At 62.6% G+C, this 137,183-nt stretch overlaps 4 protein-coding genes across 6 annotated transcripts; 1 reads left to right on the forward strand and 3 right to left on the reverse strand.

The window, feature by feature from the left end:
- The first annotated feature begins 31,813 nt into the window (after positions 1-31,813).
- CACNA1H (calcium voltage-gated channel subunit alpha1 H) lies at positions 31,814-92,082 on the forward strand. Of its 3 annotated transcripts, none has more exons than XM_057487794.1 (35): positions 31,814-31,939; positions 32,223-32,544; positions 70,121-70,233; positions 70,331-70,464; positions 70,794-70,891; positions 72,887-73,046; positions 73,457-73,772; positions 73,897-73,989; positions 74,283-75,078; positions 76,163-76,605; positions 77,646-77,797; positions 78,460-78,645; positions 79,338-79,473; positions 79,776-79,931; positions 80,127-80,229; positions 80,312-80,520; positions 81,432-81,806; positions 81,965-82,065; positions 82,177-82,300; positions 82,378-82,446; positions 82,583-82,767; positions 82,857-82,983; positions 83,101-83,226; positions 83,373-83,462; positions 83,685-83,877; positions 84,399-84,416; positions 85,461-85,612; positions 86,183-86,292; positions 86,477-86,610; positions 86,823-86,893; positions 87,864-87,942; positions 88,853-88,974; positions 89,049-89,466; positions 89,586-89,746; positions 90,303-92,082. In XM_057487794.1, exons 2-35 carry the CDS (start codon positions 32,241-32,243, stop codon positions 91,266-91,268), a joined length of 7,020 nt encoding a protein of 2,339 aa, XP_057343777.1. In that variant the 5' UTR covers positions 31,814-31,939; positions 32,223-32,240; the 3' UTR covers positions 91,269-92,082. The 3 variants fall into 3 exon arrangements, with proteins under 3 accessions (XP_057343777.1, XP_057343778.1, XP_057343779.1); XM_057487795.1 differs by having other exon boundaries at positions 79,356-79,473; XM_057487796.1 differs by lacking the exon at positions 84,399-84,416.
- A 3,598-nt stretch (positions 92,083-95,680) lies between these two features.
- LOC118927455 (plasminogen-like) lies at positions 95,681-113,384 on the reverse strand. Its single transcript, XM_057488032.1, has 14 exons — positions 113,370-113,384; positions 113,125-113,173; positions 112,161-112,320; positions 110,113-110,387; positions 109,671-109,757; positions 108,582-108,842; positions 106,567-106,692; positions 104,187-104,319; positions 97,199-97,343; positions 96,992-97,046; positions 96,708-96,879; positions 96,343-96,608; positions 96,066-96,229; positions 95,681-95,996 (listed from the first exon to the last, which is right to left on the reverse strand). Exons 2-14 carry the CDS (start codon positions 113,171-113,173, stop codon positions 95,832-95,834), a joined length of 2,058 nt encoding a protein of 685 aa, XP_057344015.1. The 5' UTR covers positions 113,370-113,384; the 3' UTR covers positions 95,681-95,831.
- Positions 113,385-116,066: 2,682 nt separating this feature from the next.
- LOC118927506 (putative serine protease 29) lies at positions 116,067-118,122 on the reverse strand. Its single transcript, XM_036915850.2, has 5 exons — positions 117,964-118,122; positions 117,617-117,797; positions 117,188-117,450; positions 116,534-116,697; positions 116,067-116,462 (listed from the first exon to the last, which is right to left on the reverse strand). Exons 1-5 carry the CDS (start codon positions 118,022-118,024, stop codon positions 116,298-116,300), a joined length of 834 nt encoding a protein of 277 aa, XP_036771745.2. The 5' UTR covers positions 118,025-118,122; the 3' UTR covers positions 116,067-116,297.
- A 5,082-nt stretch (positions 118,123-123,204) lies between these two features.
- Positions 123,205-124,651, reverse strand: LOC118927507 (mastin-like). Its single transcript, XM_036915852.2, is given in 6 exon segments — positions 123,205-123,375; positions 123,474-123,631; positions 123,882-124,107; positions 124,109-124,157; positions 124,270-124,447; positions 124,591-124,651. Coding segments are annotated over 6 exon segments (843 nt in total).
- Between the last annotated feature and the right edge of the window lie 12,532 nt (positions 124,652-137,183).

Here is a 137,183-nt window from a genome sequence, read left to right on the forward strand (position 1 = left end):
CAGGCTCGGCCCCTGTTGTGAGCCCTTGCCCAGCCTGCAGCCCAGACCCTGACCCTTCAGGGTAAACTGAGGCGGCAGAGGGCGGGGACGGCGGCGTAAGGACAGCCACCCCTAGGCTCCTGGCTCTCGCACAGCGCTGTGTGATTTCTCTCCCTTTGAACAGAGGGGGACACTGGGTCACAGAGGCAGCACAGGTGGGAGATGGCAGAATTTGCACACAGGCCACCGGCTGCCCTGACACGTTGCACAGCGTTTCTGGGAAGCCCCTCCCAGGGCAGGCAGGCCCGGGCTCCCCAACTCGGGCCCTCTGCGCCCGTGGCTGGGCCTTCAAACACAGCATCCCCTACTATGGGCTTGGAGCCAGGCCCCCGGCGGTGCGTTTCAGGCAGCCGGCGGCTACAGGAGTCTCGCTGCCTCAGACAGCCCTAGGGGCGGGGGTTCTCTTCGAGCCCCACACCCCCTCCCTCTGTCAGGACCCGGACCAGGAGGGCACACAGTCCAGACAGGGTGGGCCACCTCCAGGGCTGTGGAGGCAGCAGCTGAGGAGGCCCCCTTCCCTGGGGTGGTGCCAGGACCGGCAGGCATGGCGGTGCATCAGGGTGGAAGAGGAGACAGAGCGTGAGTGTGGGCAGGCTGGCCGGGTCTGATGGAGGCTGGGGGGGCTCCTGCTCAGCTCTCCTGTGCCCCGGGACCTCGGGTGGGAGGTGGGGCCTCAGGACAGGATCCTGATCCTGGCGCCCACCCAGGGAAGGGCCGGCGAGGAGGCAGGAAGTGTGCTGAACAGCTGGGAGCCGGACGTGGGCCCTGGGCCTTCACCACCCCGTGGAGCCCCCGTTCCCCAAAACCAACTGCACACATGTCCACACTCCACGGTTTCAGAAGAAGCTACAAAACTCCAAAATAGAGTGAGAAGTGTGTCACCCCCGCCGCGGGAGGCAGATAAGCCTCTACTGACAGCACGGAGGACCCGCCTGGTTCCCACTAACGGTGAATAGACACAAAGTGGCTTTGCAAGGGAAGTTCTGCCCCGTGAGGTGGAGCAGAGATGGCAGGGCCTGAGGAAGGAGACCCGGACGAGCCCTCCAGTTTGCAGAGTAGGGGAACTGCGGGTTGGGGAGGCGGCCCGGGTGGGGCGTCACCTGTAGGCGGGCAGCTGGGGCGCTTCTGCGAGAGGGAGGTGCCGAGAGGTGCCAGCCTGGGATGTTTGCTGTGGCCGCTGCCCTGCTACCGCGGAGTCTCATGCGTATGTGGTTTGCCAGTTTTGCCCTTTAATACGTGCATAGGTCGTACAGCCGCCACCCCGATGTAGCATCAGGACTTTCTCACCATCCCAAGGGCAGGTCCTGTGCCCATTAGTGGTCACCCCCGTCCCCCTCCCAGCCCCTGGCAGCCGCCAGTCGGCATTCTGTCATGAATTTGCCTGCTCTGGACCTTTCACATGAATGAAATCACACAACCCGTGGCCTCTCGTGTCCGGCCCCTCCCGCTGAGCACTGTGTCTTCTCCGTTCATCCAGGCGCCAGCGCATCGGGGTCTCATCCTGTCTGTGGCCAAGGCCGTTCTGCTTGGACGGACCATGGCGTGCCTCCCACCCAGTGAGGGGCGTGGGCCACAGTGAGAGGGCCCTGGGGGGCGTGGCACCCAGCTCCTCTGAGCACCACATTCAGGTCCTGGGGGTATGTTGTTATGTCATGACCCAGACACCACTTGAACGATCTCAGGCCACAACTAACTAAATCAGGGAAGTGAAAGCGTGGCAACGCGGGGAGGGCCCTCAAGCTGCACCCCCTGGTGTCTCAGAAACAACAAGAACATGAGGACCACCTGCCACTGTGCGCCCTGCAAGGGGGGAGCGTGACGGAAGCCGGAGACCCAGCGCGGGCAGAGCTGGCCAGCACCGCACGCTTCTGGCCTGGGGCGAGCCCTCCACGTGCCGTCCAGGGGCCTGGCCACCTGCCCCACAGAGCAGCAGGGGGATCAGGGGCGCCAAGGAGCTGGTGGAGCAGCCACCATCCCTGCCAGGTGCCTCCTAGCCGATGCCTGGGGCTCAGGCCCCATCTGCCAGTGGGCTCCTGGCTCCTGCGGAGCATGTCCCTGCCAGCATTGGGGGTTTAAGGAGACCTCGGTGCAGGCACTTCAGAAAGGAGCTGCCTCAGGCCCACAGGCTCCGCGGAGCCGGGTGGGGGGTGCCCCACGGCCACTGCCATGCTCTGTGCCCGGAGTCATTTGTCAGTAGGGCCAGCTGGCAGGCCCTGAGGTCCAGGGCATCTGTGGTTCCATGCTCCTGATGGGGGCACCTGACCCCTGCTTGGCCCAGGACCTAACGTGGCCCTTGGGAGCCAGAACAACGGGTTTTCTTATCTCAGCTGGACCCAGGCCCCAAGTGGCCCCGCACCCTGTGCTCAGCATCAGGCCATGGCCTCCACCCCCAGCACAGGGGAGACCCCAGCAGGCTAGGAGCCAGGTGAGGCTGTGTGCCCACTGTGGCTGAAGACGTGGGAGAGGAGAACCAGTGACTCAAGTCTCTCAAGGCAGAGCATTCCAGAGCCAGTGCTGGGCTGCATCTGCCCTGCCCCTGCCAGGTGACCCGCGACACTCCACGTCCCCGAATGAGGATGGCATGGGGCAGGGCCTTGGACAGCCCATGGGGACCTGGGGAGCTATGGAGGCGACCACATGTCTGTTTCGGCACCAAAACCCCGCCCATCCTGCCTGACTCAGGCTCAGCTGGGACGTGTCATCAGGCTTCATCACACCCACAGCCACACCGGCCATTCACACTCATGCCCGCCCCATCCTGGGACGCCCTCAGCCCCACTTCCTGGTAGCTCACCCCTCCTCCAGGAAGCCTGCCCTGATTGCTTCCCACAGTCTCCGTACTGAATCATCCTCCTGCTGTCCTGAGTACACACCCCAGCACCCACAGGCCTTTGCTGAGAGTAAAAGGGACTCGGGCCAGCTAAGGAGCTGCAAGAATGCCACTTGAGGAGTGTGCAAGGCAGAGGTCAGAGGCTCTGGAGGTCCGGGGAGAGCCCAGGGCCAGGGCCCTGGAGCCCACACTGGGCACGCAGCTCGCATGTGCCCAAGATGGAGACCGCCCTTGGGTTGGAGCCATCGCCTGCCTGTGTTTCAAGGCCGACAGACCAAATGCCATCCTGGGTCACGTGGACCGAGGTATCGTGTTCCCCAGTGAGAGAGGCGGCAGTCCTACTCCACCACACACCGGTCAGAGCATGCTTGCTTGCGGGATGGAGGAGAGTGTTCCAGAAGGTGGGGGTGTTGGCTAAGTGGGGCATGCCCAGGGCAGGGCAGCCCGCTGCGGCAGGGACCACCACATCCCGGGGCAGGCCTGCAGAGGCACAACTCAGCAGAGGCTCGGGGAGGCTGAGGGGGGCACTTCAGCCCCCCAGGCTCTGGCAATTGACCCTCTCACACGGCCTCAGGGGTCCATGCTCACCTTCGTGCCTTTCATGGCTGTCACCCCTGGGGGCCTGCTGGCCCAGCACACCATAGATGCCCTTCAGGCCTGCTGGGGCCCCTGGTGTGCACTGAGGGGGTTCCTGAGCCCGGCTGGGTGACTCGGGCATCCCAGCCTCCCACCACCTCCCAGTCCAAGAATTTCTGTAAGAACAGCCAGATCCTCAATGTATCAGCTCAGCTTTATCTCCAAAACCTCCTGCAGTTTCCCAGAGAACAAAATTAAAAACAGGATTCAGGAGAGATTGTGCATCGGCCTGAGCAGGGAAGGGAGCAGGCCGATGTGACGAGTCTGCAGACGCTCGGGCTGAGGGGGGCCCCCACCCAGCCCAGCTGCTCCGGCCGCAGCCCTCTACACCCGGGCCCCCTCCCCCCTGGGGGGTTTCTGGAGAGCCTCTGAGAACCCTCACGCCCCATTTGGGGTGGGTACTCTCATGGCCTGCCGTGGGCGGGGTGGGACTGCACGACCTCCCAGCCAGTTCCCAGGTGAGGACACTAGGCTTGGCGAGGGCAGGGCATCTCCTGACCTCAGACCCCAGGCCGGCCCCGGGGCACCCAGCCCTGAGGACAGGAGGGCCACCCAGGAGGTGAGCCCAGTGGGTGGGGGGCCAGCCTTCCCTACAGAAACTCTTCCTGGGTCATTTCTGGGTCTGGGGGTAAACCCACCCAGGGGGTGGCCCCACTTTCTGGGAGTGGCTCTGGCTCTGTGCCAGGAGAAGCCACAGCCCTTAAAAACTGCCTTGGGAACCTTCCAGCGGCAGAGTAAAGGAGCCCTGTGCCAGACTGGTACCCAGAGCCCATCCAAGCCTCCCTTGCCAGGGCAGGCCCAGGGAAGGTGGGCACCAGTGCCAAGAGTCACAGGCCACAGAGACGCCGCTCACCCAGGCTGAGGTCACGGGCACCAACTGGCTGCTCCGGGACAGGCCGACCAGTATGGCCGTGGGCTAGAGCTGCCCCCCAGCTTCCAGTCCCAGCCCTGAGCAGCCTCCAGAAGGACCGGTCAGGACCCTCAGCTGCACGGGTGCAGAGAGGGTGCAGGGCCCCCCGCTGGCCCCCCACAGCCCTTCCACAGCATGCCCAGGAAAAGCCTGGACACTGGGCTCTGGGAGCCCCGGCTGGCACTGCCCACCTGCCCCCACACACGGGGGCCAGGCGCAGGAGAAGGTGTCCTTGGTGTCTGGATGCTGCCCACTGCTCCCCGCAGGAGCGTCACAGCCCCCACTGAGCCTGGGGTGCCTCCGGAGAATCACTGAGCCTCAGGTGGTCTCGGGGACTCTTGGGCTTACAGTTGGTGTCAGAAGTGAGGGTGGCCTTGGGGACAGCCCCTAACTGCAGCCTCCCGTGGCTGAACGGGTGGAGGACCATGGACCAGGGAGGGGGGCTGTGGGCTGGGGCAGAGGAGGTGAGGGTCACCCCTGAGGGCCGGCACCTCCCCTGTGGCCCCTCCCAGCAGGGGCAGCCATCGTCCCCACCCCCGGTTCTCCTGCAGCCCCACCACCTCGGGCCTCCCAGTGGAGGGATGGGGGCTTGTGATGTTAAGAGGCTCCCAGTCTGTCGGCAATCAGCCCCTCCAGGACGTGCAGGCCCAGGAGCCACGAGGGTCATCTGGGGAAGACAGTGGGAGCACATCCCCACCCATCTGCCTCCTGCCACCTGCCCCCCCTCGTCCTGCCTTTCTGGAGGCAGCCTGTCAAGGTCACGGGGCTGTCCTGAAGTCCGGCCACATCCTGTGTGCTGTGTGACTTCTGGAAAATTCCTACCCTCTCTGAGCTGAGGCCTGCTTGCCCAGCTGGGGGGGTGCTCCAGCCCTCAGCCTAGATTCTATATGGAGAAGTCCCCTCTGCCTCCCATAGCCCCAGCTGGCTGGTCGTGGGATCACAGGATCTGGACATGGGGGTGGCGTCCTGGCCAGGGTGGGGCTGGAGCCCTGACACCCACTGAGGCCAGGCTGCACCTACCATTCCCTGCTGTACATGCAGGGTGACTGGGGGGTCCCCAGGCCCCTCCATCCCCTTCCTGGGGTCACCCAGCCCCCAGAGACCGCCTCATCCCACCCCTGCAGAAGTGGCTACCACCTGGGGGTGACTTGGCCCCCAGGGGACACACCACAAGCTCTGGAGGCGTCTCTGTGGCCCCTGCTGCTCCTGGTGGACAGCGGCTGGTGATGCTGCTCAGCACCCCCAGGGCCAGTTCAGCCCCCACCAGGGATCGTCTGCCCGATGCCAGTGGTGCTGAGGCGGGGAAACACTGCCCGGGAAGGGGTGCACCAGCTCTGCTGCTGGGATCCTGGGAGGGCACCTCCATGCAGACATTCTGAGATGATGCTCCACCGGCAGAAAGGGGAGAGACCGTGCTCCTTGGAGGGCAGCCCAAGGGCATCGGAGGGGACATCGGGCCTGTAGCTGCATGGGGAGGCCTCACCTGCCCGTGGCCCTGGGGAGGGCACAGATAGACCAAGCATGTGCCCCTCGGGGCCATGGCAGGGAGCCGGGCTCCGCCCAGCACTTAGCCCAGAAAGACCCTGAAAATAGATGCAGGAGGCTTTGGCTGGATGGCCAGGTGGTCCTCATGGGAGCAGCGGGCGCCATGTGGAGCCACTTAGCTGGTGGAAGCAGGCACACTCGGAGTCAGGGCGTCTCCAAGAGGGGGCAGGCAGCCAGTTAGGGGCTCAGGGGAGAGGGCAAGGTCACTGCTGGCCGGGTGTGAGCAGCCACCGCCTCTGCCCATCAGAGCCACACTGGGCTCGGCCCCTCACCCTGCTCCCTCCCTGGTGCGTCCTCCCATGTGCCCCCGTCTGGCTGCTTGGAGGGCAGAGGTTGGCGCACAGCGCCAGGCAGTTTGCACTACCCCCTTCCCACACCTTGATTCCTCCGACTTCAGGTGGGCTGTGTGAGGTGGCCTCACGCGTAAGGTCAGCTCCTGGGTGCAGAGGGCCCCTCTCTGTCCTGGGCAGGCCGGCCAGGCTGGGAGGCATCCCAGAGAGAGAGGTGGTATCCTGAGGTCCGTGCCGCCGAATGCGCCATCCTCGGTCGGAGAGAGACAGGGATCCAGGACACGGGGCTCAGTCGCCACCCTCTGAACCCCAGGAGCTGCCTGGTGGGCTTGCAACACCCCAAGAACAGCCCTGCAGGGGCCATGGGGTCAGGGAGGCCCCAGGCCCAGGTCCTGAGGCCATTGGAGGCCAAGGGGAGGCGTGGGGTGAGGTGTGGAGGGTGAGCATTGCTGGGCAGTGGGGAAGGTCCCGCCTGCTGGTCTTCAGACCCCTGGAAGGCATGAGGACAGAATCCATTGAGGGCTGCCTCCCCTCCCCACCACACAGGCTGACCACTGCCCCCGCCCCCCGGCCAGTGATTCAGGCTGGTCTTGTAAAGCTGCACAAAGTGCCCTGTGAGGCACTGTGCTGGGCATGGGTTCACAGGGGGTTGGACCGTCCCTGACCCCACCAGGCAGGGGCTGGTGAGCGGGGTGGGCTCGGCTGGGGTGGGGGAAACAGCCTCCACCTCCAGCCCCCCATTTGCAAGACCCCCGCAGGCCCTGGGCAGCTCAGAATGGCTTCACCTAGGCACTGACCTGCTGCCCACGGAAGCACCGCCAGGAGGATGGGGCGGGCCTGCCCCAGAGCTGACGTGCTTCGCACCACTGCCCATCTTGCTTCTGAGAAGAGAAAGGTCTGCCCCCTAAGGGAGCAGGCGCTTCATCCCAGCCAACACTGTTTGCTCCGGATTGATTGGACCTTCCTCCCTGGTGAGCTCTGCCCGGCCGCCCACAGCCCCTGGCCCCTCCTCTGGTCACTCTGAGCTCCGGGGGGCTGAGGTCCCAGGTCACTCTGCCTCCAGGGCCTCCCCGAGGCTGCTCTCGCTCCTGGAGCCCCCACCCCTTCCTCCTGTCTCTCTCCATCTTCAGCACCTGCCCTGGGACCCCCTCCTCCAGGAAGCTCTCTGAGCCTCCCAGCCCCTCCCGCGCCCTCCCGCCCTCCAGCTGGCCCCTGGGGCTGTGCACCGCTCTGCCTTCCATACCAAGTGAGCACACGGGCCTGACCAACCAGAGGGCCCTGCAGGCTTGCAGGGCCAGGAGCCGTGGTCCCCGTCACTGTGAGCCAGCACCCCCTCCAGGAAACATGGTGACCACTGCACTCAGGGGCCCCCTCTGGCTAGATGGGCAGCGGCCGGTGGGCGCTCTGCCCTGGAGTGGGCTAGTGGGTGTCTGGCACTTCAGGGCTGGGAGATCTGCCTGCCCGGCCAGTCTGCAGAGCCCCAGCCGCCCCAGGGCCAGCTGACCGGCCCGCTCCTGGGCACCTGAACACTGCCCGCTGCCCTGAGGGCTGGGGTGGGGCCCTGGGGGAGGATGGGAGCCCCTGGGGGGCCTGTCTGGTTGGAAAGGGGGGGCGAGTGTTATGAGGCTGCAGTGCTTCCCTTCCATGTGACAGATCAATAAAAACAGCAAAAGATTCAGAGCTGGATTTATTTATTCAGACCGCACACATTAAGGGTCACCATAACCACGATTTAAGGTAGCGTGTCAGTGTCCCGAGGCTGTGTAACAAGGGACCACAGGCCAGGTGGTTTCACACAGAAACTTGTACCCTACAGCCTGGAGGCCAGAAGTCCTGCATCAAGGTGCCTCCTGGGCTCCAGAGAAGGCCCCCCCCCTTCGTCCCACTTCTGGGGGCTCCCGGGCCCCATGACCTGTGGCTAGTACCTGTCCTGAGGCCAGGATGGGCCCTGGCTCAGCGAGTCCGCTGGCCAGCCGGGGGCGGGGGCCTGGTGTGGAGCCGCCAATGGGGCTGGGGCACGGGCGGTGCAGGAGGCTCTCAGGGTTTGATTCCTGCGCCCCGGGAAGCTGGCTCAACTGTGGGTACAAGCAGGGACCCCACCTATTTGTCCCATTAACAGGCCTGGAGAGGAGAGGCTGCCTGTCCCCACCCACTCCCAGCCCTGGCCGGAGAGGGACACAGATGGCCGAGGTTTACTCTGGGAACACAGTCCGTTTCTATGACGACAGGGCTTCCTGATCTTGCTGGAGAATTCTCGCTGGGCCAGGGAAGTGGGGGTGAGGGGGCTGGAGCTGAGCCAGGGGCAGGGGACCCCACTGGGCCTGCGCCCTGCTGACACCCTGGGGCTGAGTGGGGCATCTGGCCCTCTGCTTGCCCAGGGAGACCGAGCGCCCCCATTTGGGGGGACCAGACTTATACCCCGCACCCCCGCCAAAGGCAGTGCCCACTTTCCAAGATGGGTGCCCCAAGTCCTGGCCTGAGCTCCGCCGGAAGCATCCCGGTGAACCCCTTAATGGTGCGTGAGGGACCCAATGGGACTTGCCGTGGGGTAATTGTCCCCAGATCAATAGCAAGACTCCGGGTTTAGCAGGGCCACAGCCAGGCTGGCCCCACGCAGGGCCCCACCGTCTGTCCCCTCAGCCCAGAACACTCCAGAAGGTTCTGGGCCTGCTCTGAATCTCCTGGGCCTCAAGGCCTGGGTGGACATGGCCCTAGGGACTCAGCCCAGAGAGGACACCCCAAGTCCTCCACCCGCAGGCAATAGGCAGGTCCAGCAAGGCCAGGGGGCAGAGGTGCCAAGGTGCAGAAGGGTTTGCAGAGCCCCGGGGTCGCCCCCAATGGGACAGCCCCATGTGCCAAGCACCCAGGGTGCTGCCGCTTGGCCCTGTCTCCTTCTGAAGGCCCCCGGGGAGGCCCGCTCTCAGGGTCTCAGCGTCTGGTCCCCCAACAGCTCTTCCTGGGCCCCATGGAGGCTGGGCCCCACAGTGCCCGGTCTCTGGCATCCAGACAGCCCCAGGCAGGCCCAGTGTGCGCTCACTAGACATTTTCATATGACCGAGTGAATCCCCGAGGCAGCCTGTGGTTTACACAGCTTGGGTGGGGGGGCTGTGGGCCTCCTCAGTCCGGGGCTGGGGGCTCCGCTCGTGGGTCTGGACACAGCCTGGGAAGGGCCGGGGGAGGGCAGCAGCGTCGTGGACACGCATGAGTCCTGGCTGGCTGGGGGGTCAGCTGGGGGCCTCCTCTCCACTGACACCCCCAGTTCTGAAGGACGCCATCAGTGCCAGCACCTGGGTGAAGACTGAGCCCTCACCCCACTCTCACGAATCCCACGCGCGTCCCCCTGGCTCAAGTACGTGAGTCTACAAGGCTCTGCTTCCTGCTGGGGGGCCCATGTGCTGGGGTGAGGCTGTGGTCTGCAGGCTGGGTGGGGCCCCTCCTCCCAGGGGACCTGAGTTCACAGGGCACCCTCCGCTGAGGCTGTCAGGCTCCCGGAGACCAAGGCCTGGGGTCCAGGTGCCCCGACTCCCAGAGTCCCTGAGCCAGAAGGGGGGGTGAGCCTCCAGGGACCTTGGAGAGAGAGGCTGCCCCCTCGGCCCCCTGAAACCCACTGAGGGTTGTGGGGAGCATGGGGATCACCCAGCCCAGGCCCTGACCTAGGAGCCCTAGAAGCGAGGAGGACATCGTGTCCCTGACCCTCTAAGCCTGCCTCCCCAACACTGACATCTGTGCCCTCCAACATTTCCTGATTCAAGATCCCAGTCCCAGAGGAGGGGCTGGGGCTTGTGTGGCCTGGACCTAGCCCCCATGTGGGCTGGATGCTGAGGGCGGCAGGGGCAGATACCTGCTGCAGGCCCCCGTGGTCCCTGTTTGCCCCCATCCTCAGCATGGGGCATCCCTGGGCGCTCTGTGCCCACCTGAGTCCTCAGGGAATGAGGCCACCAAGACACCCACTGCTCTTTCAGGCTGCGGTCCTGTCTCCCCCACCCCAGGCACACAAAACCGGCTTCAGGGCACCGTGCAGGGGGAGCCCTGGCCGTCACATGTGCAGGCAGGGAGGGGCTGGGCCCCTGGCTGGGACCGTCCCTCACTCTGGCCCGATGGAGGGGTGGACAGCCTCCATCTCATGTGGGCCCAGTAGGAAGCCCCCAAGCCTAAGCCACTCAGAGAGCTTCACCAGCCCCCCACAGCAGAACTGGGGGGCCTGGGACCCCGGACCCCCTCCAGGGAGTGACAGTGCCTTAGCAAGTGGCAAAGTGTGAATATTGGAACCTGGGGCTCCTCCACCCCTCGGCGCGCAGACGACAGGACGCACTTGTGGTTGCCTGGCAACCCGGCTGCCAGCGCCCGAGCCCCTGCACCCACGCAGGCAGTCCTGCCTCCACTCAGCACCTCTGGCTCAGCCAGCGTGCGCAGGGCGCGTGGAGGACGTCCCCAGGGCCTCGGTCCCCGGGATGCCCCGCTGCAGAGAGCCAGGCAGCCTGGGCTGGCCTCCAGGCTGCAGACCCTGAAGAGCAGGGACTGTCTCTGGGGCTCACCCTGGCTGTGGGGGCTTCCTCACAGGCCCCCCCAAGGCCTCCCCCAGAATGGCCAGGATGCAGAGACGGATGGAGCGGGGCCTCGGGGGAGAGGGTGCTGGAGACGGCACCGAGGCCGGGCTGGGGTCCCTGCAGATCCTTGGGACACAGGCAGAGCTCGGGGCCCGGCCCAGGACCCCGAGCAGCAGTCCCGCAGGAGAGCAGCTCCCCGTCCAGCTCCCCTTCCTGCGATGCCTGTGGCAACTACGGGAGCACCCGTCCCATCTCTCAGGCGGGCAGCCCAGCGAGACCCTCGTTCTGGGGACCCACACTGCCTGCACCCTCCCACTCAGCTTCAGCCTGCAGAGGGAAAAACCATGCTTTCTGCCCTCAGCATTTTTCCCAAGGTCTTTACATCTGTTGAGGAATGATTGTATGCAGATCTCATGGGGTTTTGCAGAGTGGGTAGGAGCTCGTTCTCGTGGCCAGAATGCAGAGGGACAGTCTTGCTAGAAAAAAAGACTGTCAGGTCAGTTTTCTGGTGTGAACCATGAGGGAACAGTGGTGTGAACAAACCACTCCATCTGTGATCACCCCCTTATCGGTGCTGAGACCCCCAAGAGGCAGAGGGCAGAGCCCAGGGGCTAATCCCAGGTGCTTCGGGTAGGACAGCAGCATAGCACGGGTTTGGCCATAGAGGCCACACCCTCCAGTTTCCCCTGAACCCACATTCGTGGGCTGCATCTCAGGGCTGCTGAGCACAGGTGCAGGAGTGTGGACTGTGCCAGACCCAGGGTCTCACCCTCTGGTCACTGCTGGGCAGACAGGTGGTTCTGGGTCTGAAGCCTGGAGCCCTTGTCTGGTCCTGCCCTTGAGCCCAAGGCCTGTGATTCGCTTCTGAACTAGCTGATGGACAGCCCTGCAGTGGGTCCCGTGGTGGCCCTGAGCAGACCCGTCCCCGTCCCAGCCCCCACGCCAGTGACTGGGATCCTGGAGACATCATTAAGTGGAGGAACTTCAGACAAGATCATGCTGGACTGGGGGGGCCCTAAATCAAATGACAGTGTCCTTATAAGAAAAGAGGACCCTATACGTGCAGGCCTGCCTGGTGCTCCCAGGAGTGGCAGAGGTGAGAGGGGTCCCCCTGAAGTCTCGGGAATCAGCGTGACTGTCCTGCTGTGATGGTGGCATCTGGCTGCAAACCCGTGAGGGAACGCGTCTGTTGCTCTGAGCCCCGGCTGCGTGACATTACGGAAGGCGCTATGTTGCCCTTGCCCCGAATTTGTGGACTGAGATGGGCACTTACCAGCTGCAGCCGCCAGCCGGGGGTACCCTGTGCTGTGCCCAGAGAGGTGAGATTGGGCACTAGGAGCAAACCCCTGAGGACTCCCGAGAAGGGAGGGCCCCCGTCCCTGCCCCTGGCAGGGAGGACAGGGGTCAGTCTGTGCTCACTGTGCCCTCAGCCGGGGCCAGCCCAGGCCTCATGTTCTTGGCCCCCAGGGCAGGGAGAGGCTCCTTCCCTGTAGCAGGGAGGCAGGCTGGGGTTCCGGACACCCCAGGTGCAGAGCCGAGACTGATCCAGGGGCCGGAGGGGGGAGAGGTCACCCAGCGCTGACCCCGATGCCAGGGGGCGGGGGAGGGGACTGACACAGACAGTGGCGGCGGACGGTGTTCTGGGGCCTTCTGGTGGGCATAGGGGACGGTGTGACTGTGCGTGGGAGGCCGCCCGCCAGGGCTCCTACTCGAGCCCGGCTTCATCTTCTGCGTCGGGGAGGGCAGCGCCATTCCCAGGTCACTTTCAATGGCCTTCGACCCCCAACTTGCCCGTCTCCTCAACAGTCTCGCCCCCTCTCAGCCTGTGTAGCCCACCCAACCCCAGGCAGGACCTGGTAGAAGGGAGCCAGTGGGGGCGGGCGAGGAGGGGCCGGGCAGCCTGAGCAGGCTGGGCAGGGGAGGGTCCCCTCCGGGAACAGCCCTGCCCCCCAGCACCTGTGGCTCCGCCAAGCCTTTCCTTTGACCTCTGCCCGTGAGGCTTCCCCCCAGAAGGGACCTAGGCTCCCTAGATCTTGTGTGATGGGGGCTGGCCTGTGGTGAGCTGGGGGAGGGGCCAACTGCCAGCCCCACCCTCACACACACCTGGCCCTGGGCACCTCAATGTCCCTCCAGGCATCCTCCTGTCCCAGGCCCGGGTCGCCGGCGTGGTCCAGAGCCACAGTCTGGGCTTCGTCAACCAGGGGCCCCTGCCTCAGGGGAGCGGTGCAGGGCTCCGCCCCACAAGCGCTCCTGGGCCCAGGTGACGCCCACTGCATTTCCGTCCAGTGCCCCTCGTGTCCCTGGAGCCGTGAAGCCTGAGGCCAGTGGCCACCCTGCACTGCTCGGGCTGCCCAGGGGTGCAGAGGCAGGCAAGGTCTGATGGCCAGGGACTGGCCCTCTTGGTCTGACATGGCAGGGCTGCTTATAAAGAGCAAGAACTCCCCCAAAACACACGCCGGACGTGGTTCTGGTCCCTGGGCCCTCAGACCTGTGTCCACCCACCAGCTGGAGTGAGGGAGGCCATCCCCGTCCCACAGCAGAGAGGCCCCCGTGTGACCACTGCCAGACCCTGAGACCCCTGCATGCCTCTCTGTCTGACCCCAGTAGCCCTGGTGCGGTCCCGGGAGAGCCCTTGCGTTTGGGGATTAACCCGGACAGGTGGTCCCACAGGACCCTTACCTGAAGGCACCACCTGCTGGGGTTTCCAGGCGCACCAGCATCCGTGCCCCCATCCGTGCAGCCACTCGCTCAGTGCTGGCTGGGTGGTGCCTACGTGCCTAGCCACTCAGAGCAAACAGCAAGACCATTCCCCCGGGGGGGTGGGGGGTCATGGCCCCGTCCTGGGCAGCCTGGTCCCCTCCTCCTTTCTCTCACCTACCTGGCCTGGGGTTGGTTGGGGGGGTGCTCGTCCTGCCTGTCGTCCCTGCAGCCTCTGAGGAGCCCCAGGCAAGACCCCATGGCCGGGGGCTTGCAGAGCAGGGTAGAGCCCAGAAAGAGGGTGAGCGGTCAGTATGAGGCACAGACCTCAGGGGGCAGAGGGGCAGGGGGCAGGGAAGTGAGCAAGGTAGTTTCCTGCCCTGAGGCCAGCAGTGTGGAGGCGTTGAGGTCCTGCCCCTTCCACCTCTGCAGGCCTCCCCCAGGCGGCCGCGCTGCCCTGCCCACCCTGCTCCCCCATGTGTCTGTTCCCTTCAGCAGGAAGCCGGACGGACTGATCAGAGCCCGGCCCCAGCGCTTTGGCCCTGTGACCACCCCTGAGGCAAATACTATACTGAACCCATTTTAGGAAATTGATGCTCAGAGGGACGAGTCCCCGGAGGGCTCTCTGCCGGTTCTCTGACCTCAGAGCCCACATCTGCTCCCAAGTGGCCAGAGAAAAGCTGGGCCTGGTCTGCGCATGTGTCCGGCGGGCGGCGGGTGGGGGCTGCCGGCTCCCCTGGGAGGATCCAGCCTCCACTGCCGCCTCTCCCTCCCTGCCCTCTTTCTCCTTCAGCCCGGGTCATGCCCTCGGGTCTGGCCCAGACCTGGACCCCTCAGGAGGCCCCGAGCCCACCGGGAATGCAGCCACAGTCCTGGCCTGGGGTGGGGGCTGTCTCTCCCGGTTGCCGGGCTCTGCAAGACATCACGAGAGGCAGGCCGCCCTGCTTGCTTCCTCCGGCACAGAGCTGACGTTCTGCAGACCCAGCTCAGCACGGCCAAGTGGGGAGCTGTGTGGGAAGCTCCCAGGGCTCAGCTCAGGGACACCCACTGCACCCCCCACCCCATGGGTCACAGGGCCCGAGGCCCTTCCTGGCACTGCCCGAAGAGAGCTGGTGGCCGGGAAGCAGTGGGGCCGGGTCTTCCTGGTAGCCTCACATGCCTGGCCAGTCCCCAGTGCTGTCGGTGGGGAGCCCCAGCTGAGGGGAAAAGCCCCTCACCGAGGACAGGCACTGAGCAGGGTGCTGGCCTCAGAGGCCTCTGTCCACTGGAACCAAGTTCAGCCTCATGAAGACCCTTTCAGCTGACGAGGATGCTGGGGGGACAGTGTGTATAATGGGGATTGGCCCAGTCCTGGCAGGCTTCCTGAAGGAGGCAGCATCTTACAGCCTCACGGGGGTGTTTGCAAAGCAGTCCCATCCCTCAGCCCTGCCTGGCACAGGGTTGATGCTCATAAACAGGGCTCTACGGAGGGGCTGGATAGGTTGTCTGTGGTCCCAGCCTGGGCCCAGCAGGAAACTCCACATCACCCCCTAGAGGGACCTCGTGAGCACCTGCTGTCTGCCTGGAAGGTAGGCTGGGTGTCTGAGGCTCTCCTTCCAGGGGGTAGGACCCGCCTCACCTGCCAGGCCTGTCCCCACCATTCCCCCGTCAACTCGTCCTGTTTAAATATTTAACCCAGTTAAATATTAAACTCTTCCGAGACCCAATTACGATGGATCGATGCTTGGCTGGGGCCACGCAGCCAAGCTGGCGCTGCCTGCCCGATGCCTGGATTGCCTGGAGGCAGGGGCTGCCCTCGGCCCTGCAGCTTGCAGATGGCCAGGCAGGAGGAGCCAGGAGTTCTCGAGTCTGATGGCCCGGAACACAAGAGAACATTTCTCTCCATCCCAGAGCAAAACATTCCTAAGCGGTGGGGGGTGGAGACGTCTCATGGGGGCACCCCGGGAGCCGAGACCTGTGTCTGTTTAAAGCCAAGTTGCAAATTATGAGATATTCAAACACGCTGAAAAGTATAAAAAATAGCATCGTTAGCCATGGACCCTCTTCTGAGATTAAACACATGCACACATCACGTGGCTCTAGGTGTTTTTTAATTCATACAAATTTGGGCATCCTTGACGCATCCTTTGCAAGTTGCTGCTTTTGCTATGTGTGAGAGTCACGCGGGGCTGTAGAAATGTCTGTGTTTATTCATGGACGGCTGCAGCTGAGATAAACGATGTGAAGCTCATGGTTTACAAATAGCCATAAAATTCAGGGTGCTTTACAGTAAATCCCACCTGGCCCTGTGGGACTCCTCTGGGGGCTTGGGCCCCGCTCCTGCACCCGGAGCCACCTGGGGTCACCGAACTGCATCCCAGCCACCCCTGAACTGTTGTTAAATCTGGTGAGGACCTTGTTCAACTCTTCTTCTCCTGCTACAACTTACATTCCTTCAACTAAAGCTGTTTTCAGCACTAACTACAACTCGATATAATTCCGTGTCTTGTGGTGGCTGCGTTTGCAAGCAGCTGTCCAAAAACTTGGACACTGAGCCCCAGCCCCTACAAGCCAGGCAAGCCGGCTGCAGCCATACAGACAGACACCTGCCGATCCGGGACCTCCCAGCATCCTGGCCCCGAAGAGTTTCCCAACACAGGCCACCCAGCCAGGGGATGGGGATGTCTTTCCAGTCATCTGCTCTACCCTGTCTACTCCTGGGGCCCAGTTTGCTGGCGAGTCTTGACGTCTGGTGAAGGAAGCCTCTCCCATCATTACCCTGGGCCCCCCATTCATCCAGATACACCTTCGGGTCACCCTGCCAAGGGCCCAGGAACACCTCTGAGGAAACTGCACCAAGTTCACAGGTTTGGGGAGAATCGCCCTCTCTGCTGTACTGAGCCTTCCCATCCACCCATGTGGCAGCGCCCCACTATTTCAGACTTGTATGTCTTTGCAAACATTTTCCTTAGTAAAGTCTCATGTGTCTTCCTTCTCGGTCGATTCCGGGTCCCGGACTGCTCTTCCCGCACCTGTGGTGGTCTTGCCCCCAGCCTGTCCGAGGCACCTCGGTGCCTGACACCGTGCCCGGGCTGAGTCCTGGCCAGTGGTTGCTCCTCCCGCTCGGGGATGAGAAGCCTGCCATCCCCTGAGCCACCAGCCTTCCTCTCTGCTTGTCCCTAGGAGGCTCCCCGTGGGGTCCGGCACTGCCGCCTTGGCGAGCCCAGGTGGAACTCACCAGTTCGGAATCTGAGGCGCATGTCCTTCATCGGTTCTGGAAAGCTCCTGTCCACGGAGGACCTGGCCACGACCTCCTCCAGTGCCCGGCACCGCCTCTGCTGCCCCTCGTCCTCCCGGAGCTCCTCAGAGCAGGGCTCACAGGTCAGAAGCAGGGGAGGCTCTGGGCCGGGGGGCCCCTGCTACACGGCCTTGTTTGGGTGTGGAAAAGCAGCTGTGAACGACGTGTGGACCCCGGGTGTGGCCGCGTTCCAGAACAGCGGCCTCGGCAAGGGCGGGTGGCACATGCCACAGTCGGCGGCCCCTCAGCCTCCATTATTCATGCCAGCTTTTGACCACTTGGGGGTCGCTGGCCGCCCTGTCATCCCCCAGCTCATGAATTCTCTTATCAGCTGCACCCACTGGCTCTTTTGTAATTTCAAAGGCGTTTTCACGACAACAAGCCTCGCCCCCTGGGGGGACGGCTTTCCCCTGGGGCCCTGAGTCCCCCAGTGTGTCCCTGTGAGCTTCGGCATGCACCCTTCCCGCTGGGTCGCTTCCCGCAGCAGCCCCCGCTCCTGACTCCGCCTGGCAGTGGGTCGTGTCCCTGTGAGCAGGACCCTGGGAGGAGGGTCAGCCCTTGAAGCACAGGGTCCAAGGGCCTGGGCTGCAACTGGCCCAGGACCCCTTTTTCTATGAATTTCTCAGCTGGCGGGAGTGTCGGTCACACTGCCTGCCAGGGAAAGTCCACGTGGGGACCCCAATTCCAAACTCACCTTACCTCGATCCAAGGCTTGTCTCCTCACTATCAGTCAGCACCCCAAACCCCTGGTTCAGTCGGGGTTCCCACTGCCTGGGCCCCTAAGATGCTGAGGATACAGCTGCCAGGTTCTCAGTCCCTGGTTTTCTGGGCTCTGCTGTGGTCTGAGTGTCTGTGTCCCCCAAGTCCACCTGTTGAGACCCACCCTCCAGTGTGATGGTATCAACAGGGGGGCCCTGGGTGGGGTGGGGGCCGGGGTGACTAGGTCCTGAGCAGGAGTGTGAATGGGATCGGTGTCCTCGTAAGAGACCCTGCAGAGAGCCCTGGCGCCTCCACCACGTGCAGACACAGGCAAGTTGGCTGTCTGCACCCTGGGAGGGGGTCCCCATCAGAAGCCAACCACAATGGCACCCCGATCTTGGATGCCCAGCCTCCAGGACTGGGAGAAAGAGATGTCTGCTGTTTGTAAGCCCCCTAGTCCGCGGCACAGCCTGAGACGTGCGCAGTCTTTGCTGTGACTTCCCTTGTCTTGCGGTGAGCACAGCTGCGCCCTCGCCGTAAGGGTGGTCGCTCACCCAGACGGCCCTGCGGATCGTCCCTGGAGCCCCGTCCGGTCAAGGCGCCACCCTGGGACCTCCTGTGCACGTCCCTGTTCCTGCAGAGCCCCGAGCCCCGGCGAGCCAGACTCCCGCTGAAGACACCGGGGACGATGAGTCCACAGCCTCAAGCGTCAGCCTGGCACCCTGACGGCCGGCGTGAGCTCTGGGGACCCCGGGCAAGTGGTGTCCTCGTCCCAGTGGGGCTGTTAAACCATGTACCTTCCAGCTGAGGGAAAATGAGAGAGAGAGAGAGAGAGAAGATGCCTGTGACACAAGGAGGTCACTCGCCAGGCAGCTGCTCGGTAAGGCACAAGGACACTGCCGACAGGGAGAGCCACGCCTCAGCAGGGGCCCGGGACACCTGCCCTGCCCCTGGCCGCCCAGCTGCAGCCCAGGCTCCACCAGCATGGGGGTGGGGCCAGGTCTGGGGTGAGTGGCCAGGACAGCAGAACCAGGGGATCTCTCAGCGGTCAGGCCATAGGCTGCCTGTGGGCAGGGGCCTCAGAAAGAACGTCCCTGGGGTTGTGGGGGGGCCCACACGGGGCCCCCAAAAAGACACGTCTGCATCCTGATCCCCACAGCCTGTGAGCAGGACCTCATTTGGAAAAGGCTTTTTGCAGATGTTATTAAGCATCTAGAGATGAGACCACGCTGAACCGTCCAGGTAGGTCCTCTGTCCCGCAACAGCGTCCTGACAGGAGAGTAAAGGCGAGGGCACAGGCACGCACGGGCAGAGGCCGGTGGGCGTGCCGCGCCCAGGCACACTGAGGGTCTGCCCCAGTCAGGAGGCCTCCAGGCCCCTGCCCCACCCCTCTCTGCAGCACTGCACTTGAGAAGGAAGCCCACTGGCCTTCGGGCTGGGCCCTGTCCTCTGGGGTTGGAGGCCTCGTGGGGGGCTGCACCCCTCCAGCCCTGCCGTGGAAGCACCAGGCTGGGCAGACGGGGCCTGCAGGGAGGGACTGTCTGATGGCTCGAGGCGCTAAAAATATCCCAACTCACAGCCTCTGTCCTAAGAGCACTTCCTGGAGGCGGCAGGGCCTGGCCTGGAGGGCCCCCGACAGTCGCGGGTCTGGAGCTCCGGATCCAGGTCCTGGGACTGCACGAGGTCCTGGCCCAGGCCCAGGCCATCCGCTGCCTCCTCAGGGCTGAGGCTCAATCTCTCTGCCCACAGGCGAAGATTCAAACCAGGAGGGGAAAGGCCAGAGAGCTCAGAGGAGAGATGTGTGTGGTCCAAAAGGAAAACATAGCCAGGGACTCGCCGTGCGGCTCTGGCGGTTCCCGGCCCCACCGGCAGCCTGGGTGCTCCGGCCCGGCCCCATGGGGAGGAGGAGGGGGTGTCCAGGAAGTGCAGCTGCGAATGGGGCCCACCTGGGTGGGCTTCTCCCCCGCCCCCATTCTCTGTGCCTGCAGCTTAATATTCAGCGCACAGCCACTGAATGTGGGTGCCTGTGTCCGAGCAGGTGTGTTCTCAGCGGCTGGAGTGGGGTACAGTTGGCGAGCAGCCGACTGCCCTGGGCGGCACCCGGGAAGCCACGACAGCAGTCACCCAGCTCCAGGTGGCGCCCCCGACGCACCTTCCCTGCAGACCGGCTCGCACCGACAGAGGGTGTGCAAAGGAAACCCCCGTGTGCGTCCTCTGCCGGCTCCCGTGTCTCTCTGTGGGGCCCTCCTTTCGGGCCGAGCACTGTACCCCGAGCAGGGGTATTCCAAGGTTCGTTTGTCTGGGTTTCTCCGCAATGACTGCAGAATGTATGTCATGGTGCTCAGTAACTAAGCTGCGGCTGTGAGACTGGTTGGGTGTCAAATGGCCCTGTCGCTTTAGAGCGCTGGGTGCCCGAGCTCCCATATGCTGACTGTGACCCGCGCTGGGGTAGTCTTTGAGCCAAGTGAACCCACGTTCAATGTTGTTTCCAGGTCTCCTGTAAACATCTCCATGGCTTACTGGGGTTTTAAACTATGGGCAGTGCACCATCTTCCTGCAGGTTTAAACCTTCAGTGTCAAGTGGGCAGACGCGCGGTGAGCAAGTTGCCATGTGTTCTTAAGCAGGGACTGTACCTGCTTAGAGTTGAAAGCTCAGCTCCGCCGCTACCTGGGCAGCAGGTGGTATAGTGCTCAGGGGGACCTGCACTGTTTAGAGTGGGAATTTCAGCTTCAGGCTAAAATAAACTCATGTGGGCACTCTGGGCATTGGTGGGGTACAGTGACAGGCTGGTGAATGTTCAGCTCCTGGTCCTGGTCCTGGTCCTGGTCCTGGTCCCCGCGTCTGTGCTGCTGACCCCGCCCCTGCCGCGGACCTTCGCCCGGACTCCTCCCGCGGTGTGGGACCTCTCGGGTGGGACGTGCCCAGGAAAGTGTAGCGATGCCTTCTGCATCTCCTCCTCCTCAGCCTTCTCCCGCCTTTGGGGGAACAAAAGGTTTCGGTTCCAGGGCCGTCTATGGGACCTGGGTGGGAAGGGGGTTTGGCAGCCATCAGATGGGGTCGGGTCCCCATGCTCCATGAGCCTCCCGCATCAGGGGTGCGCAGGGACTGGCCAGACCTCCACAGGGCCTTCTGCGTCTGCAGGTGCATTTCCGGCGCCTTGGACAGGAGCAGCGGCACCTTTGTCTGTAGTGGTAGCCGCCTCTGTGGGTCTTTCCCTGGACCTGGACTTCCTCTGGGCTCAGCTCCTGGTCCTGCTCCTGCTCCTGCTCCTGCTCCTGCTCCTGCTCCTGGTCCCCACATCTGTGCTGTGACTCTGCCTCTGCTGTGGACCTTCGCCCGGACTAAGCCCGTATTTGTACCACTTGCCAGTTTGTGACCCATTTCAAGCTGCCAACAGAAAGCCACTCTGGTAGCTTCTGTAAGATTTTCTGCACAACCGTGATGTCTGTGCATGAAAACAATTTTATTTTTTCTTCCCAAACTTTCAGACTTGTTTGCATTTTCTCGCCTAATAGCCCTGCTGGGACTCGGGACAGTGTTGAACAGAAACAGCGGCGAGGGCGGCCTTGTCTTGTTCCTGACAGGGGAGGGGCTGCCAGTCCTTCTCCACTGGGGACACGCTCACTAAGGGTTTTCGCAGACGCCTTGAGCAGGTCCCCGAAGTTCCCTGCTTTGTGTCCCCCATGGGATATCTGGCCCCAGGGGCGGCTGCCTTATCAGGGTGACTGGCACCCCCTGGTCCTGCTGGCCTGAGGCCTGTAGAAGGCCAGGGACCCTCCTGCCACTCTGCACAGGAATAAACAGCATTGGTGTTTATCGGTAGGGCTGGCTGCGTGTCCCATGCGGAACCTGACGGGGATGGGATCCATCCTCATCTCAGTAATGAAGCCACAGAAGAAGCTATAAATCCAGGAAAATTAAAATGTTGGCATCTGCTGGGCAGAAATGCCCGTGTGTCCTGCAGCTGCTCCCTGGCCAGAGAGGGGCAGGTGGGGAGGTATCTCCCAGCAGCTGGGTGGAGGAGGTTGGGGGGCTATCGCTGTCCCCTGGGCCCTGCACTGGCCCTCCTGGGCTGGCGGGGACCTCCCGTGTCGAGGGCCCTGTTTCCTAAGGGCCCTGTGGAGGCAGAGGGTTTGCTCAGGGGCCTTGAGGGCCAGAGAGGGACCCAGCACCAGCCCAAAGCTCCGCCCCAGGCCGGGTCCCTAGCTACATCCAGCACCGTCCCTGATGTGCAGGGCTTTACCTCCACGAGACCTGGGCCATGGGCTGCGCTCGGCTCAGGGGGACTTCCACTTTACTGTGTAAGGTCTCTCAGGAGCTCCCTGCCCTGGGGCCCCTGCCACCAAGCCCTCACCCAATGAAGGCATCAGAGGAGGCCCAATCCCACCTGTCTCTACCAGACCCAACTCTGCACCCCCGAAACAGACCTGCCTCCCAGCTGAGGCAGTTCTCCCCTGGGGCAGGGACAGCTCAGATCCGCAGACACAGGCCCACATCCTCAACCCCACCCTGGCTCTCTACCCCAGCCCTGGCTCGCCCTGCTCACCTGGCAGCCTTGTGATGCCCTTTCCCACCTTTGTTACCCAAACTCTCTCCCTTTTCTGTTGGTAATTGGGAAAGGGCTTGAGACATTAATTCATACTAAAATGTCAATGGTTGCTACTGCTCAGTACACAGTCCCTCCCAGAAGGACTTTGAAAGAGCCCAAGGAGGACGACATTTAACCCAAAGGGATGTGCCGATGGTGGGACTTTGGTGAGGGGCTGTTTGGGGGAGTAAGACTTTCTGATGCTCCTCACGCCCTTTGTGAGGATCAAACACCCATCAAGCTATTTGGGGGAGCAAGACTTTCTGATGCTCCTCATGCCCTTTGTGAGGATCAAACACCCATCAATCCTCCAGGGGCTGCCAGCTCGTGGCTCTGTGGTGGTCTGGGTTTGATTAATTCACCAAGGGAAGTGCCGAATGCCCTGTGGGCAGCAGGCAGCGATGTGGACAAGATAAATGAGGCCCGTGTACCCCAGGCAGCAGTGGGCTGCTGAGGGGCCGTGCCAGCCGGAGGACAAATGTCCGCCTTATCACAGATGCTGCCAGACACACACTTGTTACAGAGGCAAAAATTCAGTTCTGTTTTTTTTGCCCTCACCTTCTCTGACAGTCAGAAGGTGATAACTAATAAAAGGCGGGAAGAGAAAGCCTCAGTGCACCCCTTGCTGTCTGAAGGTGCGGGGGAATCACAACTGCATCTGGCAGGGCCAGCTCAGAGCCGCCACCCAGGCAGGTGGGGGGACCCGACACGGAGGGCTCCACTTGCTACAGGGCTGGTGTTGCCCAGCTGTGTTGGGAAGGAGGGTGGGGTCGGGCACCTGCCCTGGGCATAGGGTCTGTGCATTGAGGTGGCTAAGTCACACCTAGAGCATAGCAGGTGCCCAAGGAACAGGCAGACAAGGAGCCCAGGGAAGCTCTGGCTGAGCAGGCAACACCTGGCCATCAGGAGCCCCCAGCACTCAGGAGCTGACGGGGGTTCCCCAGCAGGGCTGAGCCCCGCTGCCCAGGAGCAAAGGCGCCTCTTGGCTGGGTCTTCCCGGGGAAACCACCCTATCGTGCGCCTACAGTCACAAGGTGGGAGCTTGGGCTCGCTAAGCCACCAGGCTTCCTGGTCCCCTCACCACGCTGTCTGCTCCAGTGCTCCCCGTCTCAGCAAACGGCCCACCCCAGCCAGACTCAGCCCCACACCCTGCTCGGCCCCTCACCAAGGTCCTGCGTACATGGAGGAGGACAACACGCCTGTTTGGACCTCAGTCCTGGGCCCCACCTCACTCTGAACCCTCACCCAGGCCAGCCTCCCAGGGGCCTCTCCCCCACCGCCAGCCTCTGAGCCATCACTTCAAGGCCTGACACACTAGTCATACTAGAGTGTTGGTGACTGAACACTGGTGCTGGCTTCACTGGCAGTGGGGACGGCTCCCTGGGGCGCCCGTTTCCAGTGGGAACAAGATATTGCCGCTGGCCACAGACCCTGTGGGAGAGACACTCAGAATGGCTGGGCAGGCTGGGCACCCTCAGAGGTCAGCACGGCTGCTGGTCAGTTCCGAGCGGAGACTCTGTGAGGACAGCCCATGTGTGGGGCAGAGGGGACAGCTCCCATGACTGGTGGCCATGTCTTCCTGCTCTGTGGACAGTCTTGCCACATGGCTGGGAAACAGTGCCCGAAGCTGGAACCTTCCGGGGCCTTGCCTCTCGGCCATCTGACTTCAAGATGATGCGTGCACCTTGCACCCTAGCCCATGGCATGGGTGTCCTCCCATGGTGGGTGACATCCCCTGGTGCCCGCGGGGCCTGGCACAGCCTCACACTCTCTGAGCCTTGATACCTCTGAGTGAGGTGGTGATGTTAAGGCTTTTGAGGCCACAGTGGGGACTGGTGTGGCACCTACCATGCCACCATACCTTCAGAGAATGCAGGGTCCATCAGGAACTGGGGGCACAGGCTGCTGGTCCAGCACCTTCGCTGCTTTCTGCCGCCTGGCTGTGACTCCCTGGCACTCTCTGCCCATGTCTGCTAGGCTTTCCGGCTAGTCCCACAAGGGCAGGGTCCGTGGACATGGAGCAAAGCGAGCGAGGAGCATGCAGGCACCTTTCAGGGCTCAGCTAGAAGCCTGGCAGGGCCTGTGCAGCCCCACCACCTGGAAACGGGGATGTTCCAGAACTCTCCACTCTCCACTGGGACCTTTCTGGCTGCTGCCCACAGACATGCTTATGCTCCAAGGACACAATTTTTTCGGAAACAGGTTGGCTGTTGGGGAACGCGAGGTGCGTGGGCCTCCCTCGACCCTGAAGACCCCCGCCCGCACCCAGACAATGCCAGGCTTCGGCAGGGTCAGGCTGTTCCCGGCAGGGAGGCTGGCCCCAGGGCTGAGCCTCTCCCGCCCTGCTTGGGGGCACAGGAATGGAAGGGATGGGCCTTTCCTGCAAATGCTGCTCGAGTTTTCCCAACTTGATGTGCTCTGACCCTGCCGTGTGAGGGGCTGTCCATGGCCCCAGTGGCCATGCTATGTCCCTGTGTTTGCCCAGTGCGTCCCCCTCAAAGCCCTCAGGGCCCGACGCCACTGGTCAGAAGTCAGAGAGCCCCCAGGCCACCTGGAGTTCTTTCCAGGGAGCAGGTGTCCCAGAGCAGGGCACGGATGGAGTGCTGGGCAGGCTGGCCGCCCTGGTGTCATGGCAGCATCCCCCCCGTTGGGCCGGTCCCTCCTCCCTGAAAAATGCCAGTGACACTGGCCAGTGACGCTGGGGATGCCAGTACGAAGTGGAGTTAGCAGAACGTTAAGCAAAGCTGGGATGATTTGCAATAAATTATGGAAATGCCTTTGGAGCCTCAGCCTCTGCCAGGCCCCAGTGGTGGCAGGGGACGCGGGTGCCACATCTGCCTGACGCTGCAGTGGGGGAGGCTTCTGACCTTCATCACAGCTGGGAGGGGGCATCCCTCAGGAGGGGCTGTTCAAATATGTAGCAGTTGACCCTGTGACCTATTTAACCGTGAAGATAAAAAAATGTGCCCCTGGTGAACATACCAGAGGAGCCCGGAAGCAGGGGTGGCCTTGAGTCCCAGCTGGGCCCCCACAGTCTCTGCTGCCCTGCGCCCCGCACCTGGTGGTGACCCACCTTTGCTGGGGTCACCCACTCGGGTCCCCCTGCAATGCTGTGTAAAGTGGGGGCCACCTCAGCACCCAGGGCAACCCTTGGCTCCCCATGGAGACTTGCCCGGGACACCTGCCCCGCTGTGACCAGATGTCACCAGCCAGCCAGTGCCACCTCCTGGAGAGGCCCTGGACCAGCTCCTGTCCCCTGGCTCTGTCCTCCTCGGCCACCTGTGGGTTCATGAGCTCCAGAGTCCTGCGTGGGGTGGAGGCAGGGAGGGATCAGGACAGGCCAGTGTGACCACATCCCGAGGTCCCCGCTTCCCAGACGGTGTGAGCTCCTGCTGGCCGGGCGCTGTAAGGCAGCCCCAGGGTCCTGGGGCCTAGGAGCCCAGAGACGGCTCTGCTTCCCTGGCGTCCACCCATCCAGAGCAGAAGGTCCTGCCTTGGCCCCCATGGGGTCTCGGGTGTTCAAACATCCACCATGCAGGCCTTCTTCGCCTCACGCTGCCTCCGTGGCCCTGTGGGGAGATGATGCCCCACATGCTTCATTCGGAGCTCACAGCCCTGGGGGCCGTCACCTCAGTCAATTTTAGGGTGTTTTCATCATCCAAAGGACCCCCCATAGCCTTCCACCACGCTGTCTGTGGACTTACCCCGTCGGCACGTTTCACATAAGTGGAATCATGGCCTTCCACGCCCAGCTCCTGTCACGAAGCATCGCGGTTTCCAGGTCCAGCCACGTCGCGGCGGTTGTCACTGCTCCTTCCCGTGGCAGAGTGGTACTGCGGGGCATGGACAAGCCACGTCCAGTGCCCATCTGTCTGCCGGGCAGCGGGGTGTGCGCACCTTTTGGCTGTCGCGAATCCTGCTCCTGTGACTGTGTGGGTGCTTCACTCTTTCGGGAACATACTTGGGGCAGGGGGTGGGGGGCTGCTGGTGGTATGGTTGACTATGCTTAACCCTCTGGGAGGAACAGTTAGCTCTATATCATCTGATGCAACTTTGACTTCCCAGAGGAGGAAATTTCAGTTCAGAGAGGTCAAGACACTTGTCCAAGGCCACACAGAGCCAGTGAGTGATGGAGCTGGGATTTGAACGCTGGCTGTGTGCTTGCAGAGCCCAAGAAAGGGCCTAAGCTCTCTGCCCCACGGCCTCCAGGTGACGCGGGGTCCCACCCCACCCCACCCCAGGGCCTCGCCTCTGCCTGAGGAAACCAAAGAGCTCTTCGTGGCCCTGTTCCCACTTAACCGTCTCCAGGAGGCGCCGGGCCTGGGCCCGCATGTCCCTCGCCCCAGCGTGGTGTCACTGGGATGGCTCAGCACTTGGGATATGCTGTGGATCTCTCGGTCGGCCGCGCTCCTGCACTGGCCTGTGTCTCCACACACGTCCTGGGCAGGGAAGGGCCCCCCCGGGCCCCCCCCGGGGCCGGCTGGCCGAGCCGCCGTGTCCCCACCCCCTCACGCTCCCGGAGCTCAGCCCGCTGGAATGGCAGAGAAGGTGACCGGGAGGGTGAGAAGGAGCAAGTCCCACATAAAGTGACGGCGGAGATGTCTAGACACCGCCAGAAAACGGTGTTTTTAGCCCTGCTGCAATAAAATGGAATGATTCTGCACTCAGTGCTGTTACAGGTTTAATCATCTGATATTGAAACAAAGATTATTGTTGCTAAGACTCTAGCTGATACTGAAATGCAATGCCTATTCTGGGAGTTGGGGTGCCCACCAGCTGCCTGTCCCTGGGACCCCCACCCCGTGGTGACAGGGTCACCCACCCGGCACAGCTTGGGGGCATGGTGTTCCCCAGGTTCCTTCAGGGGCCAGCACAAGCCCCTTCAGCCATCCAGCCAGCACATGTATTTAGCACCCGCTGTATGCCAGGCACTAGCAAAGGACACCCACCCGCACCACCCTTGAGGGCCTTTGGTCCAAAGCTCCACGGAGCTGAGCAGCTGCAAAATGAAGTCCTGGAAGCTTCCATGCTTCCTGCTTTGGGAGTCCAGGGGCTCGAAGGAGCACTGCCAAAGCCACACCCCACGGAGCCCCCAATTTCCCCACAGCGACCCCAAGTGACCTGAGCTGGCGGGCCTGGGGTGGAGCCCGAAGCACTGAGCCTCCAGTGGGCGAGGAGGCGGGCACAGGCCGGCTCACACAGTGCTGGCCACTCAGGCACTGGGGTGCCTCCACTCCCCCAGTTCAGCACCCTGTCCCTGGGTGTCTGCTCTTTCAGAATGCCCTGCCTCCTGGGGTGAGCGCCCCAGAGCCTTGCAGGAGGCACCTGGCTTGGGTGGGGCCCAAACACTCCCTCATCCCAAGACCCTCAAAGACCTGCTGTGCCTCACCTCCTTCCAGATAAAAATGTAGGACCCCTGGTCAACTCACAATTTCAGATATAAAAAAATGTTTTTTAGTATAAGTATGTCCCAAATAGTGCATGGGTTACACTTATACTAAAAATTGTCCATTATTTGCCTGAAATTCCAAATTAATGGGCAATCTATATTTCTGTCTGCTTATCTGGCAGCCCCACCCTGAGGCTTCAGTGAGCAGAGTGGATGGTTTCCGTCCCCAGCTGGGCACTGGAAGGAGGCCTGAGGCCCAGGCACCACCTTTTCTTGTCCCCGGTGCCACCCAGCACAGCCCTGAGGGGACCCAGGAGGCAGGGGGTTGGGGCCAAGGCGGGGTGGGGTGGGGGTGCAGGGCGGCCTACCTGGGAGGCTGGCAGGGCAGAGCAGACACGCTGGGGGAGGCAAATCATCAGGGGCTCACTGTCCAGCTTGCTGTCCAGGCCGGGCAGCCCCAAATTTTGGCTGGCCCTTGGGCTGGGTGACATCAGACACGCACGGGCCGGGAATGAAGCATCTGTCCTGGGGGCATCCTGGCTGGGCAGGGGTACAGGCCTGTGCTGATGCACCTCCCTGCTGCCTGCCCTGAGGGCCCTTCCCTGTGGAGCCTGATCCCCAGGTCCGAGGGGCGTGAGTGGCTCAGAGGGGCCGAGACAGAGCGGCCGCCCGCAGCAGGCCCAGGACCCGAGCCCCCTTGTGGCTCCCCAGGGGCTTGGGGCTCCGACCCATGCAGTGCAGCAGTTGACCCAGGCCCGGCCTCCACTCCCAGCCGGTGGCACTGCGAGGCTGCAGACTTAGGACCATAGGCAGACGCCCTCACCTGCCAGTGACCCGTGTCCCCTCTTGCAGTCTTCTCCCAAATTCACTGGGCGTCTCCTGTCTTCCGACCTGGGGCAGGAATGTGACAAACATCAGAGGAAGCCACCGTCCCGCCTGAAAACACATGGGGAGGCAGGGCTGTGGGGTGGGTAGTGCCAGCTAAACACAGTCTGGGCAGGAGCTGCTAGGGTGGGCTCCATGGGGCCAGGGCTGGGCCAGAGGGACCACACGGCTGGTGGGTCTGCAGCCCTGAGGGATGACGGAGCGAGAGGACTGTGTGGGCTCTGGCCAGCCCCGGGGTGGACAGGAGTGCCTGGGACACAGAGCAGTGTGGCTGTGCTTGGTGATGGAGATGCCTCCAGGCCCGGGCTCCGGCAGGTGCCCACAGGTCCTGATGGAGGTGGCCCCCTGCCAAGAAAGGGGTCCCTCAAGGCAGCCTGACCCACAGGGCCTCAGCCACACGCCCCAGGGTCCACGTGCTTCTCCTGGGGGGCTTGTTTCTGCTTCCTGCTGGCTAAACTGATGGGCGTGTGTCCCCACCCCACCAGATCTTTGTCAAGCAAAAGCTTTGCCTTAAAAAAAAGGGAAATATCACAAAGCAAAGCAAATTTTCCAGAGGCCTGGAAAATTTAAAAGAAAATACATCTGAACACTCTGTACAGCTTAATTAAACAATTTTAATGCCAATTTTCAAATTGTCCTATGCTTCGTCTCTCTTTAACATTCCTTTCTAGCAATGTGAATGTATCACTGTTTCATTGTCTTTAACACCATCTTCTCATCTCTTATCAATTTATAATCTGCTGTTCATTTCCCTCCTTGAGGCTGAGGCTACCCGTGTGGGAGCACACCCCATCCCCGCCTATCAGATGCCACTCACGCAAGTCAGTGAGCCCAGGGGGCGCAGAGCCCTTCCAAGACAATCTCGGCAGGTTCCCAGATGGAGGGAGGAGGGCTCCTTCCCAGAACTTGAGGTGGAAAATGCACCCCCCCAGGCCCGCTCCGGTGTCTGTGTGGCTCCCCCCCAGTCTGTAAATGGGCCATGGGATGCCTGATGGCAATAGGCTTTGTCAGGTTACAGATGCTGTCTTTAAAAAACAATGTCTATTTAAAAATCCATGTTCCTGCCCCTGGTGCAGACGTCTCTAAGACAGCATGACAGAGAAAGGCAAAGAAAAGCGGCATTCAGAAGGACACACAGCCTGCCTCCCCCACGGGGTCTGCCTGGGGAACCCCCCTGCCCTCCCCCCTCAGCACTCTACTGGCAGGCCTACTGCCCGAATGCAGTGGGCTCTGGTTCTTTCCAATCCTCAGCCCTCTTCTGCCTGCCACAGGGCCTTTGCACAGCCTGCTGGAAGAACCCCTAATCCTTGTAGCTGCTTCTTGTCTTCATGTAGGGTACACAGGACCCCCGTCTTGGCTCTCCAAGTCACCGGACACAGTTTGTACATCTTTTCTTCCTCTATCTACGATGTCTGTGGCTGCCTCCCTGCTGGAATGAAGCTCCAGGGAGCAAGGACAGGGCCTGCCCTGGTCACCGCTGTTGAGCCCCCAGTTCCACCCAGGGCCTGGCACACTGTCAACCTCCCAGTAGTTTCTGTCCAGCAAATCATTAACAGCCCCCAGGTAAAATCAGTCTTGAGCTTCACTCCAACAATGAGTGTGAAAAGGATCAGGGGGTCCAGGGAGCCCCTGCCCAGGATCCTGTTGTGCCCTCTGTGGCTGCCCAGTCCTGTACGCTTCTCTGCAGGGCTGAGTTCTAGACCCTGGGCTCTCCTTGCTTTTTCCTCTCATTGGCTGGGAACCAAATTGCTCTTTGAGGGCCTTAATTACTGGCCATGGCCCTCCACCATTAAGTAGAACATTAAAATAGAATAAATGTTTTCCTTTTCTTGAGAAGTTCATATATACAAGAGGAGGTGGTGCTGAGCAGTGAGTGGCCTGCACAGGGCACCACCCAGGACCTGCAGGAGCTGCCCTGCAGGCCCTACACCACCTTCCTCTGCCCTGAGTGCTGCTACCTACCGGGCCTTCCCTTCCAGGTGCCACACGTCTACTGCCTCCTGCGGCTCTCTCCCAGAGCCACTGCGCAGGTGGGGAAGCCCCGGCCGGCAGTGACCTTGCCAGAGCCCTTCCAGGTCCTGGGGTCCCCAAGTGGGCCCTAGCCCCTGCCCAGACCAGCAGCTGGAGAGGCCTCAGGCCCCTGGGGCCAACTGAGGGCCAGCCAACCTGCTTTGTCCACAGGAGGGGTGGGCTCTCCTGCACCCTGAGGTCGGGTGGCAGGAGCCAGGGAGAGCCCTCCGGGGCTGGCTGGGCTGTGGGGAAGGTGTGCACCCAGGGCCAGTTCCACAGACAGCAGACCCGCGGTCCTGGGGAAGTGAAAAGTGGGCAGAGCCTGGGAGTCTCATGGCCATGGGGGGGCAGGGGTGGACTGGAGTCCGGAACTGGGCCCCAGGCCCCTCCCTGGGACACGCCCGCCCATCCCTGCAGTGAGCAGCTGGGGGCCCAGGTGGGAGGTCCTTCTGCGGGCTTGCCAGCCTGGTCCTGGCCCTGAGGTTCCAGCTGCCCCGTTAAGGGAGTGGGCCCCGTCTGTACTCCTCCGTGAAGGGACCCCTGGAGCCGAGGAGCTTCCCTGACCTGCCTCCGGGAACCTGACCACTGTGCTTATATAATGAGTCGGGGGGCTACAGTAGGGCCTGACCCTTCCCCAGGATCCAACAGATCCCCACCGAGCAGGGGCTGGGAGCCGGACAAGCTCGCCGAAGGTGCCGTGTGTGTGCTTGCGCGCGGCGTACCGGGGACCTGCGGATGCAGGCGCACCCAGCATCCCACCCGTGCACACAGCCGCACATCACACGCGCGCGGTCACACCCAGGACACACGCGCGGGGGAGGGATACGCGGCCTCGCGGCCTCAGCCGCCCACGCGTGCCCGCCTCCGCCCCCGCCCCGTTGGCGACCCTGGCCCGCGCCGCGGAGGGGGTGGGGAGCGGGCCGCGCGCCGCGGCGGGGAGGGGGAGGCGTAGGCCCGCCTCCGCCGCTCAGGCCGCCCCCGCAGCGGGGGGCGGGGAGCTCGTGGGCGCCGCTCCCCGCCCCCCGCCGAGCCTCCCCGCGAGCGCCCCCTGGCGCCTCGCACGGCGGGGGTTCCGGGGGCGCGGCTGGAGAGGGCGGGGAGCGACCGGGAGCGGCGGGGCCCGGCGTCGCCCTTGCGGACCCTGGGGACCCTCGGGCGCCCTCCGCCGCGGGGGAGGGGTCGCCGGCGCGCGCGCCCCGGAGCTGGGGCGGCCCCTCCCTCCCGACGCCCCTCGCCCGCCCCGCCCCCAGCCCCGCCCCGCCCCGCCCCCAGCCCCGCCCGCGGCTCACTCCGAAGTTTCCTGCGCCGCGCGCGGACACGCTCTTCGCTTGCTCGCCGCCCCGCGCCCCCGGCCCGCGCCCCCCGCGCCCTGCGACCCCGGCCAGGGCTCCCAGCGGCCCCCCCCCTCCGCGCTGCCGCCGCCGCCGCCGCCGCTGCCGCCGGGCCAGCCGGAGCCGCAGCCGGAGCGGTCGTGGGAGCCGGAGCCGGCGGGCCGGGGGCGGCGCGCTCCAGCCGGGGCCGAGCGCCGTGCCGGGGCCGCGTTGACCGCGCCGCTCGGGCGATGCCCGTGGGGACGCCGCCGGCCGCCGGAGCGAGGTGAGACACGGCGGGGACGCGCGCCACACTGCGCGCCGGGACCCTCTTCAACTTAGCGGAGCCTGCGGGGGAGCCCCTCGGGCCCCCGCCCCCGCCCCGGCGGTGGGGGATGGGCCGCCCAGCCCTCCGGAGGGAGGGGGCCGGCGGGGGCGGGGGGCGCGTGTGTCTCTAATAAGGAAAGACAAAGACATCCTGGCGGCCGCGGCTGTTCCCGCAGCTCGGCGGCGCCCGCGACGGGCGGGGTGTGTCGTTCCGAGTCCCGGTCACCGCCTGTCCCCCGCAGGTGCTGTCCGCCGCCACCATGACCGAGGGCGCGCTGGCGGCCGACGAGGTCCGAGTGGCCCTGGGCGCGCCGGCCCCCGGCCCTGCAGCGGCGGCGGCGGCGGGGGCGGCCCCGGAGAGCCCTGGGGCGCCGGGGCGAGCGACGGAGCAGGGGTCCGGGCCCAGCGCGTCGCCCCCCGAGAGCCCGGCGGCCGAGCGCGGCGCGGAGCTGGGCGCCGACGAGGAGCAGCCCGTCCCGTACCCGGCGCTGGCGGCCACCGTCTTCTTCTGCCTCGGGCAGACCACGCGGCCGCGCAGCTGGTGTCTCCGGCTGGTCTGTAACCCATATCCTTGCCAGGATGCTGGGGTCCGGGGCGTGGGATCCCCCTCCAGGAGGCTCCCGCGTGCCCAGGCTCGTTGGACCCGGTGCCGGCCCGGCGCGCGGGGGACGCGAGCGCAGCGCTCCTCTCAGAGAGGTGGCCCGGAGCCGCGTGTTGGGGGGCAGCGGGGTCCCGGCCCTCTCGGGACGGGAGAGGGTGGAAGAGATGCGGTGAGGCCACCGCGCGGGCCTGGAGGGGAGAGCGGCGGGCAGAGGAGGGAAGGGAGGTCGGAACTCCGTGCGCCCCCCGGGTGACGGGCAGGACGGGGATTCTCTCCTCCGGGCTCGCGGACAGTGCGGCTGAAGCAGGACCCTAGCTGGGGAGGGGAAGGTCGGAAGGAGTAGAGGCGGGGGAGGAAAGTTTTTGACCCGTGCCTTGCGCGTGGGAGCGCCGCGGGGGACCCGTGGGGGCCGGGAGCCGAGCGTTCCCCGTCCTTTTCCTCTGAGAGGCGGTGACGTTGGTTGTGAACTCGCCTCTCCAGGCTGAACTCTGTGCCGGGGCTGATGTAAGTCATGCGCAGCTGGGGGGTGGGGGGCAGGGAGGCTGCTGGCACCGGGCTCTGGAGTCCCTTCTCCCCGGGCTTTCGCTGGCCCCAGAGGAAGGGGCCTCCTTTCTGCTCCTGGCAAGAGCTGCAGACTTTCAGAGAAGGTTCCGGAGCAGGGCTTGTGTGAGGCAGGGGCAGCTATGGGATGCAGGTAGCCGGCCTGGGGGTGCCCAGCAGGCGGCTTTTGGGGACCGTCTCCCCCCACTGGCCCTTGAAGCTGCTTGCCAGATGCTGGGCTGGGGGTGCCTTGCCTTCCTGCCGCGTCCCCTGGGGGGATTGGAGCGGTGGACAGACTGCCCGGTGCTGGGGGGCTGAGAGGAGCAGGGTGGAACCCGCAGATAAACTTCGCCTGTTGGAGTTAAGGGTGCAGGCAGAGGCGAAATGAGCAGTGAGTGTATATATTTCCCCCACCTTGTGTGTTTAACTGTGTAAATATTAAATACAAAAGAGGAATCTGTACCAAAAAAAGTAATGAAATCTGTGTTTCTTTTTTCTCAAATCCAAACATCGGCTGAGTCAGGTTTGCCTTCCGGTCGTGAAGGAGGTCATGGCTGTGGCCGGCAGCCTGACTGGGGCAGCCTGCCCCGAGGGTGGGCGTCCGGTGTCGGGGCTGGACCCCTGACCTGCAGGGTGGCTGTAGGCGCCTCTTCCTTCCAGAACCCAGCCTGGAGATAGCCAGGCCACCTCATCTGGCAGGAAGGTGGAGTGGCCAGGCTTGGTGGGCACTGGGCCTTGTCCAGAAGTCGAAGACCAGCTCTCCCTGTGTCATTCCAAGCGTGTGCAGGATGGGGCAGGGGGGCACCAAGTGGGGCCTGCACTTCCTCCTGATTGCCCCTGTGCCTGGCTCCTCCATCCCTTGTGGCAGGGGAGTCTGCGCCCTGACCCAGCATTCATCTCCGTGTTTGGGGCGTTCCAGGGTTCCTGTGGGCTGCGTCCCTGAAGATGTCGGACAAGGTTGTGTCACTTGGCACAGGGAGGTGGGGGCAGGGCGCCTCGTACTGGTGGGAGACCTAGAGGGACCCGGAGGGTAGGGATGGCAGGGCCATGTGCTGGGGCCCTGTCCGGCCTCCCTTGTTGCAGAGGAGTGCCCTTGGCCCCAGGAGCAGGAAGGTACTCTAGGCCAGGGGAGAGCTGTCCCCGCTGAGTGGCAGCAGGGTGGGGGAGCTCAGATCCCAGGATAATTTTACTCCATTCTTGTGGAAATCCCGCATCTGTCGAGCGGGGTGGGCTCCGTGGGGCCTCTTGCCCTGTGGGGATGGCTGCTGACCTCAGACAGATGCCAGGTCGTGCTTCGGGGAGCTAAAATAAGCTGGCACACCCAGACAGGTGGGGAGCGGCCGCCTCAGGGAAGCCTGAAGGGCCTCAGCACAGGTCTCCCAGAGCCCTCCGGGTTCCAGTCGGGCAGTGCAGCTTTGTGTGAGGCTGGACATGTGGGCGGCCGTGGTTTTCCAGGGACCAAGGGGAATCCTGCAGCTCTGGAGTGTGCTCTCCCCCTGCAGGTGGGTGGCGGGTGGGTGGCACCCGCTGGCCTCCCCAGAGGCTCCCCTGCTGCCAGGCTAACCTCAGAGAGGGAAGTAGGACATGTGGGTCGGCTCTGGTAACCCGCACTCCATGAGGCGGCTCCCTGCTCCCCGCAGGCTGGCAGAGTCCCAGTGAGGTCTCTGGAGCCCAGCCCCGCGTCAGGGTTTATCGGGCAGTCGATCATAGGAAGGGGCCTTCCTTAAGGCCCTGACCTCCTGGGAAACCCCCCCCCCGTGGGTGCCCGAGCACAGGAGCGTGCACCATCCATCCTTGCCATAAGGGAGACCCCAACCCACCGTGAAGGAGCCTCCAAGGACCGCCCTTGTCCTTATTGATTTAGTTTGCTTTTTGAAAATATAATTGTACTGGAACTTTGGGGCGATGCTGTGTCTCCTACATGGGTTTATTTATAGAGGAAGGTGGGTGGGATCTGTGTGTTGTAGCCTGAGAGTCTGGGTTATGTTCTGCCCGGCCTCCCCCGGGGTTCCTGACTCGGCATTTGCTTGCAGTGCAGCTGCCACGTCCCAGCACCCAAGCCAGGTGGGGTCTCCCGGGGCGCTTGCATCTGGAATGGGGGCCCTGCTGCTGCCTCCTTGGAGGCTGCTTGCAGCCCACCAGGGTGTTTAGGGACTAGAAGGTGGTTGAGGGGCACTTGGGGTCTCAGGGATGAGGGCACCTCCAGGAAGTGGTTCCCAGCGGCTGGGCACTGAATGCCCCTCAGCATAGGGCTTGGAGCAGCCAGAGGACATGCCAAGGTCATGCGGTTGTGGAGGGCAGAGCTGGGTGAGCCAGCCTGACCCTCAGGCCCATGTGTTTGGCAGGACCAGGCAGAAGATGTGACGTTGGACGAGGCCAAGTCATTACAGGCATCACATAAAAACTGATGCTCCAGGCGGTTGCACCTCTCCAAGGTTGCTGCTAGTGCTTGGGGCTCAGGGTAGGTGTGGGGGTCCCTGGTGAAGGTCTGGGAAGGGCAGGCCCCTGCCTCCCTGCGCCCCTCAGCCCTCTCGATCTGATGTGAATGGGGTGGCTGCCTTCCTGGTGCCTGTGCTCTGACCCCTCCGAGAACTCTGCCGCGTGCTCAGGGCTTTCTGTACCCGCAGGAATCCAAGTCTGGGGGCGCTGCCACCACACCCAGAACCGTGTCCCCAGCCCTGGGCCCCACTTCTCCTGGTGCCACTTCTCTGGACACCCCCCCGGTCAGTCCCTAAGCTGGCCACTTGAGGGGAGCCCACGAGGTGCTGGTGGGCAGGCAGTGGGTGGGCCTGGGGCTGGTGGGCGGGAAGGCCATCCTGCCCTCACTAGAGTCTCGGGACAGGGACTGGAGGGGTTGTGCCCAGGTGGGACCTTGCCCTCTGGGCCGGCTGGGGCACAGTGTGGCTGCACGGGGGGCCCTGGCCGCTCCCTCCTGCAGGCAGCCTCCTCGCTCTGAGTCTGAGGATGACACCACCCTGACCTCCTCCAACAGAGGAAGAAGGGGAGAGCCCCCCACGGTCACCTCACCCTCCGGGAGCACACACACTGAGCACTGGGTCCCCAGGCTCAGGGACTGTGGAGAAGGCGTGCAAGTCAAGTCACCCCAGTTGAGTTGGGTGCATGGTGCGGCCTTCCTTGGGAGGGGCATTGCCCCTGAGAGCTGGGGAGGGCAACAGCAGAGAGGCCCATCTCTGAGCACCTGCAGAAGGTGGGGTGGGCCAGCTCGGTACCTGGGGTGGCTGCTCCTCAAGGAGCTGGTAGAGGGGCCTCTGGACACAGGCCTGGGCTTCTGCTGGCTGTTGAATGAAAGCCAGGCTGTGATGTGTCATCGTCCTGGGTCGTATGGAGCACAGTGGGGCTGCTCGGGAGGGCTTCCTGGAGGAGGTGAGGGGATGGGCCACGTGGATGGGCAGGAGCTGGTGTTGGAGAAGGAACAGGAAGGCTTACTGGGTCTCTACCCGGTTCTGCTTCTGACAAGAGGTTAGAAAGACATGATCACTGGGAGCCCCACCCCTGGTCAGAAGTCCAGGTCCACGTCCGTCTTGGCCCTGGAGGTGGGTGGGGTGTGGAAGGGGATGTCAGTACGATCTGGGGTTTGCCTGCCTGGGAGATACCGGGCTGTGTCCCTGTCACTTTTATGCTTTGGGATTGCCCAGGAAAGGTTCTGGCTGAGACCCCGTTCTCTCCAGAATGGCCTTGGAATGGGCCAGGCGGCGGAATTGGCCAGGAAGCTGGGGGACTCCAGCTTGGTGGGCTCAAGGACCTTCGGGGGGTGGGCATGGAACAGGAGCAGCCCAGGCAGAGGAGTGGTGTGTGCTGCTGTGGTCCTGAGGGCCTCGGCGCCCGTGCCCCTGGAGCTCCGGGAGGGGGCTGGGAGGTGGAGGGGGCCGTGGGGCTTGGGGAGGGAGGCTGGGAGAGGCCTGTGAACACTGGGGGTGGGATCACAGGCTGGCCTAGGGGCTCGGCGAGTGGGTCTGCCTCCCGCTGGTGGGCCCAGCTTGTGGATCTGGTGGGCACCGTTAGGGCCACCCAAAGCCGCTCTGGCAGAGGGAGGCCAGGGCGCTCCCTGAGCCTTCCTGTGGCGCAGCAGACGAGAGGCCGGCCCCTGGGGCTGCTGGTGAGACTCCATCCTGGTCAGGATGTGAAGGAATGTGGGGGATGGGCGGACCTGTCAAACACCCCAGGGATGAATCCGAGGCAGCCTGGCTCCAGCCCGCAGTCCAAACCCTCCCGAGCCGTCAAGGTCAGGCGGGAGGTATGGAGCCTTGATTTATGCCTGTGTCCCCACCCCCGCGCATATAGAGCCTTGCTGGGAAGGGGCCGCAGCCGTCCAGCTGCGTGAGAAATACTTTTTCTTTCTGCTCCTCGCAAGTGGGTATATAACTCAGTGGCCACAGAAGCCCAATTACTCTGTTCTCTCCTCAGTGGTTAATTTTGACACAGCTGGGAGTGACTCCGAGTCACGCGGGCCTCGGTTGAATTTCCAGGCGGGCTGGCACAGGAGTGCGCCAGCCCCACATCGTGAACTAGGGCCGGGATCCCTGGTCAGAGCTGGGGGGACGGGCGCCCTGGGTGGGACGGGACGGAGGAAAGCAGCCAGGCAGTGGGTCTGGGCTCTGCCCTGGTGTTTGGGGCTGGCAGGGTGGCAGGTGGGCACCGCTGCCTGCACACACAGCAGCAGCTCGTGGCTGTGCTCAGAAGGGGCCTGTGGAGCAGATGCACGCCTTCCACAGAAGGCAGCGGGTGCTCCCCGGCGGGTAGGTGAGGACGCGGGGGTGCCCAGCTCCAGGGCACATGTGCCCTCTGCTGAGGGAGGAGCAGGTGTTGGCGAGGCTCTGGAGCCCGGAGCTCAGATTAGCAGGGACGGCTGATGACTGTGCTAGACCGGAGTGTCGGGCGGGTTCACCTCTGCCCCTTTGCTCTGGGGTGCATGTGCCGGCCATCTGCCTCTCCGCTCCTGGTGCTTCTAAACACCATAGGGTCTCAAGGTCTGCGGGACCTTTGCTTTCCTTATGTGTGATGCTGACGACCAGGGGGGTGTCCCAGAGCAGCCCCCAATCCACCTCAGCCACTGCTTGTCTTTTGCCAAAGTTGGGGCAGGGCTGGCAGAGAGAGGACCCCAGAACCCCCTTCCCAGGCTCCCAAAAGTCAATGCTGCCCCAGGTGGACCGGTCCCCTGACTCCTGGGGTCTAGCCTTGGGCAGATTCATCTCCAGCCCTGTCTGCGGTCTGCTTTCCTCCTGCATGTTGGCCCTGGACCAGGCCTCAGCTTTGCTGTCCAGCGGGGTCTGAGCACCCCTTCATGGGGGCGTGGCGGGCAGGCCCAGCCACGATACTCAGCAGCCCCACAACACACTCTGAGCTGACGGACAGGCCTGCCCTGCTGGTTGGGCACAGCCCCCATCTCACCACCGGGAACTGGGCAACCCCACCCTGGCAGCAGCTTGGAGAAGCACTTGGCAAGTGGCAGCTGGCCTGCTTGGTCATGCTGTCCTCTGCTCAGGGCCCTGCCAGCCCCCTCCCCCAGGCTGGCCTCCAGGTGAGGTCAGGGTGCTGGGACAGTGGCCTGGGGCGGGGAGGGGCTCAGTGCCCTGTATTGGGGTGGTGGTGGTGTCCAGTGGGAAGAATCCCCAATGCTCTCCCTTCAGTCTTTGTTCTAATGCCTTGAGGGGGGATGGACTGGACACCCTGATGCCTCTGCAGGGCGCATGGCTGAAAGTCAGTGGCCCCAGCAGTGATGACCCCCTGGGAGGCTGGGATGAGGGCCTCCCAGGTCTCCTGTGGTCTCCGTGGTGCAGGAGGAAGGCGCCGGCATTTTCTGCGTGCTCCTGGGTGGTGGCCCACACGCACCTCAGCCGTTCCCCTCACGCACCCCTGACTCCTGGTCATTGGCAGGGTGGGGTTTGCGGGGGGACCCTGACCCCGGGACGGGTGGTGAAGGGCCTGGTCTAGTCCACAGATAGCCTGACAGAGACACAGACCCCTGGGCACTCCCGCTGCCCGCTCTGAGAGCACCCAGGCCTCCCCGGGGGCCCCTGTCCTGGCTCACGGAGGGTGTGCGGCATGAATGAGGGCACAGTGTGTAGGGTGGACAGAATTTGTGTCCCTGAAGTCCAAGGCAGAGACGGGAAGTGGGCTCTGAGTCTGGGGTGCCCCTCCTCCAGGCCCTGTCGGGGTCACACCTGGGGGCCAAGGCCACTTGGGTCAGCAGCCCGAAACCAAGGGGCCTTGGTGGGCAAGGTGCAGGCTAGGTCAGTGTTTTCTGTCTGAGGCACAGGTCTGCACCCCGCCGGCTCCTAGTTGTGGTCCGTGGGCAGCCAGGCCAGCTGGGCGCCCCATCCCCCCTCACTCTCCTGGATGGAGCGGTGGCAGGGGGTCTTGGCCAGGGGATGTCAGGCGGCCCAGACCATCTGCTGAGTGCCTGCGCCTCCCCTGGGGGCATGCCAGAGGAGCCAGGCTGGACCTGTGGGCCCCGAGTTGGAGCAGGTGTCCTTGTGGTGGGGAGGCAGGGCAGAGGCGGCCATGTGGAGGTGGAGGCCCACAGCTGTGTGGCCGCCGGCCCAGGGGTGCCCAGGGTGTCTGCAGTCGCCAGAAGCAGGAGGGGCAGGGACGGCCTCCTCGGCCCCCGTGGGGACCAGCTTGCCGGCGCCCTGACCCTGCGCGCCTGGCCTCCAGACTGAATCGCTGTGGTTTCAGTGCCCCCTTCTTCAGCTCACACTCGCTGGGCTGTCTTCTGACGTGCCCCCAGAGGGAGATGGGGATGCGCTGGGCCTGCTGATGGGAGGCGGGCTCTTTGGGGATAACTCGTGGTGAGCCATGCTGTGCCGGCCAGGATTCACCCCGCAGAGGAAAGACTAACCGTGAAGTCAGTCATTCTGAGTGATTTGGGTGGACAGGATTTGCGTCCCCAAAGTCCGAGGCAGCAGTGGCTCTGGCCTGGGGTGCCCTCCTGCTCCAGGCCTGTCAGGCTGTCGAGGCAGCGCCCTGCTGAGGGCAGTGCCCGAGGCCCCTGAGACCTGAGTAGTGGCATCTCCTTTTTCCAGCGCCCTGAGGAGATGCCGCCCGTGGGGCTTCCCAGAGGAGGCATCCTTCATGACTCGGGGTTTTCGGGTGCCTTTCCCCTGGACTGGCCTCTCTCCCCTGGATGGAGCCCACGGAGACCCCTCCGGGCAGCCGGGACCCTCACTCAGTTGTGTTGTTGGGGGCTGTCTCAGGCTCTCCTGCTGCCCCCGGGGCACATTTTGGATGCCATGGCTGCAGAGGGACCCCCAGGACCGGCCCTGCCTGGCTCTCCTGAGATGGCGGCCAGGGGTGGGCTTCCTGTGGGGTGCACACGGCCTGCTGGCAGACGGGTTGGGTGGATGCCCAGCTGGAGACCTGCTCTGTGGCAGCACAGGCTCTGGGACGCGCTGCCGTGTCTTCCGAGCAGCCACGAGAGGGCTGCCACAGGTGGCCAGAGACGAGACAGGCTCCAATCTGAAGTGGGCTCCCCCTGGCACCCCTGACCCGGAGTCCAGCCCTCAGCTTCTCGGTGGGTGTGACAGGGTATGCTGCCTCAGGCTCCTGCCCCCTCCTGTCCAGCTTGGGGGGGCCTCTCAAGGCCATACGGTGCCTTCCTGCTGACCCTGGGCTACCCAGGGCCTTGTTCAGGACTCTGGGGCAGTGCCTGGCTGCCCAGTGGTGGCAGGGTACACATGGACAGGTGAGAACAGCTCCTCTACAGCTGAGCCACGCACCCCTGCTCCCAGGTGGACAGTGTTCAGGGTGGGGTGGGGGTGCAAAGGCTGATGGGTGGGCATGAGCAGGGTGTGGGTGACCAGGCTGCTGGGGGTGGCTGTGGCCAGATGGATGGCCCTGTGGTGCCCATCTGAAGGGTGATGGGGGTTCAGGGACCGGCATTGGGGCAGGGAAACAGATGGACCTCTGATGGTGTGATCTCCCCAGAAGGGGGTGCCCTCCTGCAGTGCAGCCTGGGAGGGCCCCCTGAGCAGCCAACCTGTGCCCACCACTTTCCCAAGCCCCAGCCCGTCCGGCCCAGGCTGCCACGGAGATGGAACCTGGGGGGCCCAGGGAGCACGTGTGTGTGTGGGAAGGTGTGAGGGCGGGGGTGGCCTCTCTGGGGCAGAGGGGCCCTGGGCACCGCTGCTGCGTCCCTTTGTCTTTGAGCCGTCGCCAGCCGGCCGCAGTCTGATGAGTCAGCCAGCATTAGTGCCTCGTGGATGCGGACGAGGACGTGTCCCAGGTCCCGGGCTGCTGGCAGCGTAGCCATCGGCCTGGCCATGGAGCAGAGGCGTGTGTCACCATGGTGTAGGGATGAGACACCACGTTTGGTGAGTGTTGAGCCTGGGGCGTGGTGGCCCCGTGGTCCTGCGGCCCCAGCCAGGGGAGTGCCCTTCGAGTGGCTGACCTCCGGGTCACAGGGTCACAGGGTCACAGGCCGGGCTGTGCAGGCCACCTGTTGGGAGGCGGGAAGGGGCTCAGGGGAGGCCTCCCCCACTGGGCGGGAGACACGAGGATGGGTGAGAAGGAGAATGGGAAGGAGGCCGGCTGAGGGGTGGGGGCGGCGGGGGGACAAGACCGCCGCCTGGGGGTGACCCGCCTAGCCCCCACCTGCTGGGCATGGTGCCGCAGTGGCCGGCCTGAGGAACCTTCTAGAAGCGGCAGCAGTATTGAGAATGCCCGCGGGGTGGGCCTGCAGTACAAAGGTTCACAGACAGCAAGGCCTGACCAGGGTCTCCTGATGCAGCAGCCAGGCTTCCCAACATTCCTGTCTGGTTTGCCCGGGCCGCCTTCACATCTGCCCTGGAAATCCGGGTCACCTGGATGCTCGGGGGTGGGACCGCTTCAGGGAGCCTGGGGCAGAGGCACGGCAGGCTTGGGGAAGGGGGTTGGCCTCACCCCTGCCCAGATTCAGTCCAGTGCTGGTCGTGGCCCCACAGGACTTCTGGGCGGGGGTGCCTGGCATGGGGCAGGGCAGAAGGGGGTGTCTGGGCCTGGGGGTGGGGAGCCCAGGCTGACCCCGGGAGCATCGGGGCGCCGTCCCCACACCCTGCTGTCTCCTCCCGGCCCACCATCCTCGTCCCTCCCGAAGCTCGCGCTGGACCGTCTCCTCTGCTGAGTGTGAGAGCAGTCGCTGGGTCTGTGGTCCCGGCTGCCCCCGGCCTAGCAGCTCCCCCATTCCCTGGCTGCGACCGCTCCTCAGCCGTCTCAACGACGGGCACCCAGGGCTGGTGAGGCCTGGCGGCCAGCTCAGACCAAGCAGCCAGGACGGAGCGGCGGGGTTCCTGCGTTGGGGTGTTTTCTCACGCGATGTCACCAGTACATCCTTCCCAGGAGGAAGTTGTCCCTCGCCCAGAAGCCCACACTGGCTCTGGGTCCCGATTGTCCCGCAGGGATGGGAGCACCCTGCGGGTCAGGTGCTGGTCACCTTTGACCCGGGGCAAAGGGACAGTGAGGAGGGATTGCCCCACCCACCTTGGGGAGCCCTTTGCCCCGTCTCAGCTGGGGGCCATTTCAGCGCTTGGGGTTTCTCTGCTAACGAGGACTGAGGCTCAGCGTGGGTCCCTGCGTGCCGGGGCAGGCCAGCTCAGGTGCCCCCGGTCCTTGCTCTTCCTGGGTTTCGGGGCTGTAACTCACGCCATGGAAGCAGTAGGGGGTCACCGCAGCCAGAGCCGTGTGTGTGTCGCCACAACCAACTTGGGAGCGTGTTCACTAGCCCCAGGGGATCCCGACCCTCCCCAGGCCTGGCGCCCACCAGCCTGCCCCTGACCCTGAGGCCTTGCCTCTCCCGGATGGGTCACAGAATCGGAGCCACGTGCTGGTGGTCCTGCGTGTCTGGCTTCTCCACCTCAGGACATCCTTGGGGTCCACACGCTCTGTAGCATGGCCAGGCTCCGTCGCTCTTCGTGGCTGAGGCACGTCCCAGAGTTGGATGGGCACAGGGTGCCCTCTGAGCCGCCTCTGCCTGCAGGTGCCACGTGTGGTGCTGCTGGGAGCAGCCGCGTGCGAGCCCCTTTGCCCCGTCTTCTGTCTGTGCCCAGGAGCGGGATGGGGGTCACAGGGAGCATTGTTGGATCTTTGAGGGGCTGCTCTGTGGCATCTACTTCAGTGCCCACCCCTGGACCTGGGGTCTTGAGCCACTGGTTCAGCAGCAGCCCTGGTGGCGGTCCCACAGGAGGCCACTGGTGGGCATCGGGCACCATGCCCAGCCCGAGGTCCCCCATCCCTGTAGACCCTTTGGGGCAGCCCCGGCCCACAGGTTCAGAAGGGGGGCTCAGTGGGCCCCTGGCCTGGGTCTCCAGGTGACGGCTGTGCAGGAAGGGCAGGCGTGGGAACCTCAGGTGGGCACGGGGACGGGGTGTGCGCCAGCTGCAGGTGGGCGTAGCTGGCGTGTGTGCCTGGCATCCCTCCACCTCTTCGTCAGCCCTCTGGAGAATTTTCAACACCCACACTTGGAATAAAAAAAAGTTATTAATGAGCTTGGCGCAGTTGCCATGGGAACTTGCTGCTAATGAATCTCTGGGGTTTCCTTTTACCTTTGCTGAGCTGCACAGGGCCGGCTTCGCTCTCAGACGCCACGCGGGCCCACTGATCGGGTTGCCGTGGCAACGCCGTCACTAATCCCCAGCCTGGCTCCAGGTTTACCAGCCTGGCCCGAGTTACATAAAGTGATTAAGCGTGTTCAAGGCTGCTCAGGATTAGAGACCCCACGGCCCCTGGCCCGGCTCCCTGGACGCTCCCCCCTCCACACACGGGCAAGGATGCAGAGGACAGACGCTTGCAGCCTGTGGCGTTTGGCATTCATTAGAAAGAAGCCCTGGGGGTTAAGTCTTTGCTTGGGCCACCTCATCTGCAGAGTGGGAGGGCTGGTGCATAGTAGGTGCTCGGTGAGGCGGGGGTGGGGGTAAGCGGTGGAGCGCCAGGGCCTGTGGGAGCTCTCTGGCTCCCCGGGTGGGGCCTGGGTGCCCGAGAGGAGGACGCCAGGGGCCCGCCCTGTCCCGGGAGGCCCACCATGCCTGCCCACGTCCCTGGCTCACCCCCAGGAGCCCACGTGGTCCATGTGCGTTCTGACACCAGCCTGATGCTGGGGCTGCCCGTGGTGGGGGTCCATGGTGGGTGTTGATGACTCCGCTGGGTGCCAGGCCCCAGCACAGTATCTGAAGCAAGTGGGTCCTGCTCTGAGAAGTCTGGCCGTCTGCTTAGGGGCTGTGCTCTAGGACAGGGCCAGCCAAGCTGGGAGCCACCCCAAGCTGGGTGGGGAGCCTACTGCTCTGGGGATTTGGGCTCTCTCCCACCACGCCGGGACACTCTGCAGCTGCCTGAGTGGCTTCTGGTTGAGGCAGGTGGTCCGCGTAGCTGGGGGATGCAGTGCTGCAGGTGGGGAGGGCTTCCTGGAGGAGGCCACTCCCACACAGCCCTGATGGGAATGGGGTGGGAACAGTCAGTGTCTTAAGGTCCCCAACTCCCCCAGGAGCCCCTCACTTGGGATGAGCCCTGAACTCAGCTTAGGCTCCCCTGGGGCTCCGGGCCCCTCCCTTTGGGCTGTCTTGTCCTGGGGTGACTGGGACATGCCGAGACCTGCCTCCTGAATTCAGCCACCAGGGCCACCCCAGCAAAGGCCGGCGGCCCGCAGAGCAGCCCGTGCTTCCTCCCGTCCCGGAGGCTGGGACCCGAGGTCAGGGTGCAGGCAGGGCTGCTCCCCCCGAGGCCTCTCTCCTGGGCATCGTCTCCCGCGTCCTCACACGGTCATGCCTGTGCCTGTCTGGGTCCTGACCTCTCGTGAGGCCGCAGAGGGGACTAGGGCCCGTCTGTGGGGCCCACTTTACCTTAGTCACCTCTTTGGAGGCCTTCCTCCAGATGTGGTCCCATCCTGAGGCCCTGAGGGCTGGGCTTCAACGTGTGACCTTGGGGGGGCACCTCCCCTGGCTGGGCCCTGCCTCCGGCCCCAGGGTTCTCTGGTCTTCCTGAGCCCCAGGTGGCCCCCCAGAACCTGAGGCAGGAGCCCTGGCGGGGCTGCTCCAGGCTGGCCACCGCCCCCCAGCACCGCACTGTCCAGCACGTGGTCCTGGCCCCTCTGGGCTCCTGCAGCCACAGCCCCACAGCCAGCCCTCTGATACCCACTCGGGGCCCCCAGCACATCCCGCTCTGAAATACCCTGGCTAGTGAGCTGCTAAGCTGCACGCCTAAAATAGGGCTCAGAGGTAACACTTGTTTCCACAGCCGCTGTGGCTAAATATACAGCCCCAGTGGGCCTGCCTGGGGCTCCCCTCCATAGACAGCACCCCTCGCAGGGTCCTGCTGACCTGGGGTGAAGGGGAAGGCCGCCCCGCAGCCCCTGGTGGCCTGCGCACTGGGTGCACGATCTGATACCAGGGGACCGTAACTGTGGGGTTGCTGAGGGGAGGCTGCGACTGCAGGGGCAGAAGGTGGGCTGGGCCCTGGGTGGAGAGTCCAGGCCCACGGCCTCTGCTCTATAGTGGCCAGTACTGCCTCCCAGCCCACGGCTGTGTCCATCTCCCTGGGTTTTACCAGCTGGCTCAGATCTTCCTCAGGCTGGGCTGTCCAGGGGCCGAGGGACATTTGGTCTGAGAAGAAAGGAGGCTGGGGTCTTGAGCCAGGACAGCGATGGCAGCCTTCTCACGCTGAGGGAGTCCTCCCCCTGGGCTGACCTCTATGCTGAGGGTCAGCTTCTGGACCAGAGGGCTGTCCCCCAGTAGCCAGAGGTCACCCTGGACTCATCCCGCGGGGCCCTTTACAGACATGTGCCCCCGCCCTGCTCTCCAGAGCTGCTCAGCTTACCGGGTTCGTGCCTGGAGTGACCGGGGCCCCGCATGGAGCCACAAGTCACAGGTCATCAGTGCCCGGTCATCTATGTGCCCAGCTTCCCATCAGGTTCCCTTCAGGGAGGAAAGACACTTTGAACTTGAGAAGGAAGCATTGACCAAAGGCCCCCATGGCCAGGGGTGTCCAAGCAGACATTTGAGGGGGGCCCAAGGGGTTCTGTGGGTGGGGACTGAGGGAGCTAGGTCCACAGGGTCCACTCTGGCCCCTTGGGTTCGGTGGGTCAGCCCCCAGCCTGTCCCTGTGTCCCAGTCGCTGTGGCCAGCATCTGTGGCCTGAGGTGTAGCTGAGTTTGTGTCTGCTGGCTCGTCGCGGCTGGGCGTGGGCTGGAGGGGCAGCCCAAGAGGGACGGGCTGGAGGTGCCCTGTACCCGGCCAGGGGCTTTTGCTGCGTGTGGCCAGAGTGGGCAGGGCTCTCAGCCTGTCACCAGCCATACGCCCCATGGGGGATGAGCAGGGGGCCGGAGCAAGGCCCCAAGGCAGTGGACACCCCAGGGAGCATCTCCTCACCCTGGCGAGGAAGACCCAGATGGTGGTTGTGCTGGGTGGGGCAGGGGCTCTCGGGGCCCCCCCAGTGCAGCCTCACCCCCTCCGGATGTTGATGTGGCCCCTCCAGCTCAGCTGCTGCCAGCCGCCATCTCCCCCCTGACCTTAGCCTGTCCTTGGACCCTTCCCCCATGAAGTCGGCGTCCTCGGGACCAGGCCTGACACTCCCTCCCCTACCTCCTGGTCCACAGGGCCAGCAGTCTGGGATTTAGCAGTGAGACCCTAGGTTCTGCCGACTGGTGCTCCGAATTCCACCGTGGAGTGCCCCGTCCCAGGGCTGCAGCCTGTTCCCCGCAGGGCGGGAAGCCACGGTGAGGGGAGCCCTGGGGCAGGAAGGGGAGCTCCATGGCCCCATTCAGTGTCTGAGGACCCACCGAGGCCTCTCCCTGGGCAGGGGTCCGGGACAGTCAGGAGGGCATCTGCAGTTCCCAGTGCCACCCCCACCCCCATGGATGTCCACGGGGCCCCCACACCTGCTGTGGGGCTGCCCACCCCTCCCCTCCTCCCTCTCAGGCTAGCTGGAGCCTGGGGGTGCCGCGTGACTCGGCTGGGGGCTGGGGCCCGGGGCACTAGGGCGAGCAGGCTATGGCTGACTGGGACCTGCTCCCCTCTGGTGGGACCCCGCGAATCACGTTAGGAAGTTTAGGGCTCAAGGCAGCAGCCAGCATGTTTCCTACACGTTTGAAATATGGCCTGCTGGCTGGTGGGAGCGAGAGATGTTTTAATTCCTAATTTAGACTGTTTATCTGCTCCGGAGGCCTGGCGGGTAGAGACAGCGCCCCTCCCAGGGCGCCTCCTCCCCCTAGCACGCTGCAGCTGCCCCGTGGGCACCAGGGGGGCGGCTGGCCTCTGGATCCCTCCCTGCCAGCCCCAGGCCGTCGCTGCCTCCAGAGGGGCAGGTCCCCCGTGCCTCTGGGCCCTTCTTTGGTGTGACCCGAGCCTGGTGTCCAGGGTCAGCTGCTGGGGGGGGGGCGGGGGCGGGGTCTCGGGAGTTCTGAGGAATCTGGTGCTCGGTGGCCCTGGCCTCTGTCAGAGTTTTACCATAGAGCTGGGGGCGGGGGTGGTAACCAGGTCAGGTGAAAGCCCGTCTTCCAGACCACCCCCTCACCCCGCTTGCGTGTCGCTAACGATTGCCCTAGGATCAATGCTGTCTCTCTGACTTTAATTAGGAAATATATTTGTCTCCAGCAAGTAATGGTCTGGTTGAGGCCTGCCAGCTTCAGTTGCTATGCCAACCGGGTTTGCACCCCTTCTGATGTCCCCTCCCCGCCCACCCTCTGCAGAGGGGCCTGGGGCAGGGAGATGGCCGGGGCCCTGGGCAGGGCCTGGGGCTGGCGCCCCGCTTTCCCGCGTGGCGTGTGCATTCTCACCATCCTCCCGTCGGCTCTGTGCCTTGGGGCCCCGGGACCTGCTTGCTGCTCCTGTAACCTGCAGCCGCAGGCGCTGGCCAGGGCAGACGTTCACAGGCGCAGGGGAACCCCTGAGGCCCTGCAGTGCCTGGTGGCTGAGCCTGGGGCTGCCGGGGTGTCTGGCATGACCACAGGGGGCTGTCTGGGATCCCAGTGCAGGCACTCCAGGGCCCCACACCCAGCACTGCCCCAGCCCCATTGCCCCACTTCCTCCTGGGGAGCCCCGCATTACCAGCCACTACCTTATCAGGGACACTTCCCGGGCACCCCCTGTCCTTGAGGAGAGTCCCTGGAGGTCTGGGGTCTGTGGGGGGACCCTGGGTTGTGTGGGGCATCAGCTGTCCAGGGGGTTGCCGGGGATGTGAGGCCAGGCCAAAACCAGCATGGGGAGGAGTTGGGAAGAGCCCCCTGGCTGTGGGAGCATCCCCGGCCTTCAGACCCCTCAGCGCCCCACCCCTCTGCCCACCTGCAGGCCCAGGGCCAGCCCCCCATGCTTCTGCCCCATGTGGAACCCCCAGCCAGACCCCAAGCCCTCACACCCCTGCACTTCGACCTCGGAAGCCTCCCCCAGAGTGCCTGTGTCTGTGCCGTGGACGCCCCCTCAGGCCCCCTCGGGAGTGCTGCACTCTGCCCCAGTCCCCCGGCCCCCAGGCCGCCCTCTGAGCCCCCTTCCACCGAAAGGGCCTGGCCCACCTCCCCGGGGAAGCACACCCCGCCAGCTGTGGGCACACCGGGTACCTTCCTCGGGGATTCCCTAATTGAGGGGTTTATTGAATCTGCCCAGCTTCCTGCGGCCACAGAGACAGCCAGCAGCCCTGGTGGCCCTGGGGGGCTCACTGTGGGGTGCCTTGAGGGGCCCCAGCCAGGGCCTTGTGGGAAGAGCCTGTCTGGGACCCTTTCGGGGCCTAAGGGGATGTGGTCTGGGGGGGAAGCATGGGCTGGGCACTGACCCAGGCTGGTTTGGTGTCCTGGAGACCTGAGTGGGAGTGGCGTTTGTTTGCGTGGCTGGGGGGCCCAGAAGTGCTGCTGTCCCCGGTTGGTGTTGGGGGCTGTCTTGAGTGTGGCCGTCAGTGGGGGCAGCCTGGGGGGAGACTGGGCGCCTTCATGGGGAGAGGGCGGCTCCCGCACTGTGGATCCAGAAAGAAGCCTGTGCAGGGGGTGGTTGTGGAGCCCTGAGGGTACTGGTGGGAGTGTTGGGGCTGGGGGGGGCGGTCTGAGCCCCTGGCTGGGGACAGGGCTGTCCTTTGGGGTGCGGGAGTCCCTGGCACTAAGCAGTGTGCCCAGGCACCTGGGGCGTATCTGCTGACGTCGCTGGGCTGTTTCCAACCCCAGAAACGCCCCTGAACCCGGGGCTCGTGAGGCCCAGGCAGCCTCTGATGGGACTCTAGTCACCTGTTAGGAGTGAAGCTGCATATTTCGGAAATTGCCGCTTAGTGATTCATTTAAAACCACGCTAATAACCCCATCACGTGTCGACATACTATTTTCTTCTATGAAATACGGCTGTGTTTTCCGGAACAGGAGAGTTTGGTGGGATGGGGCTGGTTGTGGCTTGCGCGCTCTCGACGGTCTGGGTCTGGTCTGACAGAGGAATCCACCGGCAGCCCTGCTGCTCCTGCTCAGGGCCGCGCAGGGAAGCCTCTGGAGAGGCCCTGTGTGCCGGCAGGGTGCGAGTGGGGCCCCAGGACAGTGGCGCCCCCCTGCAGGAGGCTCTGAGCTCCTTGCAGACGCCTCTCCTGGGGTGGCTGTGGCTTCCAGGTCGGGGGGACGTCTGCAGCCTCCCAGAAGCAAGTTGCTCAGGGTCTGGGGCTGACCACCTGCACCGACGGCCTGGGCAGTGACCGCCTGATTGCTCGCCCCTGCGATGGGCAGTCGCCACCCCCAGGCTCCCTCCCTCCTTTCGGCTGGGGGACTGGACCCCTGGAGGCCCGTGCTTTGAGGATGCTGGGGGCCAGGAGGTGGGAGTCGCCAGCAGCCCAGTAAGGTCAACTCCTTGGGGCTCCTCTGTCTCCCTCCTGGAGTGGGGGCCAGCACCCGGATCCCCAGACCAGGCTGGCCTCGGGCAGGGGTGCAGGGGGCTGGGCAGCCCTGATGGAGGAGGAGGGGCAGGGCCTGTGCGCCCTGCCCAGGAACACGCTGCTCTGCCCAGGCTTCCAGGGTCCAGCCTGCGCGTGGTCCCCTCCCCCAGCTGACCCTCCCTGGCAGGGCAGCCACTGCCTCCCTGGGTGTACGGAGGCAACAGAGGCCAGCGTGGAAGGCCCGCCACCTGGAGAGGGGAGAGGCGCCCTATTGTTAGTTCAAAAAAATGACTCAGACAATTCACAGAAGCCTTCCTTTTCCTGCCGGTTTCCAGGAATTCCGCTCCAACATAATGGATCGAGTTATTAGGGGATCGATTCGGACATGGGCGGCTGGAGGGGAGCCAGGATGGGCCAATCGGCATGGTGCACAGCTGTGAGACTCCCTGGGGCCCAGGCCTGTGGTCAGCCAGTGAGCAGGCAGGCAGCCAGCGGAAGGTGCCCACCCCCACCACCCCGCCAGGCCACTAGGGGCCCACTGTGCGCAAAGCCCATGCATACATGTCTGTCTAATGAGGCTCTACTCAGTGTGAGGCTTATGGAAGGTGAAGACCTACTGTGCACAGCCCTTCACCCACAGCCCCTTTGGCTGAGGTCCCACTGTGTGCACGGTCCATTGAGAGTGAGATCCTACTGTGTGCACAGGCCAAAACCCAAGCTCACATAATGTGAGGTCCTACTGTGTGGTTTCCTTGAGAATGAAGTCCCATTGTGTGGTCAAACCCAAGTGCATAGCTCCATGGATGGTGCACCCTTGCTGTCTGTGTGATTTTTGGGAGAAAGACCCTACTGTGTGCACAGATGTGCCTATCAAGTGAAGCCTGCTGTGTGCAGGGGGTCTCCTGAGGGTCTGTCCTTCTGTTGGGGGTGAACAAGGCATGCCCTTGTCCCCATAGGCCGGTGCCTGCCCCCCAGGAGCCATTTAGTGGTTTGTCCCATGAAGCCCCAGCCTAGAGGCAGGCGTTGTCCCTCAGGACCCTGGCTCTTTAATGATGCTGTGGGTGGGCATGAGCAGGGGGCCGGAAGGGGTTGCCTCAGTAATGCAGGAGACTGCTGTGTCCCTAGCCCCTGCTCTGCCCACCCATGGGGCACTCACCCCCACCATCCCTGCTGCTCTGATAATACCCCAGCCTGCTCCCCCAACACGGCCTGGGTGTGGCTGGAGCTCCCCCTGGAGCCAGGAGGCTGGTCGTGTCCTTTCCCTCAGGCCTGAGGCAGCTCCTCCCTGCATTGATGTCTAGTTGGCACATGCAGCCACCAGATACGTCCCCTGATCTGCACTGTCTGCTGCTTGGCTCCAGGAAGGTTGGCTGTTCACTCATGTTGGAGGACCCCCAGTGGTCCCTAACTCAGAGCAGGCGCTGACTGAGTGAGGCTGATGAGTGCCTGGGCTAGTTCAGGGACCTTCCTGCAAGAGGCCTCACTAGGGGTTTTAGGGGGCAAGGAGCGTGTTCCTGAGGCAGGCAGGCAGGTGGCGTTGCAGGTGTCAGGCCTGGGGTCTGCACTCTGGAGGCCACAGCAGCCAGGTAGACCCCACTGACTGTGCAGGCAGAGCCTGTCCACACCTGCCTGGGCGGCCGTGCACCAGGAACATGCTGGTGGCCCCAGAGAGTGGTGCCCTGCAGCCAGGCCCTGGCCCCGTGGTCCGTGGCTGCTGCCCGATCCCCCATGTGTCTTGTTTGTGTGCTGCGTTTCCATTCTCCCTGCAAACTGCCCGGCATAATGGCTCAGCTGGGTCCTCGGCCTGGAGAACTTCAGCCCATTAAGCACAAATACTGTGTTGTTTGAACTATTTGTGCCAGGGCCATGGTGATGTTGGTGTTGAGTGTGCCGCCACACAGAGCTCTCATTAGCGCCCAACGGAGCCAGCGTCACCTGTCAAATGGCTGCCTCCCTCGTCTTGGGGTGTGGGGTTCCTGGGGCTGAGTGTGGCTGCTAAGGCCTCGGAAATGCCTGGGCCCTGGCCCTGGGAAGGAGCGGCACCTGCCCCTGCCTGCCTGGGCTAATGGCTTTTCTGGAATCTCTGAGGGTCCATCTGTGTGCCACCCACCCAGGCTGGGGGCATAGGTTGGGGGTGTGCCCTGCAGACATGGCGGCCAGCCCAGTGTGTGTGACCCCAGCTGCTGGGAGGGGTGGGAGGGGGCGGGGGCACAGGAATGGGAAGCCAAGTGGGGTCTGCAGTGGGGTAGGCGATCTCCCCCTGCAAGTGGGGAGCAGGGGCTGCTGGGGCCCAAGTCTGCATGTCTGAGAAGCACTCCCCAAGAGCTCAGGGACGGGCTGCCCCCACTATCCCTGACAGGACAGCAGGCGCCGGCCACTGCCAAGTCTCTCCACCCCAGCTTGTGGAGCTCAGCAGGGACAGGGCACCCTGGTCACCCCGGCCCCCCAGGAGCCCCAGCTGGGGGCAGAGCCAGAACCAGCTGGGGCTCCAGGGGCAGGGAAGGTGCCCAGGATGTGGTGGCACTTGGGTGGTCACGAAGCCCCAGCCAGGCCTCGCACAGCAGCGCGGGCTTCCTCCCGTCCCGGAGGCTGGGACCCAGGGCCAGGGTGTGGGCAGGGCTGGTCCCCTCAAGGCCCTTCTCCTGGGCATTGTCTCCCCGCATCCTCGCACAATCGCCCCATGTGTGTCTGGGCCTGTTATCCCCTCATGAGGCCGCAGAGGGGACGAGGGCCCATTTGAATGACCTTGTTTTAACTTGTCAGCCTCTTGAAGGCCTTCCCCCAAATGCAGTCACAGTCTGAGGACCTGAGTTAGGGTTCCGGCCCAGGAATCTGGAGGGGACACAGCTCAGCCCATAGCAGGGAGGCATGGGGGCAGGCTGGGAGGGACAGGGTGGCCGCGCAGGAAAGGTGGTCGCAGCCCGGGCAGAAGGGTGCGAGGCTGACACCCCCCTGGTCCTGGCAGTGGGGGGCCTTTTGCACCTGGACTGCGGGATTCCTGAGACGAGCGTGTGCTGCCCCCCCCCCGCAGCCCAGCCAGAACGGGCCCCTGACCTGGAGGTGAGCCGCAGTCAGCCAGCTGCACCGTCTGTCCTTATCTGCCACAGGTGGAGGGCTGTCAGCCCTGAACTTGAGGCAGGATCTCCGGGACGCGGGCAGCGGTGGTGGTGTGTAAATGTCAGGGCCGGGGCCGGGGCCCGGGCAGCGGGGGGACAGCAGTGCTGGGGTGCCTGCTTCCACTTGGAAATCAACACTCTGAGGGGCTGGGCCATCCTTGTGAAATGTCACCGCTATTAATAACACAGGGGGTAGAGGGAGGGCAGGGCCACGGCACACCCAGCATCCCAGCCTCTGCGGCTGGAGGGCCTCTGGGTCCTGGGGTCTGGGCTGAGGGGTGGTGGGAGCGAGTGAGGCGTGAGCGTGCTGCCAGGGCCTCCTGGGGGAGCGGGGGCCGGGGTCTCCTGCTCTTCGGCAGTGTGGGGGGAGTTTGCTTAGGTGCAGGGGTCCCGAAGGGCTGGGAAGAGCTGCCCCGGGAGAGACAGGAGACCCTGCTGGGCCTCGAAATTACTGCTCCACCAGGAGTGTTGTCTCTGGGCCTCTGTGACGGGGATGTCAGGACCCGCGGCCTGCAGCTCCCACCCTGGCCTGGGCCCAGCCTTCCCAGGGGCTTTGCCAGCTGCCCTGAGGGAAGGTGCCAGGCTGTTTGTGCCCTTGGGGGGCTGGGAGTGGGAAGGCAGTGTCCACCTGTGTGTCCCCCGAGAGACATGGGGGCCCGTGGGGAATGTGTCTGGGACCATTCACCTGGCCCCACCCAAGAGGGGGGCCCTGGCAGACCCGGGCCCTGGAGTGGGGTGCACCTGTGTGCCGTGGGAGAGCAGGCTGGGCAGGCAGGCGCCATGCCAGGCCTCCCCTAATTTCTTTTTAATAAATACCCAGTTGCCAGGCAACGCTTGTGGGGGAGCCAGATTTGCAGGGAGTGGCCAGTGTGGGGTGAGGGCGTGGGGAGGGTGCCTGTGTGTCCCGGCCAACCGGCGCACGTGTGCGTGTACCGCGTCTGCCACCGTGGTTAGTGTGTCCCGGGTGTGAGCTGGGTCTTAGACGAAAATGAGACTACGGCGTCACCAGCAGAACCATGAGGGACTGCAGCGCCCTTGGGTCTCACACCTCGGGGGAGGTCGGGGGCAGGGGGAGGCCTGGTCCTACCCACAGGTCTCCCCACTGGGGACGGTTGGGGGGTGCATCCAGGGTGCCATATCTGAGGCCTGCAGAGGCTCTGTCCTGGCCTACCCCACTCCTGGCTGCTGGGAACAGGCCCTACCGGGGGGCTTGGCCAGGTGCCCTCACCCCCGTTCTCTTGCAGGCAAGAGTCGCCCTCAGCGGCTTCCTGCAGACCCAGGACCCTGTCTGGGGCAGCCTGCCAGCTGGGGGTGGAGCAGAAGTGGGGACTCCAGGCCACGTTCCCATGGAAGGAGCCACCATTCCCCCGGGGGCGCTAATTCAGGCCGCGGGCAGCTGTGCAGTGGCGCTGAGGCAGTTATTTCTGGCCAGGGGGTTGCTGCCTGGAGTAGGCCCAGCAGCCTGGCAGCCACCTCCCTGGGGTCCCTCCCGGCTCCGTGCCCCCTGCCCATGCCTTTCCCTTCCAGGGTCTGGGGCTGTGTGGAGCCCCGAGCAGGGACCCAGATGGGCAGAGGTGTCTGCAAAGGAGGCCTCACCTGGCACTGCTGCCTGGCCTGCTTGCCCCTCCCAGGCCAGACCCTGTCCTAGGAATGTTCCCAAGCCCCCAGCCACTCCCCACAGGAACCAAGCCAGAGCCGTGACCTGGAGACCCGTCAGGAGAGTGGGAAGTACGGGACTGAAACGGCTAGGGCCTGGCCCCACCTCCATTCAGGAACATCCCTGGGGTCTGTGGCCAAGGCGCGTGGGCACACCACCACCAGGTGGCTGGCGAGGTCTCCACGAGGGTCCGTGGCCCGCCCAGGCAGGCCTCCTGCAGGCATGGTGATCGGATGTGCACACGGGGTGCTTTTCCACTTGATTATGCCTTGAAAAAAAAATCCCAAATCAAGCTCTTTATCAAGAGCTAAGCAGACATTGGCACTCTTCCTAATTAGCACAGTCTTTAAAATCATGCACAATTAAAGGGTGTGGGCATGTGCCCCACAGTGTCTGTGTGAGAGAGGGTTTCACTTATTCCAGGGGCTGGGGATCTTCTGAGAAAAGCCCACGGCCAGCCCCTCATCCAAAGGCCGGTGCCTTGAAGAGGCGCATGCATGTGAGCACGTGTGCACGCGTCACAGTCCTGCTCAGATACATGTGTGCAGGTGTGCACGGCATGCAGGAACGGGCTTACACATGCGTGTGCACACGTGGTTCTCTGCAGTGCCCACTTCATGTGTGTGTCACAGGCACTGGCTCTGTTGCTGGCATGTCACCCTGTGCCGCCTCGCTGGCCCTCCCTGGCTGGAGCTGAGGGGCTGCCCGCCCTCGCTGTGCCCTCCTTCCGGTGGCTGGTGAGCCTGGCCCCCGTCGGGGTGAGAACAGTCCATGGCACAGATTAGCTCAGAGGTGTCCCCAGCAGGGAGGGAGCATTCATTGTGCCCTGGGCTGGGCACAGCAGTGTGGCGATCCAGACTTGCCCTGAGGCCCAGCCCCTGGGGCCGGCCCTGGCTGTGTGGGAGCAGGAGACCCGGTCCTGCTGCACAAGCCTCCTACAGCCCCTCTGTCCTGCAGGCCTGAGCCCCCAGTGCCCAGGGCTTTGGAGAGGGCGGTCAGGGTGGGCTGGGGTCAGAGCTGGCTTCCAGGGGTGGTGGTCTCGTCACCAGGGAGGGTGGCACCCTCCAGTGGGGAGTAGGCTTGGAGCCGCTCAGCTTCCCAGGGGAGGTGCTCCTCCAGGGACGGCCTGGCCGCCCTGAGCCCCCCATGTGACCCCAAGTCGCGGCCAGGAACAAACAGCCCCATGTCTGGCCGGCTGTCCTTGTTCCCCCACAGCCTGGCCGAGCGAGTGAGTGACGGGGACCCTGACCTTGGGGTGGGAGGGGCAGGACAGGTGGGGCGAGCTCACTGCAGCAGGCGTCAGACTGGAGTGGGAGCTCAGAGGAAGCTGACGCTCACGTCAGAAGGAGAGGCCAGTGGGCAGACAGGGCACAGGGCCGGGAGAGCCCGTGGGTGGGGCTCTTGCCAGGTGGTGCAATAAGCAGGGGTGTGACATCTCACCACACAACGTTGGCTGAGCGTGTCCAGGTCTGGGACCGGCGGGGTGGCCCACCGGGTGCTGGAGTCGTCTGACCACAGTGCCGACAACTGGGTGACTTGGAGCTGCCCCAGAGGCAAGGGCCTTCCCTGTGCTGAGCGGGTGGGCGTGTGCGGCCGTCGCATTCCTGACCAAAGCAATCACCTGCAGCCGACACTGGCCTGCATGCAGCGTCCCCCAACTCACCCGCCCTCCCCAGACACCAGTGGGATCCACCACCCCACCTGCTGCCCCCAGTTAAAGCCCTGCCAGGGCTTCCCTGTGGGGGTGGCGCTGAGTTTTGGGGATCCCTGGCTTGAACCTCCCTCAGGAGCAATGGAAGGCGCAGGCAGGGTCCGTCTCTGGAGCTGCCTCCTCAGCTCATGGTGGCTTATCGTCATGGCAGCAGCCTCCAGAAGGCCTCCGGCCCCTCAGGGTGTCGGGGTGGCCCATGCAGTCTCCCTCTTGGGGCCCCAAGGGCGCCGTCTGCTAGATGGAGTTGTCGCCTCCCCCACAGGCGGGGCTCCCTGGGGTGGTGGCAGGTCCTGGGGGGCTGCATTTGTCCTGAGCCCTGGTTGGGGGGTGCCTGCTGCACCACCAGGCAGCTGCAGAGACGTCTTACTGCGGGAGGCCCTGGTGGAGCCAGCGCGGCTGCGGTGAGACCCACTGGGAACTGCGCTGTCTCTGCCTCCGTGCTGGCCGCCTCGCTGCCCATCTCCCAGGTCTGCAGACCCACAAGGGGCCAAGCCTGTGGGCGGGCCCCGTCCTGCAGGGGAGCCCCGGAGCGGAGATCAGGGCGTCTGAACCCAGCACTGTCGAGATGCCGCCCTGGGGAACAGTGCAGAAGCGCATGTGCACAGGAGAGGGCCAGCGACCTGGGTGCCCCAGGCTTGCAGGCACACATCCTGCCCCAGCTGGGCCCCATCACTGCAGTCGGAGCCTTAATTGATTACCTCACTAATTAATTAGCCAAGAGTGCTTATGGAGTAATTGTCCCCAGCTGCCAGGGAAGATGCATTGCCCTGGGGGGCTGCGCTGGTGCTTCCAGTGGGCTAGCGCACACCCCCTGCTCAAGGGGGCTGGGATGTGCCCAAGTGGGAGCTGCCCTTCCCCGTGTCCGGGCGTCCTCCCGGGAGCCGTCTGAGTTCCACATGGAACTGGCCACCTCAGCCATCACCCATGCTGCCTGCCCCTCTTGGGGGTCCCCTGGAGGTGCTCAGAAAAGCCTGGATGGGGTCCAAGAGCAGGTGCCTGGGAACAGGAGGTGGGGCCATCAGGGGCCACAGTCCTGGGTCTGGCCCTCCTGCGAGTCCCTGGTGCTGTGAGGCTGCGGACCCCCTTCATTTATGGTGGGTCTCACATAAAAGCATGTGGCTCCCAGTTCAGATGCTGGCCGGAAGTTATGGGTCTGTTGCCGTGGCAACCAGGGGAGATGTGGGACACCGGCTGGGGTGCAGAGCATAAGGTCTGTGGACTCCCACCACCTTGGTGAGCAAGGGGCTAACGGCACTGGGTGGGCAGGGGCCCCCTGCTCCCCCCATGGTCACTGAGGCCGGGGAAGCCCAGGAGCCGGGGACCCTTCCCCAGGCCTCACCTGTGCCAGTGGCCCCAGCAGACCACACAGGCCTGGGTTTCCTGGCCCCAAGCCAGGCATGGCCATGCTGTGCACCCCCACCCCAGCCTCCACTCACCCCTCCCCAGCGGGAGCCATGGTCCTCCCTCCCAATGAGAGGGTTCTTCCAGAACATTCCTGTACCTTTGTGCACACGTAAGTCCACATGCGTCCTGGACTTTTTTGGGGAGGAGGCTCATGAGCTTATGAACTGCGCTGGGCTTTTTCATAAGTGGGGGCACCTCTATGTCTGGCTTCTCCTAGTCTGTCCCCCTGGACATGTGTCTGTGCTAACAGGAGCATCACAGGGCACCATGCAGCTGTAGACATTCCAACAGGCTAGCCATTGGTGCCCCAGATGGCGCCACCTGGTTCGCCCATTTATGGCTGCGTGGACCTCAAGGTGGCTGGTCTCGATAGGCCTTAGGGGTTCTCTGGACCTGCTCTGGTTCTGAGATGTGGGGACTGAGGGATCAGGGTTCAGGGAGACTGCCTCCTGGGTCCCCGAGCTATCGTTCCATCACCAGCTGCCCTGCTCACCCTGCCCTGCAGGGCCCTAGCCTTGCCTCCAGCACCATAGTCCAGCACTGTCTGAGCCTCCTCCCCAAGAATAAATGTGCTCTTCTTGAGAAGACAGTGCATCGGTTGGGGGGAACAGCAGCAAGCGTGGGTGTGCAAGTGGGCACAGGCCCTGGCAGGAAGGGCCAGCCCAGTGCCCCTCCTCCAGGACAGGAAGAGGTTTGCCCGTCAGGGGTCCCCGGGGAGCATGTGGCCCAGCGTGCCAGACGGGGGGCCCACTGACTTTGGGGGTGGGTATGTGTGCGTACAGAGCTTGCTGGTCTAGCCGGTCACCAGCCCTTCCCAGTTCAGCCCTGCACCTCCCTGCCGGCCCATCTGCACCGCACAGGAAGACCTGAGGTCCAGCCCCAGGCACCCGCGCCCCCTCATGTCTCCAGCCAGGGTCCAGGCTCAGGGCTCCCTGTCTGTGATGGGTGGGCACAGCCTACAGCTGCCTGTTCTGTGTCCAGGTCAGGGGGCCCAGGCAGTGTGGGGAGGGTGGAAGGGTGGCAGGCCACTGTGGGTGCAGACGGACAGCAGGGAGACGGGGAGACTGCTACCGTGGGTTGGTGGTGGGCGGCCTCCTTACCTTCCCTGACAGAGCTTTGCAGCCCCATCTGCCTGACCCGATGACTGTCTGGTGGGGAGCCCAGCCTGTGGGATTGGGGCCTCATCCCTGGCTCCTATGTGAGGGCCGCTCCAACTTCAGGTGCTGGGCGGTGGCCATGCCTGGGCACCCCTGCCCCACAGCCCTCGTGCCGCCATATCACCCACTGGTCTGTGGTCCAGGGCCTGGGCCTGCATCTGGCTCAGGGATGGAGGGACACCCAGCTGCCCCATGTCCCTCTGGTGACAGCATTCTCCCCTCCCCACATCCTGACCCTCATGGGTAGTCAGAGCCAGATGGCCACCAGCGGCCTCAACATGAGGAAGACACCACATCCCCTCCCTCCCCATGTACAGGGCCAGCAGAGGGGGCTGAGGTGGCACCCCAGGAGAGGGGTGTTTGGAGCCTGCTGGGCATTCTGTAGACGATGATCTGGGTGAATCCCCCAGGACTTGAAACATAAGTGTTGTCACCCCATCCTACAGCTGAGGAAACAGGTGAGGGCTGGACAGTGGCATTGTTGGGGGTCAGGCACTCGTCCCCCAACTCACAGCTGGGCAGGGTGAGAAGTAGCCCGTCCTGGGGGCCCTGGGCCAGCAGGCCTGGGTGGGCTGCACGTTAACACGGAGGACTGGGTTCGGGGCCCAGGACCACCCTTCGGGCCACACTGCCCTGTGTTTAGGAACCCCAATCCTGTTCCAGGGCCCTGGAGGGCAGTGTTAGGGCATGTCAGGGCTCTCCACTGGCACAGCTGCCTGGGGTACACTGGCAGCCTCCCGGCTGCTCCTGGCTCCACACAGCCCCACCCGTGGGCATCTTCAGTGCGGAGATGACAGCAGCCTTCCCCACGTGAGGGGCCTCTTGGTGCCCGTGCCCAGGGACAGGAGGCTGTGGTGTCTGCAGACCAGCGCTGTTCTCGCAGCTGTCCCTGGAGTGCCTTTAACAAGGAGGGTCTGGGAAGAGAAAGGTGGTCCAAGGAGTGCTTTCCAATGATACCTCGGGCAGGGTGGCCAGCAGGCCCCAGGCTGCGTGGCACATGCTCCTCCTCACAGCACCCCCAGCCCCAGCCGCAGGCACACCCAGAACAGGCCGCTTCAGCACCACGGACAGTGGTCACTGCTGGCACTGCCCTCGGAGGGAGCGCCAAGTGTTGAGCGTCACTCGGGAGGCGTAGGAGCCCTAGTCTGGGAGACCATGGTGCTGGCACCAACAGCCTTTGAGACAGGATGAGATCTGTGCCCCACACCTACTGGGGCATGCCCACCCTGGGGGCTGCCAGGATGGAAGGGTGGGCCAGTGCTGGGCACCTGCTCAGCCCCACCAGGGTCTGGAGAGATGGAAGGGAAGGGAGGAGGTGGGAAAGGCCACTTTTGAGCCAGGCTGGGCAGAATCCCAGTGTGGCTTGAGTTTGGAATGCAGAGGGTGCTTATCTCTGCTCCACTGCCAATGGGAAGGGTGCCCAGTACTGCACCCAGGGGCAGCCCTGGGACCCTTCTGCAAGCCATTCTGGGTGCCCACTTCTCATTTAATAGCCCCCTAGCTTGCCAGCTGGGAGGCCCCACCCCACCCAGGGTGGTCAAGGAATGGGGGTCAGGGGCAGAGCCTCCCTGGCTGCAGGGCCCCATGGGGAAGACCACCTCCTCCTGCAGCCCCTCGGCCCGGCTCCATTGGACCTTCAGTGGGAATTGACTCCAATTTGTAGAACTTGATTCAAAACCTAAAGGATTTTTAATTAAAACCCAGAAAATTGAAAAAGATGGTGGCGTGAGTGGAGAGACAGAGGCTTCCTCCTAAAACTGGATACAGTTAGAAAATACAGTTGGTGCAACTAATCCTGAGAGAGCAGCAGGAAAGAGGACGGCGCCAGACTGCACACACCTGGAGAAAAGAGCAGACCTCACGAACGGGGTAACGTACCAGAGCTGTGGCTCCCGGGACCCGAGCCCCTCCCCTGCCAGCTCACCGGCGGTGGGAAGAGAAACGGAGCAGGGAGGGAGTGGAAGGCCTGGGACTGCTGAACACCCAGCTCCGGAGATCTGCTCTGGGAGCACAAATCTACATTTCCTGGTGCTTTCCTCATACTCTTCTGATTATGGGGTTGGAAAGCTGGGACAGGCAGAGTCCCTGGGGAGACTGGGATTCCAGCTGCTTGTGGAAAGCAGGGATCCATATCCGGCTGCTCTGGGACAAAAACATACCTGTGTGCCCAGCCCACTGGCTCAGGCAGTGGAGACAGGCACAGCAGCCGGGAGGCGGGGGACAGCTCTTCCCTAGCCCCAGACACCAGTACCGCTCCCCTGCGACCCCCGACATTGCTTCAGGGGCTGAGCAGCTCCAGAATAGAGCTTCTGGACACTAGAGGGCGCCATATACAAACATGAAACGCCAAAGGAACCTGGTCCAGAGTAAAATTGTTAATACAACTCCCGAGAAAGATTTACATGATATGGACCTCGTGACTCTTCCTGAAAGGGAGTTCAAAATAAAAATCATCAACATCCCAATGGAGGTACGGAAAGACATCCAAGAACTCAGGAATGAATTCAGGTCGGAGATCCAATCATTAAAGAACACGATGGGAGGGTATTAAAAGCAGGTTGGATATGGTGGAGGAGACAATAAATGAAGTAGAAACTAGAGAAGAGGAATGCAAAGAAGCTGAGGCACAGAGAGAAAAAAGGATCTCTAAGAATGAAAGAATATTGAGAGGACTGTGTGACCAATCCAAGCGGAACAATATTCGCATTATAGGGATACCAGAAGAAGAAGGGAAAGAGAAAGGGATGGAAAGTGTCTTTGAGGAGGTAGTTGCTGAAAACTTCCCCAATCTGGGGAAGGAGATAGTCTCTCAGGCCATGGAGATCCACAGATCCCCCAACACAAGGGACCCAAGGAAGACAACACCAAGACACATAGTAATTAAAAAGGGAAAGATCAAGGATAAGGACAGACTGTTAAAAGCAGCCAGAGAGAGAAATAAGATCACATACAAAGGAAAGCCCATCAGGCTAACATCAGACTTCTCAGCAGAAACCTTACAGGCCAGAAGGGAGTGGCAGGATGCATTTAATGCCATGAAGCAGAAGGGCCTGGAACCAAGATTACTTTATCCAGCGAGATTATCATTTAAATTTGAAGGGGGGATTAAACAATTTCCAGATAAGCAAAAGCTGAGAGAGTTTACCTCCCACAAACCATCTCTACAGTGTATTTTGGAGGGGCTGCTATAGATGGAAGTGTTCCTAGGGTTGAATAGCTGTCACCAGAGGTAAGAAAAACACAGTAAAGAAAGTAGAAGAGCTAATTACTAAGCAAATGCAAAATTAAATTAACTATGCCCAAAGTCAATCAAGGGATAGACAAAAAGTACAGAATTTGATACCTAATATATAAAGAATGAAGGAGGAAGAAAATGGAGGAGAAATAGAAAAGAACCTTTAGATTGTGTTTGTAACAGTATACTAAGTGAGTTAAGTTAGACTCTTAGATAGTAAGGAAAGTAACCTGGAACCTTTGGTAACCATGAATCTAAAGCCTGAAATGGCAATAAGTACATACCTATCGATAATCACCCTAAATGTAAATGGACTGAATGCACCAATCAAAAGACACAGAGTCACTGAATGGATAAAAAAACAAGACCCATCTATATGCTGCTTACAAGAGACTCACCTCAAACCCAAAGACATGCACAGACTAAAAGTTAAGGGATGGAAAAAGATATTTCATGCAAACAACAGGGAGAAAAAAGCAGGTGTTGCAGTACTAGTATCAGACAAAATAGACTTCAAAACAAAGAAAGTAACAAGAGATAAAGAAGGACACTACATAATGATAAAGGGCTCAGTCAAACAAGAGGATATAACCATTCTAAATATATATGCACCCAACACAGGAGCACCAGCATATGTGAAACAAATACTAACAGAACTAAAGGGGGAAATAGACTGCAATGCATTCATTCTAGGAGACTTCAACACACCACTCACCCCAAAGGATAGATCCACTGGGCAGAAAATAAGTAAGGACACGGAAGCACTGAACAACACAGTAGAGCAGATGGACCTAATAGACATCTATAGAACTCTACATCCAAAAGCAACAGGATACACATTCTTCTCAAGTGAACATGGAACATTCTCCAGAATAGACCACATACTAGGCCACAAAAAGAGCCTCAGTAAATTCCAAAAGATTGAAATCCTATCAACCAACTTTTCAGACCACAAAGGCATGAAACTAGAAATAAACTGTACAAAGAAAGCAAAAAGGCTCACAAACACATGGAGGCTTAACAACATGCTTCTAAATAGTCAATGGATCAACAACCAATTTAAAATGGAGATCCAGCAATATATGGAAACAAATGACAACAACACCACAAAGCCCCAACTTCTGTGGGACGCAGCAAAAGCAGTCTTAAGAGGAAAGTATATAGCAATCCAGGCATACTTAAAGAAGGAAGAACAATCCCAAATGAATAGTCTAATGTCACAATTATCAAAATTGGAAAAAGAAGAACAAATGAGGCCTCAAGTCAGCAGAAGGAGGGACATAATAAAGATCAGAGAAGAAATAAACAAAATTGAGAAGAATAAAACAATAGAAAAAATCAATGAAACCAAGAGCTGGTTCTTTGAGAAAATAAACAAAATAGATATGCCTCTAGCTAGACTTATTAAGAGAAAAAGAGAATCAACACAAATCAACAGAATCAGAAATGAGAAAGGAAACATCACGATGTACCCCACAGAAATACAAAGAATTATTAGAGACTACTATGAAAACCTATATGCTAAGAAGCTGGAAAACCTAGAAGAAATGGACAACTTCCAAGAAAAATAAAACCTTCCAAGACTGACCAAGGAAGAAACACAAAATCTAAACAGACCAATTACAAGCAAAGAAATTGAAGCAGTAATCAAAAAACTACCCAAGAACAAAACCCCCGGGGCCAGATGGATTTACCTCGGAATTTTATCAGACAACAGAGAAGATATAATACCCATTCTTCTTAAAGTTTTCCAAAAAATAGAAGAGGAGGGAATACTCCCAAACTCATTCTATGAAGCCAACATCACCCTAATACCAAAACCAGGCAAAGACCCCACCAAAAAAGAAAACTACAGACCAATATCCCTGATGAACGTAGATGCAAAAATACTGAATAAAATATTAGCAAACCGAATTCAAAAATATATCAAAAGGATCATACACCACAACCAAGTGGGATTCATCCCAGGGATGCAAGGATGGTACAACATTCGAAAATCCATCAACATCATCCACCACATCAACAAAAAGAAGGACAAAAACCACATGATCGTCTCCATAGATGCTGAAAAATCATTTGACAAAATTCAACATCCATTCAATGATAAAATCGCTCAACAAAATGGGTATAGAAGGCAAGTACCTCAACATAATAAAGGCCATCTATGATAAACCCACAGCCAACATCATACTGAACAGCAAGAAGCTGAAAGCCTTTCCTCTGAGATCGGGAACAAGACAGGGATGCCCACTCTCCCCACTGTTATTCAACATAGTACTGGAGGTCCTAGCCACGGCAATCAGACAAAACAAAGAAATACAAGGAATCCAGATTGGTAAAGAAGAAGTTAAACTGTCACTATTTGCAGATGACATGATATTGTACATAAAAAACCCTAAAGACCCCACTCCAAAACTACTAGAACTAATATCGGAATACAGCAAAGTTGCAGGGTACAAAATTAACACACAGAAATCTGTGGCTTTCCTATACACTAACAATGAGCCAATAGAAAGAGAAATCAGGAAAATAATTCCATTCACAATTGCATCAAAAAGAATAAAATACCTAGGAATAAACCTAACCAAGGAAGTGAAAGACCTACACCCTGAAAACTATAAGACACTCTTAAGAGAAATTAAAGAGGACACTAACAGATGGAAACTCATCCCATGCTCCTGGCTAGGAAGAATTAATATCATCAAAATGGCCATCCTGCCTAAAGCAATATACAGATTTGATGCAATCCCTATCAAATTACCAACAGCATTCTTCAACGAACTGGAACAAATAGTTCAAAAATTCATATGGAAACACCAAAGACCCCGAATAGCCAAAGCAATCCTGAGAAAGAAGAATAAAGTGGGGGGGGGGATCTCACTCCCCAACTTCAAGCTCTACTACAAAGCCACAGTATTCAAGACAGTTTGGTACTGGCACAAGAGCAGAGCCACAGACCAGTGGAACAGATTAGAGACTCCAGACATTAACCCAAACATATATGGTCAATTAATATTTGATAAAGGAGCCATGGACTTACAATGGGGAAATGACAGCCTCTTCAACAGGTGGTGCTGGCAAAACTGGACAGCTACATGTAGGAGAATGAAACTGGATCACTGTCTAACCCCATATACAAAAGTAAACTCAAAATGGATCAAAGACCTGAATGTAAGTCATGAAACCATAAAACTCTTAGAAAAAAACAGGCAAAAATCTCTTGGACTTAAACATGAGCGACTTCTTCATGAACATATCTCCCCAGGCAAGGAAAACAAAAGCAAAAATGAACAAGTGGGACTATATCAAGCTGAAAAGCTTCTGTACAGCAAAGGACACCATCAGTAGAACAAAAAGGCATCCTACAGTATGGGAGAATATATTCATAAGTGACAGATCGATAAAGGCTTGACATCCAAAATATATAAAGAGCTCACGCACCTCAAGAAACAAAAAGCAAATAATCCAATTAAAAAATGGGCACAGGATCTGAACAGACAGTTCTCCAAAGAAGAAATTCAGATGGCCAACAGACACATGAAAAGATGCTCCACATCGCTAGTTATCAGAGAAATGCAAATTAAAACTACAATGAGGTATCACCTCACCCCAGTAAGGATGGCTGCCATCCAAAAAACAAACAACAATAAATGTTGGTGAAGTTGTGGAGAAAGGGGAACCCTCCTACACTGCTGGTGGGAATGTAAATTAGTTCAACCATTGTGGAAAGCAGTATGGAGGTTCCTCAAAAAACTAAAAATAGAAATACCATTTGACCCAGGAATTCCACTCCTAGGAATTTACCCTAAGAATGCAGCACTCCAGTTTGACAGATGCACCCCTATGTTTATTGCAGCACTATTTACAATAGCCAAGAAATGGAAGCAACCTACATGTCCACCAGTAGATGAATGGATAAAGAAGAGGTGGTACATATACACAATGGAATATTATTCAGCCATAAGAAGAAAACAAGTATTACCATTTGCAGCAACATGGATGGAGCTAGAGGGTATTATGCTCAGTGAAACAAGCCAAGTGGAGAAAGACAAGTACCAAATGATTTCACTCATCTGTGGAGTATAAGAACAAAGGAAAAACTGAAGGAACAGAACAGCAGCAGAATCACAGAACCCAAGAATGGACTAACAGTTACCAAAGGGAAAGAGACTGGGGAGAATGGGTGGGAAGGGAGGGATAAGGGTGGGGAAGAAGAAAGGGGGTATTATGATTGGCATGTATGATGTGTGGGGTGGGGGGAGCATGGGGAGGGCTGTGCAACACAGAGAAGACAAGTAGTGATTCTACAACATCTTACTATGCTGATAGACAGTGACTGTAATGGGGTTTGTGGGGGGGACTTGGGGTAGGGGAGAGCCTAGTACACATAATGTTCTTCATGTAATTGTAGGTTAATGATAACAACAACAAAAAAAAAAGTAAAAAAAAAAAAAAAACCCAGAAAATCCATCTGAGTAATTAAGCCTCCATAAGTCACTGGGCTGTGTGTGATACATAGCTGGCTGGCACTACCTGTGTTCAGCTGCCCAGCAGGGTATCGGGGGGCAGCTTCATGTGACCAGAGGCTGCCGTCCCCATGTGCCCTAGGGGCCTGACAGCCCTGGGGAACCTGGGTACCTGGAGCCCCTCCCCAGGGCAGGAAGCGCAGGGCGTCTCCAGGGTGCTTCCAGAGCCTCACGTGCGTGTGACCTTTGCACAGCCCCAGGCAAGGTCCTTACCCGTCTCAGGTGCGTTTGGGGCTGCATTGTGGGGAGAGTGACCCCCCAAAGGGCATGTGATAGCAGGGACAGATAGAGAACTCTCTGGGTGCTGGGGCCATGTGGACCGGGTCGGTCATCCCAGCTGCCCCAGCGGTGTTCCCACTTCTTGAACAGGTCTGTGTTCATGGCCTCACCGCTGGGCTCTCGGACCCCCAGGGGTCACTGTAGTCACGGCCACTTGTGCGGAGCTCCCAGGCTGTGCCTCATGAGCAGGGAGGCAGGCCAGGACCCCCAGGGCCAGCAGGTGAGGTGGAAGCCAAGGTTGGTTGGGTTGCTTTGCTTATCAGTAGTTTGGGCAGGTGTTGAGGCAGAGCCCCAGTCCAGGGACCGCCAACCAGGCTGTCTTTTCAAGTAGCTGGGGGGTCTGGTTTGTGGCTCCCACTGGGGAGCAGCTCCCTAGTCCCTCACCTGAGTTACCTGTGGCGGGTCCTGGCCCGGGCCAGCAGGGACTTGGACACATCCAAGCCATCATTGAGGGCTGATGTCCTCAGCGCTGCCAGATGGCAGCTCTGGGGATTTGGGGCCGGTCCCCTGCCAGAATCCTGCAGACCAGGAAATGCCTGTGCACGCCCTTCCATCTCCACCCGCCCTCCCTCCACCCTGGGGTCCAGATCACGGCCCACCACAAGGCTTAGCTGCAAATCTTCAAGTGGTGGGAGGGCAGCTGGTGGACTCCATCTGGGCCAGGTGCAGGAAGAACGTGAATATTTACCTGACGGTGAGGTGCACTGTTTCTGGGCAACGCTCCTGGCCTGGGCATTCCTGCAGGAGGGCTCCTGTGGGCTCAGGCCTGGGAGAAACCAGGCAGCAGGCTGGAGACATCAGTCGGGAAGAGCCGGGGGCAGACAGGGCTGGGCACCCCAGTGCTGGAGCAGGATGTTCACAGGGAGGCAGGGGTCTCCGGCCCAGAAGCCCATGGGGTCAAGGAGAGCTTGGAGAAGAGGGTCAGAGAAGGGTCTCCATGCCCTCTGGACGGATGGGCTGCTCCCCTGAGGCACCTGCATGGCCAGGTATCAGTCAGATCTTGGAGTCAGGGGACTCAGGCCAGGATGTGTTCCCCACCCTGCCCCGTCTTCACCCGCCTGGCCCAGAGCTGCTGCGCCCCTGCCGTGTGGCATGCCTGGCCCAGTGGACACGTGGGGTTTGTCCCTTGCACGCAGGTCTGGGTGGCTTTTGCTCTTCCTCCAGGGCCTCCTGTTTATGGGAGAACTCCGCCCCTGGAGACACACGGAGCCGGTCCCCGTGCACATCCTCTCCAGGGGCGCACCCATGACAGTCCATGCCGGGGGCCTGCACAGTGCCCGCCTGAGGCCCCCAGGATGTGGTGATGGGGCGGGGAGCCCCAGGAGGCGCACTGGAGGTGTTTGCATGCTTTCAGCGCCACCCAGGGGCCACGCCCAGAGGCCCCGGCCCTGTGTGGACCTGGGCCAGCGTGTGGCCACACTGTCTCAGGGCCTGGGGGCCGGCCTCGGTGCTGCCTTAGCAGGAGGCTGATTTCAGTTTTTCCACAGCCACATCATAGCAAGAGCACTTGTTACCGCTGAACCCATTAAGTGTAATTATGGCGCCCCCGCGGGAGCCTGTGATTACATTGGTGGCCCGGCGCCACGCTGCACCCCCACCCTGCCCGGGAGGCTGTGGGGAGAGGGAACAGCGTGGGATGCCGGGGACCACGCACAGCACTGCCCACCCTTCCCACTGCCCCCCGTCACCGAACCTGTCCACCTGTAAGTATAGTAGCCCTGGCCTCATCTCCCTGATGCCCCGTCAGCGCAGCCTCTGCCAATTTGTCTCAGCTGCCCTTGGGGTCAGAGCCGTCGCAGACAGGGCCACACGGACCCCCAGGCCCAGTGCCTCCACTCGGCCAGGCACCCGGGGGGTCTTGTGAGGGTGCACAGCCCGCTCCTGGCCCCCCTTCGGCCCCCACGGGTCCATGGCACAGGATCCCCTGTGCTGTCTGCTGGCGAGCAGTGTTCTCCAAGTGACGCCTCTCTCCCACCAGCTCCAGCTCCAGCGGGGGCAGGGGCCCGGCCTTGGGGGCAGCAGGCCGCCTCCTTCCTACCCCTGCCCCCCCAACCCAGGGCAGCCGGCCCTGGGGACCCGGTGGGTCGGGTGGGAGGGGATCCTCCCAGCCGCGAGGGGCACCTGCCCGCATCCATGAGGCTTGGGTGAAGCCTCAGCCGTTCAGCTTGGGGGTCCCCACCTCCATCCAGGCAGCCTAGAGCCCCTCCCTGGCGTTGATGGCCCATCACAGGGCCCCCCAGTTTCCTCTGAGCCAAGTGGGCTGGAGATTGCGGCCTGCGTGGAGCCACAGCGCCCCCTGGTGGCCACTCCCCCGAATGACCGGGCGCTCTTGCTGAGGGCCTGGTGGCCTCTCCTCCCCAGGGCCAGCAGCCCTGCAGAGTGGCCAAGGTGCCAGTGCTGGGTGCACAGAGCACGTGGGTGCAGCCCCTTGCCTGAGGCCCCCACCCCAGTCTGGATGCCCTCCTGCCAGCAGGAAGGCTGGACAAGCCCCCACGGGCAGGCGACCTTCACTCCCAGGACGACTGGCCGGCTGGGGTGGGGGCTGAGGGTGGGCCTCATTCACCCGCTGTCCCCCTCCCCCAGGCACACAGCAGGGCCGTGGGTCCTCTGGGCCCAGTCACTGAGCTGAATGTGGCTCACATCCTGCCCCTGCGGTCGGGGCATCCCCCTGCTGGAGGAATGGGGGGGGGTAGTGGGGGGCACGGGGAGGGGTTCTGGGGCTCCCCCCAGTTTGCGGGCATCCGCGGCTGAGTGGTGTTCGTCGGCGTGTCTGACCTCGGTTCAGGGCATTGGAGTGGGGAGCCTGGCAGAAGGGCAGGGGCTGGTCTCCAGCCTCCTCCAGCCAGAGCCCCACTCCCTGCCCGGGCTGCCTCTGGGCTCGGGCTGGCAGCAGCGTACAGCGGCCTGTGGGGTGGGCCTGGCAGGCTCCCAGGGGCCGTGTCAGGGCTCTGTCCCTTAACGCCCGGCTGATGGGGCAGGTGCAGAGGTTTGAAGGGCTTGGGGTGTGATGGGGGCCTTAGGGTGGGGTGGGGTCCTGCTCCCCTCTGCCCCCCGCGGCCGTTTCCAGCCTCTCGCATGGACCCTTAACTCGGCGCTGCGCCACGTGGTTCGAGCACGTCAGCATGCTGGTCATCATGCTCAACTGCGTGACCCTGGGCATGTTCCGGCCCTGCGAGGACCTGGAGTGCCGCTCCGAGCGCTGCAGCACCCTGGAGGTGGGCGGCGGCGGCGGGTGGGCGTGTGCGCGGTGACCCTCGGGGTGCCCCGGGCGCGGGGGCATAGGCCGTGCTCTCAGGCCCCGCCTCCCGCCAGGCCTTCGACGCCTTCATCTTCGCCTTCTTCGCGGTGGAGATGGTCATCAAGATGACCGCCCTGGGACTGTTCGGGCAGAGGTGCTACCTGGGCGACACTTGGAACAGGCTGGACTTCTTCATCGTTGTGGCAGGGTGAGCCCTCGTCCCACCCGCAGCCCAGGAGCAGCCTCTGCGCTGGCCAGCCTGGCCGGGAGTCCAGCCCCCTCGGCCCCTGTGGTGGCCTGTGGGGCTCCCCAGGAAGAGGGCTGGGGCGTACACCCTGGAGGAGTCCGGGTGGGACCCGGTCTGGGAGGTGGCTGTGGGCGGGAGCCTCATCCTGGGGCCCCTGTGCCAGCAGCAGGGACAGAGGGACAGGCATGGGGTAAGTGTGGGGTCCCCGTGGCTCCCCAGGGCCAGGCTGCCCCTGCCCTGGCGAGAGTCTGTGCGCACCCCCGAGCCTTCCCCCACTCTGTCCGCCTCAGCATGATGGAGTACTCTCTGGACGGACACAACGTGAGCCTGTCGGCCATCCGGACAGTGCGCGTGCTGCGGCCCCTCCGCGCCATCAACCGTGTGCCCAGTAAGCAGCCCCCCCACCTGGGCCTGGGACAGGCCTGTGTGTGCTGCCAGCCCTCCTGAGCGCCCTCAAGGACCCCCTGGGTTCACAGAACCAGAAGGCCATGCTGCCCGCGTGGCTTCTGGATGCTGTAGCCCTGGCATAGACCCAGGCCTGGGGGAGGAGGGGTGGCCTCCCGCCACTCGAGGAGAGTCCTTGAGGATTTGCCACTTTTCTTCTGGGAGGACAGAACACCCCTGGCCTGAGCTGGGGTTTGATGGGCAGGCTGCAAGGGTCCTGGCTCCCCCTAGAGTTGCTGAGTGATAGGGGCCACTCTGAACCTCAGAGTCCTCATCTGCACGGCAGTCCGGGTCCTACCAGAGGGGTTGCACAGGCCCTGGTGGCGTTCTCTGGCCTGAGAGATTCTCACTTCCAAGCTCTGCTGGAGGGGTCTGGCGCTGCAGGGAAGCTTCCAGAAGCTTCTGGGAAGTCTGTGGCTGCTTGCTGAGAAAACAGCCTGTCTTAGCACTGAACTTCCCCCACAGGGGGATGATTTCTCCATCCCCAGAGTGTTCAGTGCTGTGGCCACAAGACTGTCAGGTGCAGGTGCGTGCATGAGGTGGGGAGGGGTCTGTGTGTACACTGTGTAGCTGCACATATGGCCTTTCAGGTGCCTGGCCTGGGCCCTGGTGGCCTCAGCACCCAGGCTCTGGGTGGTCAGGGCTTGTCCTGCAGCACCCCTAAGAGGGACACCCCCCCCAGGGCAGGTTCTCCCTCCCCCACGGGCCATCAGCTCCACCAAAGGGTAGGTGGCTCAGGGTTGTGCTGTGGGCCCTGGGCCTAACTTCCATGGGCCCAACTGGCTCTACCGTCAGAGGTCAGATAGGGCTCAGATGCTGTGTGACCTGGGCAAGTTTCTGAACTTCTCTGAGCCTCAGTTTCCCCAGCTGTGACAGCGGGACACTGGTGGCACCCACAGAGTGGCCATGCTTGGCTCTGTGCCTGACACCCCCACACTTTGCTCGCCTGGACCTGCCTTTCAGAGCTGTGAAGTAACGGCCCAGCCCATCGCGTAGGTGCCCATTTTTCAGATGATCTCCCACAGAGGCCAGAATTGCCACCAGCAGCCTGCCTCTGGGGACATGCCCCTGTCCCAAACCAGGGACCTCTGCCAGGCGAGCCCCACATGGTCACCTTCAGGGCTGCACCTCATCTGGCTGCCTGGGGCCCACTCTGACCCTGTGACACCTGTGACCTTTGAGCTGTCTGGCCGGGGCAGTGCCCACTGACTGTCCCTGGTGAATCTTACTCTCTCGGCCACTTCTGAAACTTCAGTGCCCCTCCTGGCTGTGAGTGACCCACTGTGGCCCCAAGCTCCCATTGTGCCATCTGCCACCCCCAGAGTTCTGCTCTGTGAGGCCTCAGCACCTGCCTCCTTCAACTAGCCCACAGGCCCAGAGGAGGTCTGGAGGGGCCAGGACTGGGTGAGCGAGGCTGACCAGCTGCTTGGGTCAGTTTGCGTTAACGTGGCCCACAGCACCCAGCAACAAGGGCTTTAAAACGGCCTCTCCAAAAGCCCGTTCTAGGGGTGCACGCAGCCCCCACCTCCCCTCCAGTGCTGGGCTCTGCTACAGCGTGACTGACATGGGTGCTGGCCCTGGACCAGAGCTACTGCGAGACCCCAGGCTCCAGAGCGCAGGGGGCAGCCCAGAGTTGATCTGGGGGATCCCCGAGGCTGTTGCCTCCAGGACAGAGACTGGAGCCACAGGACTCCAGGCCGGCCCCCAGGGCCTGTATGCGCCTAGTCCCCGTCATTCAGGACGTCATTCAGCAGGGTCAGGGACCACCCGCTCTGAGACCCTTCCCCCACCCAGCCCGCAGCCCTGCTCCCTCTGTGGGTCTGAGGCGCCCCTGCCGCTTGGGCTGGATGTGTGGGCCCTGCAGGCCCGCGCCCGGTACTCGCCGGAGGCGCTGGGGCCCAAGGGCTCCGCTGAGCCGGCCCCGCCCTGCCGCTCGCAGGCATGCGGATCCTGGTCACCCTGCTGCTGGACACGCTGCCCATGCTGGGGAACGTCCTTCTGCTCTGCTTCTTCGTCTTCTTCATCTTCGGCATTGTGGGCGTCCAGCTCTGGGCAGGCCTGCTGCGCAACCGCTGCTTCCTGGACAGCGCCTTCGTCAGGTGCGAGGCCCGCCCCTCTCCGGCCCCGCCCCCAGGCCCGGCCCTGCCCAGGCCCCGCCCCTCTCCGGCCCCGCCCCCAGGCCCGGCCCTGCCCAGGCCCCGCCCCCAGGCCCGACCCCCCCCCGCCAGGCCCCGCCCCTCTCCGGCCCTGCCCAGGCCCCGCTCCCTCAGGCCCGACCCCACCGCCCCGGCCCGCGGTCACCCCTGTTTTTGGAACACCCCGTGCTTGGGCTTGAGTGTCAGTCTATCTTTTTTGTGTGTCTCTCTTTTTTAATGCTCATGTTGCTTGTCGTTTTGTCTCTCCCTGGCTCCCCTCGTCACCCTCGTCTCCCCGTCTCCCCCCCCCCCCGTTCCCCCGCCGTGTGCCCCCTCTGCCCCTGCCCCCGTGCCCGCCCGGCCCGCCCCACCAGGAACAACAACCTCAGCTTCCTGCGGCCGTACTACCAGACGGAAGCAGGCGAGGAGAACCCCTTCATCTGCTCGGCGCGCCGGGACAACGGCATGCAGAAGTGCTCGCACATCCCCAGCCGCCGCGAGCTCCGCGTGGAGTGCACGCTGGGCTGGGAGGCCCTCGGGCAGCCGCAGGCCGAGGGCGCGGGCGGCGGCCGCAACGCCTGCATCAACTGGAACCAGTACTACAACGTGTGCCGCGCCGGCGGCTCCAACCCACACAACGGCGCCATCAACTTCGACAACATCGGCTACGCCTGGATTGCCATCTTCCAGGTGGGCGAGCGCCCGTGGCCTCAGGGGGTACGGCTTACTTGCCCCGCAGCCCAGCCCCAGGGCGCCCAGGCCGGGAGGGCCCCTCCTTCCGTGGGCCCAGCTGCCTGCCCCCCGCCCCGCCCAGGTGATCACGCTGGAGGGCTGGGTGGACATCATGTACTACGTCATGGACGCGCACTCCTTCTACAACTTCATCTACTTCATCTTGCTCATCATCGTGAGTGGAGGCACCAGGCGCGTCCCGGGGTGGGTGGGCTGGCCAGCCCCGGCTGCGGTGCCGGCGGTTGGCGCTGGGACGGCGCCTCTCAGGTCCCTGAGCTCCTGCTCCCGGGTTCGGCTGGGAGCCCCGCTCTGCATCTGACGAGCAGCACCCCGCCCGTCACCGATGCGCAGGAGCCACAGCCGCTGCCCCGGGAGGGCCCCCCGCATCCCCTCCTCCGGCCCCCCCGAGCCTGAGGACGGGGCCGCGGGCTGCCTGCCAGGACTCACGGCAAGCACCCGCCCGCGCAGGTGGGCTCCTTCTTCATGATCAACCTGTGCCTGGTGGTGATCGCCACGCAGTTCTCGGAGACAAAGCAGCGGGAGAGCCGGCTCATGAGGGAGCAGCGCGCCCGCTGCCTGTCCGACGCCAGCACCCTGGCCAGCTTCTCAGAGCCAGGCAGCTGCTACGAGGAGCTGCTCAAGTACGTGGGTCACATCTGCCGCAAGGCCAAGCGGCGTGCTCTGCGCCTCTATGCACGCTGGCAGAGCCGCTGGTGCAAGAAGGTGGACCCCAGCAGCACCCTGCACGGCCAGGGGCCTGGGCGGCGGCCACAGCGGGCAGGACGGCGGGCAGCGGCCTCTGTCCACCACCTGGTCTACCACCACCACCACCACCACCACCACCACTACCACTTCAGCCATGGCAGCCCACGCCGGCCTGGCCCCGAGCCGGGCGCTGGAGACACCAGGCTGGTGCGGGCCGGAGCGCTGCCCTCGCCACCCCTGCCAGGACGTAGGCCACCTGACACGGAGTCCGTGCACAGCGTGTACCACGCAGACTGCCATGTGGAGGGGCCACAGGAGAGGGCCCGGGTGGCACATGCCGCGGCTGCCACTGCTGCTGGCCTGAAGCTGGCCACGGGGCTGGGTGCCATGAACTACCCTACCATCCTGCCCTCGGCAGTGGGCATTAGCAAAGACAGCACCAGCCCTGGGCCCAAGAGGAAGTGGGGCAGTGAGCCAGTGGGCACTGGGGGGCACAGTCCCCTGAGCCTGAGCAGCCCCAACCCCTGTGAGAAGATCCAGCACTTGGTGGGAGAACATGGTAAGGACCCCAGCCCTGCCTCGTGGAGGGGTTGGCTCTGGGGCTGGGCCGGGGCTTAGGGAGATGACTCCTGGGGTGTCCCCACCTGTGTACCCTCCAGGGAGGTCTTCTTTCCCTCATTAGCCCTGGAGGAAGGGGTGGGAGGGAGGGCACCCTGGGCCAGGTAAGTGGCACCCGAGTGCTTGCCGTGAGCCTGAGAATTCCAAAGCTGGCAGAAAACACATCACACTCACCAGGCCTGCATCCCACTGCCCCCGCCTGGCCCCAGGAGGAGCTGTAAGCCATGTCCACGGCCTGTCCACTTCTCCCGAGGAGTGGCCAACCCCCTTTCTAGGTGGGGAGGCTGGAGCTGGGCAGGAGGGAGAAATCGAGATCAGAGTCTCTGGGGGCTGGGTGCCCCAACACACACACAGTCCTCCCCCCAGGGCCTCAGTTTCACCCAACTTGGACAGCACTTGGGGGAGGGGCACCGGGACTGGCCCCCAGGCAGCCAGGTCACCTGCAGACACTTGGGGCACGGGCAGGTATAGACTATGGTGCACCTGGAGTGGGTAGGGGCATGTGCCGTGCCCACGGGTGTGCAGGCCGGCAAGTCCAGTGGCCCTGGTCTCACGGGGCCCTGGAATTGTGGCGAGTCTGAGCTGAGGTATGAAGCTGTCCGTGTGAAGTGTGCCCTGGGTCCCAGAGTCAGCAGGAGGGAGGAGATGGGGTACCGGCTCCTGGCGATTCTTACGGCCTTCCAGAGTCAGAGTGGCAAAGCCTCGGCAGGTACAACGTCAAATCCTCACTCGTTTTAGCGTGGCTCCTAGAAAGTGGCTGGCGCTGCAGTTCTGCAGACAGTGAGGCCCCAGGGCAGACAAGCTTCTCTGCCCCTTGTGTCCTGCCCCGTGCACACAGGGCTGCACCTGTGTGGGGTGCATGTGAGTGTGCCCAGGTGTGTGTTCCCTCCCTAGGTACATGGGTGCCCACAAGCGACCAGATACATGTGCCCAGGCGTGCACGTGAGCCTCCACGTGCATGTGGGTCCCAGCCACAGGTGTAGCCGCTAAGCAGCCTGACCCTGCCCATGCCCTTCTCCCTGCAGGACTGGGCCGGGCACCCAGCCGCCTGTCGGGCCTGAGCGTGCCCTGCCCCCTGCCCAGCCCCCAGGCGGGCACTCTGACCTGTGAGCTGAGGAACTGCCCGTACTGCGCCAGTGCCTTGGAGGACCCCAAGTTTGAGCTCAGCGACTCAGAGAGCGGGGACTCAGATGGCCATGTCGTCTACGAGTTCACGCGGGACGTGCAACACGGAGACCACCGCGACCCCGCGCAGCCGCCGCCCGCAGCAGACATGCCAGGCCGGGCCGGTGCGAGGCGGCAGGCGCGGCGGCAGGCAGCCTCGGGCGAGCGGGGCGGGCTGGGCCGTGTCTGGGCCACCGTCAGCGGAGAGCTGCGCCGGGTCGTGGGGAGCAAGTACTTTAGCCGCGGCATCATGGCAGCCATCCTGACCAACACGCTGAGCATGGGCGTTGAGCACCATGAGCAGGTGGGCAGGCCTGGGGGTGGCCGGGGCCCCACCATGCTCCTACCTGCCACCCTTGGGAGGCGGTGTGGGCCTGTGCCGGTGGCTGTCCGCCTGGGCCAGGGCGCACATCGTGACCTTGGGGAGCAGCCCCTGTGTGTCTCCTTGAGATTCCAGGCTCTGAGGGCCTCGGAGGGGCTGTGGGGAACAGAGATGGTGCTGGAGCTCGACGCTCTCTGGTGGGAATTTCTATCAGTCATCACTCAACGAATGCTTCCATCTCCCTGGGCTGGGCCTCGCAGGAAGGCTTGGTGGCTGGGGTGGCAGGGGCGGGTCATCTTTGTCTCCCACCCTCTGGCTTTCCTGTTCCTAGGCTATTTTCTTTCATCCTGGAGCAATTTAGGGAAGATCCCACAGGTGGCCTTAAGTAGGCGCTGGGTGGGGAGGTTCTCTGATGGTGAGCTCGAGGGCAGGGGCAGCAATGGGCTTTCTCAAAGGGCTGCCTGGTGGGAAGGGCCCCTGCACATGTGCATACACAGGTCATGTGCACACGCATACATGTGTGTTATGCACAGGCAGGCACGTGCTCAGGTGAGCCAGCACATACAGAAGAGGCCGCTGGTGCCTTCTGCCAAGCAGGACGGGTATGAGAGGCCCCAGGGGCCAGAACAGATGCTTGGAGGTGCCGTCCACTCGCAGCCCATGCTGGAACCCTGGTGCAAATGCTCTGGGCCCTGTTTCTGTGACCTGCATTTTGCAGGGCCACGGAGTCCACGGAGCCCCAGTGCTCAGACACACCAGTGGGGAAGTCAGGCAGGGCCTCAGAGCCGGGGCGGCAAGTGGGTAGGGCTGGGGCCCCACTGGAAGGGACATCTCTGGGGTCCCAGTTTTCCCCTCCAGACAGCAGCCGTTGGGTTCCTTCTGGGATGTTGTCCCAGCTCCTCATTCCCCCCCTTGGGCACCTTGATGCAGCCTCACCTGCATGCAGGTCGTGGGGGCTGCAGCCTCGCTTGCCGCGGAGGGGTGGGCGCCGTGGCGGGCCCTGACGCCCCCCCTGCCTGCAGCCTGACGGGCTGACGAACGCCCTGGAGGTCAGCAACATCGTGTTCACCAGCGTGTTCTCCCTGGAGATGCTGCTCAAGCTGCTGGCCTGCGGCCCGCTGGGCTACGTCCGCAGCCCTTACAACATCTTTGACGGCGTCATCGTGGTCATCAGGTGCGTGCCCGGCTCCTGCCCCGCCCGCGGGCCCGGGCAGCTCCAGGGGCAGGCAGCCACCCCCAGAGGGCAGAGCCCCGGCAGGGTGGAAGGCGCTGCTGGCCGTGGAGATGGGATGTTGGGCAGAGCCCCCTCCCGGGGGCTGTCCTTCCCTGCAGGCGCCGTCAGGCCGCGTGCATTTCACACGCTGTGTCCGGAACCTGATGGAGCCATTCCCTGCTGGAACAGAGTGGGCAGCCAGCAGCCGCTCAGCCCGGAGGCTGCACTCCACTTAGGGCTCAGCCCCAGCCAGGAGGGCCCGCTTGCCTGCTGCAGCAGAACCACAGAGAAAGAGCGGAGAGTCGGGGTTTCCTTCCGTCCCCCTTGGGAGCTTAGCGGGGAGTAGCTGAGCCACACGGACAAGCCGGATGGGATGGGGGGAGGCCCTTGACCGGGCAGCCGCTGGGGGCTGGGCAGCCACCAGGGACGGCAGCTGTTAGGCGGCCTCGGAGATGTCGCAGTCCCGCAGCCCAGAGCACCTGGATGCAGCTGAGCCTGCTCCCGTTGTGGGGTTCAGCAAAGGCCACAGTGGCTGCCTGGCTGGCATCCCTGCTTCCAGGATCGGGGCAGGTGCAGGGACCTGCAGCCAGAGAGCAGACTCTGACTCTCAGCCCGGCCCGCAGCGTCTGGGAGATCATCGGGCAGGCGGACGGCGGCCTGTCGGTGCTGCGGACCTTCCGGCTGCTGCGGGTGCTGAAGTTGGTGCGCTTCATGCCTGCGCTGCGGCGCCAGCTCGTGGTTCTCGTGAAGACCATGGACAACGTGGCCACCTTCTGCATGCTGCTCATGCTCTTCATCTTCATCTTCAGGTGGGCCACCCACCTGGCCATCTGCTTGTGGGGGTGGTGGGAATGAGGCCCGGGGCGGGGTGCCCACCTGCTACAAGGTTGCGGGTCCTTCCCCATCTTGCTGGCCCTGTGCTCCTGGTACTGGGGGCCGGGGTGGCCAGGAGCCTTAAAGTGTCTGCAAAGCCCATCCACAGATTCCTCCCCTCAAGCAGCACCCGAGGCCCCTTGTGTGCCAGCCAGGCATGTGGGACCCCAGGCTGGGCTCTGCTCCTTTGGGCTCACAGCGAGTAGGGGGTGAGCAGACCCCCAGTTGGATGGACAGGGGACTGCCCAAGAAGAGTGGAGAAGAAAAGGGTGGGATGGGAGGAGGGGCAGGGCAGCCATTGACTGTGGCTGTTGGCTTAGTGGCTGCTGCGTGGCAGCCTGGCCTGGGGCTTAGACCTTGAGGAGGGGTTTGGGGCGGAGGGCAGCCCGGGCCGGCTGTGTGAGGCAGGCGCCGCAGGTCCCAGCCACTGTCTGGAGGCAGTGTGTCCTCTGGTTGTCCCTCCCAGCCCTGGTTCTGGTCTCCCCACCTGCAGAATGGAAACAGCTCAGCCATGGGCAGTGGGAGGTCCTGGTAAGCCAGAGAGCTGGGGGAGGCACGGAGGAGCAGCCACTGGGTGCCAGGCTGGCAGGCAGAGGTGCCCCCCGTCCCTGCCCCCCACTCACTGCAGCCTGCCTCTTGCCCTCAGCATCCTGGGCATGCACCTCTTTGGCTGCAAGTTCAGCCTGAAGACTGACACCGGAGACACAGTCCCTGACAGGAAGAACTTTGATTCTCTGTTGTGGGCCATTGTCACTGTATTCCAGGTAAAGCCTGGGCAGGGGCAGCCCCCAGTGTGAGTGGGGATCTCCAGGAGGGTCACAGCCCTGCTCATAGCCACCCCAGAGCATCCCTCGGCCTATGTGTGGCTCAAGTGGCTGAGAAGCTGTGAACAACGGTAGGGCCGTCAATTCTGTCCCCTGGGAATGGCCATGTGTTCCCACTGGTACTTACTGAGCTTCTGGTCCCAGGGGCTTGCCAGCATTTTCATGGCTGGGGTGAGCTGCCCCAGCACCCCTCCTGTGCCCCTGGGTCTGGTGCCTTCTCTGCCCACCATCCTCTCCTTCAGATCCTCACCCAGGAGGACTGGAATGTTGTCCTCTACAACGGCATGGCCTCTACCTCCTCCTGGGCCGCCCTCTACTTCGTGGCCCTGATGACCTTCGGCAACTATGTGCTATTCAACCTGCTGGTGGCCATCCTGGTGGAGGGCTTCCAGGCGGAGGTGAGGGGCGAGAGGTGAGGGGGGTTCCCAGGGTGAAGTCGGGGGTCCTGCCCAGACCTACAGGGAGAGGGTGGATTCCTCCATCCAGCACGCCTGCACAGGCTGGGCCTTCCTGTGGGGGGCCCTGTGGAAGGTCCTCAGCACAGGCAGCTCCTACACAGGAGACCCACGTGTCTTCTTCACTCTGGGACACAGGGTGATGCCAACAGATCAGACTCTGATGAAGACAAGACGTCCACCCGCCTGGAGGAGGACTTTGAGAAGTGCAGAGACCTGCAGGCCACAGATGCGTGTTCAGGTGGGGCAGGGGGCAGGAGGCACTGTGGGGGCATCCCCTTCCCGGGAGCCCTGCAGGCTCAGGCAGCCCCCTCCCCCTGCAGAGATGAAGATGTGCTCACTGGCTGTGACCCCCAACGGGCACCTGGAAGGCCAAGGCAGCCTGCCCCCACCCCTCATCATGCGTACGGCGGCCACGCCCATGCCCACACCCAAGAGCTCCCCACACCTCGACTCAGCCCAGGGCCTCCTGGACTCACGTCCTGGCAGCGGCAGCTCTGCGGACCCCCAGCTGGGAGACCAGAAGTCTCTGGTAGGCCACCCGTGCAGCCCCAGGGCACCCATCTCCTTACAGCCCTTCCCAGAGATGCACGTGGACCCCACATGCCTGCTGCCACACTCATGAGTCTCGGCCAGAGCTGGTTCCTGCGGGGGGAGCACAGGCAGAGCTGCTGGAACTCAGGGCCACCGTCCTGGCCTCTGGTAGGAGGACAGGCAGGGGGTTCACCTTGCAAGCTGTGATAGATAAAAGCAGGCAGAAGGAACAACAGAAAACAAGGCCCCCCAAGAAGGTATAGGAGCAGCAGGTGGGAAATGCACGAAGGAAGCCACTGAGTCCTGGGGGATGCGGTCCTGTGGAGCTGAGCCCGGGCTCTCTGAGCAGACGCAGGAAATGCCACCCCCAAGTAGACTAGCTGAAACCAGCCCAGACCAGCGTCTCAGAAGGGCCCAGGAGGGCAGGCGGAGGGATTAGGGGCCTTGCTAGGAACCCAAGGGGGTTAAACCGCCAGGGCAGTTTAGCGGGGCTCAGAGCCCAGCTCAGTAGCCCCAGGAGGGGAGCTGGTATAATGGGGAGAACCTGGGCAGCAGGATAAACCCCCCGGGATGCAGGCTGTGTTCTAAGTGGGGGCCACCCCGTGGCAGGCCGGCTCTGAGGGTGCCTGGCCAGGGGCCGGTCCTAGGCCTGTTGAGCACCTCCCGAGGAAGGGGTGATGCTGTCTGGTCCTCCAGCAGGCACAAGAAGCCAGCCTCTACCCTTGCTGGCTGCCTCCAGCTCCCCATGGACCTGCTGTGCCCACAGGCATCGCGTGGAAAACGCAGTCCCTAGTATCTCCCTCACAGAGCTGTCTGCCCTGCAGGTGCCACCCATGGGCGTCAACAGTGATACCACTGTGGGGAGCGCCCTGGGGGCTGGCCCGCTCACCGCCTCCCTCTCCCCCACAGTCCAGCCTCCGCAGCTCGCCCTGTGCCCACTGGGGCCCCAACAGCGCCTGGAGCAGCCGGCGCTCCAGCTGGAACAGCGTGGGCCGCGCGCCCAGCCTCAAGCGCCGCAGCCAGTGCGGAGAGCGGGAGTCCCTGCTGTCCGGCGAGGGCAAGGGCAGCACAGACGAGGAGGCGGAGGACGGCAGGCCCCGGGCAGGGCGCGCCGAGTCCCTGGACCACCGCAGCACGCTGGACCTGCGGCCCCCTCGGCCGGCCGCCCTGGTGCCTGCCAAGCTCCACGACTGCAACGGACAAGTGCCGGCCCTGCCCGGCGAGTTCTTCCTGCGGATCGACAGCCACAGGGACGCGGCTGAGTTCGATGACGACGTGGAGGACGTGAGTGGGGCCCTCCCCACGCCCAGATCCACAGCTGCCCCCCTTCTACTGCCTGCCGTGGGCCGGGTCCCAGAAGCAGAACCATCGTTCATGGTCGGGGGCAGGCGCTGAGCAGGACTCACCCAGGGGCCCTGAGGACCCTTCCCCTCTCTCCCCAGAGCTGCTGTTCACGCCTGCGCAAGGTGCTGGAGCCCTACAAGCCAGAATGGTGTCAGAGGCGAGAGCCCTGGGCGCTGTACCTCTTCTCCCCGCAGAACAGGTGAGGGCGCGTGGGGGGTGGCTCCCCTCACCGCCCCCGCTGGGCCCCTCCTTTACCCACCGAGCGGTGAGCTGTGCCGGACCGCCCACCTCCCACTCGCCCGCCCCCCAGGTTCCGCATCTCCTGCCATAAGATCATTGCACACAAGATGTTTGATCACGTCGTCCTGGTCTTCATTTTTCTGAACTGCATCACCATCGCCCTGGAGCGGCCGGACATCGGCCCCGGCAGCACCGTGAGGCGTCCTTCTGCCCGGGAGGGGCGGGGGGCGCAAGGGCGCGGCTGGCACCTCCCACCGTCCTGTCCCCGCAGGAGCGTGTCTTCCTCAGCGTCTCCAACTACATCTTCACGGCGATCTTCGTGGCCGAGATGATGGTGAAGGTACTGACTTGGGCGAGAGCGCCCCGGGCCTGCCCTCGAACCCCAGGGGCCCGCCCCACCCCATGGCCCACCTGCTGTGCCGGCTGCGCACCCTAGAAGGCGGGGTGCCCACCTGCGCCCCTCCGCGCCTCCCCAGGTGGTGGCCCTGGGCCTGGTCTCGGGTGAACACGCCTACCTGCAGAGCAGCTGGAACGTGCTGGACGGGCTGCTGGTCCTGGTGTCCCTGGTCGACATCATCGTGGCCATGGCCTCCGCAGGTGGCGCCAAGATCCTGGGCATCCTGCGCGTGCTGCGCCTGCTGCGCACACTTCGGCCGCTGAGGTGGGCGTGGTGGGGGCAGGCTCCGGCGGGGCAGGGTCTCTGTGCGCCCTCGCGCGGCCCGACACCGCGTCCCCTCTGCCCGTGTGCAGGGTCATCAGCCGCGCCCCGGGCCTCAAGCTGGTGGTGGAGACTCTGATCTCATCCCTCAGGCCCATCGGAAACATCGTCCTCATTTGCTGTGCCTTCTTCGTCATCTTCGGCATCCTGGGGGTGCAGGTGCGCGCCCTGGGGGTCCGCGGGGGTCCCAGCCTGCTGCCCGGGGCCTGCTGCACGGGGCAGGTGTGCGGGCCGGCGCCGGCCTGGGCCCTCCGGGTGACCCCACGCCCCGGTCAGCTCTTCAAGGGCAAGTTCCACTACTGCGAGGGCGCCGACACCAGGAACATCTCCACCAGGGCCGAGTGCCGGGCCGCGCGCTACCGCTGGGTGCGGCGCAAGTACAACTTCGACAACCTAGGCCAGGTAGGTGGCGCGGGGCGCGTGGAGCGAGGCGCTCCTGGTGCTGTGAGGCAGAGCCGCGGGACTGCAGCGCCGGGCGCGGGTGCCGCAGGTGGTGCCCCCGGGGGTTCTGCGGGGCAGGTGGTGACGCCCTCACTCTGGCCGTGCAGGCGCTGATGTCGCTGTTCGTGCTGTCCTCTAAGGATGGCTGGGTGAACATCATGTACGACGGGCTGGACGCCGTGGGCATAGACCAGCAGGTGCGCGGGCGGACAGCCTGGCCCTGCGCGTGGACCCCTTTCTAGGTGCCCCCGGTCAGCTCAGGGAGCCTCCCCGAGGCCGCCTGTGGCCCCAGAGCCTCCGCAGGGCGCGGGCCCCGCTGGAGGTCTCCGTGGAGCCCCTTCTGCAGCGCCATGGCTATGGGCCGGAGGGCAGGGGGTGCCAGCAGGCAGCGAGGACCCACGGGCTACTCTGTGCCGCAGCCCGAGCCCAACCACAACCCCTGGATGCTGCTATACTTCATCTCCTTCCTGCTCATCGTCAGCTTCTTCGTGCTCAACATGTTCGTGGGCGTGGTGGTGGAGAACTTCCACAAGTGCCGGCAGCACCAGGAGGCAGAGGAGGCGCGGCGGCGTGAGGAGAAGCGGCTGCGGCGCCTGGAGCGCAAACGCAGGAGTAAGGCGCTCGGGGTGGCGGCGGGTTAGGGACCTGTGCCCACTGGCCCCTTCCCGCCTGCTCCTGGGGCCCAGAGACCTGCAGGCGGGCTCCAAGACCCACAGCTGCTGCCGGCCCAGCCAGGTCTCCCTGGCACTCCAGTGGGGGGGGCCCCAGGCCCCCCGCCTGGCCCCCCACCCCCCCAGATGACTCCGCACGCTGCCCACCTCGTCCAGGCCTGCTGGGGGTGGGCCCTCCAAGGGGCCCGGGCAGAGGAGGGCCACCGCAGCAGGAGGCCTGAGTCCCCCACCAAGTGCCACAGGATGTGAATGGTAACCCCAGTCCCCTACTGGGGCACAGTCACGCCTGTGAGATCTCGTGCCACGGGGCAAACAAGCAAAGCCATCCGAGACAGAGAGGGTCTTAGCGCAGAGGGCTTCCCGCAGGAGGGGGCTGCTGAGAGTTGCCCCAGCACTGCCCATGAGGAGGGTTCCTGCCCCGCCCCACCGCGGCCGGCTCAGACCATCTCCTTGTCTTTGCAGGCACGTTCCCCAACCCAGGTACCTGCCTCCAGCCCTGCACGCTCTAGTCTCCTGCTTTGCCCGCCGCTGCGCAGGGCTGCGGGCTGGCCTGCTCTCTGTCCCTCTGCCTGGCTTGCTCGCCTGACCGCTCTTGGCACCCGCTGGCTTGTGGCCGCTCCATGTCCTCAGTGCTGGCCTGGCCGGCCCGGCCACTAGTGCCTCTGGCCTCTCAGAGCTGCAGTGATCGCATGCCAGACCTAAGAGCGTGAGGGTCCAAGGGAGGGTGGCACCTGTCAGTCCCTGCTCTCCCAGGCCCTGGGCCGTCCGGCTGGCACGGCCAAGGCTCTCACCATGCTGGCCTCTCACATGCTCCGTGGCTGAGGCTGGTGCCCGTATGCAGTGCTGGCAGCTACACCCTACCCCTCTGGGAGCTTAGCAGGCGCTTCTGTGCCCTAAAGGGGTCCCTGCAGGCAGGGCATTTAGTACAGACAGACCTTCTGGGGGATGCACGAATCCCCCAGGTCATGGTCATCAACGTCAGACGACCGGAGATCGGGGCTTGGGGGTACTCTGGGCCTGGTGGCCAGAGAGTAGCTCGTGCCCAGACTGGGGGTGGAGGAGGGGCCAGCCACCCTGCCCTGCTCACCCTGGCTTTGGGGACGGGACTGGCCTGCCGCCCAGGAAGGCTCCGGGTGTCCCTGAACCCTGACGCCAGCCTGGGAGGAAGAGTGGGCCACAGAGGCCCCCGCTTGGGAGCCCCCAGTAGGGCAGGGTCTGGGCAGGGCCCAGGGGGTCTCAGCTTCCAGGCCCACTCCTGGGGCCCCCTGTGTCGGAGCCCAAAGTCAAGGGGCTGCTGACCTGACCCTGAGGCCCATTCCCGCCCGGACCTCCCAGCCCGTGTTTTCCTACCAGCTGCAGAAGTCAGACTCCGAGGGGCCGCTTGTTTCCTAGAAGGGACCCCCCTCCTGGGAGAGATCCTCTCCTTCAGCCTGGTGCAAGCACCCCCCTGCTCTCCGCCCCGCGCTCCCCCAGCCGCCCCACGCTGCAGCCTTCTGCGGCTCACCTGCCCCCTTTCCCCCTCAGAGGCCCAGCGCCGGCCCTACTACGCCGACTACTCGCCCCCCCGCCGCTCCATCCACTCGCTGTGCACCAGCCACTACCTTGACCTCTTCATCACCTTCATCATCGGGGTCAACGTCATCACCATGTCCGTGGAGCACTACAACCAGCCCAAGGTGGGGCCCGGTGGCCGAGGCCCCTCCCGCGCTGCCTGCCGTACAGCCGGGGCAGTGACCCCAGGTGGTAGGGCCCCAGGCCGGTGGCCCTGGCCAAGCCCTCCCAGGTGTAGGGGGTACGTGGCAGTATGGCTTGAGCAAAGGGTCTCCCTTTAAAGTTGGCTGGAACTGCCCGGGGTGCCTGCCCCGGGGGCCCTCCGCACCCCACGAGGGCACCTCCCGAGAGGCTGGCTGTGCAGCGTCCCCGAGTCCGGCTGCCCCGGCCGTGGGTTTCGTAGTCTGAGAAAGCTGGCAGGCAGCAGGCAGGCATAAAGCTTTGCTCCGGTTGCACCTACATCTCCGTCATTTCATTCAAGAAAGGACGCCTCTCCTCTCTTCAGGGGAAGGGGGTGTCCTGGCCTTGGGATCTGAATCTGCTCCGCCGTGTGGGGCCGAAGCAGGTCCGGCTGGGCCAGCCCCTGCCCTGGGGTGCAGGCGGGGGGCCTGGGCTCAGAGGGGCGAGGCGAGAGAGGGCATGGGGGAGGCGGGTGGCCGGGGCAGGGCTGCTCCTGAGCCTGACCTCTGCCCCAGTCGCTGGACGAGGCTCTCAAGTACTGCAACTACGTGTTCACCATCGTCTTCGTCTTTGAGGCCGTGTTGAAGCTGGTGGCGTTTGGGATCCGGAGATTCTTCAAGGACAGGTGCGTGGGGCCCCTTGGGGCCCCTGGGGGTGGGGGCGCCCATGAGGGCCAGAGCCTCCCTCCCTGGTGGTCCCGGCCTCAGGTCGCAGTGTGTGGGGGTGGCGCCAGCAGGTCCAGGGTGCCTCGGGGGCTCGGGGGCGCCCGGGAGGAGGCCAGCGCCGAGCCACGCCCACCCCCGGCCCAGGTGGAACCAGCTAGACCTGGCCATCGTCCTGCTGTCCATCATGGGCATCACGCTGGAGGAGATCGAGGTGAACGCCGCCCTGCCTATCAACCCCACCATCATACGCATCATGCGCGTGCTCCGCATCGCTCGCGGTAGGTCTCCCGCCTCCTCGCCAGGCCCCGGGCTGTCGGGAGGGCCGGCAGCCGGGCTTCCGGTGCTCGAAGCCCCACCGACCTTCCCTGAGGCGCCCGTGGCTGAACGGTGCTGATGACGGGAGTTGGGGCCAGGAAGGCCCAGGGGCTTGGCCAGCCAGGAGGGTCGGCCCAGCCCCACAGCCCCACTAACGCTCGGCTCCCGGCCCTAGTGCTCAAGCTGCTGAAGATGGCCACGGGCATGCGCGCCTTACTGGACACGGTGGTTCAGGCGCTGCCCCAGGTAAGCCGGAGCTCTGTGCCTCGGCCGGGGTCCACTCCACTGCCAAGGGTGGGCGCTGCAGGTGGCCCTGCTAGGGGCTGCAGGGAGGGCCTTGACCAGTGTCACTCATCCACGGGTGCTCTTCACCCCCGTGCGCAGGGACAGCTCAGCTAGGCGGAAAGAGAGACAGGCTGCCGCGGGCCGCAGCCCTGCCGGGGGAGGCTGGCCACCCGTGCCCACCTCCCCTGGCCCGGTTCTGGATGCAGTGGCTTGTTGAGCTGAAAGAGGCTGCTTGCCCGGCCTGTGCAGTACCTGTTTCCTCTCCAACTGCCCCCAAACAGCCATCCGCCCACCCAGCCACCCCCTCCGCACCGGTGCCTGCCCACCAAGCACCTTGTCTCCACCTCCTCAGCCGTGCACCTGTCTATCCACACACCCACCAGCCCCCCTTCCCGCCCTCGCCCCCCAGCAGCATTCCTCAGCCCTGGGTTCCTGGGCCCACCCTGGGTGGCCTGGGCCCAGCTGCACCCGTGGGCCTGGAGCAGGTGCTAGAGAAGGGCGTGGCCACATCAGGGTATAGGAGGCCCGTGACTACAGGGCACCCCACCCCAGTGCAGTGGGAGCATGTGTTGGGAAGGAGGTGGCAGGATTCGTGGGGGAGCCACGTCGTGGACAGGGCTCTGCAAGGCTCCTCCATCTGCAGCTCTCTGGCCTTGGCCTCACCGTGGGGACCCAGGGCTGGAGGCAGGCCCTGTGTCGGGGAGGCCTCCGAGGCCCTGGGGTGGAGAAGCAGGGTGGTCCTGCATGGGGGTGGACACAAGGGGCCAAGATGGGGTGCGGGTTGGGGAGGGTCTGGGGGCCAGGAAGGCTGGAAGGGGTGGGTGAAGCTCCCCAAGTGCCTGTGTGGGACTTGGCAGCCCTTGGGGACCCTGGGCACTGAGCCCCCGGTGGGCTGAGGCTCCTGACCTGCTCTGCTTCTCTCTTCGTGTAGGTAGGGAACCTCGGGCTCCTTTTCATGCTCCTGTTTTTTATCTATGCTGCCCTGGGAGTGGAGCTCTTCGGGCGGCTGGGTGAGTGCGGCCCCACCCTGCCCCTGCCGGGGGCTGGCCCTGTCCACACAGCTTGGGCCCCAGCTGAGGTGGGGCGTGCCTGCTGCCATGTCCTCCCCGGCCCCTCAGCCATTCATTGCACTAGGCGAACACACAGCAGACACGCACAGGAGCATCTACACAGCAGCACTCATGGTGCCAGACCCATGACCCACGCGTGGACACACACGCGCATTCACAGCCCTGCCCAGAGGAGAGCCGCGCTGGGCATCAGTGTGTGCACGCCCTGTGTGTGCCCAGGGACACATGGTGCCACACATCCTTTTAAATTTCCACTGAGAATTTCCTTAGAACCCCCAGGCCTGAGGCGCTGGTCGGTCTGGGACAGGGTGGGTGGGGCCCTTCCGTGGCAGCTTGGTCCCTTCTGTGTCTCCCGAGCATCCGAGTGGCTTCCAGGAGCTGCCCCTGGGGACCTGCCTGTGAGGTGTCTCAGGCTCTAACCAGAGCAGTCTTCCGGGCCCCGGGCCTGCTGACTCCGGCCCCTGGCCCAGCATCCGGGGCACCTCCTGCCTGGGGCAGCCCCTCCCTCCACAGGCTGGAGGGCATGCTGACCCAGAGGCAGCCTGGGGAAGGGGCAGAGTGGTGTCCTGGGGCTGAGCCAGAGCTGGTGGAGACTGCGCCCACCCGGAGAGCCCCAAGTCTGAAGGCAGGCATCCACCTGGAAGAGGAGTCATATCACCCTGCTTTGAATGGAGAGGGGCCCCCCAGAGATGCCCCCTGCAGGCGCCCACCCACCAAAATCCCCAACCCTACTGTGGCCCTGCACCCCGAGGGAGCATGGCCTCCTCCCTGGGGAGGGGGGCCTCCAGCGCCAGGCATGTGCCCCGCCCTGCGGCATGCGGGGTGACAGGCAGGGCCTCTCCCCTGGCAGAGTGCAGCGAGGACAACCCCTGCGAGGGCCTGAGCAGGCATGCCACCTTCTCCAACTTCGGCATGGCCTTCCTCACGCTGTTCCGCGTGTCCACGGGCGACAACTGGAACGGCATCATGAAGGTACCGGCCAGTGCGCGGCCCTGGGTGGGCGCTTGGGGACCCCAGCCTGGCCTGCAGCCACCCTGTCCCCCCAGGACACGCTGCGGGAGTGCGCCCTGGAGGACAAGCACTGCCTCGGCTACCTGCCAGCCATATCGCCCCTGTACTTCGTCACCTTCGTGCTGGTGGCCCAGTTCGTGCTGGTCAACGTGGTGGTGGCCGTGCTCATGAAGCACCTGGAGGAGACCAACAAGGAGGCCCGCGAGGACGCCGAGCTGGACGCCGAGCTCGAGCTGGAGGCGGCCCAGGGGCCCCCCACCCGCCCCGCGCCCACGGCCCAGCAGAGCCCAGGCACCCCCGGTCTCCTGGTCGTGCGCAAGGCATCTGTGTGCAGGGTGCTCTCGCTGCCCAACGACAGCTACATGTTCCGGCCTGTGACCCCTGCCTCGGCCCCTCAGCCCCGCCTGCCACAGGAGGTGGAGATGGACACCTACCTGGGCACCGCAGACCCCGGTAGGGCCCCTCGCAGAGGCAGTGGGTGGACCTGGGGCGGAGGGCGGGGCAGGGGGACAGAGTGGGGTCCAGGGGTCAGCCAGGTGGTGGCTGCATGGTCCGTACACCTCCCGCCCCAGACCCGGCTGCCTCTGAGCTCTCGCCGCCTGTGGACTCCTGCGCATCCCTCCAGGTCCCGATAGCTGCATCCACCCCAGCCAGGGGCAGCGACACCCTCCATGCCCTGCCCCCTCGGGCTGCAGCCTGCTCCCCCAGCCTCAGCCGGCTGCTCCGCAGACAGGTGGGAATCAGCCCCCAAATCCTGCAGCCGAGGCTTAGGGCTCCACGGCGGGGGGTCCCTCTCCCCATTGAAGTCTGAGCAGCAGGGATGGGACAGAAGGGCACCATGTCCCGGGATCCTGTGGCCACAAAGTGCCCAGCCGTGCCCCGGTCCCCTCCTTGGGCCACAGCCTCAGTCTCCCACAGCAACAGTTCCTTCGGGGGCCTCACCTGCACCCATAGACCGCCCCACTCTTGGCTCGTCCTGGGGTGCACAAGGTGGGGGAACCTCCGCCCATGTTTGTGCCCAGCAGGGCATCCAGGCCCCCAGTCCTCTGCCCCTCACTGCCCCTCCCCAGCATGACCAGCCCTGGTGGGGGCCACCTGCCTGCAGGCTGCACCCCTAGGTGGGACAGTTGGCGTGAGTGGGAGGAAGGGACTCCAGCACCCTTAGCTCCCTCTCACCCTGGATCCCAGCCTTGAGGGGTCTCAAGCCCAGTCTGACCCCAGGTGGGGTGGCCCCTGTACCCCTGGCTACTGCCTGGCCCCTTTCCTTAGCTGAGCCCATGTGCTTGCAGGAGGCCACGCACGCCGACTCCGTGGAAGGGCAAACTGATGGCCCTGGGGACAGTGGCCCGGACTGGGGGGAACCCGGCGGGAAGACGCCCCCCCGGCAGGCATCCCTGGGGACCTCACCGCGGCCCACCAGAGTCCTGACCCACAAGCACGCCTTTGGACAGCACTGTGCCTCCAGCCGGCCGCCGGCCCCGGGTGGGGAGGAGGCTGAGGCCCCAGACCCGGCAGACGAGGAGGTCAGCCACATCACCAGCTCGGCCTCGCCTGCTGCCCACGGGGTGTCGGGCGCAGAGCCAGACCTGCGTGGCTTCTATGGTGCCGACGCCCAGGGCTTCCTGGGTCGGCCGGGCTGGGCGGATGAACAGAGGCAGCCCTCGGTGGAGCAGGGCGGAGGCTGCCCGGAGGCCGGGGAGCGGAAGGCCCGGGCCTCGGAGGCGGAGCCAGCCCTGGGGGCACGCAGGAAGAAGAAGATGAGCCCCCCCTGCATCTCCATAGACCCCCCCACCGAGGACGAGGGTGCAGCCCGGCCCCCTGTGTCCGAGGGCTGCAGCACCACGCTGCGGCGGAGAACCCCGTCCTGCGAGGCCCCGCCACACAGGGACGCCCCGGAGCTGGTGGACGCGGCAGGAGGGGACCCTGCGGCCAAGGGGGAGCGGCGGAGCCAGGCCCCCTGCCGCACAGAGCACCTGACCGTGCCCAGCTTTGCATTTGAGCCGCTGGACGTGGGGGGCCCCAGTGGGGACCTGTTCTTGGACAGCAGCCGTGGTGTGGCCCCAGAACCCAGAGCTTCCTCCTCAGAGACCGGGGCACCTCCTGAATCCCACAAAACGGAGTCTCTCATGTCCTCTGGCAACCCGCTAGAGAAGGGGCAGGGGCTGCACCTCAAAGTCCCTCAGAGTCCCCCAGAGAAAGCAGGGTGCTCCCCAGCCACCCTCACCCCAGGGGACAGTGTAGATGGGCCCGTGTAGCTCAGGGCACAATGCCACGTAGGCTTTGCCACCGGACTTGGGGTGTTCCCAGCAGGTGGTGGCCCCCGCAGGCCACGCGTGGACCCTGGTCTGGGTTCCCGACAGGCAGAGGGGCCCAGGCAGGCATCAGCTTCAGAGAGGGAGGCAGCCTCCGGTTCTGAGCAGAGTGACCCCCTGCCTGGGGCCTCTGTCCAGCGGGTCCAGGTTTGGGGGTCCCCCCAGGGCATGCAGGCGGCCCGGCCAGCTGCCCTGTAGGAGAGTACTGCGTCCGCGGGGCAAGGAGCAGAACACGGCCAAGAGGGGGAAGGCAAGCTGTCTGGCAGAGCCCGGCCTCACGTCGTCCACTTATGTTTATAGGGATCGCGCTCGGGGCCACCGTGTCCTAAGGGTGGTGCCGAGGGCCCCAGCCGCGCTTCACCACCACTCACAGTCTGAGTCCTTGTCCGTTTGTCTCCACCCCTCGTCACTGTCTCTGTCCCCCACACACACACCGCTCCCCACCATTCTGTCCTGCTCGGGGATTCCAGAAACCCACTGACTGGTCTCTGGGGAGCAGCCCTGCCACCAGGGGAGGGGGGCCGCGCAGTCACCCACGCTGCCGGCCACCTCCACGGCCCGGCCCGGGGCGCAGGTGCAGCGGTTTCAGCCAGCACCCCTTGTTTCATTTCATTTCTTATAAATTCAGGTTAAACGTTGCAATAATCTGATGCAGAAAATTCAGCCTCTCAAGGGAAGGGAAGGGGAAGTGGGCGGGTGGTGAGGTTCATCGAGGCAACGTGGAATAAATACTAACTTATTTAAGAACCAAGCTCACTGCCGCTGTCCTCAGATCCTCCCTGGAGGAGGGTGGCACTAGCCTGCCCCGGGCTCCTGGTGGCCACCCCAGGGCCATGCAGTCTTTGTGGCACTGCCCACATGTCCTCAGGAAACTGCTTGCCCAGACCAGCTCGGACAGCAGCCGAATCCACCCATCGTCTCCCAAGCTTGACTGGTCCCAGGGAGAAGTCCCAGCAGGCGTGGGTGTGGCCTGGGCAGAGGTGGGGGCCCTGGGGTGGAGCATCACGGCAGGCAGGGCAAGCCTCCCTGCTGGGCCGTCCTGGGGCTGCAAGGCACCCACTCAGCCATCTCCCTGTCCTGAAGCCTCTGACCCCTGACTTGCCACGTGTCCTGGCCCTCTGGGCTCAGGGCTCCCCTGCTGCCCCATTGGGCAGTCCAGGGCCCTGTGACCCTGCCTGGTGGGGGCAACCTGCCCCTCGCCAAGAGCTCGAGAGTGTGGGTCCGTGCTGCAGGGACAGCCCCCTGCTCCCGGCAGGCTCGCGGCTTCCCTGGGCGACGGCGGCAGCCTGGGAGCTCCTACTCCTGGGTTCACGGGAACTAAGATGACTCCCAGCAGATGACTGGGGTGTGCAGGCGACTCCCCAACACCCAGGCTGGTCGCCCGCCAGCTGGGCCAGGAGACCACGGTGCCTAGGGTCGTGTGCTGCGGGGAGGGGGAAGTTTTACTCCGAGCCTGAGACGTGCTGGGCAGCGGTGGGAGGAGGCGTTGGGGGCCTGGCTCCCTGGCAGGCCCACCTGATCTGTAGACCCCGAAGGGAGGGATATCACCCCATTGGCCCTGCTCAGGCAACAAGTGTGCAGCTTGGCTCCGGGGCGCAGTCAGACCCCGGCGGGGACAGCTCAGGCCCCCGTGACGGGAGTTTCCGGCCCAGCCCACCAGCCCCAGTGTCCCTTCCCCACACCCGCCACCACCGCAGCCCTGGCAGCCCTTCCCAACGGCCCTCTGTGTGGCCAGGGCCTCGTGACTGATCAGGGGCCCGGGAGGGGCCGAGCCCTCCCTGCCTGCCGCCCACCCCCACGCCCTGCCCAGCTCCGAGTCACAGGCTGGGTGGGCGGGTCCCTCCGAGACTCTAGGTCAGCGACCCCTCACGCGTGTGGGGACACCGAGGCCCAGGGCTGCCTGCTGCTCCAGCAGCACGTGGCTTCTCGGGCACAGACTTGTCTCGCTGCTGCTGGCACCTGGCCTGGAGCCTCTGCTCAAAAGTGTGTGTCCCACGTTGGACCCTGTGGCACCACGCCTGTAGGGGGCCCGAGCTGAACCCCAGACGGCTGCACAGTAGGTTTAGGTGTCCGGCAGGGGACCTGCCCCCGTCGGCCCTGCTGTGGGGAGCGGGCCGGATCCCAGGCAGCCCCGCCAGGGCCCAGGAGGCCTGACGGCGCCTAGTGCAGGGGCAGGGCAGGCCTGGAGGAACCCAGGTCCTCTGACTCCTGGACCGCCCGTGCCATGCCCGGGTCTCCCGGGGGATGTCAGGACCCTCACCTGTCCCAGCTCAGCTTGCTGGCAGCAGGGGGGCCTCTCTCCCCACCCGCACCCCATCAGGGGGCTTCCCACAGCTCCCTGGTTGCCCCAGGGGTCCAGGTCTGCTGCTGAGAAAGAAACTCTGACCATTCATGTGGTACATCTGGGTGACATGAGCCACCTCTGCCCGTGTGTGACGGGAGCAAGCTGAGGTGCAGAGAGGGGCATCCTGTCCCCGAGGGTGTCCCTGCCAGGGCCCTGGAGGTGCCCTCGCAGCTGGTGGTCCTGGGCCACATGGCCTGCAGGGCGCCCCTTGGTGCCACATGGCTCAGCCTGGCGCTGTAGATGGGCTGCTCGACCCTCCCTGGTAAAAGGCGACCTCGCTTTTATGCGCACCTGTCAGAGGTGGGGCTGGGCCGAGTCCCGTGGGACCGAAGCCCGTTAAGGGGAAGCTGCGAGGCAAGGCCCCTTCCCTGCTCCCTGGTCTGGGGCCCCGGGCCCCCGCCTGCCCACCTTCCCTCCCTCCACACCCATCCCTAGAGGTCCTGCATCTCCCGGCACCTCCGTCCTGTTCCTGGCCCCTGGCCCCCCATCCCCTGAGGGCTGCAGAAGTCAGGTGGGGCTGGAGAAGGGGCTGGTGGGTCATTTCAGAATCTCCCCTGACGGGAACAGAGGTCCTTTCTAGATACTTTACAGGTTGTTTGTGTCTGAAAGTTGAAGTAAATATTGATTTAGAACGTTCTTTCCAGGCTGAAAGCCCAGAATACATCTAAGAGATGGTGTTGATTTAGCTCAGTATTTTGTTTATGCACACGATCATGTCCAAACAGAAAAACAAACAAAACCCGGGGGAACACAACACTTTATAGAAAAATCCAAAAATGAATATGGAATCTGAAACTCAAACTACTCAATTGACAGAGGACAGGACAGTGTGTCCCAGAGAATATAAGCTCCCAGGTGGCCTGGCCAGATGCACCAGCTGGCCGAGTACAGGGCGGGCAGGGGCAGAGAGCCTGGAGCTACACGCCCGGCTTCCGGGAGACGGGCGCCCCGAGCAGGTGCGCCGAGGCATTTCAGGGGCTGTGGGCTAATGAAGCAACCAAGCCTCAGCCACTTGATGCAGAGACTGCTGGCGTGCGGACAGGAGCAGTGACGGAGGCGCCAGGGGTCCCGGAGAGGGACTGGCTGGGGTCAGCACTCGAGCTCCCTGGGGAGGGTGCTCAGGTGGGCTTCGGGGTGTCCCCAGAAAGTGGACACCCATCCATTCCATGCCAAGGGTGAGTGTTCCACTTGTCAAAGGGACCTCCTCCCCAAATATAAAAATCAACTGAAAGCTTAATGAAAACACCCCCAAAAGCCAGATTGGCCACAGAGGAAGGGTCGTGGAAGCCTGTGCCCTGCTGCTGGGGCAGGAGGAACAAGGGGGCACTGCCCAGAACGCGCAGGGCATGCAGACCCCAGACCTCGGCAGCCCCCCAGCTGGCCCACGCTGCAGACATTCGGGGTGTGCACGTAGGAATGGCCACCGGTCCTAAGGCCCTGGGTGGGGACACCCAGCCTCCTGGGCAGCCCGGAGCAGGTCCACTGGGGAGTGGGCACTGCAGGGACAAACCATGACCTCAGCCACACACAATGGCACTGGGGGCGCCACAACGGTGGGGCCAGGGAGGAGCACGGCACAAAGGAGGGAAGGAGAACAGCCACCCGGATGGGGCCAGGGAGCTACAGCTCTCCCAGGTGCATGCCCGTGCCGACCCGCAGGGGGGCCTGGAGATGCCATGTGGAGGGCGGGGAGGGGCTGTGTGGCTGGAGGGACACAGGGTACGGGGGGATGCCACGCCGTCTTGACTCCCTGCTGGCACGGGGGTGTCCTGGAATCACCTTCTGAATGGCCCATGGTGCTCTACGTGTCCTGACCACACGTGCCCCTCACCCACAGTGACACGGCCGGCAGGCTGAGAAGGTGGCCTGGGTCCCCGGGGCTGGAGGAGCCGCCCCACAGCAATGCCCATTCTCAGAGAACCCACAGTGGCAGCGGCGGCACCCGGCGGACCCTGGGCCCCCTCCCTCCCCCAGTGACACCCACAACCAGAAACATAGCCACAGACACGTCTGCCTCACATGCTCTTTATGGTGCTTAGTGGCCGCCGCCAGCTCCCGGGCAGGGGGCTCCCTGCCGGGCCAGGAAGCCGGGCAGAAGCTACAGTGTGGGGACAGGAGGGAGCACTGCTCCTCCCACCCGGGTGGCAGCCCGGGGACTGGGCTCAGGGCTCCTCGGGGACGTACTGGTGGATCCAGTCCAGGTAGTAGGTGACGCGGGTGTAGATGCCCGGCCGGTCGGGCTTAGCACAGCCATCACCCCAGCTGACCACGCCCGCCTGCAGCCACGTGCCATTCACCTTGCAGGCCAGGGGTCCTCCCGAGTCGCCCTGGGGAGGGAAGGTTCAGCGGCGGCCCGGGAGGCAGGGCGGGGGCTGGGGGAGGACACATGGGCCCACCTGGCAGGAGTCTCTCTCTTGGGTCCCGGCACACAGCATGTCGTCTTGGACAATCTGGACGTTGTCCCCCGTGGACAGGCCAGTGTGGTACTGCGCGTCACAGATGCTGTTTTCCACGATGGGGACCTTTACCTGCCTCAGCGGGTATGGCGGGGGCAGGTGTACTGGGGGGAGGGGAAGAGGCAGCATCAGACGGACAACGACCTCTGCCCTGTGGGGACCCCGCACCCCCAGGGAACCCCAGAGTCTGGGTAGTGGGTGCAGCCAGTGCCCGCACCTTCCGTGCTCACATCACCCCAGCCTGTCACCCAGCATGGTGTCTTGGGGGGGAAGGTCTCCGAGGCAGGGGGCAGGGTGACCACTTGCACACGGCCGGAGATGTTCACGGGGTCCTTGAGCTCCAGCAGGGCGATGTCCGCCCCGCCCTGGGCGTCGTAGTAGTCGGGGTGGGGGATGACCCTGCTGACAGGCAGCAGCTTGTCGTGGTAATAGAGGTGCTGCTCCCGTAACTGCACCCTGATCACGACCGGGTCCATGACCTCCCTGGGAGATGGAGCACCTCGTCGGGGCCTGAGCAACTCCTGGCCGCCCGGAGCGCGGGGGGAGCCCAGGCCCGGCCCGCCCGCCAGCCCCTGGACTCACGGTCCCACGCAGTGCGCCGCGGTCAGCACCCACTGGGGGTGGATGAGGGACCCCCCGCAGAAGTGCATCCAGTACTGCCCATCGAGCCTCAGGCTCACCTGCCAGGGCCACTTGCTCCCAGGGGCCTCCTGCCCTCCAACGATGCCTGCTCGCTCCAGGGCCCGGCCTGGTGCTGGGGCAGGAGGCGCCCTCAGGACGGGACCCCAGCCGGCCCCTGGGCTCCTCTGAGCCACCCCTCCACTGTGCCGGGGCAGGGGCAGGGCCAGCTGGGGTTTGGGACTCACCAGGGGACGTGTGGACCAGGCTGGCCAGGAGGGGCAGTACCAGCAGATGCAGCATCTGGAAGGAGCAGGGGCAGGGGCAGCATGAGCCCGGTTGGGGGCTGGGGGCTGCGGGCCACATGCTGTGGTACAGGCCGGGGCCCCAGGACCCCAGCAGCCAGGGTCCACATGTGAGGCTCAGTTCTGGGGGCCTGGGGGGAGGGCGCCCACCTTGGCCTGTGCCTGCTGCTCCCTACCAGCCCACTCTCCCTCCCCATTTATCCCTTCAGACCAGGGTAGCTCAGAGGAGGGGCGTTCTGCCCTCCAATGCAGAGCAGCAGCCGGGGAGGCCCAGCCCCAGGCCCCAGGCCCCCGCCTGGATGGCAGACCCTAGTCCTGGGGAGGTGGGGTGGTGCCGTCCCCGGGTGTCCTCGGGCCACTGGCCGACCTCAGTGGGGCCTCGTTATCTGGGGGATCTGAGCGTCATCGGCAGAGGCACAGGCAGTTGGAAGTGAGGGTGAGATAACAGAAGAGGACAGAGCCAGCCACCCTTGGCCGCGGCCCCCTCCCCCGCCCCCCACAGCCAGGGCCAGCCACCACTCTGCCTGTCTGTCCACCCCACCGCCTCACTCTCCCTGGGCCTGCTGGTTGCCGGGGCCCCCAGCACACCTCCCGGCCTCCGGTTGACCTGGAGCCCCCGCAGCCCCCACTGCCAACCGGGGGGCCCCTCCTGTGCCCTGTGGGCACTCACCCCGGCCCCACCCTGCTGTAGACAAAGGATGCAGAGCATCTCTTCTTGAGCTTATTTGCCATCAGTGCATCTCTGGTTCTGTCCCTTCACATCTCTGGCCCATTTTTAATTGGTCACCCGCTTTCTTACCGTTCAGTTTTCAGAATCTTTGTATATTTTTGAAACCAGTCTTTCATCAGTTGTGCATTCCGCAAAGATTTCTCCCTGTCTGTGGCTTTCGTTCTCTCCACAGTGTCTCTTGAAGGGCAGAAGTTCTCAGTTTTAGTTTAATTTATCAATTGTTTCCTTTCATGGATCATGCCTTTGGTGTTTTATGTAAAATCACCAAACCCAAGGTCATTCATCTATATTTTCTCTGTTTTCTTCTGAAGTTTTATAATTTTGCTGTTGACCTTAGGTCTGTGATCCATTTTGAAATGATTTTCATGAAAAGTCTGTGTCAAGATTAATCTTTCTGCCAGTAGATGTCCAGTTTTTCAGCACCATTTGTTGAAAAGGCTGTTTTTTCTCCACTGAATTGCCTTTGTTCTTTTACCAAAGATCATTTCTCTGTATTCGTGTGTCTGTTTCTGGGCTCTCTACTCTGTTCCATTGAGCTCTTTGTCTATTCTTTCATCAATATTGTTGTCATTTATAATAAACCTGGAAGTCGGGTATGGTCAGTCCTCCGAATTTGTTCTTTTTATTCAGTATCATGTTGGCTGTTCTGCGCCTTTGCCCCTCCACATAAACTTTGGAATGCGTTTGTTGACGTCCACGAGATAATTCTGTGGGATGTTTATTGGGATCCCATTGAATCTGTGATCAAGTCGGGAAGATACGGCATCCGAATGAGGTCGTCTCCTTATCCATGAACCAAGGCTCTCTCTCTATTCACTGAGACCCTTGGTCTGTCCTCAGAGGCATGTTGCGTCTTGCGACCTTGCTAAAATATCTTATTAGTTCTGGGAATTTGTTTTTGTCTGTTCTTCGTCTAAATGGGATTTTTCTAAATGGACATTCTTCAAACGGGCGATTTTATTTCTTCCTTCCCAGTCCTTCCATTTGATTTCCTTTTCTTGTCTATTTGCACATATAAATGACTCCGGTAAGATGTTGAATGGTTCATTTCCGCCACGTGTTTTCCAGCCCCTAGATTTCCTGTCTCTCTGACTACACCACCCACCTGTTCTCACATGGTGCTCACGTTTTCCATTAGCGCCCTTGGCATGTCGCCATGTCGTTTAGAATCCTCAGTCTGGTGGTCCCCACATCTCCGGCTCATCCGAGTCTGGTTCTGTCTCTTCGTCTCTTCAGACCCCGTTTTCCTTGCCTGTCGCGTGCCCTGTGGCTGGAGGCAGGGACCAGGCACTGGTCCTGGGTGATGGGAACAGAGGGCACAGGCGGACAGCCTTCGGTGTGAGCATGTGTTTGCCCGGCTGAGGGGAGCTGCTCGCTGTGGGTGAGGCCTCGACTTGCTCTGGCTTCTGGTCTGTGCTGGTTGTCTCTGGTTTCCCTGGAAGTTGCGTCCTCATTCTGATGTTCTCTGTGACTCATTAGGGCCACGCGGGAGACCTGGATGGGATGGGAAGGTCTGTGACAGCGGGCGTCCTGTTGTCCCGCGTGTGCAGCCTGGTGGGCCTTCGTGCCTGAGCTGCGGGGTGGCCTGTGCACTGAGTGGGTCTCCTTCCTCTCCCCTTACCTGGTGAGTGTGTGTCCCTGAGGACAGGCCGCTGCTGCAGAGAAGGGACCCCTGTGCTCGTCGTTGGTGATCTCCCCTCCTCCTACCAGAACTGTGAAGGGACATTTCTCAGATCTTCCTGAGAGCTCCCGGAGGAAAGAATCGTCACCGTGTGCGCCTCCCAGGACTGGGGCCCCCGGCGTGTCTGACTCTCGAGCCCCCTGGGCTCAGCCTCCTCTGCACCCTAGCAGACCCTGCAGCCTCTGCTCCGGGGGGTCTCCCAGCTCGGCCGTGCGGCCCGGGCTCCCAGACGGGCCATCACCTGCCCTTCATTTCTGCCTTGTGAGGACGGAAATATCACTGCCAAGCTCTGTACATGTCAGAGCAGAACTGGAATCTAGATGTTTTACTTTTGGATTGAATAAGACTAACTCACAACAGAATTCACAGACCTGGAGAGTCCAGTTCTCAATGAGTTTTGATGATTGTAAAGCCTGGGTAACCAGCACCCCAGACAAGGTATACAGCATTCACTTAACCCACAGAGAAGCCACCGTGTGACTTTCACCCCCAGGGGCTGGTCTCGCCGGTTCCCAGACATCCCAGGGAAGGGGGCCTGTGTGTCTCATCGGACGGCGGCTCATTCTGAGATTCACCCCGGTTGCTGTGGGCCTTTGTGATCCATTCCTTCTTACTGACGAGGACCCCTTGTCATGAAGATATTCTCCTGTTTTATTCTACAAGCTGAATCCCATCAGCACCACGTTCCACATAAATCCATCTCCCATGAATTTCTGTGTAGGGTGGGCAGTGGGGCCACATGTTCCTCCTTCCTGCACCGGGCTCTTATCGGCCGGACACCACGCGTTGATCAGGCACCCGATTATCTGTTCCATCTCAGCGACATTGTCCTCATAAGTCAAAGGACCTTGTAATCTTTGGATCTACATCTAGGCTCTGCTCTGTCCCTTTATCTGTGTCACATTCTCCCCGTCAAATGGTCTGTTTCTTTGAAAAGTAAGACTGCTGAGATAGTGATTTGAATTGCATGAGCCTAAAAACCAATACTGGGTAGAGCTGATATCTTAACCCAGAAATGTGACCCATCTCTACCTACTTAGGGCCTTAACAATTTCTCTGAGCAATGTTTTATCCTTTCTAGGGTAGACAGCTTGCCCACCTTTGTTTAAATGTATGGAACATACGATTATGTTTAGGTTTATTTTCTAGTTACTGGTGGCTGATATTTAGGAATACAGTATTTTTTATGCTGGTTTTGTATCAGCCTTGCTGAATTCCCACTGCGGTCCTGCCACAAGCCCCAGCCCTCACAGGGCCCTGCAGTTCCCCCTGGGTTCCCCAGAGGGAGGATGCCAAGCACCTACCTGAGCGGCTGGACAGGTGCGGGGAGGGGAGGGTCGGCTGCCCAGGGGGTCAGGCTCTGATGCAGTGGCCCTGGGCTGGGACCACCGAAGAGGAAGAAGTGAGCAAGGGGCCGTTTCCTGCGGTTTCTGGCTTCTAGAGGCACTGGTATCTCTGCCCGTGGCTTCCTCCGGGCCTTCACAGCCAGCCGCATGGCATCTCTGACCCACATCCGTCACACTGTCTCCCGATCACAGCTGCGAAGGATTGTGCCATTTTAAGAACTCATGATGACCCTGGGCCCAGCTGGGTTGCCTACGACACCCTCTCATCCCAAGGCCTGTCTCCCCAAGCCTCCTTTGCTCTGTGAGCTCGCGTGACGGCAGGGAGGGGGGTTAGGATGAAGGTGCCTCGGGAGAACCGCCATTCTGCCTTCCACACGTGTGATGGGGTGCAGGTGGGGAGAGGGGCCCCCTGCTGCCAGCAAGCTGAGCTGGGACAGATGAGGGTTCTGAAGTCCCCCCGGGGGACCCGGGCATGGCACAGGCAGTCCAGGAGTCAGAGGACCTGGGTTCCTCCAGGCCTGCCCTGCCCCTGCACTAGGCGCCGTCAGGCCTCCTGGGCCCTGGCGGGGCTGCCTGGGATCCGGCCCGCTCCCCACAGCAGGGCCGATGGGGGCAGGTCCCCTGCCGGACACCTAAACCTACTGTGCAGCCGTCTGGGGTTCAGCTCGGGCCCCCCACAGGCGTGGTGCCACAGGGTCCAACGTGGGACACACACTTTTGAGCAGAGGCTCCAGGCCAGGTGCCAGCAGCAGCGAGACAAGTCTGTGCCCGAGAAGCCACGTGCTGCTGGAGCAGCAGGCAGCCCTGGGCCTCGGTGTCCCCACACGCGTGAGGGGTCGCTGACCTAGAGTCTCGGAGGGACCCGCCCACCCAGCCTGTGACTCGGAGCTGGGCAGGGCGTGGGGGTGGGCGGCAGGCAGGGAGGGCCCGGCCCCTCCCGGGCCCCTGATCAGTCACGAGGCCCTGGCCAGAGGGCCGTTGGGAAGGGCTGCCAGGGCTGCGGTGGTGGCGGGTGTGGGGAAGGGACACTGGGGCTGGTGGGCTGGGCCGGAAACTCCCGTCACGGGGGCCTGAGCTGTCCCCGCCGGGGTCTGACTGCGCCCCGGAGCCAGCCTGGAATGCATTTCTTTCTTTCTTTTTTTTAAATACTTTTTATTTGAGTACAGGTTTAGAGTCATAAGAAATTATAAATAGTATAGACACTGCCATGTGCCCTGTACAATTTCCTCTATTATGAACGTTGGTGTAGTTCATTGTTACCATCATGAACCAACATGATACATTGTATTCATTGAATTCCAAACTTTCCTTTCCCCTAATGTCCTCTTTCTGTCCCAGGATCCCTCCAGGCCCCACCTGACATTTAATTGCCGTGCCCTTGGGCCCCTCTGGGCTGGGGCGGCGCAGACTCCAGCCCCTCCTGCACGTGCCCTGCCCCGGTCCTGGGAGCGGCCGCTTCTCCTAGGAGCCTGGTGCCTTCGGTGGAGAATGGCGTCAGAGGCCCGGGTCTGGGCGCCGGCCGTCCTGTGGCTCTTGAGGTGTCCTTGTGTCCAGGCCCTCCCAGCCGGCAGGACAAGGCCGTGTGTGCTGGACGTCCCTCTGCTCCGTCTGCTCTGTGTCAAGCCAAGCATGGCGTCGTGCCCGTGCCCGGATGGCAGTGCATCACCGCTCTGTCATTCTCGCCTCGGCCCCGCTGGCCTGCGCCCCCCCAGCTCCACGGGCCAGGCCCGCGTCGGGTCTCTGACCTGCACAACTGCAGGAGAATCAGAGTCATCACACCAGGAAGTCTGTGATGCTTCCTGCAGCAGCCACGGGAAACATACACCACGGCTGCCTTCAAGGTCCTCGAATCCTGCAAGATCCCAGGCTTGCTGTCTAGAAAGAAATGCCACATACACCACGCAGGGGTGGCTGCTTGATTTGGGGGGCCCAGGGCAGTCTGAAAATGCAGGGCCCCTTGTTCAAAAATGATTACAAATTCCACAATGGTGTCAGCAGCGCAGTGAGCCTGCACGGGGCCATGAGGGCTGTGGGCTGTGTGCGGGCACAGCCTGTGAGCCGGTGAGGCTGGCCCTGGCACTGCTCTGGTGGGGCCTCCTGTAGCCCATGGCCCCAGGGGACCCAGAATGCAGGGCCTGACCCCCTGGGGGACGTCTGTCTGGCACAACGCTGGATCTGCCCTCTGGCCCAGGCGGGATATTGAGAGGGGCTGACCTGCCTGCCCTCTGCCCACGCCTTCTGGTTCTGCCCAGCCCCAAAGTCTGGGTTGAGCTGGGCCTGGGTTCCTGGAGATCCAGGCCAGCTAACGGGAAAGCACCTGCCCCACCCTAGGGCCCCTTGCCAAGCCCCAGGTGCCCCAGATGTAGAAACACCACAGGAGCTGAAGTCAATTGCTCCAGGGGACGTCATTACAGACCTGAGGGCATTACACAACGATGGCCACACCATAAGCAACGCCACGCTTGTGCATCTGAGCCCTTAGATGCATTGAACTAACCCCCTGAAAGGTACAAACTACAAAAAGAAAACAGAGACTGTCTCCAGACAATCTCTCAAACCAGATTTGTGGTCAATTTCTCAAAATTGTCTATTTCTCAGACTAAATTTGTGGTCAGAAACCTTGCAAACAAAACTCCCAGCCCAGATGATTTCACTTGTAAATTTACCAAACATTTAAGGAAGAAATAATGCCAAATCTTCATAACCTGTTTGGAAAATAGAAGAGGAGGGACCACTAATGACTCCTGTCACAAAGGCCAGGATACCCTGGTACCAGAATCAGACGAAGACGTGCAGAAACGAACCTACAGAACAATATCCATCATCGGCACACATGCAAGAATTCTCAACAAAACCTTAGCAAATCGAATTCAGAGACACACGAGAAAGATGGCACATCATAGCCAAGAGAAGTTGTGATAAGAAAACTAGGCAGACATTATAAAACAAACAGATCAGAAGTTACAGACCCCTCCTTTAAAGGGACATCAAAATGCTTAACACGACCTCAGCACATCAAATTCCTCAAACTATAAAAGAGTGACACATTGTGGCCAAGGACAATTCATTCCAGGAATGGAAAGTTGATGCTTTAACATGTGAAAATCAATCAATGTAATTTACCATATTAAACTAAAAAGAAAAACCATTATCCCATCCTTACATGAAGAAAAAGAATTTTACAAAATTCAACACCTACTCATCATGAACAGAAATTCTCAGCAAACTAATCAAGACAACGTGTTCCAGCTCTAAGGAGAAAAGGGGCACGGGAGAGAAGGAAGTCCAGAGAGGGGCCCACCCAGAGCCACGTGCTTTCCCAGAGAGGCAGCAAGGCACTCGGCGGGTAAAGACGGTCTCCTAAAAAACACGCTCACGCACCTGGGCACCTTGATGGAAAAATCAGCATCAGGCAAACACCCGTGCCGGCACTGTGGGGGGCTCCGAGCTGTAGATGGCGGGAGGGGCTCCTCACAGCCCTGGACAAAGTGCGAATTAGCAGCGAGGCCAAAGTCTGGGAAGGGACAGGGCTGAACACTCAGCCACCCGGACAGATGCCCCTGGGCAGGGTGAGGTGCCCCCAGGGCCCAAGAGGGGCCCCCGGGGCAGCAGTGGGGGCTGCAGGGGCTCTAGGGGTGTCAGGAGGCCGGGAGGTGGGCTGGGGGCCCCAACCAGCAGGCCCAGGGGAGAGTGAGGAGATGGGGTGGACGGACAGGCAGGGTGGTGGCCAGCCCTGGCCATGGGGCTGGCCTTCCCCACCCTGTGCTCTGAATTGGAGGGTGGAGCGCCCCTCCTCTGAGCACTTTCTGGACAAGGCACACCCTGCCCCTGAGGGGCTGTGTCCTGAGCTCCCCTGCAGCAGTTCAGGAGAGTGACCGGCATGCCTCATCCCGGCAGACGTCTGATGTCCTGCGGTGTGGAGAGTGGCACGTACAGAGGTTTTAGCTCACCCTGTGATGGAAGCCGGCCCCTGATCACTCCGGGTATCCGATCAAACTCCTCACGCCCCACCGTGGCATCCATCACCCTGGCCTGCGTCCGCAGGGATTCCCTTAGATGCATTTCAGCCAGAATTCCCCAGACCTGACGTCTCCTCTTAGCAAGTTTGTGGCCACCATCCCTCTGTTCCTTGGTGATAAACCTCCACCTGCGCATTTACTCAGAATGGAGTCCATCCTATACTGGGGTCTCTTTCCTCTGTGGCCATGGCCCTGAATGAGACGTGCCTGCACCCCTTTAAGTCTTTGAATCCAACACGGGACACAAAAGGGAGACAGATATCAGGGTGAAATAATGTGTCATCCATAATATGTGACACATAATACATGTGATATACGTGATACATAATATAATATACATGATACATACTATGCTACACCTGATACATAGGACACAAGGCAATAGATGTTTCTCTGCTAGCATTTGGAAGGAAGCACATGCTCGATTTTGAAACCCTGTAACAAGCAGCATCCCTTCACTGCCGGGCGTCTCGCTGTGCGGTCTGCGCCCATCTCAGCCGGGCGGTGGCTCCCACTCCATCTCCTCCAGCTCTGCTTCTCCCGCGCCAACCGGACCTCTGGGCGCCTTTTCGTTGTTTTGAGGCTTTTAACTAAATGAATGCTCTAACACTGTTTTTCAAGGTTGCTGAAAATTGCTTTGCTTGCTTTTTAAAGATGGAAGTCTTGTGCTTACATAGATGGCAGATTTAATTATCCTGCACACAGGTGCACGCACACACATGCCCACTGGTGACACCCACGTGTCAGGTGGGGCTCTAGCACAACCGGTAGGAGCCTCCTCTGCCTTTTCAAGACCTTCAGCCCACCAACTTCCGTCCCATCCGGGTGGGGGGACAGAGGGACACCAGGAGTCCACCTCCTGAAGCACAGGAGAGCTGGGCAGGGCGTGGGGGTGGGTGGCAGGGAAGTCCCAGCCCCTTCCTGGGCCCCTGATCAGCTAGATCATGAGGCCCTGGCCAGACAGAGGACCGTTGGGAAGGGCTGCCTGGGCTGCTGTGGTGGCGGGCACAGGACTGGGGCGGGTGTGGGGACGGGGACGCTGGTGGGCTGGACCGGAAACTCCCATCACAGGGGCCTGAGCTGTCCTTGCTAGGCTGGGACCCTCCTGAGGAACCCCCAAGACCAGGCTCCCAGATGGCAGAGGAGAGGTGCCAGTGTGCCCCACAGGGAACAGGGAGGGCTTCCTGGAGGGGACAGCAATGACCCCCCCACCCAGCCCAGGGGAGGAGAAAAGACTGCAGCCAGGACGCCTGGGGCCCACCCTGGCCCTGCCGGGGTCTGACTGTGCACCCTTGAGCAGGCCATTTGCATTCTGAGCAGGACAGGTGGGATGACACCCCTCCCTTCGGGGTGTGCTGAGCAGGCGGGCCTGCCGGGGAGCCTGGCCTGCCGCCCCTCCCCCACCCTTGCCCCCTCCCAGAACTTTCCTGCCCCTCCCCAGCTGCGGGTGCAGGGGGGTGGGGGGGTGGGGGGAGCGGGCGCCTGGCAAAAGGGTAGCTGGGTGTGCTGCATGACTTGATTGTGGCGGCACCTCCATGACTGTGTACATCTGCCCAACGCTGAATGGTAGATTTAAAATTGAATTTTAATTATGGGCATACTTAAATTATACCACAGAAAAGCTGATTTTTAAGCATTAAAGCATGGTCATCCTTCCCAGAGGTGCCTGCCTCGAGCTTTCTGAGCACCACGCCATTTCTCCCAGAAGGACGTAACTGAATGTGGCTGAGCGTGGAGCTCACAGGTAACAAACAGCCACGGAGCGGCCCCTGTGCCCCGAGGGTCCGCACTTTCTAGCTGTGTCCTCTCGGGCCAGTCGGCAAACCTTGCTGAGCCGTGGCTGATCTCGGTGGGGAACGGGGCTGCTGCTGGGGAGGGTGGTGGTGAGGCGTGTCGTGGGCAGAGGTCTGGAGTGGTGGGTGGCCGTCAGCCTCTGGGTGCCCCTTCTTCCGCCCTTGCTCCTGGCAGTTCACTCCTAGGCTGGCCTCTGGGCCGGCAGCCCCACCCAGGAGAAACCCTCACAGGTGGGTACCCCTCAACCTGCTTCCTCCGGGCCATCCCAGCTCGCCTCCACCAGCCCTTCTCGTCCCACCTGCCCACCACACTCGCCCGGCTCCCGATGGCAATCTGCTCCCAAGGGGGACATGCCCTGCCCACAGCCTCACTGGGAGAGGCCCCCCGAGCTCCAGCAGCAGTGGGGGCCTGGTCCCTGCACCGGGGAGGGTGGCCCAGGTCCCAGAGGTGACGGCCACAGGCAAATCCTGTGGGGAATGTCTGGTGCTGGCCCTGGCCCATCCTGGGCTCTGTCGGCCACGGTGATGCCTACCTCCAGGCCAGGGCTGCATCTGGGGGGGCACGTGTACACATGCTGCCCCCTTTCTGTCTCTGTCTCTGTCTCTCTGTCTCCCTCACACACGCTCCCCTCCAGGTGTGGTTGAGCTGCAGAACTGGGTTTACACCAAAAACCAGGAGGAGGAGCTGGGGGTGCAGGTTAGGTCCCCCCTGGAGCTGAGAGCTTGTATTAACGGGGACCAAGCTTGCATTAACCTTGTATTAACGGGAAGACTGGGGACCGGGCGGGGGATGGTACCATCCGGAGTCACACAGCAGGAGTGGGTCCACACAGCCCCTCACCCGGACCCCTTAAAAGAGGCTTCCAGTGTCGCATTAGCCTCTGTGGGCACCAGGGTCAGACATTGGGCACCCCGCCTCTCCACAGCTTTTAAGTTTGGGGTTGGGGGTGGGGGCCTCGTGGGCCTCCACTGAAGACCTGGAATCTTCCAGCGAGGGGAAGGTGTTCCCAGCACAGGCTGATGCAGAGGACGCACGGACAGAGGACGCACGGACACATGCAGGAAGAGCCTCATGGCTCCCACAGGCCACTCCGAGGCCGCAGGGCCCACCTCAGGCCCTTTGGACGTGGGCCCAGGAGCTGGGAGCCCTGCCTGCTGACCACTCCAGGTTGAGGAAGGTCCCCTTGGACCTCTGACCCCCAAGACACACACAACCAGGAACCCCTCCAGCCAGGCCTGTGGGGTCAGCAGGGCATGCTGAGCATGTGGGGTACACATGGGGACCTGGAGCGTGGCAGGCCTGGAGGGGGTGGACATGGGAGTGGGGGAGCATGTGGGGGGCACACGGGGCATGGCAGGCCTGGGACGGGGCTCACAGGGGTCATGGGGGCGCAGCCAGGCCGGCCAGGCTCTGTGTCACCTTCTGAAGCACACAGTGACACGTGTTCTGTTGGTGTGGACGTGAGGAGGTCTGCCTCCCATCCTGCCCGGCTGCGCCCCTCTCCCGTGGGTGGGCCTCACAGCCTGGAGGGGCTGCACTCAGTCCGTCGGTGTCCCCAGTACATTCAACAGCCGATCAAAGTCCCTGAAGAGAGAGAGGCTCCAAAAGAATGGTGCCAAGTCGCTTCCTGTCTTTTAAACAAGAGACCCTGGAAATCATTCAGCTAACCCCGCCTGGTGGGAGCGTCAGGCCTGGGCCCCGAGGGCTGGCCCACCGGGACTCCCTCCGCCAACACCCCTCAGGACCTCTGCCAGGTGCTGCCGCTCCCCGGGATGGTTGAATGAAGAGGCTAGAGGAGCAGGATACTGAGCGTTTACTCTGTGCAGGTGGGTGCTTGCAGCCCCCAGGCCCCCCCGGTTTGTGCTTCCATCCTGAGCCCAGCTCTCTGCCTTAAACATGTGCCAGGTGAACTGCCCGCCTTCCCAAAGCCAGGACGTGGGCTCCAGCTGTCTGCTGGCCACTCAGGAGCCGGGGCAAGGGGCAGTGGGAGAAGCAGGGACAGCAGAAAGGGGAGAAGGGGCCCGCAGACGGCCTGGGGGGGTCAGCTCCTCAGGCGGTACCGCAGCAGAGGCACGTGGCGCCGGATCCAGGGCTGGTAGGCAGAGACCCTGGTGTACACCCCCGGGAGGCCGGGCTCGGCACAGCCTCTGCTGAAGCTCACCACTGCTGCCTGCACCCAGTGCCTGTCCTGGAGCCGGCAGACCAGGGGCCCCCCAGAGTCGCCCTGGAAGAAACAAGAAAACAAACAGGCCGGGGTCAGGGGGCAGTTCTATGCCGCAGGGGGAGCCCCCAGACTCGCAGAGGCTGCCTGCGGCATCAGCCTGCAGGGGAGGAAGCGGGGGGCAGGGGGGGCACAGGGCGAGCCCTCTGGGCCCAGGTAGCAGGGTGGTGGATGGGCTGGGCCTCCATGCGCATCTGGGCCCCCAGCAGCCCTGCCTACCCACTCCATCCGCCTCCCATTTCTGAAGCTGAGGACTCAGGCTCAGAGGTCAAACAACTTGCCCAAGGTCACACAGCTGGTGAAAGCTCAGCTTGCTTGGGCACTTTTCCATTATTGTTACCCCAGGCCCGCAGGCTTCCTGCAAGGCACGTTGCCACCCCAGAGTCACGGGGCACCTTCAGGCTGGCCCAGGCCCTCTGGGCCCTTCAGCACCGCTCACAGCGCTGTCAGCTGGGGCCATGTTTTCTGGCTTCTTATCGTCGGGATGCTCTGGACTTATTCTTACAACACATGTTCACGGAGCTCTGGCTCTGAGCCAGACGCTGTTCCGCCTCCGGCATGAGCCCCAGCCCCAGCCCCGTGGAACTACCCCCTAAGGGGCCGCCCTCTTCAGCTCCAGGACCCAGCCTGCGTCTCAGCCTCCCGGAGGGTTAAGAGGAGACCTGGGAGCCTTATTGCTCAGCACCGGGAAGGTACTCCCAGATTCCCTGTGAGCAGGGGCTCTGCTTCCCCGCCCCCACTGTACTTCAGGGTAAGCTGAGGCCCAGAGGGTCCAGTGACTCTCCCAAGCCCCACGGTGGATTGGCGCAGGGTGCTGGCTGGGGGACTGACCTCGCAGAAGCCCTTTTGGCCCTGGAAGTGGCCAGCACACAGCATGTCCTTGGCGATGGGCTCCGGGCGGTAGGCCGTCTGGCAGTTCTGCAGGCTGATGACGCGCACCTCCACCTGCTGCAGCCTGCCGGGCTGGGGCAGGGCCACTGCCGGGCAGGGGGCGGTGGGTGGGAGGGGACCACCAGGTGGCGCGTGCAGCATGGCCCCCAGCTTGCCCTCCAGGAACGGCTGGGAGAGCGGCTGGACGGGTCCCCTCCCAAGGCCAGGCATTCATATCACATGGGTGGTGGGGGCAGAGCCTGACAGGCAGGACTTGGGTGCAGGGTGAGGCCTGGGCCAGGCCCTGCGAGATGGGGTGACTCACGGGACCCCTGTAGTGCCTCCTGTTCCACTTCAGAGCGGCTTCCCAGCCCTAACCCCTGACCCTTTGCCCCTCACTCACCATTCTGCCTGATGTCACCCCAGCCAGTCACCCAGCAGAGGGTGCCCGCAGGGAAGTGGGAGCCGGGCGAGGCCAGGGAGATGGGTTTGATGGTGGAGGAGAAGGGCACGGGGTGTGCCAGCTTCAGCAGGGCCACATCACCGCCCTGGAGGGCGTCCCCATTGAAGGAGGGGTGCCGGACGATGCTGGCCACGCCTGTGGAGACCGAGCCCCGGGGATCGGTGTACAGGGTGGGCTCTCCCAGCTGGATGCGCAGGTCTCGCAGCCTCACAGATCTGGCCGGGAAGCGGGGGGACACCGTGGGCTGTGAGGGTGTGAGGGTCCCGCCCAGACAAGCTCGGGGGACAGGGTAGTGCCTGCGGGAGCTTCCTTCAGTCCTGCAGGACCCTCTGCTCAACCCTGGCCCCCTGAGTCGGATCCAGGTGTGGGGACACAGGGCGGGCCATGCCAGCCGGTCGCGTCCCCGAGAAACCCAGTCTGGCGGGGAGAGGGACCCCAGCTCTGTGTGATGAGGGAGTCATCCTTAGACTGTCGGGAGCCCTCCATGTGGGTCGGGCCACGGCCCTGCTCTTCCTGAGCCAGGCGGGAGCCAGGGAGCCAGTGCCTAGACGGCAGGGCGCCTGGGGCCCAGGTCAGGGCCTGGGTGGAGGGGCGGGCGGGAGACTGCCCCGTGGGCGAGGAGCAGAGTCTGGGGGCTCTGGGATGTGTGGAGCATGTCGGGAGGCCCCCCCTTGGCATCGGAGGACAGCTAAGGGTGCGTCGGGAAGTGTGGAGGAGTCGGGTGTTTCTGAGTCCTGCAGGAGGCAGTCTCTGCCTGCTGCCCTTGTTGCCCGTGGGTGCCCTTCCTCCGTGGTCCCGGCAGGACCATCCCTGGTCCCCATGACTCCATCTCACGAGGTCTGACTCGCTGCCCTTTCCAGGTATCCTGCATCCGCCATTGCTTGTGGTTCACTGCTCTCTGCCTCAGTTTCCTCATGGAGAGCGGGGGTTGTAGGACCTGCCTCGGTCTGCCCAGTGTGCTAGGAACAACGCACGTCCACAGGGAGCCCCCAGTAGCCGTTGACCACTATTTCCAGGACTTAAATGTACCAGGAACATTCCAGAAAGGGTCCCGACACCAACAAAATCATGAAAGATTTAAGTACCTCAAAATTACACTCGGAGCCAGCCGATTTTATATTGATTATTGCACCTGTTAGGGTTCAGCCTTGAGAGCGACCATCCTTGATAGCGAATTATCTGCCTGTAGAACTCGGCCTGGGATTGCTTCCTGAAGGTCTGGTTTGGTTTTTAGTTTTCACGTGTTGTCAAAGGGCATTTCGCTCTTAAAAATTTTTCTTTCATATACACTCAGGTTCACAATTCACAACAGCAAAAACATGGAACCAACGGAACTGTGCACAGGCAGAGGAATGGCCAAGCCCAAGGTCTGCATCCATGGGGGTGGGGGTGGGGGGAGCTGTTATTTAGCCTCGGAAAGGAGGGTGGCCCTGGCCCCCTGCAGCGTGGCCTTGAGGGCAGGATCCCTGGCAGCTGAGCCGGGCACGAAGGAGCAAATCCGTGTCACCCCACTTCTGTCCCGGAGTCATCAAATCCAGAGACAGAAAGTGGGAGGGTGGGGGCCAGGGGCTGGGGAGGGGCTGGGGGACATGTGTTTACTGGGGACGGGGTGTCCATGGGAAGATGAGAAAGTTTCGGGTCTGGGTGATGGGGATGTGAATATGTTCAATGCCCTAAACGGGATACATAGACTTGATTGAGATACATTTTATATGTGTTTAACCACAGTAAAGAAAATCACTGGAAAGTTCCTACTTCTGAGCATCGACACATAATGAAAATGTTTCCTCTCCTGTTTGGAAGCAAACGGCCCATGTCTGCAGCAAACCCCCGGAGGAGAGAGCCAGGTGCTGGGCCCAGCCTGCGGGGCTCTGCCCCGGTAGGTGGTCGAGGGCAGTGGGTCCTGGGGGGCCACACACTCCTCCAGGGGCCCAGGTTTCCTGTCTCGCTACCCCAGGGCCTCCCCACACTTGGGAGGCAGGACTCACCCGGAGACGCAGTGGGCGGCGGTCAGCACCCACTGGTGGCTGATGAGGCTGCCTCCACAGGTGTGGCGGCCCCGCTCTCTGAGGCTGACCTGCCAGGGCCACTGCCGGGGGGGCGCCGCCATGCCCCCCACGATGCGGGGCTCTGGGACAAGGCTGCTCACTGTGGAGACACCAGTGGGCACAGCCCGAGGTCACTGTGCCAGCCAGCAAGCTGCCCTCAGGCAGCCCCGCTGTGAAAACAGCCCAGGCCTGGGCCCAGAGACACAGGCCCCCCAGTCCCACTGGCCTCTGTCGCCTGTGGTCAACTTTCTTCCAACCTGCCCACAGCGTCCCCGGACTCCCAGAGAGGGAGTCCACGGTGATGGGGTGCTCACTGTCGGCTGTCCAGCGAGGTGGCCGCTGGCCACAAAAACGTGCTCATGGGACCAAGGAGCTGGATCTCCAATCTTATTTAATTCTAAGTGATTTAGACGTAAGCAGCCCCTAGGTGGCTGGCGGTTCCCGGGCTGGAGAAGGTGGCAGACGGCCACATGCCTGCCAGTTGGCCAGCCTCCCGGCCCCTATTTTGAAGTTTCAATGAGAAAGGACGCCCGACAGCCGCCCACGGAGTTTCTGGCTGGAGGGGGCACTGGCCAAGCTTCCCTCTGGGGCTCGGCTTCCTCCTGAGTCCCACACGGATGAGCCACCTCATGGGAGGACTTGGAAAGTCACAGAAGGGAGAGAGGGTGACACGCGCCACAGGGCACAGGTTGCCGAGCCCCGAGGCGCCGAGGCCTGCGTTAACCCCTGACCTCCTGGGACCGAGCTGTGCAGAAAGGAGCCAGAGCCGCCTGGGGGTGCGGGCGCTTGGGACGAGGGGTCGAATGCAGCTCGGCCCCTGCACGCCCTCTGGGAGCACCCCAGCTGCCTGGCGGGTCAGAGGCCTGGTTTCTGGGGCGGCTGACGCCCTGGCCTGGGGACTCACCCCTTCCCCCCAGGAGCAGGAGCTGGAGGACCCTCAGGAGGAGCTGCATCTGTGGGCAGGAAAAGGGCAGGTTGCTTGAGCCCCAGCACCCGGGGCTGCAGGAAGGGCCCTCGGTGTTTCCCCGCGGTCACGGCCATGACTGGCGAGGGCCGCCCCCCTCCAGGCACCTTCGCCCGGGCTTCCCCCCGCACCCCAAAGGCCAGGGCAGGGTTGGGGAGGGGAGGCCTACCTGCAGAAACTCTCACCTGGACACACGTCTGCCGGGGGCCGGTGGGGACTCCACGTTCTCCTTGTGCCCCGGTGCCACCTGACTCTGGCGTGAAGGCACCGGGCTGGAGCTCCCCCGGCCCCCCCCTCCCTGTCCCCAGAGGTCAGGGACAGGGGGCAGGGAAGGAAGCCACGGGCTTCTGGTGCCGGGACTGCAAGGAGGCCTGGCAGGGCGGTAGTGCGGGGTTGGGGGCAGGGGATGGACTGGGCTGAGGGCCCTGCGCCCTCTGGTGCTGGCAGCTGCCCCTCCCCTGCTGCGGGGACCTGCTGCAGGCCAGCCAGGGCCCAACTAGGCTCCTCCCCACCCAGGACGCACCCTCCCCACTCTGGCCCCACCTTGCAGGGCTCAGCCTGCTGGGGCAGCTCTCCTGTAGGTCCAGCTGTGGTCGCCCTCGGGCCCGAGCCTGCCCCCTCTGCCAGGGAGTGACCCCAGGCCCCCCCAGGGCTGGGAGACTCCTGCATCTGGTCAGTGTCTGGGATCCCCTGGCAGGTGGTAGCCCTCCCCTGCTGCCCCCCTGGGGGTTCCAGATTCCTGAGGCTTGGGCTCCCTTAGGAGGCTCCCAGCCCACTGTCGCCTCCTCCTTCACACCCAGGGAAGAGGGCCCCGTCCCTCCTAGGCCAGCACCCCGCCCAGCACAGAGCCGCCTGGGGAGGCAAAGTCCACACCGGCTGTGGGCCCTCACCCCGGGACACTGCTTGGGGGGATCGGGGCCAGAACCCCAGGCCTTGCCCTCATGCATGTGCCCAGTTCCGGGGGAAGAGCAGGTGTGGAGAAGGAGCAGGGTGGTTCCGGGAGCCCCCAACCCTCCAAGCAGTGTCCCTGTTGACTCTGGCAAGGCCCAAGACACCAGAACCTCTCTTATCTTGCAGCCCCTCTGCCAGTCACACCCCTTCCCGCCTTAGCCCAGTGGCCTGCCAGCTTCCCATAAATGCCACGTTCCCGGCAGAGCTTGCCACTGGTGGAAGGTGTGGTCTTGTGGGGTCGGTGCATGCTTAAAGCAGGGGCTGGGGGATCCGTGCTGGGCAGGAGCAGAAAGCCCCAGGTGCCCAGGCAAAGAGAAGTGTGTCGCTTTAGGCCAGCTCCTGCAGGGCTCCCTGGGCCAGGCCCAGGCTGTGCCCAGAGCTGGGCCTTGCTGGGCCATCTGGCCAAGGCCTTGCTGGGCTGCCCTTTCAGTGCACCAAACGTGTGCCAGGGACTCTGTTTTATTGTAGTAAAAAACGCATCACATGCATTTACTGTTGTAACCATCATAAATACACAATTCCATGTCATATTCACAAAGCCATGCAGCCTCCACGGCCACCTCACTCCAGAGTTTGTTCACATTCTCTGAAATGGAGCCAGTGCCCACGAACAGGCACTTAGACGTGAGTGTGTAAGGATGTGTAAAGAGCTCAATTTTATGTGGTTTAAAAAGCGCAGACATCCGGGAAGTTACAAGGGACCGACTGAACCCCAACCGTACCCTGCAGCTGGGTGCCAGCCGCCACGTCCCCAGGGCCTCTGCTGTAACTGAGGATGTGCCAGTGCATACCTGCACCTTCATCTTTGCACATTTGTGGCCAAACTGGCAAATCAACAGAGTCAACCTCCAGGAAGTTCCTGTCCTGGGGGAGCTGCCAGGCACAGTCAGGTGTCACCCACTGGGGACACAGCGCACACCTCTTCTCACCTCCTGGCAAGGGTAAGAGGCAGCTGGCCCCAGGCAGGCCACCCCTGGGGTCCACGTGCCCACCCTCTAGTCTTGTCTCAGACAGGGTGTCTGCACGGCCCGCTCGCCGACCGAGGGAGAAATCCAGCCATGCCTGCTCTCACCCGCGCAGCACACTCTCACTGGTTCATTCATACAAAAAACCTTCCTGGCTCAGCACGATGCCTAGACCCATGAAGACCACAGACACGCAGGACAAAGGCAGGCCTCACGGGGCTCAGGCCAGTAGTCACTCTGGACTGTGGGCAAGGCTTTGGGGGGGTGATCTGTCCCCGGGGCTGCCCCGTCCCACCCCTGTGCCCCCGCAAGGACCACGTCTGCTGGTGCTGGGGGCTCGTCCAGGGCAGCCGTGGTGACTGTTCAGGGGCAGCCCAGGAAAACGCACCCACGTGCAGCCTCCTCTTGCCCCTCTGGAGTCCCCTTCCACCCTCACCCCTATGCACCCCAGGGCCGAGCATCACTTCCATTGAAACACCCTGTGTCTCCTTTCTCCAGCCCCGGCCCCACGCCCAGCTGCCTGAGGGACATTTTTCCTCAATGACGCCCAGGCATCTAGAACTCGTGACCAACCAGAGGAGGTGCCCTGCGAGGGCCAGCGAAGGCTCTCGCCTGCAAGGTACCCAGGTGAGCAGACATCCCCCTAGAGGATCAGACACGTTTCATCATACCCAGATGGATAGAGGGGTGGATGGATGGATAAATGAATGGTTGGAGGCCCAGATGGATGGGTGGGGGATGGAAGGGTGGGTGGATCTAATCCTGGGACTCGGGTGAATTCCCTTCAGAACCATCCCCATGGTGAATTTCAGTGCAGGGGCAGTGAGGGGCCGTGGCCCTCGTCAGAGCTGATGGTGAGACCCTCACGCTCCCCTTCTGAGCCCGGAAGGGCCTCTCACTTCAGGGCATAGGGACACATGCCCCTGGAAAGCCTCAGCGCCCATCCCATAAAGAGTCACACCCCGGTCTTGTTAATGGCACACAAGCTCTTTACTCAGATAGACACGGCCCAGCAAGGGGCTCCCGGAGCCCCAGGCCCTCACCCCCACCCTTCCCCTGCATCTTCCTGCCTCGGCCCCCAGGGCCCGGGGTGTTCAGGCTGTGCAGGCCAGAGGAGGAGGTGGAGCTCCAGCTGGGGGCAGCAGGTGTGGGGAGGAGAAGGGCGTGCTCCTGGCTGACCCCTGAGCCCGCAGGGGGTCACAGACCCGTCTGGATTTGCTGCCTGATCCAGGGTGCGTAGGTCGGGATGCGAGCGTAGACCCCAGGGAAGCCAGGCTGGGCACAGCCGTAGCCCCAGCTCACCACTCCCACCAACTGCCAGGCCCCTTTCACCCTGCAGACCAGGGGGCCGCCGGAGTCACCCTGCGGAAGGAGGGGCGAATGAGCAGCGGGGCCAGCAGGGGCGGGGGCTTGGCGGGTGGGGGGGCACTCACCCAGCAGGAGACCCGGCCCGCGCCGCCCGCGCACAGCATGTCGTCCTGAATGATCTTCCTGTCATAGAGGTGCCAGAGGGAGTTGAAGTACAGCTGGTTGCAGAGGGCATTGTCCACCAGCTTCATGCTCACCTGCTGCAGGCGGTACGGCGGGGGCAGAGACTCTGCAGGGAAGAGACGGGCTCTGGCAGCCTGCAAACCCCACCGTCTCAGCCCACAGGCTGGGCCCCGGGCACCGCGGCCGAGGGTGGCCTCCCCCATGCCCACTGGCAGCACGGCTGCAGGGCCGCAGGGTGCAGGGGGGCCCGGCCGCCCCTCCATTCCTGAGTCTCTGCGACTGATCCTGCCTTTCGTGGGAAAGACCAGAGAGAGAAGGAGGCCCTGGGTCTGTCTTCCAGCAAAGTGTCTTCTAAGCTGGGAAAAATAAGTGGGACCATTTCCTGGGAGGACCGAGCTCTGAGCCTGGTCCTGCATCAGCAGGTCACGGAGCACCCCCCACCTTGTGGCCGAATCTCCCAAGGGGAGCGCCCGGGCCGCTAGAGGGGCAAACCAGAGGCGCCCCCGTGCCACCCGGCCCCTTCTCCTCCTCCCTGGGCCCCGAGGCGGCCTGCCCGCAGGCCTCCCCACCCTGAGTCCCCCGCCGGCCCAGCATACCGTACATACTGACGCTGCCCCAGCCTGTCGCCCAGCACTGGCCCTCGGTGACCTCAGGAGAAGCTGACGACAGCCTGATGGGCTTCACGTTCGCGGTTCTGTCCACCGACTCTGCCAGCTGGAGCAGGGCCACGTCCGCACCCAGTCTAGCGCACACGTAGTCAGGGTGGACGATGATGCGGCTCACGTTCAGCAGCGCCTGGTCCCCGTAGAGGTACACGTCCCCCGCGTGGACCCGGTAGGTCGACGGGTCAGCGTCCTTCCTGGGGCCGGAAAGAAGCTGCAGGGCTGCATCCTTGAGGGCAGCACCCCCAGACATGTGGGGAGGGGCTTGGTATTTGGGGCAGAATCCCACCCTGAGCCCAGGCCGCCACGCCTTCTGCTTCACCCTTATGCTTTGCCCCGAGCCGGGCGGCAGCCAGGACTCACCGGAAGATGCAGTGGGCGGCGGTCAGCACCCACTGAGGGTGGATGAGGGAGCCCCCACAGATGTGCGTCCACGAGGCCCAGCGATAGTTGTATTGCCTCAGGCTGACCTGCCACGGCCACTTCCCCTGGGGGGCGCTGTCGCCGCCCATGATGCCCACCAGCTCATTGTCTGGGAGGGGTGCTGGGCAAGCAAGGTGGGGGCTCAGGCAGACCAGGCCCCAGCCCCTGGAGCTCAGCCCTGCCACCCGCACTCGGGCCTCCTCCAGGCAGAAGGAGCTGGCCCAGGACAGGTGGACAGTCACGTGGCCCCCCGGGGAAGGGAGGGCTGGCCTGGAGTCAGGACTCACCTGGGGCCCCAGCGATGGTGTCCCCCAGCAAAAAGAGGGTCAGGAATGGCAGCTTCAGCATCTGTGGGGGGAAGGGGGTGCTGGGGCTCAGGCCCTGGGCCCAGGGCTGGAGAGGCCAAGCTGCCCACAGGCCTGGGAGGGTCAGGGCCTTACCATGCCGGGACTCTGTGCTCTGCTCTGGGGACCTCCGGAGCCCCTTTATTGGTCGGCCACAGGAAGTGGGCGGGCAGCCCCGGCAGCCCTCTGCGGGGGAGGGGAGGGCAGTTCGGTGTCAGGCCGGGACCGGTGGTGGCTGCCCATGCAGGAGCCACCCCGCCCTCCCCCCTTGAGTCGGAGGCTCCTGTCCACAGCCCTCTCCATGCCCCGCTGCACTGAATGGCTGGCCTCTTCCTGACTGGAGCCCCCGGGGCCTCCACACCCCACCCTGGAGGCTTCTTCCCACTTGTCAAGAGCAAACCATGCCTCACCTTCCCCGTGGGTGACCGGGAAGGCAATTCCTGAGCCCTGCTCACGGGCTTCCTGTCCCCAAGCTCAAGCTCAGAGCAGCCTTGCTGGGCATTGGTGACAATGACTGGGCAGGAGTGGCTCAGGGCTACCGGCCTCAGGGACCCAGGAGGTGCCTCGGGAGGTGGCAGGCCTGGACCTGGAGCCGCCTCCCATGGGACAAAGCCAGCCCAGGGAACCCAAGGCAGGCCTGGGGGACAAGCCAGCACCCCCAGAACATAGCAGGACGGGGTGCCGGAGTGGGCAGACACCTTGGGATCTGGGAACGGGGTTCTGAGCACTGCACCCCAACCTGAGGCAAGCCAGGGTGCCCAGGCATGGCTGAACTTGAGACTCATCTGAGAAAGCTTAGCTCCAGCCTCTGAGAAGAGGAGAGGGAGCCCGTGGCTGGCTGAGGAGATGGCTGTCAGGAGAGGCCTGCCGCTTCCAGACCTGGGGTGGTGGGGCGGTGCCCCCTCCCACCCTCCCGCCTCCGCCTGGTGCCCCAGCCCAGACCGACACCACAGGGCGCCAGCAAGCGCCGGCTACGAGACACACACTCAGTGTCCTGCTTTCCATGCAGGCCGTGGGTGCTGGGGTCCCTTATCTAGAAGGGATGTGCCTCAGATGGTCGCTCCTGATGGCCCTTGTGTCCGCTGTTAAGCAATGGGGCCCGGAGACAGGATACGCGGCTGCCTTGACAGGCTCTGCGACAGGATGAGGCGGACGCGTCCTCCCGTTGCTGGTCCGGCACGTGGCACCCCTGCTGCTGTGCTGGGCTGGCCCCCAGGGAGACGAGGGCCACACATGGCGGGAGGACCGGGTCCCAAGGCCATGGAGATGCTGCCAGTTACAAGCAGCTGTTTTGTGAGGAGCTTAAAACCCACTGTGACATGACTTCAAAACCCACACAACTTTCTCTTCCTCCAACTTGAAAATAGTTTTCTTTAATTATGAAAATAATATAAAAGACTCAGGCTACCAGAAAACAAAAATTAGAACGTAGAAATCCCCCACAATCTCCTGCCGGCAGTAACCCCTGAGGCCACCGGCACATACGCATGTGTCCACAGGACCACCCAGCCATGCCCTGCAAGCTCCAGCCCCCACCGCGGCATCTTTAACGGTGCCCGCATCCAAATGGATGGGCTTAGGGTTCATTCCCCAATTCCCCGTCAGACAGGTGGACGCGCGGGCAGTTCCCAGCTATCCGCTGCGGCGGTGGTCGGGGATGAGCCCTCCTGCCTGCCCAGGGGCCCCACGTGATCATCAGTGGGCCCAGTCCCAGCTGGCCCGCATGGGGATCCATCCGTGACTGCGGCGGGGGGCCACGCAGGCTGCACCCCGGTGCCCCCCACGACAGGACGCCCCGTGTCCACGCGTGAGCAGCAGCTGTTTCTGGTCCACCCCGTCTGTCAGTCCCGCCTTTCTGTGCAGCCTTCTGGAAACTCCCCCTGGTTCCTGCTCCTCGAAACCCTCGGCCCCCCTTCTTCCCCGGGTCTCGGGATCAGCCCGCAAACCGCCGTGAAGACCTCAGTGGGCCACCGAAACGGGGCTTGATTTGTGGGTCCCCTGGGGGGGTTCCTCCCCTCGTCCCCGGGCCACCCCTCACGACCTTCCTTACTCGGGACCACCGCACGGACGCCCACCACTCCCAGGGGCACCGCGAGCTGGTGGCTGCGCCTCAGCGACCTCTCCTCCTGGTGGGGGACCGGAGCCTGCGCCCTGCCGATCCCGCTCGCCCGCTGGCCCCCGGCGAAGCCACTGCCCGTGGGCACGCAGGCTCCTGTCTCCTGCTCCACGGGTCCGTCGGGCTCCTGCCGGCAGGAGACGCGGAAGGGACTTCGTCCTTCGAGCCCCGCACCGCGCGCTGTCGCGCCCCCAAGCTCGTGGCTGCTGGCTGGTTTCATGTGGCCCGTTTCACAAAGCGGGGACGAGGACAAGGCTCAGAACGCGTGGCAGCAGGAGAGGGGACGGGGCCTGAGCGGCACGCTTGGTGTCCCCGGCCATCCCCGACTGCGCCTCCCTGGGGACGAGCCGAGCGGGGTGGGGGGCGGGGGCGGAACATGGGGGAGGGTCTCACCCAGGGCCCACTGAGTCCTCCTGAGGATGCCCCTGAGCCAGCCAGACTCGCCGACAGCCCCCCTTGGTGACGGGGTGCCCTGCGGGTGTGACGGGGTAGGGGGCGGTGGCCCGGGGTGGGGGACAGTCTCCGATCGCCTCGTCCCCCCCCTCCCCAAGTCCAAGCGCAAGCTCCCGCCTCCCCCAGCACCCCAGGAACCCAAACAAGAGCTGCGCGTACCAGCCCCCCGCCGCCCGCCTCCAGGACCACCCTGACCCCCAGCCTGTCTGCCCACTTCAATGAAGCAGCAGATGCAGCTGGCATCGCGCCCCAGCCCCGTCGGGGTCTCCTGCCCGCCTTCCGCTCCTGGAACCTCTGAGCCCCTTTATCCCTGGAGGGCCCCCCCCCCGCTCCGGGGGCGGGGCTTGAGGGCAGGGGCGGGGCTTCCTCGTGCGCGGAGGACGCACTGCGCAGGCCTGGGCCTGGGTCCGGGGAACCCGGGGGCTCCCCGCAGCCCCAGTCGCGGGGCGAGCCAGGCGGGGACTAAGAGGGTCTGAGCCGGTTCTCCACCCCGGCCCCGGGCACACCTCCTCCGGGCCGCCCGGCTCCCAGGGCAGAGGGCAGCAGAGCCGGGAGGGCCGTGGGGCAGAGGCCCTGGGATCTGAGGTCTCTGTGGCTTGGTGGGCTACTCAGACCTGGGACAGGAGGGTCGTCGTGACCCCACGTGGGTCCCTGCCCAGCCCTGTAACCCTGGGAAGTGAGGGACGAGGGGCAGGGCCAGCACGCGGCACGGGAAGCTGACCTCCACGAGCCCCCGTGTCCGCCCTCAGCACCCCAGCTCCGCCCCACGCAGCCCCCTCCCACGGGCAGCCAAGTACAGGGCTGCGCCCTGGGGCCGAGGGACAGCCACGCCCCCAGGACCCGAAGAGGGGCTTCCACAAACTCGGGCGGGGCTGGGCTCTGCCGCATGGTCCTGCTGCAGACCGGGGGCTGCCTCCTTGGAGGACCCCCATCCCTCGGGGGTGGACACTGGGGCCCCCACCCGTGTGGACGCGGGTGCCTGGGCCTCTGCAGGGCTTTTCCGCTGAGGATCAATCTGGGAAACTACAGACTCTTTTAAAATTTTTTTTAAATTTAATGTTTCTTTGGGTTTATTAAGAGTTTTCTTGAGGTACGGTTCACATTCCACACAGTTCAGCTTTGAAGAGTATGAGTCGGTGGGTTTAGGACCTTCACAGACGTCGTCGCCGCCAGGCAACTTCGCGACATGCTCAGGACTCTAAGCCTCAGACCCTCCCAGCCTCAGACCATCACGGATCCGCTTTCTGTCTTCACAGAGCTACACGCTCTGGACACTTCCCGGGAGCAGGGTGGGGCCCCCATGGCCCCCGGGCCTGACCGGTGGGTCCTCTCCTTGCGCCTCCCCTTCCTGCTCTGGAGGCTGGGTGGGCCAGCCCCCTGAGAACCGGCCTCAGCAAATGCATCTGGGGACGACTGTCCTGGGAGGCCCCCACCCAGGGGTTGGCCCTGCACGTGTGGGGTGGTGGGAACGGCCGAGCATTGAGGCTCAGAGCTGGCAAAACAGGAAATGGGAGGGCTGGCGTCTGAGGGTCCCTGAAGGACTTACATCCTCCTGGCACCTGGTGGGGGGGTGGCTGAGAGAGACATAGGAGCTGGTGGTCCTGGACAGATGCCCCCCAGCCAAGCAGGGCGAGCTATTCCTGGGGACAAAAGAGGCATTGAGCCTTCAGACTTTGAATTGCCACATGAGGTCCGTCTCTCAGAAGGGGCTTCTGGGGGGTAATAAGCCTTGGGGCAGGAGGGGCAGAGCTGAGGTTCCGGGAGGCCGAGGCAGTGCCACCTGATGGGGAAGGTCCATGCCATGGGTCTAATCATCCAGGACAATGACAGAGATGCCCGGGCAGTGGGGGAATGGCTGCTGGCCCTCTTTCCCAGCACAGGGACCTTGGAAATCCTGACCTGAGACCACATCCATCCCCCCGACCCCCACTCTGCCAGCTCGGTGCCCCTGCCCCGAACCCGCCCCTGGGCCGTGGGCATTACCCAGCCTTCACCCAGCCCCTGCCACAGCCCTCAGGGGTATGGGACAGAAGCCTGGGGCCACTTGGGACAGGGACCAGGCTCTTCTCCACGAAAGCTGGCTCATCACACGGTTCCCATGGGTCAAGGTGCTGTGGGGGGAGCAGGCAGAGACCGAGCAGGTTGTAGACAGGGACCTGGACCCCACCGACCCCCTGCCTTCCCCAGCGCACTGTCCTGAAGACCCCAGACCTCCCCCAGAGTCCCTAGGGGCACCTCCGAATGCCTTAGGCCAGTGTCCGAGGGGACAGGACACAGCAGTGCAACAGCCAGAAGATGCAGAGGCACCCTTGGGGACCCTATCCTCTCTGCCCGGCCTGACATCAGGCAGGACACCAGCACGCAGGCCAGCCAGTCGGCTCCCTCAGCCGGCCACACGCTGCAGCCCAGGCACACACCATGGCCAGGCGACTTTCCCATAGCGTTTAATGACAATCTGCTCACAGCAGTGATCCCTGGTTCCTGGGGCACTTTCCCATGGACCTCATCCCGCCCCAGGGTCTCCCCTGCTCCCTCCACTGGCAGGAAATACAGGGTCCTGAGGGACAGGGAAGATGGGGGTTCTCCCCATCCTGCGGGCCCCACTCTGGCCCCGTCTAGGGGCTGGGCAGCAGGGGGACATACTGGCGGATCCAGGACACGTATCTTGTCACACGGGTGTACATGCCAGGGTAGTTGCGGTGGCCACACAGTTCGCCCCAGTTCACCACCCCCACCTGGAACCAGGTGCAATTCCAGAGGCACACCAGGGGGCCCCCAGAGTCCAGCTGTGGGAGAGACAGCATTCAGCAAGCAGTTCCGTGCACCCAGGCGGGTGGGCCCGGAGGGGATAGAGGAGCCTGGGAGGGGTGGGCCTGGGCCCCACCTGGCAGGAGTCCCAGCCCTCAGTGCCTGCGCACAGCATGTCTTCCCTGTTAATCTGGCCGCTGCTGTTGGAAGAACCCCAGTAGCGCTGGTCACAGAGCTCGTTTCCCACAGTGGGGACCTCCACCTCCTGCAGGTGGTAGGGCCAGGGCAGTGGCACTGTGGGGAGGGGCCGGGTGAGAACCAGGTGGTCCTTCGGGCACTGCACATGCCCCTTCCTCTCCTCGGGCAAATCAGAGCCCAGAACTGCCTGCCCAGGCAAGCACCCAGCTCCTGAGGTCGTTCCAGAAGCTTCCTATCCAAAGCCCAGGAGTCACATCCCATGCCGGGGATCCCAGAAGGTCCATAGAGTGAGCCACTCTGTGTCAGACCCAGCCACCACGGCCCCTCACGCTTCCCCAGGACCTACAGTTGTCTGCGATGTTACCCCAGCCGGTCACCCGGCACATCTTGTTCTCAGGGACCTTTAGGGAGGCGGGCGGGAGGGTGACCGGGTTGACTTGCTTAGAGAGCACCACGGGGGTCATCAGCTTCATCAGGGCGATGTCCGCGCCCCTCTTGGCAGACAGCCTCACGTTGAACTTGGGGTGGCGGATGATCTGGGCCACCTTGAGCAGCTGGTCATTGGCGCGGGGGCTTCAGCTGGCCGAGCTGGACCCTGAAGGTGCACGCCTCCAAGTTCCCCCTGGGGAGGGGCCGCAGCTCCTCAGAGGAGGCTGGGGGGAACCCTGCACCCAGCTCCCGGCCCTCTGCTCCCCACCCCACTTGCGTGAGCCACGTGGGCTGGGGGTACTCACGGCTCAAAGCAGTGGGCAGCGGTCAGCACCCACTGGGGGTGGATGAGGGACCCCCCACACTCATGCAGCCACCAGCAGTGCCCCATGTGGTAGAGCCTCAGGCTGACCTGCCACGGGTAGCGTCTGGCGGAGACATCACAGCCTCCCACGATGCCCACCTCATGTCCTGGGCCAGGGGCTGGGGGGGCAAGTTGGGGGGCCATGAGAGACCCAGACAATGATGTTCTTGGAGCCCAGCGGCAAGCAGAGCTTCACACAAGCGGGGTCCTCAGGCTCCCCCCAGGGCCTGTCCTGGGAGCCCTGGGTGAGGTCAGGACTCACCCGGTGTCATGGGCAGGGAGCCCCCCAGGCAGGGGAGGGTCAGGATCAGCAGCCACAGCATCTGGAGAGGCCTGGGGGGCAGAGCGTGGCCCCTGCACTGTGGACAAGGCACCCATCCCGGGTGCCCATTTACGCTCCCCCACAGGAAGTGGGCACAAGGAGGGGCCGACACACAGGGACACATGTTCGGCCCTCGGGGAGCCGTCCCGCGGGAAGACTCAGGTCATGGAGGCGATTTGGGGGGCTTGAGAAGCTGATGGGGACGGCGGTCCCTGCTCATGTTTCAGGGTGTGACCTCAAGCAGGGCAGGTGAACTTTAAGTGGCTGCTATTCTGCTCCTAGCCTGAGGCCTGGGAATGATGGGGACCCAGGCTTCTCGGCATGGTCGGGGGGTGAGGAGGATACGTTGTCCAAGGAGGAGCCCAAGGGAGAGGAGACAGGGTCCTCAGGCTGCAGGGAACCGTCTGGAGACCCTCTGGAGACCCGTGCACTGCTGGCCAGCCGCCCCCAGGCCACCTGCCCTGCTCGGTGTGTCAGGAAGAGGCTCCATGATGGGAGGGGTGCGCCACCCAACACTGTCTCGGCTCAGCCCCACGCTGCAGCATCAGGGGGATGCCAGGAGGCCCCCCAGCCCAGCAGGGGCAGGAACCCCCATCCAAGTGCAGGGCAGGAGAGCCTGGTCTCTTCTGCTCCCTTGGGCCCAGCTGCCTGGCCTCCCAGAACTACAAGAGGCACGGAAGGGGCCTTGGGCCTGAGACGCCCGGGGGCACCTGTCCCAGCTGCAGTGGACACAGCCTAGAAAGGTTTGCCTTCCTTCCCTCAAAGTGGAACAGCTTTGGCGAGCAGCCCCCACCTGTCCGCTGTTTCCAGTTTGAGCCCCAGGGGTCATGTGATGATCTATGTGAAAATGTATAAAGCGCAGCCCTCAAGGTGGCCGGGGGTGGCAGTGGTCACACTGCACCTGAGCCAGCAGCCTGGCCATTGGCCCTGGCACCCTCCTGTCCTCTCTGAAAGGCTGAGGGAGGCCAGGGACACGTGGCCAGTGTACACATATGCATTCCCGCAAACACAGATGCATGCATGCACGTGCCATCATGCACATAGTCGTAGGTAGATACTGTGTCTGTGTCTCTGCCTGGGACAGTGTCCACACCACTGTCAGACCTGCCCCCGTGGAGCCCAGAGCTCTTCTGCCCGGAGGGGTGGGTGGGAGGATCCCATCAGCTCCCCGCTCCTCCCATCACAGCCCAGCCCCAGGGGCGCCCTCCTGCCTGGACATCCCATCACTGGAGACTCGTGGTTCACACAAGAATGCCACCACCCTCACAGTCCTGGGACTGGGCAGGGGACTGGGGGCTCGGGGACGGTGCCATTTGAGGAACAAGATGAGGAAGAAGGCCCCCCCCCACAGCAGCTCTGGAAAGTACTGTCTCGTACACCGCAGAGCCCAGGGCTCAGCGCCTGCCTTCCTCAGGACCCCAGGGCACAGGGCACAGGTGAAGCACCCTGCACTGGAGGAGCTGGATCCCCTCACCCGCAGCACGGGGCTGTCAGACCCGAGGGCACCCGTTGTTTCTGACCCCAGCCTGGCAGGGCTGTGGGGCTGTGATGCGTCTGACCCAGACACAGCTCTGCCTGGCTTTCGGGCAGAGAAGGAACTGCAAACTTGTCCACTTCATCCTGGACACTTCAAAGGCCCTTGTGGGCCCCCAGACCTAATGGCAAATTGGGAGAGAAGTGGGGCAAATGGATGGGAATCCCGGGTCCTAGATCTGTGCCCCTGTCTCCTCACCTACCCCCACACACACTGGGGAAATAGAATTAAAAACAAAATCTTTCAACCCAGAAATCCTCTCCACCAGGGTTGCGGAGAAAGGAAGCTTTTCATTATTGAATCAGCCTTAAATGAGAACGTGGCGCACATCACCAGTGGTTGCCCTGAGATGCCGAGACAGAAAGAGTTCTTGCCCTCTGATGGGGCCCAGTGGGCCCACCTGTCACACTCCAGGGGAGGGGTACTAGTCCTTCAAGCTAGGTGGGCAATAACTGGCAGATGGCCTGGCGACACCATTGGCCACACAGTTCACACTATAGTCACCTGGTACCTGGGGAGAAAGTGTTGGCTAATGGGCTCCATCCAGAGGAAACGCAAGCCCTCCTCACTTTATGGCAGCAAGTGCTCTGTAACCTGGAGCAAAGATGCCCCCAAAGTTAGACTCCTGTCCCCCAGAAACTGGGGGCTGTGTGCTGCCCTCTCCCTTGAGCCTCACATCTCAAAAAGATGCTCCCAGGCCCTCCGAGGGCTGACATTCTACTGGTTTCAAGGCGCCCCCACTGCCACAGCAGAAACACGCTCCATGCACACGTCACCGGCTGCATCCCTTCCCTGCCCCAGTTTCCTTCCCGTGTGTACTTGTGCCTCCCCCAGTGCTGCCCAGGGCCTGCTCCTGGCAGAGCCGAAGCTAAGGTAGTGGCCACACCCTAAAGTGGGGCAGGGCCGGGGCTGGGGTGAGCGGGTCGGGGAATCTGTCCCCTCAGTGCTCTGAGAAGTCACGGGTCATTGGAAAGAACACGAAATGGTCGTATCAGATCATTCAACTGCGACAGTAGATGCAAAGTGACAATGAATAGTATTTTAAATACTTATTTTTATGTATATGTATGTGTTACATATATATATAAAACACTAATATATAATATTTTAAAATATAATATTTAAAATGTTATTTTTAAATATAATATATTTTATTTTATAATACAATTTTTTAAATGTAATACTTCACAGTCTCAATAATTTAGAACCAAGCAAACCTCCACTTAAGGATGAGGGTAACCTAGGTATTATTCTTGGGAACATCCCATCTCAAACCTTTGACACCCTTTGAAACAGTTTAGATAGAGCTCTCAGATAAAAGGAAAATGTTGCAAGAGATACATTCAGCAAAGGAAATTCAATAGCATGATAAAGGTTACTGTTATTTCTGAAGAACAGATAGCATCAGAGAGGCAGAGAAGATACATCCACAGTAACCCAGAATTAACAGTGTGGATGGCATCAGCGTGTGGGACGGGCAGGGCGGTGGGCGCGGCGGATAAGCATCTCATCTCGCTGGAGCTGCATGCAGAAGACAGGTGAGAGAAGAAGGGGAAGGAGACGGCCAGACAGGATGGGCATCGAGGTGGCAGAAAGCAGCCTGTGGAGATTAATGACTGTAATGAAAATGGAGAGTGAACTTACCAGTTAAAAGGCCAATATTGAAGGTGGATGTGAAAACACATCCAGATAGACACTGCTTACAAGAGAGAAGCAAAATTTCCGAGTAAAGAGACAGAAAAGTGTTACAGGCAAATACTATCCAAAACACAGCACGGGCCATACACTTTTTTGATAAGTCGGATTAAAAACTTACGCTCATCAAAAAACACACTTAAGAAAATGGGGAGGAGTCACAATAAGGAGAAAATATTTGCAAACGGTACAATGCTTGTATCCAGAACATAAAGAATTCTCCAAATTCCATAATAAGAATGCGAAAACCCAAGTAAAGAAATTGTTGAAAAGATTTGAAAGTGAACCCAAGAAACCGTGCACATGGCAAAACAGCACGTGAAAACACTGCATCGTTCATCGTCAGGAAATGTGGGTCAAAATAAATACAGACCTATTAAAACAGCATTTCGCGAGGATGACAGCCAAGGTCTAGGGAGGATGAGGCGAGGCATAAATTCACATGGGCAGGAACGTGAAAATGATATTCACACACAGTTTAGGTCCTGGCCTGAAGCGTGATCTCCCAGAAGCCAAACAACACAAATGCAACCAGTACATTCAGGTTAAAAACAAAAAAATAAAAAAAACACTTTAAGTAAAAAAAATAGTAACAGGTAAACAGTTGGAGTTTCCACGTAGTGGAAAGAGCTGAAGTACGGATGTGGGCAGCGTATGAATGAGCCTGAAATGCCTTATGCTCAGCAATGAGCCCGGACCCCAGGGACGTGCGTGTGACATCCTGGAAGCAGTGAGATTACAGAAGACGACATACGCGTGGGCTGCCAGGGGCTGGGGCGGAGAGGGGGGTTGGCTGCAAAGGGGCCCAAGGAAGCTTCCAAGTGAGGCGGCTGTTCTCTGTCCTCACTGTGGTGGTGGTGCCCCGATTGCACACATTAGCCAAAGCTCCTAGATCTGTACACAAAAGGAGGTGAATTTCATTGAAGGTGAATTATAACTCCTTATTGTGACTACCCCCTATTTTCTTTTTTGTCTTTCCTTCTTTTTTTTTATTTTTATTTTGGTATCATTAATCTACAATTACAGAAAGAACATTATGTTTACTAGGTTCCCCCCTTCACCAAGTCCCCCCCACATACCCCTTCACAGCCAGTGTCCATCTGCGTAGTAAGATGCTGTAATATCACTACTTGTCTTCTCTGTGTTGCGCAGCCCTCCCCGTGCCCCCCCCACTATACATGCTAATCGTTATACCCCCTTTCTTTTTCCCCCCCCTTATCCCTCCCTTCCCACCCATCCTCCCCAGTCCCTTTCCCTTTGGTAACTATTAGTCCATTCTTGGGTTCTGTGATTCTGCTGCTGTTTTGTTCCTTCAGTTTTTTTCTTTGTTCTTATACTCCACACATGAGTGAAATCATTTGGTACTTGTCTTTCTCCACCTGGCTTATTTCACTGAGCATAATACCCTCTAGCTCCATCCATGTTGTTGCAAATGGTAGGATTTGTTCCTTTCTTATGGCTGAATAATATTCCATTGTGTGTATGTACCACATCTTCTTTATCCATTCATCTACTGATGGACACTTAGGTTGCTTCCATTTCTTGGCTATTGTAAATAGTGCTGCAATAAACATAGGGGTGCATCTGTCTTTTTCAAACTGGGCTGCTGCATTCTTAGGGTAAATTCCTAGGAGTGGAATTCCCGGGTCAAATGGTATTTCTATTTTTAGTTTTTTGAGGAACCTCCATACTGCTTTCCACAATGGTTGAACTAATTTACATTCCCACCAGCAGTGTAGGAGGGTTCCCCTTTCTCCACAACCTCGCCAACATTTGTTGTTGTTTGTCTTTTTGATGGTAGTAATCCTTACTCCCCCCCATTTTCTTAAGTGTGTTTTTTGATGAGCATAAGTTTTTAATCTGACTTATCAGAAAAGTGTATGGCTTGTGCTGTGTTTTGGAAGCTGGTGTGTCACAGGAATTCAAGTTTGAGTGGTTATTAGAAAAGACCCTACAGAAAGCTTGTGGAAACAACAACTTGTGGAAAAATAATCATGAAAAATGGGACCATAAAAAAAGAAAAAAAAACCTATGGAAAAAAAAGAAAGCACCAGCCATGGGTGTCCTAAAGATGAATGCTACCAAAATTTCAAGCAACTGATCAGCCCAGTTTTACTTAACTGGCACTGATGTCAATGCCAGACGAAAGTCATTGCAAGAAGGGGAACTGTAGACACCACACCGTTCCAAAGGCGTACAGGTCACATCCGCCGAGGGGTACGGGCACCAAACACTGTGGCCAGGCTGGGGGTGTCATAGGGATTCACCCTGTGGACAGCCTAAAACAGAGAGATCATATGATCATCTCGATAAGCACACAGACAAAAATAATTCGACATCAATTCATCATGTAAAAGAATACATCTCTTCGGAAAGAGGATTAGAAGGAATTTTCTTTACCTGGTGAAGCCTGTCTATAAAAACAGAAACCTGAGATGCAACCTCAGATGGGTAACAATTAGGAGTCTCCTGTACAGAACAAAATAAGACCAGAAGGAGTGACCTCCCTTTCAGTTAATATTGTACTGGAAGTCCTAACAAGTACAATGAAAAAGAAAAAGGAAAAACAGTCTGGTGTGTTTTTACACACCATCAGCAAACAACTAGAACATCAAATGAGAAGCAGCACTGTCAGTCTCTAGGAATAAATCTGTTAAAGGGGGTACAAGAATCCTAAAGAGGGAAATTATGATACGTTACTAGGATTTTTTTCTGATTTCTTTGTTGGGGTAAACTACACATAACCTAACATTCACCACCTTAACCACCGCAGGCGTCCGGCTCAGGGGCACGGCCCACTCACATGCACACACCCCCACCAAGAGCCTGTCACCTCCCTACACTGTCCCCGGGAGCACTCACCCTTCCACTTTCTGTCCCCGTGGCTCTGCCCACAGAAGGGGAATCACTCGGCGCGTGTCCTCTTGGGTCTGTCTTGCTCACTCAGCATCGCGTCCCCAGGGTCCATCCGCATGGCAGCACGTGTCAGAATGTCCTTGCTGAGGACTGTTCCCGGGTGGGTGGACCCGTGTTTGCCTCTCCACCCGCCCCCGGGCACCTGGTGTCGGGAACGGTGCTGCTCTGGACATGTGTGTGCTTTTGGGATGTATTTCTGCGGAGACCTAGCTTGATTGAGAGATATACCATGGTCTCGCACAGAAGGGCGGTCGATCATGGAGACGTTACCACTCCCAAAGGGACCTGTAGATCCAATGCGAACTCCAACAGGATTGTTTTCACTGACTTTGACGAGATTTTCTAACCATAGTGCAAACACGAAAGGGCAGCAACACGGGGCACTTGTGAGGAGAATGGGGAGGGAGGTGCCCTCCTGGAAAGCAGGACAGCCCCTGGCCGCGCTTCCTCCCAGGCCACCCTCAGTGACGTAACCCCAGGAGGTGTCGCCTTGGGTTGAGCCTCCCGGAATCGCAGGGTTGGTTCTGGGGTCGCACCAGGGCTCAGCAACGTGGAACTCGTGGGTGCGTCCCCTGAGCCCCACGTTCCCCAGCTGCAGCTCAACAGCTCCTCCTGGGGAAGGCCTGTGGGGGATGCTGAGCTTCCCCGCTTCCCGCGTTCAGTGCTAATCATCAGCCCTTCAGTCAATCAACAAACACGTACGGACCCCAGCACTGTGCCAGTCACGCAGCCATGCAAACACGGAGTAAACGGAGGGCCCGTCCTAGACTGTGCTGGGAAACAGGCTCAACAGGGACAGCGATGAGCATGGCGAAGAGCTGAAGCAGAGGGACAAGCGGGGTGTGGGTGACAGGCTTCCGCCACAGGGGCAGCGTCACAGAGGGGCTGGCACCCTGAGGCCCTGGGAAGAAGGCTGCAAAGTCCCCCGTCCCTGCCTCCCGGAGCACGGCGCTCCCGTCCCTCCCTCTGCCCTCCCTCCTTCTCTGGGGTCACCCACCGTCTGCAGGACAGGAGGATGCCCTGGGGGGTGGGAGGCTTGCCCCTGGACGTGAGGACACCCATCTCCCCTCCAGGACCAGAGGCGCCAAGTGGTACCTGATTCAACGTGGCAGGAACTGACCTGGGAAGTCCTGGGCCCTGGGGGTGGAAACAAGCTCAGGCCAGGGGCTCCGGGAGGGGGCGTGTGGGAGCAGTGGGGAGGCAGACACGCCTGGCGCCAGGGCAGAGTGCCCTGGGTGGGTGTGAGGCCCAGAAGGCGCTGCAATGGGATCTTCCCCGACTGGGGGGCCAGCTTTACAGGACGTGAAGAGCAGGGTCGTGGGGTGGCCCGGCTCATCCAGGAGACCGGTGAGGGGGCCATCAGTCTCACAGATGCCCACCCCCTGCCCTGGACTCGGTGTGCAAACAGCTTCATCAGACACTAGGCAGCGGTGGGCATCGCCCAACCTGAGCCCGGCCCCTCCCCTCACAGCTAGGGAGCCCCACCGCCCCAGGGTGGGGGGCGGTGCTGAGAGTGCAGTGAAGGTGTGGGGAGACCCGCCGCCCAGCACAGGACAGGCAGTGGGGCCTGAACCTTCGCTTTGCCATGCGGTCTTCAGCGCCCTCCCCTGGCCTGCTGCGCCAGAAGAGCAGAGATGGGGTGTCAGCACCCCCAGCCCTCTTTCCCCTCCACACCCCTGCAGGCCTGCTGAGCTCACTGCTTTTTGCCACCAGGGTCACACCCAGATCCCAGGCCTTCCAGTAAGAGGCACAGGAGGGGCCCTGGGCCAAATTCTTTGGGTGACCAGTGGTCACATTGTGGGTGTGGCCAGACACAAGCCCGTGCAGACTAGCTGAGGTCTTGGTCTCCCCAGAAGAACTTTTCCCAGGAGAACTCAGGCCCTGAGCAGACTGGGGCTCTTCAGTGAAGCCCCTCCACACACTGGCCGATTGATGGGAAAGTGGACAAAGGGCGGTCTCAGGGGTGCTGCAGGTTGCTGGTGGGCACCCACGTGACCTGGCCAAGCAGCGCCAGCCCTCCACATCCCCCTCCGAAGGACCCAGCTGTCCCCCACTGCCTCAGGCTGCCCCAGACCCCATGGGTCCCGTCCCCACTGACCCCAGCCCAGCGGGGATGTGCACTTCGCTGCCCCAGTGCCCAGTGGCTCCCAGCCGACTTTGCAGATCCAGGACCCCAGCTCTCAAGGGCTTCCCAGAGTGAGTGCCACACCCTGTGTCCCAGGCTTGGGGTGGGAGCTCCAGAGCCAAGTGCCAAAGCGAGTGTGGCAGAGCCTCCCCCACTGGATGTGTCTGACCCCTGTGGAGGTCGAGGACCATTGCAGACATGACCCAGGCTGAGACTCTTAGATTGGAGTCAAGACACTCACCACTAGGCTTGGTCACCCCCTTCCAAGGACATCCCCTGAGACCCCCCAGCAGACCTCTGTCCAAGGGCAACCCGACCATTCCTCAGGCTGCTGCCCCAGCGGGTCCAGTGACACCCTCTCAGGCCGTCCCCTGCCCCGGGCGGCTGTTCCCATCCCGGACCCAAGCTGCTTGTGGACACAGCTCCCCACAAGCCATTGTGGAAGCGCTGCCCTGTTAGGTGAGCCGCCAATGCGAGAGGGGCGGGCGGCAATGGAGGGCACCCGGGGAAGCCCTGCCTGAGGACAGCGGTGGAAGAACATGCTGGACCTTGTGGAGGCTGCTGGGCACCCAGTTCGATGAAATTCTTAAGGAGAGGGGGAGGCAGTGGGCTGAGGGCCACGTCCTTCCCGGGCACACCCCCCTTCCGGGGAGACCCCCGCCTTTAGGGCCTCCCCCCCAAGGACAGGAAGGGGACCAGCCCTAGGAGGGCAGGAGGGATGTACAATGGGCAGGGGGGAGAAGAGTCGAGGCTGCCCGCGGAAGGAGCTGGGGGTGTTGACAAGGAGGATGGGGGTGTCCCCAGAGCATGCAGACCCCACACCAACCCCCTGGGACTGAGGGACGTACTGGCGGATCCAGGACACAGAGCTCAGCGGTCGGGCGATCACTGCGGGTTAGTCACAGTGACCACAGACGTCGCCCAGCTCACCCCCCCCACCTGGAACCTGGGGCCATCCCTGCAGTACACCAGGCGGCTCCGAGTCGCCCTGTGGGGGGATGGCACTCAACAAGCGTTCCGGGCACCCCCGGGCAACCGGGCTGGAGGGTCCCACGCTCGTGCGTTGGGAGGGGCCGTGGGGAGTCTGGGGTCCCACCTGGCAGGGGTCCCACCTGGCAGGGGCCCCGACTCCGGCTCCCAGCGCACAGCATGTCGTCCTTGACCCTCCCTTGTTTGGGAAGGGAAGGTGCGGCCATAGATCCATTCCCAAAGGGGACTCCGCCTGACCTTCACCCTCACCTCCTGCAGGTGGAAAGGCCAGGGCAGTGGCTCTGCGGGGAGAAGCCGGTGAGCCCGGGGCGCACGGGGCTCCTGCTTCTCGCTCCTCGCGGGGGAGGGCGGGCTGCAGGGCGCCTGGGGCGGGCGGGGCAAGGCGGTTGTGGCTGGGCGTGGGGAGCGTGGGACGCAGGATTCCCGGCAGGGCAGGAGGACCGATGCAAGGCTCAGAGCAGCCCCGGGCGGGGGCGGGGCCTTGCTCGGAAGCGCGCCCTCTGCGGGTGTCCCTGAGTTAAGAGGAGGCCACCCGGATTAGGGGGCCCCGAATCTAATCGCGGTGCCCTTACATGGTCAAGAAAATCCGGGCACTCGGGGACGATGGCCACGTGAAAACGGACACAGAGGCCGGGGTGACCCAGCCGCCGATGGAGGGCGGCGTGGCGCCAGGCGGTGGGCATGGAGGGCGCGTCCGCAGAGCCTCCAGGGAACTCGGACTGCGGGCCTGCGGCCTCCGAGACTGAGAGGACACGTTCCCGTCGCCGGCGGTGCCCCCCGAGGACAGGGAGCCAGGACCCCCTGCGCCATCCGGAGCCCTCCGGCAAGGAGGCCCCCGAGAGGGGCCCCCACCGGGTCCCCCCGAGCCTCGCCTCCAAGTCCCACATCATCCCAGCTGGTCACCCGGCTCGCCGCCCCCAGGGGGACCTTTAGGGAGGCGGGCGGGAGGGTGACCCGGGTGACTTGCTCAGAGAGCACCACGGGGCCGCCAGCTTCAGCGGGGCGACGTCCGCGCCCCCCTCGGCGGACAGGCTAGCGCTGGACTTGGGGTGGCGGACCATCTGGGCCACCTTGAGCAGCTGGTCGTGGGCGCGGGGGCTTCGGCGGGCCGGGCTGGACCCTGAAGCGCACGCCTCCGAGCTCCCCCTGGGGAGGGGCCGCAGCTGCTCCGAGGAGGCTGCGGGGGGGGGGGGGGGCCTGGCTCAGCAGGGCAGCCGGAGGGCGGCGGCCACACCGTGGCTTCCCTAGTGCCCCGAAGCCGCCCGCGGCCACCTCCCGCAGCCACGTGCGGGCCCTGCCGCGCTCCGCCCGCCGCGGGGGCCACTCCTCACGCCGGCGGCGGGCGGCGCTCAGCACCCACGGGCAGCAGGCGAGGGCGCCCCCGCACTCAGGCTGCCGCAGGCCAAGCTCCTTACAGTGGTCGGAGGCTGACCTGCCACGCCCCCCACCACAGCGCCATCTGGCCCCCTGCCTGGGCCAGGGCCTGGGAAGCGGAGGAACCATCAGGGACCCCGGTTCGGGCTCTCGCGCACAGTCCCTCCCTGGGTGGACCCAACAACCCCACCCGGAGCTGGTGCTTAGGGGCCTGGCAGCCTGGGGCAAGGGCTGAGGACAGGGAGCCCGGGACTCACTGGGGAGCACGGCGGGGAGCCCCCCAAGCCTGGGAGGGTCAGGAGGAGCAGCCACAGCCTCTGAAAGAGGGCAGGGGCCGGGTCTTGGTGGGGAGGGGAGGCGGGGTCTGAGCGTGGTCCTCACCTTGATGGGATGCCCCTCTCCCTCCTCTCTGGCCTCTGTGAGCCCCTTTATCCCCAGGCAAGGATAGGCAGGAAGTGGGGCTTCTCCTTTCTTGGGCCCTGTGGGGACTGAGGTCTGTAAGTCGATCAACAGGCATCAAGACACTCCTGCTGGGCCCTGGCCGTGCTGCCTACCAGACCCACCACCCAGCCCTCCCCAGGCAACAGCTACACTCGGGCTGCATGGCTCTCTGGCTGTGGAGCACATCCAGGCCGGCAGGGCCACACTGAGGGGTGTCTGGACGGTGCCCGTTTCCTAGAGGCAGCCCTGGGAAGCGGCCCCAGCAGGCACCACGAGCTGGGCCACGCAAGCCACAGGGCAGCCCCGAATCCCTGAACTCGGGAGCACACCGCCATCTGACCAGAGCATGGCCAGATGTGACCCTCACTGCTGCCAGCTGACGAGAGCCAGACGCCGGCCCCTACACCCTCCTGGATTACCACGAGGGCGGCGCAAGGGGCTGCCGCCTGCCCAGACGCCAGGCAGCAGGCACACCTGAGTGCAGCTGGGAGTCCTGAGCAGGACCACGAGGGCCTCACTTCCCAAGAAAGCCCAGAGGGGACTCTAAGGGTGCCACCAGCAGCCGCCTCGAGCCACAGCTGAGGCCACCAGGCCCCACCATCCACTAGATGCCCTTCCTCACCTACCGCTAGGAGCCCCGCCAGGCTGAGCAGGGCGATGCCCACGCCCCTGGAGCAGGTGGGCTCATGTTGAACTTGGGGCCCTGGATGATGTGGGTCACGTCTGCCGGCTGGCCGTGGTCAGTCTCTGCTGCCCCATGCGGACCCCATATTTTGGAGGCCCTTGATGGTTTTACCACTTGCGTACGTCCCCAAACAGTACCACGTGCTTTGGGTTCTGGCCGTGCACATCCCTTTGTGACCTGTGACCCCAGACCCACATGGCGCTGGCGGCACACATTGCTCAGATGCCACAGTGCATCTCCAGGAGACCCGCAGCATGGCCCTGGGGTGCAGGGCAGGGGCTTCTCAGGTGGTGTCCCACTTCCAGTCCCAGCAGCAGCGTGTGTCTCCCCTGAGAGAGCCCTGCTGAGCGTCGCCGCTCTGGCTTTAATGTCATCTGGAATTTCAGAATGTGATCTTATTCAAAAACAGGGACTTTACAGGTGTAACCTGGACTAGGGTGGCCCTAAATGCACTGACTGGTGTCCTTGGAAGAGAAGACATGGGGGGAAGCCGTGAGAGCATGTCTGCCGTAAGAGGTAGCATCCCCTGGCGCTGGTGATTCAGACGCGGCTTGTCCCCTGGGGCCGCCACTCAACCCACGATGGGGGCGGGCACAGGCACACACGTCTGGTCTGGAAAATGATTTCACTGGACTTACAGAAATCAGTGCACTTGCGCCCCGGCCCTTCCCTTTGCTCCCTGGGGCGGAAGGCCAAGAGAAGGTTCTGGCACAGAGAATCAGACCGCGGTCATCAACACGGAGCATCAGAGGGAAGCAGCAGCTCACTCAGCC

The sequence above is a fragment of the Manis pentadactyla genome, chromosome 10, assembly GCF_030020395.1.
Source record: "Manis pentadactyla isolate mManPen7 chromosome 10, mManPen7.hap1, whole genome shotgun sequence".
In the NCBI taxonomy this organism is placed as follows: Eukaryota; Metazoa; Chordata; class Mammalia; order Pholidota; family Manidae; genus Manis; species Manis pentadactyla.

Bases quoted from the DNA above. Each gene is read 5' to 3' on its own strand.
- LOC118927506 (XM_036915850.2), bottom strand. From the start codon at position 118,024: ATGCTGAAGCTGCCATTCCTGACCCTCTTTTTGCTGGGGGACACCATC. The intron at 117,798-117,963 runs GTGAGTCCTGAC...TTGCTTGCCCAG, and splicing joins CACCATCGCTGGGGCCCCAG to CACCCCTCCCAGACAATGAG. The intron at 117,451-117,616 runs GTGAGTCCTGGC...TTCCGGCCCCAG, and splicing joins GCCGCCCACTGCATCTTCCG to GAAGGACGCTGACCCGTCGA.
- LOC118927455 (XM_057488032.1), bottom strand. From the start codon at position 113,173: ATGCAGCTCCTCCTGAGGGTCCTCCAGCTCCTGCTCCTGGGGGGAAGG. The intron at 112,321-113,124 runs GTGAGTCCCCAG...GTGTCTCCACAG, and splicing joins CCTGCTCCTGGGGGGAAGGG to TGAGCAGCCTTGTCCCAGAG. The intron at 110,388-112,160 runs GTGAGTCCTGCC...CTTCCCGGCCAG, and splicing joins GCCGCCCACTGCGTCTCCGG to ATCTGTGAGGCTGCGAGACC.
- CACNA1H (XM_057487794.1), top strand. From the start codon at position 32,241: ATGACCGAGGGCGCGCTGGCGGCCGACGAGGTCCGAGTGGCCCTGGGC. The intron at 76,606-77,645 runs GTGGGCAGGCCT...CCCTGCCTGCAG, and splicing joins GCGTTGAGCACCATGAGCAG to CCTGACGGGCTGACGAACGC. The intron at 77,798-78,459 runs GTGCGTGCCCGG...CCCGGCCCGCAG, and splicing joins GGCGTCATCGTGGTCATCAG to CGTCTGGGAGATCATCGGGC.